Genomic DNA, 144179 nt, shown 5'->3' on the forward strand with positions numbered 1-144179 from the left:
CCACCTTATCTCAGGCTGAAAAGCGTTTTTACGCATTGTGCCATAACTTTTCAGGGAAGCTTCAGAACATGAAATTTTAACCTCCCACTATAGCAGAAAGGGTCTTTCTAGTAGTTGCACATCAAATCTAAACTGTCTGAAGTGTTTTTCCAAAGTTATTAACACTTTTATGTTTGGCGTTCCGAAACCCACCTTATCTCAGGCTGAAAAGCGTTTTTGTGCATTGTGCCATAACTTTTCAGGGAAGCTTCAGAACATTAATTTTTACCTCCCACTATAGCAGAAAGGGTCTTTCTAGTAGTTGCACATCAAATCTAAACTGTCTGAAGTGTTTTTCCAAAGTTATCAACACTTTTATGTTTGGCGTTCCGAAACCCACCTTATCTCAGGCTGAAAAGCGTTTTTACGCATTGTGCCATAACTTTTCAGGGAAGCGTCAGAACATGAAATTTTAACCTCCCACTATAGCAGAAAGGGTCTTTCTAGTAGGTGCACATCAAGTCTAAGCTGTCTGAAGTGTTTTTCGAAAGTTATCAACACTTTTATGTTTGGCCTTCCGAAACCCACCTTATCTCAGGCTGAAAAGCGTTTTTGTGCATTGTGCCATAACTTTTCAGGGAAGCTTCAGAACATGAAATTTTAACCTCCCACTATAGCAGAAAGGGTCTTTCTAGTAGTTGCAAATCAAATCTAAACTGTCTGAAGTGTTTTTCCAAAGTTAACAACACTTTTATGTTTGGCGTTCCGAAACCCACCTTATCTCAGGCTGAAAAGCGTTTTTGTGCATTCTGCCATAACTTTTCAGGGAAGCTTCAGAACATGAAATTTTAACCTCCCACTATAGCAGAAAGGGTATTTCTAGTAGTTGCACATCAAATCTAAGCTGTCTGAAGTGTTTTTCAAAAGTTATCAACACTTTTATGTTTGGCGTTCCGAAACCCACCTTATCTCAGGCTGAAAAGCGTTTTTGTGCATTGTGCCATAACTTTTCAGGGAAGCTTCAGAACATGAAATTTTAACCTCCCACTATAGCAGAAAGGGTCTTTCTAGGAGTTGCACATCAAATCTAAACTGTCTGAAGTGTTTTTCCAAAGTTATCAACACTTTTATGTTTGGCGTTCCGAAACCCACCTTATCTCAGGCTGAAAAGCGTTTTTACGCATTGTGCCATAACTTTTCAGGGAAGCTTCAGAACATGAAATTTTAACCTCCCACTATAGCAGAAAGGGTCTTTCTAGTAGGTGCACATCAAATCTAAGCTCTCTGAAGTGTTTTTCGAAAGTTATCAACACTTTTATGTTTGGCGTTCCGAAACCCACCTTATCTCAGGCTGAAAAGCGTTTTTGTGCATTGTGCCATAACTTTTCAGGGAAGCTTCAGAACATGAAATTTTAACCTCCCACTATAGCAGAAAGGGTCTTTCTAGTAGTTGCACATCAAATCTAAACTGTGTGAAGTGTTTTTCCAAAGTTATCAACACTTTTATGTTTGGCGTTCCGAAACCCACCTTATCTCAGGCTGAAAAGCGTTTTTACGCATTGTGCCATAACTTTTCAGGGAAGCTTCAGAACATGAAATTTTAACCTCCCACTATAGCAGAAAGGGTCTTTCTAGTAGTTGCACATCAAATCTAAACTGTCTGAAGTGTTTTTCCAAAGTTATCAACACTTTTATGTTTGGCGTTCCGAAACCCACCTTATCTCAGGCTGAAAAGCGTTTTTACGCATTGTGCCATAACTTTTCAGGGAAGCTTCAGAACATGAAATTTTAACCTCCCACTATAGCAGAAAGGGTCTTTCTAGTAGGTGCACATCAAATCTAAGCTGTCTGAAGTGTTTTTCGAAAGTTATCAACACTTTTATGTTTGGCGTTCCGAAACCCACCTTATCTCAGGCTGAAAAGCGTTTTTGTGCATTGTGCCATAACTTTTCAGGGAAGCTTCAGAACATGAAATTTTAACCTCCCACTATAGCAGAAACGGTCTTTCTAGTAGTTGCACATCAAATCTAAGCTGTCTGAAGTGTTTTTCCAAAGTTATCAACACTTTTATGTTTGGCGTTCCGAAACCCACCTTATCTCAGGCTGAAAAGCGTTTTTACGCATTGTGCCATAACTTTTCAGGGAAGCTTCAGAACATGAAATTTTAACCTCCCACTATAGCAGAAAGGGTCTTTCTAGTAGTTGCACATCAAATCTAAACTGTCTGAAGTGTTTTTCCAAAGTTATCAACACTTTTATGTTTGGCGTTCCGAAACCCACCTTATCTCAGGCTGAAAAGCGTTTTTACGCATTGTGCCATAACTTTTCAGGGAAGCTTCAGAACATGAAATTTTAACCTCCCACTATAGCAGAAAGGGTCTTTCTAGTAGTTGCACATCAAATCTAAACTGTCTGAAGTGTTTTTCCAAAGTTATTAACACTTTTATGTTTGGCGTTCCGAAACCCACCTTATCTCTGGCTGAAAAGCGTTTTTGTGCATTGTGCCATAACTTTTCAGGGAAGCTTCAGAACATGAAATTTTAACCTCGCACTATAGCAGAAAGGGTCTTTCTAGTAGTTGCACATCAAATCTAAACTGTCTGAAGTGTTTTTCCAAAGTTATCAACACTTTGTTTGGCGTTCCGAAACCCACCTTATCTCAGGCTGAAAAGCGTTTTTGTGCATTGTGCCATAACTTTTCAGGGAAGCTTCAGAACATGAAATTTTAACCTCCCACTATAGCAGAAAGGGTCTTTCTAGTAGTTGCACATCAAATCTAAGCTGTCTGAAGTGTTTTTCAAAAGTTATCAACACTTTTATGTTTGGCGTTCCGAAACCCACCTTATCTCAGGCTGAAAAGCGTTTTTGTGCATTGTGCCATAACTTTTCAGGGAAGCTTCAGAACATGAAATTTTAACCTCCCACTATAGCAGAAAGGGTCTTTCTAGTAGTTGCACATCAAATCTAAACTGTCTGAAGTGTTTTTCCAAAGTTATCAACACTTTTATGTTTGGCGTTCCGAAACCCACCTTATCTCAGGCTGAAAAGCGTTTTTACGCATTGTGCCATAACTTTTCAGGGAAGCTTCAGAACATGAAATTTTAACCTCCCACTATAGCAGAAAGGGTCTTTCTAGTAGTTGCACATCAAATCTAAACTGTCTGAAGTGTTTTTCCAAAGTTATTAACACTTTTATGTTTGGCGTTCCGAAACCCACCTTATCTCAGGCTGAAAAGCGTTTTTGTGCATTGTGCCATAACTTTTCAGGGAAGCTTCAGAACATGAAATTTTAACCTCCCACTATAGCAGAAAGGGTCTTTCTAGTAGTTGCACATCAAATCTAAACTGTCTGAAGTGTTTTTCCAAAGTTATCAACACTTTTATGTTTGGCGTTCCGAAACCCACCTTATCTCAGGCTGAAAAGCGTTTTTACGCATTGTGCCATAACTTTTCAGGGAAGCTTCAGAACATGAAATTTTAACCTCCCACTATAGCAGAAAGGGTCTTTCTAGTAGGTGCACATCAAATCTAACCTGTCTGAAGTGTTTTTCGAAAGTTATCAACACTTTTATGTTTGGCGTTCCGAAACCCACCTTATCTCAGGCTGAAAAGCGTTTTTGTGCATTGTGCCATAACTTTTCAGGGAAGCTTCAGAACATGAAATTTTAACCTCCCACTATAGCAGAAAGGGTCTTTCTAGTAGTTGCACATCAAATCTAAGCTGTCTGAAGTGTTTTTCAAAAGTTATCAACACTTTTATGTTTGGCGTTCCGAAACCCACCTTATCTCAGGCTGAAAAGCGTTTTTGTGCATTGTGCCATAACTTTTCAGGGAAGCTTCAGAACATGAAATTTTAACCTCCCACTATAGCAGAAAGGGTCTTTCTAGTAGTTGCACATCAAATCTAAACTGTCTGAAGTGTTTTTCCAAAGTTATCAACACTTTTATGTTTGGCGTTCCGAAACCCACCTTATCTCAGGCTGAAAAGCGTTTTTACGCATTGTGCCATAACTTTTCAGGGAAGCTTCAGAACATGAAATTTTAACCTCCCACTATAGCAGAAAGGGTCTTTCTAGTAGGTGCACATCAAATCTAAGCTCTCTGAAGTGTTTTTCGAAAGTTATCAACACTTTTATGTTTGGCGTTCCGAAACCCACCTTATCTCAGGCTGAAAAGCGTTTTTGTGCATTGTGCCATAACTTTTCAGGGAAGCTTCAGAACATGAAATTTTAACCTCCCACTATAGCAGAAAGGGTCTTTCTAGTAGTTGCACATCAAATCTAAACTATCTGAAGTGTTTTTCAAAAGTTATCAACGCTTTTATGTTTGGCGTTCCGAAACCCACCTTATCTCAGGCTGAAAAGCGTTTTTACGCATTGTGCCATAACTTTTCAGGGAAGCTTCAGAACATGAAATTTTAACCTCCCACTATAGCAGAAAGGGTCTTTCTAGTAGTTGCACATCAAATCTAAACTGTCTCAAGTGTTTTTCCAAAGTTATTAACACTTTTATGTTTGGCGTTCCGAAACCCACCTTATCTCAGGCTGAAAAGCGTTTTTGTGCATTGTGCCATAACTTTTCAGGGAAGCTTCAGAACATGAAATTTTAACCTCCCATTATAGCAGAAAGGGTGTTTCTAGTAGTTGCACATCAAATCTAAACTGTCTGAAGTGTTTTTCCAAAGATATCAACACTTTTGTGTTTGGCGTTCCGAAACCCACCTTATCTCAGGCTGAAAAGCGTTTTTACGCATTGTGCCATAACTTTTCAGGGAAGCTTCAGAACATGAAATTTTAACCTCCCACTATAGCAGAAAGGGTCTTTCTAGTAGGTGCACATCAAATCTAAGCTGTCTGAAGTGTTTTTCGAAAGTTATCAACACTTTTATGTTTGGCGTTCCGAAACCCACCTTATCTCAGGCTGAAAAGCGTTTTTGTGCATTGTGCCATAACTTTTCAGGGAAGCTTCAGAACATGAAATTTTAACCTCCCACTATAGCAGAAAGGGTCTTTCTAGTAGTTGCACATCAAATCTAAACTGTCTGAAGTGTTTTTCCAAAGTTATCAACACTTTTATGTTTGGCGTTCCGAAACCCACCTTATCTCAGGCTGAAAAGCGTTTTTACGCATTGTGCCATAACTTTTCAGGGAAGCTTCAGAACATGAAATTTTAACCTCCCACTATAGCAGAAAGGGTCTTTCTAGTAGTTGCACATCAAATCTAAACTGTCTGAGGTTTTTTTCCAAAGTTATTAACACTTTTATGTTTGGCGTTCCGAAACCCACCTTATCTCAGGGTGAAAAGCGTTTTTGTGCATTGTGCCATAACTTTTCAGGGAAGCTTCAGAACATGAAATTTTAACCTCCCATTATAGCAGAAAGGGTCTTTCTAGTAGTTGCACATCAAATCTAAACTGTCTGAAGTGTTTTTCCAAAGTTATCAACACTTTTATGTTTGGCGTTCCGAAACCCACCTTATCTCAGGCTGAAAAGCGTTTTTACGCATTGTGCCATAACTTTTCAGGGAAGCTTCAGAACATGAAATTTTAACCTCCCACTATAGCAGAAAGGGTCTTTCTAGTAGGTGCACATCAAATCTAAGCTGTCTGAAGTGTTTTTCGAAAGTTATCAACACTTTTATGTTTGGCGTTCCGAAACCCACCTTATCTCAGGCTGAAAAGCGTTTTTGTGCATTGTGCCATAACTTTTCAGGGAAGCTTCAGAACATGAAATTTTAACCTCCCACTATAGCAGAAAGGGTCTTTCTAGTAGTTGCACATCAAATCTAAGCTGTCTGAAGTGTTTTTCCAAAGTTATCAACACTTTTATGTTTGGCGTTCCGAAACCCACCTTATCTCAGGCTGAAAAGCGTTTTTACGCATTGTGCCATAACTTTTCAGGGAAGCTTCAGAACATGAAATTTTAACCTCCCACTATAGCAGAAAGGGTCTTTCTAGTAGGTGCACATCAAATCTAAGCTCTCTGAAGTGTTTTTCGAAAGTTATCAACACTTTTATGTTTGGCGTTCCGAAACCCACCTTATCTCAGGCTGAAAAGCGTTTTTGTGCATTGTGCCATAACTTTTCAGGGAAGCTTCAGAACATGAAATTTTAACCTCCCACTATAGCAGAAAGGGTCTTTCTAGTAGTTGCACATCAAATCTAAACTGTGTGAAGTGTTTTTCCAAAGTTATCAACACTTTTATGTTTGGCGTTCCGAAACCCACCTTATCTCAGGCTGAAAAGCGTTTTTACGCATTGTGCCATAACTTTTCAGGGAAGCTTCAGAACATGAAATTTTAACCTCCCACTATAGCAGAAAGGGTCTTTCTAGTAGGTGCACATCAAATCTAAGCTCTCTGAAGTGTTTTTCGAAAGTTATCAACACTTTTATGTTTGGCGTTCCGAAACCCACCTTATCTCAGGCTGAAAAGCGTTTTTGTGCATTGTGCCATAACTTTTCAGGGAAGCTTCAGAACATGAAATTTTAACCTCCCACTATAGCAGAAAGGGTCTTTCTAGTAGTTGCACATCAAATCTAAACTGTCTGAAGTGTTTTTCCAAAGTTATCAACACTTTTATGTTTGGCGTTCCGAAACCCACCTTATCTCAGGCTGAAAAGCGTTTTTACGTATTGTGCCATAACTTTTCAGGGAAGCTTCAGAACATGAAATTTTAACCTCCCACTATAGCAGAAAGGGTCTTTCTAGTAGTTGCACATCAAATCTAAACTGTCTGAAGTGTTTTTCCAAAGTTATTAACACTTTTATGTTTGGCGTTCCGAAACCCACCTTATCTCAGGCTGAAAAGCGTTTTTGTGCATTGTGCCATAACTTTTCAGGGAAGCTTCAGAACATGAAATTTTAACCTCCCACTATAGCAGAAAGGGTCTTTCTAGTAGTTGCACATCAAATCTAAACTGTCTGAAGTGTTTTTCCAAAGTTATCAACACTTTTATGTTTGGCGTTCCGAAACCCACCTTATCTCAGGCTGAAAAGCGTTTTTACGCATTGTGCCATAACTTTTCAGGGAAGCTTCAGAACATGAAATTTTAACCTCCCACTATAGCAGAAAGGGTCTTTCTAGTAGGTGCACATCAAATCTAACCTGTCTGAAGTGTTTTTCGAAAGTTATCAACACTTTTATGTTTGGCGTTCCGAAACCCACCTTATCTCAGGCTGAAAAGCGTTTTTGTGCATTGTGCCATAACTTTTCAGGGAAGCTTCAGAACATGAAATTTTAACCTCCCATTATAGCAGAAAGGGTGTTTCTAGTAGTTGCACATCAAATCTAAACTGTCTGAAGTGTTTTTCCAAAGATATCAACACTTTTATGTTTGGCGTTCCGAAACCCACCTTATCTCAGGCTGAAAAGCGTTTTTACGCATTGTGCCATAACTTTTCAGGGAAGCTTCAGAACATGAAATTTTAACCTCCCACTATAGCAGAAAGGGTCTTTCTAGTAGGTGCACATCAAATCTAAGCTGTCTGAAGTGTTTTTCGAAAGTTATCAACACTTTTATGTTTGGCGTTCCGAAACCCACCTTATCTCAGGCTGAAAAGCGTTTTTGTGCATTGTGCCATAACTTTTCAGGGAAGCTTCAGAACATGAAATTTTAACCTCCCACTATAGCAGAAAGGGTCTTTCTAGTAGTTGCACATCAAATCTAAACTGTCTGAAGTGTTTTTCCAAAGTTATCAACACTTTTATGTTTGGCGTTCCGAAACCCACCTTATCTCAGGCTGAAAAGCGTTTTTACGCATTGTGCCATAACTTTTCAGGGAAGCTTCAGAACATGAAATTTTAACCTCCCACTATAGCAGAAAGGGTCTTTCTAGTAGTTGCACATCAAATCTAAACTGTCTGAAGTGTTTTTCCAAAGTTATTAACACTTTTATGTTTGGCGTTCCGAAACCCACCTTATCTCAGGGTGAAAAGCGTTTTTGTGCATTGTGCCATAACTTTTCAGGGAAGCTTCAGAACATGAAATTTTAACCTCCCATTATAGCAGAAAGGGTCTTTCTAGTAGTTGCACATCAAATCTAAACTGTCTGAAGTGTTTTTCCAAAGTTATCAACACTTTTATGTTTGGCGTTCCGAAACCCACCTTATCTCAGGCTGAAAAGCGTTTTTACGCATTGTGCCATAACTTTTCAGGGAAGCTTCAGAACATGAAATTTTAACCTCCCACTATAGCAGAAAGGGTCTTTCTAGTAGGTGCACATCAAATCTAAGCTGTCTGAAGTGTTTTTCGAAAGTTATCAACACTTTTATGTTTGGCGTTCCGAAACCCACCTTATCTCAGGCTGAAAAGCGTTTTTGTGCATTGTGCCATAACTTTTCAGGGAAGCTTCAGAACATGAAATTTTAACCTCCCACTATAGCAGAAAGGGTCTTTCTAGTAGTTGCACATCAAATCTAAGCTGTCTGAAGTGTTTTTCCAAAGTTATCAACACTTTTATGTTTGGCGTTCCGAAACCCACCTTATCTCAGGCTGAAAAGCGTTTTTACGCATTGTGCCATAACTTTTCAGGGAAGCTTCAGAACATGAAATTTTAACCTCCCACTATAGCAGAAAGGGTCTTTCTAGTAGGTGCACATCAAATCTAAGCTCTCTGAAGTGTTTTTCGAAAGTTATCAACACTTTTATGTTTGGCGTTCCGAAACCCACCTTATCTCAGGCTGAAAAGCGTTTTTGTGCATTGTGCCATAACTTTTCAGGGAAGCTTCAGAACATGAAATTTTAACCTCCCACTATAGCAGAAAGGGTCTTTCTAGTAGTTGCACATCAAATCTAAGCTCTCTGAAGTGTTTTTCGAAAGTTATCAACACTTTTATGTTTGGCGTTCCGAAACCCACCTTATCTCAGGCTGAAAAGCGTTTTTGTGCATTGTGCCATAACTTTTCAGGGAAGCTTCAGAACATGAAATTTTAACCTCCCACTATAGCAGAAAGGGTCTTTCTAGTAGTTGCACATCAAATCTAAACTGTCTGAAGTGTTTTTCCAAAGTTATCAACACTTTTATGTTTGGCGTTCCGAAACCCACCTTATCTCAGGCTGAAAAGCGTTTTTACGTATTGTGCCATAACTTTTCAGGGAAGCTTCAGAACATGAAATTTTAACCTCCCACTATAGCAGAAAGGGTCTTTCTAGTAGTTGCACATCAAATCTAAACTGTCTGAAGTGTTTTTCCAAAGTTATTAACACTTTTATGTTTGGCGTTCCGAAACCCACCTTATCTCAGGCTGAAAAGCGTTTTTGTGCATTGTGCCATAACTTTTCAGGGAAGCTTCAGAACATGAAATTTTAACCTCCCACTATAGCAGAAAGGGTCTTTCTGGTAGTTGCACATCAAATCTAAACTGTCTGAAGTGTTTTTCCAAAGTTATCAACACTTTTATGTTTGGCGTTCCGAAACCCACCTTATCTCAGGCTGAAAAGCGTTTTTACGCATTGTGCCATAACTTTTCAGGGAAGCTTCAGAACATGAAATTTTAACCTCCCACTATAGCAGAAAGGGTCTTTCTAGTAGGTGCACATCAAATCTAACCTGTCTGAAGTGTTTTTCGAAAGTTATCAACACTTTTATGTTTGGCGTTCCGAAACCCACCTTATCTCAGGCTGAAAAGCGTTTTTGTGCATTGTGCCATAACTTTTCAGGGAAGCTTCAGAACATGAAATTTTAACCTCCCACTATAGCAGAAAGGGTCTTTCTAGTAGTTGCACATCAAATCTAAGCTGTCTGAAGTGTTTTTCAAAAGTTATCAACACTTTTATGTTTGGCGTTCCGAAACCCACCTTTTCTCAGGCTGAAAAGCGTTTTTGTGCATTGTGCCATAACTTTTCAGGAAAGCTTCAGAACATGCAATTTTAACCTCCCACTATAGCAGAAAGGGTCTTTCTAGTAGTTGCACATCAAATCTAAACTGTGTGAAGTGTTTTTCCAAAGTTATCAACACTTTTATGTTTGGCGTTCCGAAACCCACCTTATCTCAGGCTGAAAAGCGTTTTTACGCATTGTGCCATAACTTTTCAGGGAAGCTTCAGAACATGAAATTTTAACCTCCCACTATAGCAGAAAGGGTCTTTCTAGTAGGTGCACATCAAATCTAAGCTCTCTGAAGTGTTTTTCGAAAGTTATCAACACTTTTATGTTTGGCGTTCCGAAACCCACCTTATCTCAGGCTGAAAAGCGTTTTTGTGCATTGTGCCATAACTTTTCAGGGAAGCTTCAGAACATGAAATTTTAACCTCCCACTATAGCAGAAAGGGTCTTTCTAGTAGTTGCACATCAAATCTAAGCTGTCTGAAGTGTTTTTCCGAAGTTATCAACACTTTTATGTTTGGCGTTCCGAAACCCACCTTATCTCAGGCTGAAAAGCGTTTTTACGCATTGTGCCATAACTTTTCAGGGAAGCTTCAGAACATGAAATTTTAACCTCCCACTATAGCAGAAAGGGTCTTTCTAGTAGGTGCACATCAAATCTAAGCACTCTGAAGTGTTTTTCGAAAGTTATCAACACTTTTATGTTTGGCGTTCCGAAACCCACCTTATCTCAGGCTGAAAAGCGTTTTTGTGCATTGTGCCATAACTTTTCAGGGAAGCTTCAGAACATGAAATTTTAACCTCCCACTATAGCAGAAAGGGTCTTTCTAGTAGTTGCACATCAAATCTAAACTGTCTGAAGTGTTTTTCAAAAGTTATCAACACTTTTATGTTTGGCGTTCCGAAACCCACCTTATCTCAGGCTGAAAAGCGTTTTTACGCATTGTGCCATAACTTTTCAGGGAAGCTTCAGAACATGAAATTTTAACCTCCCACTATAGCAGAAAGGGTCTTTCTAGTAGTTGCACATCAAATCTAAACTGTCTGAAGTGTTTTTCCAAAGTTATTAACACTTTTATGTTTGGCGTTCCGAAACCCACCTTATCTCAGGCTGAAAAGCGTTTTTGTGCATTGTGCCATAACTTTTCAGGGAAGCTTCAGAACATGAAATTTTAACCTCCCACTATAGCAGAAAGGGTCTTTCTAGTAGTTGCACATCAAATCTAAACTGTCTGAAGTGTTTTTCCAAAGTTATCAACACTTTTATGTTTGGCGTTCCGAAACCCACCTTATCTCAGGCTGAAAAGCGTTTTTACGCATTGTGCCATAACTTTTCAGGGAAGCGTCAGAACATGAAATTTTAACCTCCCACTATAGCAGAAAGGGTCTTTCTAGTAGGTGCACATCAAATCTAAGCTGTCTGAAGTGTTTTTCGAAAGTTATCAACACTTTTATGTTTGGCCTTCCGAAACCCACCTTATCTCAGGCTGAAAAGCGTTTTTGTGCATTGTGCCATAACTTTTCAGGGAAGCTTCAGAACATGAAATTTTAACCTCCCACTATAGCAGAAAGGGTCTTTCTAGTAGTTGCAAATCAAATCTAAACTGTCTGAAGTGTTTTTCCAAAGTTAACAACACTTTTATGTTTGGCGTTCCGAAACCCACCTTATCTCAGGCTGAAAAGCGTTTTTGTGCATTGTGCCATAACTTTTCAGGGAAGCTTCAGAACATGAAATTTTAACCTCCCACTATAGCAGAAAGGGTATTTCTAGTAGTTGCACATCAAATCTAAGCTGTCTGAAGTGTTTTTCAAAAGTTATCAACACTTTTATGTTTGGCGTTCCGAAACCCACCTTATCTCAGGCTGAAAAGCGTTTTTGTGCATTGTGCCATAACTTTTCAGGGAAGCTTCAGAACATGAAATTTTAACCTCCCACTATAGCAGAAAGGGTCTTTCTAGGAGTTGCACATCAAATCTAAACTGTCTGAAGTGTTTTTCCAAAGTTATCAACACTTTTATGTTTGGCGTTCCGAAACCCACCTTATCTCAGGCTGAAAAGCGTTTTTACGCATTGTGCCATAACTTTTCAGGGAAGCTTCAGAACATGAAATTTTAACCTCCCACTGTAGCAGAAAGGGTCTTTCTAGTAGGTGCACATCAAATCTAAGCTCTCTGAAGTGTTTTTCGAAAGTTATCAACACTTTTATGTTTGGCGTTCCGAAACCCACCTTATCTCAGGCTGAAAAGCGTTTTTGTGCATTGTGCCATAACTTTTCAGGGAAGCTTCAGAACATGAAATTTTAACCTCCCACTATAGCAGAAAGGGTCTTTCTAGTAGTTGCACATCAAATCTAAACTGTGTGAAGTGTTTTTCCAAAGTTATCAACACTTTTATGTTTGGCGTTCCGAAACCCACCTTATCTCAGGCTGAAAAGCGTTTTTACGCATTGTGCCATAACTTTTCAGGGAAGCTTCAGAACATGAAATTTTAACCTCCCACTATAGCAGAAAGGGTCTTTCTAGTAGTTGCACATCAAATCTAAACTGTCTGAAGTGTTTTTCCAAAGTTATCAACACTTTTATGTTTGGCGTTCCGAAACCCACCTTATCTCAGGCTGAAAAGCGTTTTTACGCATTGTGCCATAACTTTTCAGGGAAGCTTCAGAACATGAAATTTTAACCTCCCACTATAGCAGAAAGGGTCTTTCTAGTAGGTGCACATCAAATCTAAGCTGTCTGAAGTGTTTTTCGAAAGTTATCAACACTTTTATGTTTGGCGTTCCGAAACCCACCTTATCTCAGGCTGAAAAGCGTTTTTGTGCATTGTGCCATAACTTTTCAGGGAAGCTTCAGAACATGAAATTTTAACCTCCCACTATAGCAGAAAGGGTCTTTCTAGTAGTTGCACATCAAATCTAAGCTGTCTGAAGTGTTTTTCCAAAGTTATCAACACTTTTATGTTTGGCGTTCCGAAACCCACCTTATCTCAGGCTGAAAAGCGTTTTTACGCATTGTGCCATAACTTTTCAGGGAAGCTTCAGAACATGAAATTTTAACCTCCCACTATAGCAGAAAGGGTCTTTCTAGTAGTTGCACATCAAATCTAAACTGTCTGAAGTGTTTTTCCAAAGTTATCAACACTTTTATGTTTGGCGTTCCGAAACCCACCTTATCTCAGGCTGAAAAGCGTTTTTACGCATTGTGCCATAACTTTTCAGGGAAGCTTCAGAACATGAAATTTTAACCTCCCACTATAGCAGAAAGGGTCTTTCTAGTAGTTGCACATCAAATCTAAACTGTCTGAAGTGTTTTTCCAAAGTTATTAACACTTTTATGTTTGGCGTTCCGAAACCCACCTTATCTCTGGCTGAAAAGCGTTTTTGTGCATTGTGCCATAACTTTTCAGGGAAGCTTCAGAACATGAAATTTTAACCTCCCACTATAGCAGAAAGGGTCTTTCTAGTAGTTGCACATCAAATCTAAACTGTCTGAAGTGTTTTTCCAAAGTTATCAACACTTTTATGTTTGGCGTTCCGAAACCCACCTTATCTCAGGCTGAAAAGCGTTTTTGTGCATTGTGCCATAACTTTTCAGGGAAGCTTCAGAACATGAAATTTTAACCTCCCACTATAGCAGAAAGGGTCTTTCTAGTAGTTGCACATCAAATCTAAGCTGTCTGAAGTGTTTTTCAAAAGTTATCAACACTTCTATGTTTGGCGTTCCGAAACCCACCTTATCTCAGGCTGAAAAGCGTTTTTGTGCATTGTGCCATAACTTTTCAGGGAAGCTTCAGAACATGAAATTTTAACCTCCCACTATAGCAGAAAGGGTCTTTCTAGTAGTTGCACATCAAATCTAAACTGTCTGAAGTGTTTTTCCAAAGTTATTAACACTTTTATGTTTGGCGTTCCGAAACCCACCTTATCTCAGGCTGAAAAGCGTTTTTGTGCATTGTGCCATAACTTTTCAGGGAAGCTTCAGAACATGAAATTTTAACCTCCCACTATAGCAGAAAGGGTCTTTCTAGTAGTTGCACATCAAATCGAAGCTGTCTGAAGTGTTTTTCCAAAGTTATCAACACTTTTATGTTTGGCGTTCCGAAACCCACCTTATCTCAGGCTGAAAAGCGTTTTTGTGCATTGTGCCATAACTTTTCAGGGAAGCTTCAGAACATGAAATTTTAACCTCCCACTATAGCAGAAAGGGTATTTCTAGTAGTTGCACATCAAATCTAAGCTGTCTGAAGTGTTTTTCAAAAGTTATCAACACTTTTATGTTTGGCGTTCCGAAACCCACCTTATCTCAGGCTGAAAAGCGTTTTTGTGCATTGTGCCATAACTTTTCAGGGAAGCTTCAGAACATGAAATTTTAACCTCCCACTATAGCAGAAAGGGTCTTTCTAGTAGTTGCACATCAAATCTAAACTGTCTTAAGTGTTTTTCCAAAGTTATTAACACTTTTATGTTTGGCGTTCCGAAACCCACCTTATCTCAGGCTGAAAAGCGTTTTTGTGCATTGTGCCATAACCTTTCAGGGAAGCTTCAGAACATGAAATTTTAACCTCCCACTATAGCAGAAAGGGTGTTTCTAGTAGTTGCACATCAAATCTAAGCTGTCTGAAGTGTTTTTCAAAAGTTATCAACACTTTTATGTTTGGCGTTCCGAAACCCACCTTATCTCAGGCTGAAAAGCGTTTTTACGCATTGTGCCATAACTTTTCAGGGAAGCTTCAGAACATGAAATTTTAACCTCCCACTATAGCAGAAAGGGTCTTTCTAGTAGGTGCACATCAAATCTAAGCTGTCTGAAGTGTTTTTCGAAAGTTATCAACACTTTTATGTTTGGCATTCCGAAACCCACCTTATCTCAGGCTGAAAAGCGTTTTTGTGCATTGTGCCATAACTTTTCAGGGAAGCTTCAGAACATGAAATTTTAACCTCCCACTATAGCAGAAAGGGTCTTTCTAGTAGTTGCAAATCAAATCTAAACTGTCTGAAGTGTTTTTCCAAAGTTAACAACACTTTTATGTTTGGCGTTCCGAAACCCACCTTATCTCAGGCTGAAAAGCGTTTTTGTGCATTGTGCCATAACTTTTCAGGGAAGCTTCAGAACATGAAATTTTAACCTCCCACTATAGCAGAAAGGGTATTTCTAGTAGTTGCACATCAAATCTAAGCTGTCTGAAGTGTTTTTCAAAAGTTATCAACACTTTTATGTTTGGCGTTCCGAAACCCACCTTATCTCAGGCTGAAAAGCGTTTTTGTGTATTGTGCCATAACTTTTCAGGGAAGCTTCAGAACATGAAATTTTAACCTCCCACTATAGCAGAAAGGGTCGTTCTAGTAGTTGCACATCAAATCTAAACTGTCTGAAGTGTTTTTCCAAAGTTATTAACACTTTTATGTTTGGCGTTCCGAAACCCACCTTATCTCAGGCTGAAAAGCGTTTTTGTGCATTGTGCCATAACTTTTCAGGGAAGCTTCAGAACATGAAATTTTAACCTTCCACTATAGCAGAAAGGGTCTTTCTAGTAGTTGCACATCAAATCTAAACTGTCTGAAGTGTTTTTCCTAAGTTATTAACACTTTTATGTTTGGCGTTCCGAAACCCACCTTATCTCAGGCTGAAAAGCGTTTTTGTGCATTGTGCCATAACTTTTCAGGGAAGCTTCAGAACATGAAATTTTAACCACCCACTATAGCAGAAAGGGTCTTTCTAGTAGTTGCACATCAAATCTAAACTGTCTGAAGTGTTTTTCAAAAGTTATCAACACTTTTATGTTTGGCGTTCCGAAACCCACCTTATCTCAGGCTGAAAAGCGTTTTTACGCATTGTGCCATAACTTTTCAGGAAAGCTTCAGAACATGAAATTTTAACCTCCCACTATAGCAGAGAGGGTCTTTCTAGTAGTTGCACATCAAATCTAAACTGTCTGAAGTGTTTTTCAAAAGTTATCAACACTTTTATGTTTGGCGTTCCGAAACCCACCTTATCTCAGGCTGAAAAGCGTTTTTACGCATTGTGCCATAACTTTTCAGGGAAGCTTCAGAACATGAAATTTTAACCTCCCACTATAGCAGAAAGGGTCTTTCTAGTAGTTGCACATCAAATCTAAACTGTCTGAAGTGTTTTTCCAAAGTTATTAACACTTTTATGTTTGGCGTTCCGAAACCCACCTTATCTCAGGCTGAAAAGCGTTTTTGTGCATTGTGCCATAACATTTCAGGGAAGCTTCAGAACATGAAATTTTAACCTCCCACTATAGCAGAAAGGGTCTTTCTAGTAGTTGCACATCAAATCTAAACTGTCTGAAGTGTTTTTCCAAAGTTATTAACACTTTTATGTTTGGCGTTCCGAAACCCACCTTATCTCAGGCTGAAAAGCGTTTTTGTGCATTGTGCCATAACTTTTCTGGGAAGCTTCAGAACATGAAATTTTAACCTCCCACTATAGCAGAAAGGGTCTTTCTAGTAGTTGCACATCAAATCTAAACTGTCTGAAGTGTTTTTCCAAAGTTATTAACACTTTCATGTTTTGGCGTTCCGAAACCCACCTTATCTCAGGCTGAAAAGCGTTTTTGTGCATTGTGCCATAACTTTTCAGGGAAGCTTCAGAACATGAAATTTTAACCTCCCACTATAGCAGAAGGGGTCTTTCTAGTAGTTGCACATCAAATCTAAACTGTGTGAAGTGTTTTTCCAAAGTTATCAACACTTTTATGTTTGGCGTTCCGAAACCCACCTTATCTCAGGCTGAAAAGCGTTTTTACGCATTGTGCCATAACTTTTCAGGGAAGCTTCAGAACATGAAATTTTAACCTCCCACTATAGCAGAAAGGGTCTTTCTAGTAGGTGCACATCAAATCTAAGCTGTCTGAAGTGTTTTTCGAAAGTTATCAACACTTTTATGTTTGGCGTTCCGAAACCCACCTTATCTCAGGCTGAAAAGCGTTTTTGTGCATTGTGCCATAACTTTTCAGCGAAGCTTCAGAACATGAAATTTTAACCTCCCACTATAGCAGAAAGGGTCTTTCTAGTAGTTGCACATCAAATCTAAACTGTCTGAAGTGTTTTTCCAAAGTTATCAACACTTTTATGTTTGGCGTTCCGAAACCCACCTTATCTCAGGTTGAAAAGCATTTTTACGCATTGTGCCATAACTTTTCAGGGAAGCTTCAGAACATGAAATTTTAACCTCCCACTATAGCAGAAAGGGTATTTCTAGTAGTTGCACATCAAATCTAAGCTGTCTGAAATGTTTTTCAAAAGTTATCAACACTTTTATGTGTGGCGTTCCGAAACCCACCTTATCTCAGGCTGAAAAGCGTTTTTGTGCATTGTGCCATAACTTTTCAGGAAAGCTTCAGAACATGAAATTTTAACCTCCCACTATAGCAGAAAGGGTCTTTCTAGTAGTTGCACATCAAATCTAAACTGTCTGAAGTGTTTTTCCAAAGTTATTAACACTTTTATGTTTGGCGTTCCGAAACCCACCTTATCTCAGGCTGAAAAGCGTTTTTGTGCATTGTGCCATAACTTTTCAGGGAAGCTTCAGAACATGAAATTTTAACCTCCCACTATAGCAGAAAGGGTCTTTCTAGTAGTTGCACATCAAATCTAAACTGTCTGAAGTGTTTTTCCAAAGTTATTAACACTTTTATGTTTGGCGTTCCGAAACCCACCTTATCTCAGGCTGAAAAGCGTTTTTGTGCATTGTGCCATAACTTTTCAGGGAAGCTTCAGAACATGAAATTTTAACCTCCCACTATAGCAGAAAGGGTCTTTCTAGTAGTTGCACATCAAATCTAAGCTGTCTGAAGTGTTTTTCAAAAGTTATCAACACTTTTATGTTTGACGTTCCGAAACCCACCTTATCTCAGGCTGAAAAGCGTTTTTGTGCATTGTGCCATAACTTTTCAGGAAAGCTTCAGAACATGAAATTTTAACCTCCCACTATAGCAGAAAGGGTCTTTCTCGTAGTTGCACATCAAATCTAAACTGTCTGAAGTGTTTTTCTAAAGTTATCAACACTTTTATGTTTGGCGTTCCGAAACCCACCTTATCTCAGGCTGAAAAGCGTTTTTACGCATTGTGCCATAACTTTTCAGGGAAGCTTCAGAACATGAAATTTTAACCTCCCACTATAGCAGAAAGGGTCTTCCTAGTAGTTGCACATCAAATCTAAACTGTCTGAAGTGTTTTTCCAAAGTTATTAACACTTTTATGTTTGGCGTTCCGAAACCCACCTTATCTCAGGCTGAAAAGCGTTTTTGTGCATTGTGCCATAACTTTTCAGGGAAGCTTCAGAACATGAAATTTTAACCTCCCACTATAGCAGAAAGGGTCTTTCTAGTAGTTGCACATCAAATCTAAACTGTCTGAAGTGTTTTTCCAAAGTTATTAACACTTTTATGTTTGGCGTTCCGAAACCCACCTTATCTCAGGCTGAAAAGCGTTTTTGTGCATTGTGCCATAACTTTTCAGGGAAGCTTCAGAACATGAAATTTTAACCTCCCACTATAGCAGAAAGGGTCTTTCTAGTAGTTGCACATCAAATCTAAACTGTCTGAAGTGTTTTTCCAAAGTTATTAACACTTTTATGTTTTGGCGTTCCGAAACCCACCTTATCTCAGGCTGAAAAGCGTTTTTGTGCATTGTGCCATAAGTTTTCAGGGAAGCTTCAGAACATGAAATTTTAACCTCCCACTATAGCAGAAAGGGTCTTTCTAGTAGTTGCACATCAAATCTAAACTGTCTGAAGTGTTTTTCCAAAGTTATTAACACTTTTATGTTTGGCGTTCCGAAACCCACCTTATCTCAGGCTGAAAAGCGTTTTTGTGCATTGTGCCATAACTTTTCAGGGAAGCTTCAGAACATGAAATTTTAACCTCCCACTATAGCAGAAAGGGTCTTTCTAGTAGTTGCACATCAAATCTAAACTGTCTGAAGTGTTTTTCCAAAGTTATTAACACTTTTATGTTTGGCGTTCCGAAACCCACCTTATCTCAGGCTGAAAAGCGTTTTTGTGCATTGTGCCATAACTTTTCAGGGAAGCTTCAGAACATGAAATTTTAACCTCCCACTATAGCAGAAAGGGTCTTTCTAGTAGTTGCACATCAAATCTAAACTGTCTGAAGTGTTTTTCCAAAGTTATTAACACTTTTATGTTTGGCGTTCCGAAACCCACCTTATCTCAGGCTGAAAAGCGTTTTTACGCATTGTGCCATAACTTTTCAGGGAAGCTTCAGAACATGAAATTGTAACCTCCCACTATAGCAGAAAGGGTCTTTCTAGTAGGTGCACATCAAATCTAAGCTGTCTGAAGTGTTTTTCGAAAGTTATCAACGCTTTTATGTTTGGCGTTCCGAAACCCACCTTATCTCAGGCTGAAAAGCTTTTTTGTGCATTGTGCCATAACTTTTCAGGGAAGCTTCAGAACATGAAATTTTAACCTCCCACTATAGCAGAAAGGGTCTTTCTAGTAGTTGCACATCAAATCTAAACTGTCTGAAGTGTTTTTCCAAAGTTATCAACACTTTTATGTTTGGCGTTCCGAAACCCACCTTATCTCAGGCTGAAAAGCGTTTTTGTGCATTGTGCCATAACTTTTCAGGGAAGCTTCAGAACATGAAATTTTAACCTCCCACTATAGCAGAAAGGGTCTTTCTAGTAGTTGCACATCAAATCTAAGCTGTCTGAAGTGTTTTTCAAAAGTTATCAACACTTTTATGTTTGGCGTTCCGAAACCCACCTTATCTCAGGCTGAAAAGCGTTTTTGTGCATTGTGCCATAACTTTTCAGGAAAGCTTCAGAACATGAAATTTTAACCTCCCACTATAGCAGAAAGGGTCTTTCTAGTAGTTGCACATCAAATCTAAACTGTCTGAAGTGTTTTTCTAAAGTTATCAACACTTTTATGTTTGGCGTTCCGAAACCCACCTTATCTCAGGCTGAAAAGCGTTTTTGTGCATTGTGCCATTACTTTTCAGGGAAGCTTCAGAACATGAAATTTTAACCTCCCACTATAGCAGAAAGGGTCTTTCTAGTAGTTGCACATCAAATCTAAACTGTCTGAAGTGTTTTTCCAAAGTTATTAACACTTTTATGTTTTGGCGTTCCGAAACCCACCTTATCTCAGGCTGAAAAGCGTTTTTGTGCATTGTGCCATAACTTTTCAGGGAAGCTTCAGAACATGAAATTTTAACCTCCCACTATAGCAGAAAGGGTCTTTCTAGTAGTTGCACATCAAATCTAAACTGTCTGAAGTGTTTTTCCAAAGTTATTAACACTTTTATGTTTGGCGTTCCGAAACCCACCTTATCTCAGGCTGAAAAGCGTTTTTGTGCATTGTGCCATAACTTTTCAGGGAAGCTTCAGAACATGAAATTTTAACCTCCCACTATAGCAGAAAGGGTCTTTCTAGTAGTTGCACATCAAATCTAAACTGTCTGAAGTGTTTTTCCAAAGTTATTAACACTTTTATGTTTGGCGTTCCGAAACCCACCTTATCTCAGGCTGAAAAGCGTTTTTGTGCATTGTGCCATAACTTTTCAGGGAAGCTTCAGAACATGAAATTTTAACCTCCCACTATAGCAGAAAGGGTCTTTCTAGTAGTTGCACATCAAATCTAAACTGTCTGAAGTGTTTTTCCAAAGTTATTAACACTTTTATGTTTGGCGTTCCGAAACCCACCTTATCTCAGGCAGAAAAGCGTTTTTGTGCATTGTGCCATAACTTTTCAGGGAAGCTTCAGAACATGAAATTTTAACCTCCCACTATAGCAGAAAGGGTCTTTCTAGTAGTTGCACATCAAATCTAAACTGTCTGAAGTGTTTTTCCAAAGTTATCAACACTTTTATGTTTGGCGTTCCAAAACCCACCTTATCTCAGGCTGAAAAGCGTTTTTACGCATTGTGCCATAACTTTTCAGGGAAGCTTCAGAACATGAAATTTTAACCTCCCACTATAGCAGAAAGGGTCTTTCTCGGAGGTGCACATCAAATCTAAGCTGTCTGAAGTGTTTTTCGAAAGTTATCAACACTTTTATGTTTGGCGTTCCGAAACCCACCTTATCTCAGGCTGAAAAGCGTTTTTGTGCATTGTGCCATAACTTTTCAGGGAAGCTTCAGAACATGAAATTTTAACCTCCCACTATAGCAGAAAGGGTCTTTCTAGTAGTTGCACATCAAATCTAAACTGTCTGAAGTGTTTTTCCAAAGTTATTAACACTTTTATGTTTGGCGTTCCGAAACCCACCTTATCTCAGGCTGAAAAGCGTTTTTGTGCATTGTGCCATAACTTTTCAGGAAAGCTTCAGAACATGAAATTTTTACCTCCCACTATAGCAGAAAGGGTCTTTCTAGTAGTTGCACATCAAATCTAAACTGTCTGAAGTGTTTTTCCAAAGTTATTAACACTTTTATGTTTGGCGTTCCGAAACCCACCTTATCTCAGGCTGAAAAGCATTTTTGTGCATTGTGCCATAACTTTTCAGGGAAGCTTCAGAACATGAAATTTTAACCTCCCACTATAGCAGAAAGGGTCTTTCTAGTAGTTGCACATCAAATCTAAACTGTCTGAAGTGTTTTTCCAAAGTTATCAACACTTTTATGTTTGGCGTTCCGAAACCCACCTTATCTCAGGCTGAAAAGCGTTTTTACGCATTGTGCCATAACTTTTCAGGGAAGCTTCAGAACATGAAATTTTAACCTCCCACTATAGCAGAAAGGGTCTTTCTAGTAGGTGCACGTCAAATCTAAGCTCTCTGAAGTGTTTTTCGAAAGTTATCAACACTTTTATGTTTGGCGTTCCGAAACCCACCTTATCTCAGGCTGAAAAGCGTTTTTGTGCATTGTGCCATAACTTTTCAGGAAAGCTTCAGAACATGAAATTTTTACCTCCCACTATAGCAGAAAGGGTCTTTCTAGTAGTTGCACATCAAATCTAAACTGTCTGAAGTGTTTTTCCAAAGTTATTAACACTTTTATGTTTGGCGTTCCGAAACCCACCTTATCTCAGGCTGAAAAGCGTTTTTGTGCATTGTGCCATAACTTTTCAGGGAAGCTTCAGAACATGAAATTTTAACCTCCCACTATAGCAGAAAGGGTCTTTCTAGTAGTTGCACATCAAATCTAAACTGTCTGAAGTGTTTTTCCAAAGTTATTAACACTTTTATGTTTGGCGTTCCGAAACCCACCTTATCTCAGGCTGAAAAGCGTTTTTGTGCATTGTGCCATAACTTTTCAGGGAAGCTTCAGAACATGAAATTTTAACCTCCCACTATAGCAGAAAGGGTCTTTCTAGTAGTTGCACATCAAATCTAAACTGTCTGAAGTGTTTTTCCAAAGTTATTAACACTTTTATGTTTGGCGTTCCGAAACCCACCTTATCTCAGGCTGAAAAGCGTTTTTGTGCATTGTGCCATAACTTTTCAGGGAAGCTTCAGAACATGAAATTTTAACCTCCCACTATAGCAGAAAGGGTCTTTCTAGTAGTTGCACATCAAATCTAAACTGTCTGAAGTGTTTTTCCAAAGTTATTAACACTTTTATGTTTGGCGTTCCGAAACCCACCTTATCTCAGGCTGAAAAGCATTTTTGTGCATTGTGCCATAACTTTTCAGGGAAGCTTCAGAACATGAAATTTTAACCTCCCACTATAGCAGAAAGGGTCTTTCTAGTAGTTGCACATCAAATCTAAACTGTCTGAAGTGTTTTTCCAAAGTTATCAACACTTTTATGTTTGGCGTTCCGAAACCCACCTTATCTCAGGCTGAAAAGCGTTTTTACGCATTGTGCCATAACTTTTCAGGGAAGCTTCAGAACATGAAATTTTAACCTCCCACTATAGCAGAAAGGGTCTTTCTAGTAGGTGCACGTCAAATCTAAGCTCTCTGAATTGTTTTTCGAAAGTTATCAACACTTTTATGTTTGGCGTTCCGAAACCCACCTTATCTCAGGCTGAAAAGCGTTTTTGTGCATTGTGCCATAACTTTTCAGGAAAGCTTCAGAACATGAATTTTTTACCTCCCACTATAGCAGAAAGGGTCTTTCTAGTAGTTGCACATCAAATCTAAACTGTCTGAAGTGTTTTTCCAAAGTTATTAACACTTTTATGTTTGGCGTTCCGAAACCCACCTTATCTCAGGCTGAAAAGCATTTTTGTGCATTGTGCCATAACTTTTCAGGGAAGCTTCAGAACATGAAATTTTAACCTCCCACTATAGCAGAAAGGGTCTTTCTAGTAGTTGCACATCAAATCTAAACTGTCTGAAGTGTTTTTCCAAAGTTATCAACACTTTTATGTTTGGCGTTCCGAAACCCACCTTATCTCAGGCTGAAAAGCGTTTTTACGCATTGTGCCATAACTTTTCAGGGAAGCTTCAGAACATGAAATTTTAACCTCCCACTATAGCAGAAAGGGTCTTTCTAGTAGGTGCACGTCAAATCTAAGCTCTCTGAAGTGTTTTTCCAAAGTTATTAACACTTTTATGTTTGGCGTTCCGAAACCCACCTTATCTCAGGCTGAAAAGCGTTTTTGTGCATTGTGCCATAACTTTTCAGGGAAGCTTCAGAACATGAAATTTTAACCTCCCACTATAGCAGAAAGGGTCTTTCTAGTAGTTGCACATCAAATCTAAACTGTCTGAAGTGTTTTTCCAAAGTTATTAACACTTTTATGTTTGGCGTTCCGAAACCCACCTTATCTCAGGCTGAAAAGCGTTTTTGTGCATTGTGCCATAACTTTTCAGGGAAGCTTCAGAACATGAAATTTTAACCTCCCACTATAGCAGAAAGGGTCTTTCTAGTAGTTGCACATCAAATCTAAACTGTCTGAAGTGTTTTTCCAAAGTTATCAACACTTTTATGTTTGGCGTTCCGAAACCCACCTTATCTCAGGCTGAAAAGCGTTTTTACGCATTGTGCCATAACTTTTCAGGGAAGCTTCAGAACATGAAATTTTAACCTCCCACTATAGCAGAAAGGGTCTTTCTAGTAGGTGCACATCAAATCTAAGCTGTCTGAAGTGTTTTTCGAAAGTTATCAACACTTTTATGTTTGGCGTTCCGAAACCCACCTTATCTCAGGCTGAAAAGCGTTTTTGTGCATTGTGCCATAACTTTTCAGGGAAGCTTCAGAACATGAAATTTTAACCTCCCACTATAGCAGAAAAGGTCTTTCTAGTAGTTGCACATCAAATCTAAGCTGTCTGAAGTGTTTTTCAAAAGTTATCAACACTTTTATGTTTGGCGTTCCGAAACCCACCTTATCTCAGGCTGAAAAGCGTTTTTGTGCATTGTGCCATAACTTTTCAGGAAAGCTTCAGAACATGAAATTTTAACCTCCCACTATAGCAGAAAGGGTCTTTCTAGTAGTTGCACATCAAATCTAAACTGTCTGAAGTGTTTTTCCAAAGTTATTAACACTTTTATGTTTGGCGTTCCGAAACCCACCTTATCTCAGGCTGAAAAGCGTTTTTGTGCATTGTGCCATAACTTTTCAGGGAAGCTTCAGAACATGAAATTTTAACCTCCCACTATAGCAGAAAGGGTCTTTCTAGTAGTTGCACATCAAATCTAAACTGTCTGAAGTGTTTTTTCCAAAGTTATTAACACTTTTATGTTTGGCGTTCCGAAACCCACCTTATCTCAGGCTGAAAAGCGTTTTTGTGCATTGTGCCATAACTTTTCAGGGAAGCTTCAGAACATGAAATTTTAACCTCCCACTATAGCAGAAAGGGTCTTTCTAGTAGTTGCACATCAAATCTAAGCTGTCTGAAGTGTTTTTCAAAAGTTATCAACACTTTTATGTTTGGCGTTCAGAAACCCACCTTATCTCAGGCTGAAAAGCGTTTTTGTGCATTGTGCCATAACTTTTCAGGAAAGCTTCAGAACATGAAATTTTAACCTCCCACTATAGCAGAAAGGGTCTTTCTAGTCGTTGCACATCAAATCTAAACTGTCTGAAGTGTTTTTCTAAAGTTATCAACACTTTTATGTTTGGCGTTCCGAAACCCACCTTATCTCAGGCTGAAAAGCGTTTTTACGCATTGTGCCATAACTTTTCAGGGAAGCTTCAGAACATGAAATTTTAACCTCCCACTATAGCAGAAAGGGTCTTTCTAGTAGTTGCACATCAAATCTAAACTGTCTGAAGTGTTTTTCCAAAGTTATTAACACTTTTATGTTTGGCGTTCCGAAACCCACCTTATCTCAGGCTGAAAAGCGTTTTTGTGCATTGTGCCATAACTTTTCAGGGAAGCTTCAGAACATGAAATTTTAACCTCCCACTATAGCAGAAAGGGTCTTTCTAGTAGTTGCACATCAAATCTAAACTGTCTGAAGTGTTTTTCCAAAGTTATTAACACTTTTATGTTTGGCGTTCCGAAACCCACCTTATCTCAGGCTGAAAAGCGTTTTTGTGCATTGTGCCATAACTTTTCAGGGAAGCTTCAGAACATGAAATTTTAACCTCCCACTATAGCAGAAAGGGTCTTTCTAGTAGTTGCACATCAAATCTAAACTGTCTGAAGTGTTTTTCCAAAGTTATTAACACTTTTATGTTTTGGCGTTCCGAAACCCACCTTATCTCAGGCTGAAAAGCGTTTTTGTGCATTGTGCCATAACTTTTCAGGGAAGCTTCAGAACATGAAATTTTAACCTCCCACTATAGCAGAAAGGGTCTTTCTAGTAGTTGCACATCAAATCTAAACTGTCTGAAGTGTTTTTCCAAAGTTATTAACACTTTTATGTTTGGCGTTCCGACACCCACCTTATCTCAGGCTGAAAAGCGTTTTTGTGCATTGTGCCATAACTTTTCAGGGAAGCTTCAGAACATGAAATTTTAACCTCCCACTATAGCAGAAAGGGTCTTTCTAGTAGTTGCACATCAAATCTAAACTGTCTGAAGTGTTTTTCCAAAGTTATTAACACTTTTATGTTTGGCGTTCCGAAACCCACCTTATCTCAGGCTGAAAAGCGTTTTTGTGCATTGTGCCATAACTTTTCAGGGAAGCTTCAGAACATGAAATTTTAACCTCCCACTATAGCAGAAAGGGTCTTTCTAGTAGTTGCACATCAAATCTAAACTGTCTGAAGTGTTTTTCCAAAGTTATCAACACTTTTATGTTTGGCGTTCCAAAACCCACCTTATCTCAGGCTGAAAAGCGTTTTTACGCATTGTGCCATAACTTTTCAGGGAAGCTTCAGAACATGAAATTTTAACCTCCCACTATAGCAGAAAGGGTCTTTCTAGTAGGTGCACATCAAATCTAAGCTGTCTGAAGTGTTTTTCGAAAGTTATCAACACTTTTATGTTTGGCGTTCCGAAACCCACCTTATCTCAGGCTGAAAAGCGTTTTTGTGCATTGTGCCATAACTTTTCAGGGAAGCTTCAGAACATGAAATTTTAACCTCCCACTATAGCAGAAAGGGTCTTTCTAGTAGTTGCACATCAAATCTAAACTGTCTGAAGTGTTTTTCCAAAGTTATTAACACTTTTATGTTTGGCGTTCCGAAACCCACCTTATCTCAGGCTGAAAAGCGTTTTTGTGCATTGTGCCATAACTTTTCAGGGAAGCTTCAGAACATGAAATTTTAACCTCCCACTATAGCAGAAAGGGTCTTTCTAGTAGTTGCACATCAAATCTAAACTGTCTGAAGTGTTTTTCCAAAGTTATTAACACTTTTATGTTTGGCGTTCCGAAACCCACCTTATCTCAGGCTGAAAAGCGTTTTTGTGCATTGTGCCATAACTTTTCAGGGAAGCTTCAGAACATGAAATTTTAACCTCCCACTATAGCAGAAAGGGTCTTTCTAGTAGTTGCACATCAAATCTAAACTGTCTGAAGTGTTTTTCCAAAGTTATCAACACTTTTATGTTTGGCGTTCCGAAACCCACCTTATCTCAGGCTGAAAAGCGTTTTTACGCATTGTGCCATAACTTTTCAGGGAAGCTTCAGAACATGAAATTTTAACCTCCCACTATAGCAGAAAGGGTCTTTCTAGTAGGTGCACATCAAATCTAAGCTGTCTGAAGTGTTTTTCGAAAGTTATCAACACTTTTATGTTTGGCGTTCCGAAACCCACCTTATCTCAGGCTGAAAAGCGTTTTTGTGCATTGTGCCATAACTTTTCAGGGAAGCTTCAGAACATGAAATTTTAACCTCCCACTATAGCAGAAAAGGTCTTTCTAGTAGTTGCACATCAAATCTAAGCTGTCTGAAGTGTTTTTCAAAAGTTATCAACACTTTTATGTTTGGCGTTCCGAAACCCACCTTATCTCAGGCTGAAAAGCGTTTTTGTGCATTGTGCCATAACTTTTCAGGAAAGCTTCAGAACATGAAATTTTAACCTCCCACTATAGCAGAAAGGGTCTTTCTAGTAGTTGCACATCAAATCTAAACTGTCTGAAGTGTTTTTCCAAAGTTATTAACACTTTTATGTTTGGCGTTCCGAAACCCACCTTATCTCAGGCTGAAAAGCGTTTTTGTGCATTGTGCCATAACTTTTCAGGGAAGCTTCAGAACATGAAATTTTAACCTCCCACTATAGCAGAAAGGGTCTTTCTAGTAGTTGCACATCAAATCTAAACTGTCTGAAGTGTTTTTTCCAAAGTTATTAACACTTTTATGTTTGGCGTTCCGAAACCCACCTTATCTCAGGCTGAAAAGCGTTTTTGTGCATTGTGCCATAACTTTTCAGGGAAGCTTCAGAACATGAAATTTTAACCTCCCACTATAGCAGAAAGGGTCTTTCTAGTAGTTGCACATCAAATCTAAGCTGTCTGAAGTGTTTTTCAAAAGTTATCAACACTTTTATGTTTGGCGTTCAGAAACCCACCTTATCTCAGGCTGAAAAGCGTTTTTGTGCATTGTGCCATAACTTTTCAGGAAAGCTTCAGAACATGAAATTTTAACCTCCCACTATAGCAGAAAGGGTCTTTCTAGTCGTTGCACATCAAATCTAAACTGTCTGAAGTGTTTTTCTAAAGTTATCAACACTTTTATGTTTGGCGTTCCGAAACCCACCTTATCTCAGGCTGAAAAGCGTTTTTACGCATTGTGCCATAACTTTTCAGGGAAGCTTCAGAACATGAAATTTTAACCTCCCACTATAGCAGAAAGGGTCTTTCTAGTAGTTGCACATCAAATCTAAACTGTCTGAAGTGTTTTTCCAAAGTTATTAACACTTTTATGTTTGGCGTTCCGAAACCCACCTTATCTCAGGCTGAAAAGCGTTTTTGTGCATTGTGCCATAACTTTTCAGGGAAGCTTCAGAACATGAAATTTTAACCTCCCACTATAGCAGAAAGGGTCTTTCTAGTAGTTGCACATCAAATCTAAACTGTCTGAAGTGTTTTTCCAAAGTTATTAACACTTTTATGTTTGGCGTTCCGAAACCCACCTTATCTCAGGCTGAAAAGCGTTTTTGTGCATTGTGCCATAACTTTTCAGGGAAGCTTCAGAACATGAAATTTTAACCTCCCACTATAGCAGAAAGGGTCTTTCTAGTAGTTGCACATCAAATCTAAACTGTCTGAAGTGTTTTTCCAAAGTTATTAACACTTTTATGTTTTGGCGTTCCGAAACCCACCTTATCTCAGGCTGAAAAGCGTTTTTGTGCATTGTGCCATAACTTTTCAGGGAAGCTTCAGAACATGAAATTTTAACCTCCCACTATAGCAGAAAGGGTCTTTCTAGTAGTTGCACATCAAATCTAAACTGTCTGAAGTGTGTTTCCAAAGTTATTAACACTTTTATGTTTGGCGTTCCGAAACCCACCTTATCTCAGGCTGAAAAGCGTTTTTGTGCATTGTGCCATAACTTTTCAGGGAAGCTTCAGAACATGAAATTTTAACCTCCCACTATAGCAGAAAGGGTCTTTCTAGTAGTTGCACATCAAATCTAAACTGTCTGAAGTGTTTTTCCAAAGTTATTAACACTTTTATGTTTGGCGTTCCGAAACCCACCTTATCTCAGGCTGAAAAGCGTTTTTGTGCATTGTGCCATAACTTTTCAGGGAAGCTTCAGAACATGAAATTTTAACCTCCCACTATAGCAGAAAGGGTCTTTCTAGTAGTTGCACATCAAATCTAAACTGTCTGAAGTGTTTTTCCAAAGTTATTAACACTTTTATGTTTGGCGTTCCGAAACCCACCTTATCTCAGGCTGAAAAGCGTTTTTGTGCATTGTGCCATAACTTTTCAGGGAAGCTTCAGAACATGAAATTTTAACCTCCCACTATAGCAGAAAGGGTCTTTCTAGTAGTTGCACATCAAATCTAAACTGTCTGAAGTGTTTTTCCAAAGTTATCAACACTTTTATGTTTGGCGTTCCAAAACCCACCTTATCTCAGGCTGAAAAGCGTTTTTACGCATTGTGCCATAACTTTTCAGGGAAGCTTCAGAACATGAAATTTTAACCTCCCACTATAGCAGAAAGGGTCTTTCTAGTAGGTGCACATCAAATCTAAGCTGTCTGAAGTGTTTTTCGAAAGTTATCAACACTTTTATGTTTGGCGTTCCGAAACCCACCTTATCTCAGGCTGAAAAGCGTTTTTGTGCATTGTGCCATAACTTTTCAGGGAAGCTTCAGAACATGAAATTTTAACCTCCCACTATAGCAGAAAGGGTCTTTCTAGTAGTTGCACATCAAATCTAAACTGTCTGAAGTGTTTTTCCAAAGTTATTAACACTTTTATGTTTGGCGTTCCGAAACCCACCTTATCTCAGGCTGAAAAGCGTTTTTGTGCATTGTGCCATAACTTTTCAGGGAAGCTTCAGAACATGAAATTTTAACCTCCCACTATAGCAGAAAGGGTCTTTCTAGTAGTTGCACATCAAATCTAAACTGTCTGAAGTGTTTTTCCAAAGTTATCAACACTTTTATGTTTGGCGTTCCGAAACCCACCTTATCTCAGGCTGAAAAGCGTTTTTGTGCATTGTGCCATAACTTTTCAGGGAAGCTTCAGAACATGAAATTTTAACCTCCCACTATAGCAGAAAGGGTCTTTCTAGTAGGTGCACATCAAATCTAAGCTGTCTGAAGTGTTTTTCGAAAGTCATCAACACTTTTATGTTTGGCGTTCCGAAACCCACCTTATCTCAGGCTGAAAAGCGTTTTTGTGCATTGTGCCATAAGTTTTCAGGGAAGCTTCAGAACATGAAATTTTAACCTCCCACTATAGCAGAAAGGGTCTTTCTAGTAGTTGCACATCAAATCTAAACTGTCTGAAATGTTTTTCCAAAGTTATCAACACTTTTATGTTTGGCGTTCCGAAACCCACCTTATCTCAGGCTGAAAAGCGTTTTTACGCATTGTGCCATAACTTTTCAGGGAAGCTTCAGAACATGAAATTTTAACCTCCCACTATAGCGGAAAGGGTCTTTCTAGTAGTTGCACATCAAATCTAAACTGTCTGAAGTGTTTTTCCAAAGTTATTAACACTTTTATGTTTGGCGTTCCGAAACCCACCTTATCTCAGGCTGAAAAGCGTTTTTACGCATTGTGCCATAACTTTTCAGGGAAGCTTCAGAATATGAAATTTTAACCTCCCACTATAGCAGAAAGGGTCTTTCTAGTAGTTGCACATCAAATCTAAACTGTCTGAAGTGTTTTTCCAAAGTTATTAACACTTTTATGTTTGGCGTTCCGAAACCCACCTTATCTCAGGCTGAAAAGCGTTTTTGTGCATTGTGCCATAACTTTTCAGGGAAGCTTCAGAACATGAAATTTTAACCTCCCACTATAGCAGAAAGGGTCTTTCTAGTAGGTGCACATCAAATCTAAGCTCTCTGAAGTGTTTTTCGAAAGTTATCAACACTTTTATGTTTGGCGTTCCGAAACCCACCTTATCTCAGGCTGAAAAGCGTTTTTGTGCACTGTGCCATAACTTTTCAGGAAAGCTTCAGAACATGAAATTTTAACCTCCCACTATAGCAGAAAGGGTCTTTCTAGTAGTTGCACATCAAATCTAAACTGTCTGAAGTGTTTTTCCAAAGTTATTAACACTTTTATGTTTGGCGTTCCGAAACCCACCTTATCTCAGGCTGAAAAGCGTTTTTGTGCATTGTGCCATAACTTTTCAGGGAAGCTTCAGAACATGAAATTTTAACCTCCCACTATAGCAGAAAGGGTCTTTCTAGTAGTTGCACATCAAATCTAAACTGTCTGAAGTGTTTTTCCAAAGTTATTAACACTTTTATGTTTGGCGTTCCGAAACCCACCTTATCTCAGGCTCAAAAGCGTTTTTGTGCATTGTGCCATAACTTTTCAGGGAAGCTTCTGAACATGAAATTTTAACCTCCCACTATAGCAGAAAGGGTCTTTCTAGTAGTTGCACATCAAATCTAAACTGTCTGAAGTGTTTTTCCAAAGTTATCAACACTTTTATGTTTGGCGTTCCGAAACCCAGCTTATCTCAGGCTGAAAAGCGTTTTTACGCATTGTGCCATAACTTTTCAGGGAAGCTTCAGAACATGAAATTTTAACCTCCCACTATAGCAGAAAGGGTCTTTCTAGTAGGTGCACATCAAATCTAAGCTGTCTGAAGTGTTTTTCGAAAGTTATCAACACTTTTATGTTTGGCGTTCCGAAACCCACCTTATCTCAGGCTGAAAAGCGTTTTTGTGCATTGTGCCATAACTTTTCAGGGAAGCTTCAGAACATGAAATTTTAACCTCCCACTATAGCAGGAAGGGTCTTTCTAGTAGTTGCACATCAAATCTAAACTGTCTGAAGTGTTTTTCCAAAGTTATTAACACTTTTATGTTTGGCGTTCCGAAACCCACCTTATCTCAGGCTGAAAAGCGTTTTTGTGCATTGTGCCATAACTTTTCAGGGAAGCTTCAGAACATGAAATTTTAACCTCCCACTATAGCAGAAAGGGTCTTTCTAGTAGTTGCACATCAAATCTAAGCTGTCTGAAGTGTTTTTCGAAAGTTATCAACACTTTTATGTTTGGCGTTCGGAAACCCACCTTATCTCAGGCTGAAAAGCGTTTTTGTGCATTGTGCCATAACTTTTCAGGGAAGCTTCAGAACATGAAATTTTAACCTCCCACTATAGCAGAAAGGGTCTTTCTAGTAGTTGCACATCAAATCTAAGCTGTCTGAAGTGTTTTTCCAAAGTTATCAACACTTTTATGTTTGGCGTTCCGAAACCCACCTTATCTCAGGCTGAAAAGCGTTTTTGTGCATTGTGCCATAACTTTTCAGGAAAGCTTCAGAACATGAAATTTTAACCTCCCACTATAGCAGAAAGGGTCTTTCTAGTAGTTGCACATCAAATCTAAACTGTCTGAAGTGTTTTTCCAAAGTTATCAACACTTTTATGTTTGGCGTTCCGAAACCCACCTTATCTCAGGCTGAAAAGCGTTTTTGTGCATTGTGACATAACTTTTCAGGGAAGCTTCAGAACATGAAATTTTAACCTCCCACTATAGCAGAAAGGGTCTTTCTAGTAGTTGCACATCAAATCTAAGCTGTCTGAAGTGTTTTTCAAAAGTTATCAACACTTTTATGTTTGGCGTTCCGAAACCCACCTTATCTCAGGCTGAAAAGCGTTTTTGTGCATTGTGCCATAACTTTTCAGGAAAGCTTCAGAACATGAAATTTTAACCTCCCACTATAGCAAAAAGGGTCTTTCTAGTAGTTGCACATCAAATCTAAACTGTCTGAAGTGTTTTTCCAAAGTTATCAACACTTTTATGTTTGGCGTTCCGAAACCCACCTTATCTCAGGCTGAAAAGCGTTTTTACGCATTGTGCCATAACTTTTCAGGGAAGCTTCAGAACATGAAATTTTAACCTCCCACTATAGCAGAAAGGGTCTTTCTAGTAGTTGCACATCAAATCTAAGCTGTCTGAAGTGTTTTTCAAAAGTTATCAACACTTTTATGTTTGGCGTTCCGAAACCCACCTTATCTCAGGCTGAAAAGCGTTTTTGTGCATTGTGCCATAACTTTTCAGGGAAGCTTCAGAACATGAAATTTTAACCTCCCACTATAGCAGAAAGGGTCTTTCTAGTAGGTGCACATCAAATCTAAGCTCTCTGAAGTGTTTTTCGAAAGTTATCAACACTTTTATGTTTGGCGTTCCGAAACCCACCTTATCTCACGCTGAAAAGCGTTTTTGTGCATTGTGCCATAACTTTTCAGGGAAGCTTCAGAACATGAAATTTTAACCTCCCACTATAGCAGAAAGGGTCTTTCTAGTAGTTGCACATCAAATCTAAACTGTCTGAAGTGTTTTTCAAAAGTTATTAACACTTTTATGTTTGGCGTTCCGAAACCCACCTTATCTCAGGCTGAAAAGCGTTTTTGTGCATTGTGCCATAACTTTTCAGGGAAGCTTCAGAACATGAAATTTTAACCTCCCACTATAGCAGAAACGGTCTTTCTAGTAGTTGCACATCAAATCTAAACTGTCTGAAGTGTTTTTCCAAAGTTATTAACACTTTTATGTTTGGCGTTCCGAAACCCACCTTATCTCAGGCTGAAAAGCGTTTTTGTGCATTGTGCCATAACTTTTCAGGGAAGCTTCAGAACATGAAATTTTAACCTCCCACTATAGCAGAAAGGGTCTTTCTCGTAGTTGCACATCAAATCTAAACTGTCTGAAGTGTTTTTCCAAAGTTATCAACACTTTTATGTTTGGCGTTCCGAAACCCACCTTATCTCAGGCTGAAAAGCGTTTTTACGCATTGTGCCATAACTTTTCAGGGAAGCTTCAGAACATGAAATTTTAACCTCCCACTATAGCAGAAAGGGTCTTTCTAGTAGGTGCACATCAAATCTAAGCTGTCTGAAGTGTTTTTCGAAAGTTATCAACACTTTTATGTTTGGCGTTCCGAAACCCACCTTATCTCAGGCTGAAAAGCGTTTTTGTGCATTGTGCCATAACTTTTCAGGGAAGCTTCAGAACATGAAATTTTAACCTCCCACTATAGCAGAAAGGGTCTTTCTAGTAGTTGCACATCAAATCTAAGCTGTCTGAAGTGTTTTTCGAAAGTTATCAACACTTTTATGTTTGGTGTTCCGAAACCCACCTTATCTCAGGCTGAAAAGCGTTTTTGTGCATTGTGCCATAACTTTTCAGGGAAGCTTCAGAACATGAAATTTTAACCTCCCACTATAGCAGAAAGGGTCTTTCTAGTAGTTGCACATCAAATCTAAGCTGTCTGAAGTGTTTTTCCAAAGTTATCAACACTTTTATGTTTGGCGTTCCGAAACCCACCTTATATCAGGCTGAAAAGCGTTTTTGTGCATTGTGCCATAACTTTTCAGGAAAGCTTCAGAACATGAAATTTTAACCTCCCACTATAGCAGAAAGGGTCTTTCTAGTAGTTGCACATCAAATCTAAACTGTCTGAAGTGTTTTTCCAAAGTTATCAACACTTTTATGTTTGGCGTTCCGAAACCCACCTTATCTCAGGCTGAAAAGCGTTTTTACGCATTGTGCCATAACTTTTCAGGGAAGCTTCAGAACATGAAATTTTAACCTCCCACTATAGCAGAAAGGGTCTTTCTAGTAGGTGCACATCAAATCTAAGCTCTCTGAAGTGTTTTTCGAAAGTTATCAACACTTTTATGTTTGGCGTTCCGAAACCCACCTTATCTCAGGCTGAAAAGCGTTTTTGTGCATTGTGCCATAACTTTTCACGAAAGCTTCAGAACATGAAATTTTAACCTCCCACTATAGCAGAAAGGGTCTTTCTAGTAGTTGCACATCAAATCTAAACTGTCTGAAGTGTTTTTCCAAAGTTATCAGCACTTTTATGTTTGGCGTTCCGAAACCCACCTTATCTCAGGCTGAAAAGCGTTTTTACGCATTGTGCCATAACTTTTCAGGGAAGCTTCAGAACATGAACTTTTAACCTCCCACTATAGCAGAAAGGGTCTTTCTAGTAGGTGCACATCAAATCTAAGCTGTCTGAAGTGTTTTTCGAAAGTTATCAACACTTTTATGTTTGGCGTTCCGAAACCCACCTTATCTCAGGCTGAAAAGCGTTTTTGTGCATTGTGCCATAACTTTTCAGGGAAGCTTCAGAACATGAAATTTTAACCTCCCACTATAGCAGAAAGGGTCTTTCTAGTAGTTGCACATCAAATCTAAACTGTCTGAAGTGTTTTTCCAAAGTTATCAACACTTTTATGTTTGGCGTTCCGAAACCCACCTTATCTCAGGCTGAAAAGCGTTTTTACGCATTGTGCCATAACTTTTCAGGGAAGCTTCAGAACATGAAATTTTAACCTCCCACTATAGCAGAAAGGGTCTTTCTAGTAGGTGCACATCAAATCTAAGCTGTCTGAAGTGTTTTTCGAAAGTTATCAACATTTTTATGTTTGGCGTTCCGAAACCCACCTTATCTCAGGCTGAAAAGCGTTTTTGTGCATTGTGCCATAACTTTTCAGGGAAGCTTCAGAACATGAAATTTTAACCTCCCACTATAGCAGAAAGGGTCTTTCTAGAAGTTGCACATCAAATCTAAACTGTCTGAAGTGTTTTTCCAAAGTTATTAACACTTTTATGTTTGGCGTTCCGAAACCCACCTTATCTCAGGCTGAAAAGCGTTTTTGTGCATTGTGCCATAACTTTTCAGGGAAGCTTCAGAACATGAAATTTTAACCTCCCACTATAGCAGAAAGGGTCTTTCTAGTAGTTGCACATCAAATCTAAACTGTCTGAAGTGTTTTTCCAAAGTTATTAACACTTTTATGTTTGGCGTTCCGAAACCCACCTTATCTCAGGCTGAAAAGCGTTTTTGTGCATTGTGCCATAACTTTTCAGGGAAGCTTCAGAACATGAAATTTTAACCTCCCACTATAGCAGAAAGGGTCTTTCTAGTAGTTGCACATCAAATCTAAACTGTCTGAAGTGTTTTTCCAAAGTTATCAACACTTTTATGTTTGGCGTTCCGAAACCCACCTTATCTCAGGCTGAAAAGCGTTTTTACGCATTGTGCCATAACTTTTCAGGGAAGCTTCAGAACATGAAATTTTAACCTCCCACTACAGCAGAAAGGGTCTTTCTAGTAGGTGCACATCAAATCTAAGCTCTCTGAAGTGTTTTTCGAAAGTTATCAACACTTTTATGTTTGGCGTTGCGAAACCCACCTTATCTCAGGCTGAAAAGCGTTTTTGTGCATTGTGCCATAACTTTTCAGGGAAGCTTCAGAACATGAAATTTTAACCTCCCACTATAGCAGAAAGGGTCTTTCTAGTAGTTGCACATCAAATCTAAACTGTCTGAAGTGTTTTTCCAAAGTTATTAACACTTTTATGTTTGGCGTTCCGAAACCCACCTTATCTCAGGCTGAAAAGCGTTTTTGTGCATTGTGCCATAACTTTTCAGGGAAGCTTCAGAACATGAAATTTTAACCTCCCACTATAGCAGAAAGGGTCTTTCTAGTAGGTGCACATCAAATCTAAGCTCTCTGAAGTGTTTTTCGAAAGTTATCAACACTTTTATGTTTGGCGTTCCGAAACCCACCTTATCTCAGGCTGAAAAGCGTTTTTGTGCATTGTGCCATAACTTTTCAGGGAAGCTTCAGAACATGAAATTTTAACCTCCCACTATAGCAGAAAGGGTCTTTCTAGTAGTTGCACATCAAATCTAAACTGTCTGAAGTGTTTTTCCAAAGTTATTAACACTTTTATGTTTGGCGTTCCGAAACCCACCTTATCTCAGGCTGAAAAGCGTTTTTGTGCATTGTGCCATAACTTTTCAGGGAAGCTTCAGAACATGAAATTTTAGCCTCCCACTATAGCAGAAAGGGACTTTCTAGTAGTTGCACATCAAATCTAAACTGTCTGAAGTGTTTTTCCAAAGTTATTAACACTTTTATGTTTGGCGTTCCGAAACCTACCTTATCTCAGGCTGAAAAGCGTTTTTGTGCATTGTGCCATAACTTTTCAGGGAAGCTTTAGAACATGAAATTTTAACCTCCCACTATAGCAGAAAGGGTCTTTCTAGTAGGTGCACATCAAATCTAAGCTGTCTGAAGTGTTTTTCGAAAGTTATCAACACTTTTTTGTTTGGCGTTCCGAAACCCACCTTATCTCAGGCTGAAAAGCGTTTTTGTGCATTGTGCCATAACTTTTCAGGGAAGCTTCAGAACATGAAATTTTAACCTCCCACTATAGCAGAAAGGGTCTTTCTAGTAGTTGCACATCAAATCTAAGCTGTCTGAAGTGTTTTTCAAAAGTTATCAACACTTTTATGTTTGGCGTTCCGAAACCCACCTTATCTCAGGCTGAAAAGCGTTTTTGTGCATTGTGCCATAACTTTTCAGGAAAGCTTCAGAACATGAAATTTTAACCTCCCACTATAGCAGAAAGGGTCTTTCTAGTAGTTGCACATCAAATCTAAACTGTCTGAAGTGTTTTTCCAAAGTTATCAACACTTTTATGTTTGGCGTTCCGAAACCCACCTTATCTCAGGCTGAAAAGCGTTTTTACGCATTGTGCCATAACTTTTCAGGGAAGCTTCAGAACATGAAATTTTAACCTCCCACTATAGCAGAAAGGGTCTTTCTTGTACGTGCACATCAAATCTAAGCTGTCTGAAGTGTTTTTCGAAAGTTATCAACACTTTTATGTTTGGCGTTCCGAAAACCACCTTATCTCAGGCTGAAAAGCGTTTTTGTGCATTGTGCCATAACTTTTCAGGGAAGCTTCAGAACATGAAATTTTAACCTCCCACTATAGCAGAAAGGGTCTTTCTAGTAGTTGCACATCAAATCTAAGCTGTCTGAAGTGTTTTTCGAAAGTTATCAACACTTCTATGTTTGGCGTTCCGAAACCCACCTTATCTCAGGCTGAAAAGCGTTTTTGTGCATTGTGCCATAACTTTTCAGGGAAGCTTCAGAACATGAAATTTTAACCTCCCACTATAGCAGAAAGGGTCTTTCTAGTAGTTGCACATCAAATCTAAACTGTCTGAAGTGTTTTTGCAAAGTTATCAACACTTTTATGTTTGGCGTTCCGAAACCCACCTTATCTCAGGCTGAAAAGCATTTTTACGCATTGTGCCATAACTTTTCAGGGAAGCTTCAGAACATGAAATGTTTACCTCCCACTATAGCAGAAAGGGTCTTTCTAGTAGGTGCACATCAAATCTAAGCTGTCTGAAGTGTTTTTCGAAAGTCATCAACACTTTTATGTTTGGCGTTCCGAAACCCACCTTATCTCAGGCTGAAAAGCGTTTTTGTGCATTGTGCCATAACTTTTCAGGGAAGCTTCAGAACATGAAATTTTAACCTCCCACTATAGCAGAAAGGGTCTTTCTAGTAGTTGCACATCAAATCTAAACTGTCTGAATTGTTTTTCCAAAGTTATTAACACTTTTATGTTTGGCGTTCCGAAACCCACCTTATCTCAGGCTGAAAAGCGTTTTTGTGCATTGTGCCATAACTTTTCAGGGAAGCTTCAGAACATGAAATTTTAACCTCCCACTATAGCAGAAAGGGTCTTTTTAGTAGTTGCACATCAAATCTAAACTGTCTGAAGTGTTTTTCCAAAGTTATTAACACTTTTATGTTTGGCGTTCCGAAACCCACCTTATCTCAGGCTGAAAAGCGTTTTTGTGCATTGTGCCATAACTTTTCAGGGAAGCTTCAGAACATGAAATTTTAACCTCCCACTATAGCAGAAAGGGTCTTTCTAGTAGTTGCACATCAAATCTAAACTGTCTGAAGTGTTTTTCCAAAGTTATCAACACTTTTATGTTTGGCGTTCCGAAACCCACCTTATCTCAGGCTGAAAAGCGTTTTTACGCATTGTGCCATAACTTTTCAGGGAAGCTTCAGAACATGAAATTTTAACCTCCCACTATAGCAGAAAGGGTCTTTCTAGTAGGTGCACATCAAATCTAAGCTGTCTGAAGTGTTTTTCGAAAGTTATCAACACTTTTATGTTTGGCGTTCCGAAACCCACCTTATCTCAGGCTGAAAAGCGTTTTTGTGCATTGTGCCATAACTTTTCAGGGAAGCTTCAGAACATGAAATTTTAACCTCCCACTATAGCAGAAAGGTTCTTTCTAGTAGTTGCACATCAAATCTAAACTGTCTGAAGTGTTTTTCCAAAGTTATTAACACTTTTATGTTTGGCGTTCCGAAACCCACCTTATCTCAGGCTGAAAAGCGTTTTTGTGCATTGTGCCATAACTTTTCAGGGAAGCTTCAGAACATGAAATTTTAACCTCCCACTATAGCAGAAAGGGTCTTTCTAGTAGGTGCACATCAAATCTAAGCTCTCTGAAGTGTTTTTCGAAAGTTATCAACACTTTTATGTTTGGCGTTGCGAAACCCACCTTATCTCAGGCTGAAAAGCGTTTTTGTGCATTGTGCCATAACTTTTCAGGGAAGCTTCAGAACATGAAATTTTAACCTCCCACTATAGCAGAAAGGGTCTTTCTAGTAGTTGCACATCAAATCTAAACTGTCTGAAGTGTTTTTCCGAAGTTATTAACACTTTTATGTTTGGCGTTCCGAAACCCACCTTATCTCAGGCTGAAAAGCGTTTTTGTGCATTGTGCCATAACTTTTCAGGGAAGCTTCAGAACATGAAATTTTAACCTCCCACTATAGCAGAAAGGGTCTTTCTAGTAGTTGCACATCAAATCTAAACTGTCTGAAGTGTTTTTCCAAAGTTATTAACACTTTTTTGTTTGGCGTTCCGAAACCCACCTTATCTCAGGCTGAAAAGCGTTTTTGTGCATTGTGCCATAACTTTTCAGGGAAGCTTCAGAACATGAAATTTTAACCTCCCACTATAGCAGAAAGGGTCTTTCTAGTAGTTGCACATCAAATCTAAACTGTCTGAAGTGTTTTTCCAAAGTTATCAACACTTTTATGTTTGGCGTTCCGAAACCCACCTTATCTCAGGCTGAAAAGCGTTTTTACGCATTGTGCCATAACTTTTCAGGGAAGCTTCAGAACATGAAATTTTAACCTCCCACTATAGCAGAAAGGGTCTTTCTAGTAGGTGCACATCAAATCTAAGCTGTCTGAAGTGTTTTTCGAAAGTTATCAACACTTTTATGTTTGGCGTTCCGAAACCCACCTTATCTCAGGCTGAAAAGCGTTTTTGTGCATTGTGCCATAACTTTTCAGGGAAGCTTCAGAACATGAAATTTTAACCTCCCACTATAGCAGAAAGGGTCTTTCTAGTAGTTGCACATCAAATCTAAACTGTCTGAAGTGTTTTTCCAAAGTTATTAACACTTTTATGTTTGGCGTTCCGAAACCCACCTTATCTCAGGCTGAAAAGCGTTTTTGTGCATTGTGCCATAACTTTTCAGGGAAGCTTCAGAACATGAAATTTTAACCTCCCACTATAGCAGAAAGGGTCTTTCTAGTAGTTGCACATCAAATCTAAACTGTCTGAAGTGTTTTTCCAAAGTTATTAACACTTTTATGTTTGGCGTTCCGAAACCCACCTTATCTCAGGCTGAAAAGCGTTTTTGTGCATTGTGCCATAACTTTTCAGGGAAGCTTCAGAACATGAAATTTTAACCTCCCACTATAGCAGAAAGGGTCTTTCTAGTAGTTGCACATCAAATCTAAACTGTCTGAAGTGTTTTTCCAAAGTTATCAACACTTTTATGTTTGGCGTTCCGAAACCCACCTTATCTCAGGCTGAAAAGCGTTTTTACGCATTGTGCCATAACTTTTCAGGGAAGCTTCAGAACATGAAATTTTAACCTCCCACTATAGCAGAAAGGGTCTTTCTAGTAGGTGCACATCAAATCTAAGCTCTCTGAAGTGTTTTTCGAAAGTTATCAACACTTTTATGTTTGGCGTTGCGAAACCCACCTTATCTCAGGCTGAAAAGCGTTTTTGTGCATTGTGCCATAACTTTTCAGGGAAGCTTCAGAACATGAAATTTTAACCTCCCACTATAGCAGAAAGGGTCTTTCTAGTAGTTGCACATCAAATCTAAACTGTCTGAAGTGTTTTTCCAAAGTTATTAACACTTTTATGTTTGGCGTTCCGAAACCCACCTTATCTCAGGCTGAAAAGCGTTTTTGTGCATTGTGCCATAACTTTTCAGGGAAGCTTCAGAACATGAAATTTTAACCTCCCACTATAGCAGAAAGGGTCTTTCTAGTAGGTGCACATCAAATCTTAGCTCTCTGAAGTGTTTTTCGAAAGTTATCAACACTTTTATGTTTGGCGTTCCGAAACCCACCTTATCTCAGGCTGAAAAGCGTTTTTGTGCATTGTGCCATAACTTTTCAGGGAAGCTTCAGAACATGAAATTTTAACCTCCCACTATAGCAGAAAGGGACTTTCTAGTAGTTGCACATCAAATCTAAACTGTCTGAAGTGTTTTTCCAAAGTTATTAACACTTTTATGTTTGGCGTTCCGAAACCTACCTTATCTCAGGCTGAAAAGCGTTTTTGTGCATTGTGCCATAACTTATCAGGGAAGCTTTAGAACATGAAATTTTAACCTCCCACTATAGCAGAAAGGGTCTTTCTAGTAGGTGCACATCAAATCTAAGCTGTCTGAAGTGTTTTTTGAAAGTTATCAACACTTTTATGTTTGGCGTTCCGAAACCCACCTTATCTCAGGCTGAAAAGCGTTTTTGTGCATTGTGCCATAACTTTTCAGGGAAGCTTCAGAACATGAAATTTTAACCTCCCACTATAGCAGAAAGGGTCTTTCTAGTAGTTGCACATCAAATCTAAGCTGTCTGAAGTGTTTTTCAAAAGTTATCAACACTTTTATGTTTGGCGTTCCGAAACCCACCTTATCTCAGGCTGAAAAGCGTTTTTGTGCATTGTGCCATAACTTTTCAGGAAAGCTTCAGAACATGAAATTTTAACCTCCCACTATAGCAGAAAGGGTCTTTCTAGTAGTTGCACATCAAATCTAAGCTGTCTGAAGTGTTTTTCGAAAGTTATCAACACTTCTATGTTTGGCGTTCCGAAACCCACCTTATCTCAGGCTGAAAAGCGTTTTTGTGCATTGTGCCATAACTTTTCAGGAAAGCTTCAGAACATGAAATTTTAACCTCCCACTATAGCAGAAAGGGTCTTTCTAGTAGTTGCACATCAAATCTAAACTGTCTGAAGTGTTTTTGCAAAGTTATCAACACTTTTATGTTTGGCGTTCCGAAACCCACCTTATCTCAGGCTGAGAAGCGTTTTTACGCATTGTGCCATAACTTTTCAGGGAAGCTTCAGAACATGAAATTTTAACCTCCCACTATAGCAGAAAGGGTCTTTCTAGTAGGTGCACATCAAATCTAAGTTGTCTGAAGTGTTTTTCGAAAGTCATCAACACTTTTATGTTTGGCGTTCCGAAACCCACCTTATCTCAGGCTGAAAAGCGTTTTTGTGCATTGTGCCATAACTTTTCAGGGAAGCTTCAGAACATGAAATTTTAACCTCCCACTATAGCAGAAAGGGTCTTTCTAGTAGTTGCACATCAAATCTAAACTGTCTGAAGTGTTTTTCCAAAGTTATTAACACTTTTATGTTTGGCGTTCCGAAACCCACCTTATCTCAGGCTGAAAAGCGTTTTTGTGCATTGTGCCATAACTTTTCAGGGAAGCTTCAGAACATGAAATTTTAACCTCCCACTATAGCAGAAAGGGTCTTTCTAGTAGTTGCACATCAAATCTAAACTGTCTGAAGTGTTTTTCCAAAGTTATTAACACTTTTATGTTTGGCGTTCCGAAACCCACCTTATCTCAGGCTGAAAAGCGTTTTTACGCATTGTGCCATAACTTTTCAGGGAAGCTTCAGAACATGAAATTTTAACCTCCCACTATAGCAGAAAGGGTCTTTCTAGTAGGTGCACATCAAATCTAAGCTCTCTGAAGTGTTTTTCGAAAGTTATCAACACTTTTATGTTTGGCGTTCCGAAACCCACCTTATCTCACGCTGAAAAGCGTTTTTGTGCATTGTGCCATAACTTTTCAGGGAAGCTTCAGAACATGAAATTTTAACCTCCCACTATAGCAGAAAGGGGCTTTCTAGTAGTTGCACATCAAATCTAAACTGTCTGAAGTGTTTTTCCAAAGTTATTAACACTTTTATGTTTGGCGTTCCGAAACCCACCTTATCTCAGGCTGAAAAGCGTTTTTGTGCATTGTGCCATAACTTTTCAGGGAAGCTTCAGAGCATGAAATTTTAACCTCCCACTATAGCAGAAAGGGTCTTTCTAGTAGTTGCACATCAAATCTAAGCTGTCTGAAGTGTTTTTCCAAAGTTATTAACACTTTTATGTTTGGCGTTCCGAAACCCACCTTATCTCAGGCTGAAAAGCGTTTTTGTGCATTGTGCCATAACTTTTCAGGGAAGCTTCAGAACATGAAATTTTAACCTCCCACTATATCAGAAAGGGTCTTTCTAGTAGTTGCACATCAAATCTAAACTGTCTGAAGTGTTTTTCCAAAGTTATCAACACTTTTATGTTTGGCGTTCCGAAACCCACCTTATCTCAGGCTGAAAAGCGTTTTTGTGCATTGTGCCATAACTTTTCAGGGAAGCTTCAGAACATGAAATTTTAACCTCCCACTTTAGCAGAAAGGGTCTTTCTAGTAGTTGCACATCAAATCTAAACTGTCTGAAGTGTTTTTCCAAAGTTATCAACACTTTTATGTTTGGCGTTCCGAAACCCACCTTATCTCAGGCTGAAAGCGTTTTCACTCATTGTGCCATACCTTTTCAGGGAAGCTTCAGAACATGAAATTTCAACCTCCCACTATAGCAGAAAGGGTCTTTCTAGTAGGTGCACATCAAATCTAAGCTGTCTGAAGTGTTTTTCGAAAGTTATCAACATTTTTATGTTTGGCGTTCCGAAACCCACCTTATCTCAGGCTGAAAAGCGTTTTTGTGCATTGTGCCATAACTTTTCAGGGAAGCTTCAGAACATGAAATTTTAACCTCCCACTATTGCAGAAAGGGACTTTCTAGTAGTTGCACATCAAATCTAAACTGTCTGAAGTGTTTTTCCAAAGTTATTAACACTTTTATGTTTGGCGTTCCGAAACCCACCTTATCTCAGGCTGAAAAGCGTTTTTGTGCATTGTGCCATAACTTTTCAGGGAAGCTTCAGAACATGAAATTTTAACCTCCCACTATAGCAGAAAGGGTCTTTCTAGTAGTTGCACATCAAATCTAAACTGTCTGAAGTGTTTTTCCAAAGTTATCAACACTTTTATGTTTGGCGTTCCGAAACCCACCTTATCTCAGGCTGAAAAGCGTTTTTACGCATTGTGCCATAACTTTTCAGGGAAGCTTCAGAACATGAAATTTTAACCTCCCACTATAGCAGAAAGGGTCTTTCTAGTAGGTGCACATCAAATCTAAGCTCTCTGAAGTGTTTTTCGAAAGTTATCAACACTTTTATGTTTGGCGTTCCGAAACCCACCTTATCTCAGGCTGAAAAGCGTTTTTGTGCATTGTGCCATAACTTTTCAGGGAAGCTTCAGAACATGAAATTTTAACCTCCCACTATAGCAGAAAGGGACTTTCTAGTAGTTGCACATCAAATCTAAACTGTCTGAAGTGTTTTTCCAAAGTTATTAACACTTTTATGTTTGGCGTTCCGAAACCCACCTTATCTCAGGCTGAAAAGCGTTTTTGTGCATTGTGCCATAACTTTTCAGGGAAGCTTCAGAACATGAAATTTTAACCTCCCACTACAGCAGAAAGGGTCTTTCTAGTAGTTGCACATCAAATCTAAGCTGTCTGAAGTGTTTTTCCAAAGTTATTAACACTTTTATGTTTGGCGTTCCGAAACCCACCTTATCTCAGGCTGAAAAGCGTTTTTGTGCATTGTGCCATAACTTTTCAGGGAAGCTTCAGAACATGAAATTTTAACCTCCCACTATATCAGAAAGGGTCTTTCTAGTAGTTGCACATCAAATCTAAACTGTCTGAAGTGTTTTTCCAAAGTTATCAACACTTTTATGTTTGGCGTTCCGAAACCCACCTTATCTCAGGCTGAAAAGCGTTTTTGTGCATTGTGCCATAACTTTTCAGGGAAGCTTCAGAACATGAAATTTTAACCTCCCACTATAGCAGAAAGGGTCTTTCTAGTAGTTGCACATCAAATCTAAACTGTCTGAAGTGTTTTTCCAAAGTTATCAACACTTTTATGTTTGGCGTTCCGAAACCCACCTTATCTCAGGCTGAAAAGCGTTTTTACTCATTGTGCCATAACTTTTCAGGGAAGCTTCAGAACATGAAATTTTAACCTCCCACTATAGCAGAAAGGGTCTTTCTAGTAGGTGCACATCAAATCTAAGCTGTCTGAAGTGTTTTTCGAAAGTTATCAACACTTTTATGTTTGGCGTTCCGAAACCCACCTTATCTCAGGCTGAAAAGCGTTTTTGTGCATTGTGCCATAACTTTTCAGGGATGCTTAAGAACATGAAATTTTAACCTCCCACTATAGCAGAAAGGGTCTTTCTAGTAGTTGCACATCAAATCTAAACTGTCTGAAGTGTTTTTCCAAAGTTATTAACACTTTTATGTTTGGCGTTCCGAAACCCACCTTATCTCAGGCTGAAAAGCGTTTTTGTGCATTGTGCCATAACTTTTCAGGGAAGCTTCAGAACATGACATTTTAACCTCCCACTATAGCAGAAAGGGTCTTTCTAGTAGTTGCACATCATATCTAAGCTGTCTGAAGTGTTTTTCCAAAGTTATCAACACTTTTATGTTTGGCGTTCCGAAACCCACCTAATCTCAGGCTGAAAAGCGTTTTTACGCATTGTGCCATAACTTTTCAGGGAAGCTTCAGAACATGAAATTTTAACCTCCCACTATAGCAGAAAGGGTCTTTCTAGTAGGTGCACATCAAATCTAAGCTGTCTGAAGTGTTTTTCCAAAGTTATCAACACTTTTATGTTTGGCGTTCCGAAACCCACCTTATCTCAGGCTGAAAAGCGTTTTTGTGCATTGTGCCATAACTTTTCAGGGAAGCTTCAGAACATGAAATTTTAACCTCCCACTATAGCAGAAAGGGTCTTTCTAGTAGTTGCACATCGAATCTAAGCTGTCTGAAGTGTCTTTCCAAAGTTATCAACACTTTTATGTTTGGCGTTCCGAAACCCACCTTATCTCAGGCTGAAAAGCGTTTTTGTGCATTGTGCCATAACTTTTCAGGGAAGCTTTAGAACATGAAATTTTAACCTCCCACTATAGCAGGAAGGGTCTTTCTAGTAGTTGCACATCAAATCTAAACTGTCTGAAGTGTTTTTCCAAAGTTATCAACACTTTAATGTTTGGCGTTCCGAAACCCACCTTATCTCAGGCTGAAAAGCGTTTTTACGCATTGTGCCATAACTTTTCAGGGAAGCTTCAGAACATGAAATTTTAACCTCCCACTATAGCAGAAAGTGTCTTTCTAGTAGGTGCACATCAAATCTAAGCTGTCTGAAGTGTTTTTCGAAAGTTATCAACACTTTTATGTTTGGCGTTCCGAAACCCACCTTATCTCAGGCTGAAAAGCGTTTTTGTGCATTGTGCCATAACTTTTCAGGGAAGCTTCAGAACATGAAATTTTAACCTCCCACTATAGCAGAAAGGGTCTTTCTAGTAGTTGCACATCAAATCTAAGCTGTCTGAAGTGTTTTTCAAAAGTTATCAACACTTTTATGTTTGGCGTTCCGAAACCCACCTTATCTCAGGCTGAAAAGCGTTTTTACTCCTTGTGCCATAACTTTTCAGGGAAGCTTCAGAACATGAAATTTTATCCTCCCACTATAGCAGAAAGGGTCTTTCTAGTAGGTGCACATCAAATCTAAGCTGTCTGAAGTGTTTTTCCAAAGTTATTAACACTTTTATGTTTGGCGTTCCGAAACCCACCTTATCTCAGGCTGAAAAGCGTTTTTGTGCATTGTGCCATAACTTTTCAGGGAAGCTTAAGAACATGAAATTTTAACCTCCCACTATAGCAGAAAGGGTCTTTCTAGTAGTTGCACATCATATCTAAGCTGTCTGAAGTGTTTTTCCAAAGTTATCAACACTTTTATGTTTGGCGTTCCGAAACCCACCTTATCTCAGGCTGAAAAGCGTTTTTACGCATTTGCCATAACTTTTCAGGGAAGCTTCAGAACATGAAATTTTAACCTCCCACTATAGCAGAAAGGGTCTTTCTAGTAGGTGCACATCAAATCTAAGCTGTCTGAAGTGTTTTTCGAAAGTTATCAACACTTTGATGTTTGGCGTTCCGAAACCCACCTTATCTCAGGCTGAAAAGCGTTTTTGTGCATTGTGCCATAACTTTTCAGGGAAGTTTCAGAACATGAAATTTTAACCTCCCACTATAGCAGAAAGTGGCTTTCTAGTAGTTGCACATCAAATCTAAACTGTCTGAAGTGTTTTTCCAAAGTGATTAACACTTTTATGTTTGGCGTTCCGAAACCCACCTTATCTCAGGCTGAAAAGCGTTTTTGTGCATTGTGCCATAACTTTTCAGGGAAGCTTCAGAACATGAAATTTTAACCTCCCACTATAGCAGAAAGGGTCTTTCTAGTAGGTGCACATCAAATCTAAGCTGTCTGAAGTGTTTTTCCAAAGTTATCAACACTTTTATGTTTGGCGTTCCGAAACCCACCTTATCTCAGGCTGAAAAGCGTTTTTGTGCATTGTGCCATAACTTTTCAGGGAAGCTTCAGAACATGAAATTTTAACCTCCCACTATAGCAGAAAGGGTCTTTCTAGTAGTTGCACATCAAATCTAAGCTGTCTGAAGTGTTTTTCCAAAGTTATCAACACTTTTATGTTTGGCGTTCCGAAACCCACCTTATCTCAGGCTGAAAAGCGTTTTTGTGCATTGTGCCATAACTTTTCAGGGAAGCTTTAGAACATGAAATTTTAACCTCCCACTATAGCAGAAAGGGTCTTTCTAGTAGTTGCACATCAAATCTAAACTGTCTGAAGTGTTTTTCCAAAGTTATCAACACTTTTCTGTTTGGCGTTCCGAAACCCACCTTATCTCAGGCTGAAAAGCGTTTTTACGCATTGTGCCATAACTTTTCAGGGAAGCTTCAGAACATGAAATTTTAACCTCCCACTATAGCAGAAAGTGTCTTTCTAGTAGGTGCACATCAAATCTAAGCTGTCTGAAGTGTTTTTCCAAAGTTATCAACACTTTTATGTTTGGCGTTCCGAAACCCACCTTATCTCAGGCTGAAAAGCGTTTTTGTGCATTGTGCCATAACTTTTCAGGGAAGCTTCAGAACATGAAATTTTAACCTCCCACTATAGCAGAAAGGGTCTTTCTAGTAGTTGCACATCAAATCTAAGCTGTCTGAAGTGTTTTTCAAAAGTTATCAACACTTTTATGTTTGGCGTTCCGAAACCCACCTTATCTCAGGCTGAAAAGCGTTTTTGTGCATTGTGCCATAACTTTTCAGGGAAGCTTCAGAACATGAAATTTTAACCTCCCACTATAGCAGAAAGAGTCTTTCTAGTAGTTGCACATCAAATCTAAACTGTCTGAAGTGTTTTTCCAAAGTTATCAACACTTTTACGTTTGGCGTTCCGAAACCCACCTTATCTCAGGCTGAAAAGCGTTTTTACGCATTGTGCCATAACTTTTCAGGGAAGCTTCAGAACATGAAATTTTAACCTCCCACTATAGCAGAAAGGGTCTTTCTAGTAGTTGCACATCAAATCTAAACTGTCTGAAGTGTTTTTCCAAAGTTATTAACACTTTTATGTTTGGCGTTCCGAAACCCACCTTATCTCAGGCTGAAAAGCGTTTTTGTGCATTGTGCCATAACTTTTCAGGGAAGCTTCAGAACATGAAATTTTAACCTCCCACTATAGCAGAAAGTGTCTTTCTAGTAGGTGCACATCAAATCTAAGCTGTCTGAAGTGTTTTTCGAAAGTTATCAACACTTTTATGTTTGGCGTTCCGAAACCCACCTTATCTCAGGCTGAAAAGCGTTTTTGTGCATTGTGCCATAACTTTTCAGGGAAGCTTCAGAACATGAAATTTTAACCTCACACTATAACAGAAAGTGTCTTGCTAGTAGGTGCACATCAAATCTAAGCTGTCTGAAGTGTTTTTCGAAAGTTATCAACACTTTTATGTTTGGCGTTCCGAAACCCACCTTATCTCAGGCTGAAAAGCGTTTTTACGCATTGTGCCATAACTTTTGAGGGAAGATTCAGAACATGAAATTTTAACCTCCCACTATTGCAGAAAGGGTCTTTCTAGTAGTTGCACATCAAATCTAAGCTGTCTGAAGTGTTTTTCAAAAGTTATCAACACTTTTATGTTTGGCGTTCCGAAACCCACCTTATCTCAGGCTGAAAAGCGTTTTTGTGCATTGTGCCATAACTTTTCAGGGAAGCTTCAGAACATGAAATTTTAACCTCCCACCATAGCAGAAAGAGTCTTTCTAGTAGTTGCACATCAAATCTAAACTGTCTGAAGTGTTTTTCCAAAGTTATTAACACTTTTATGTTTGGCGTTCCGAAACCCACCTTATCTCAGGCTGAAAAGCGTTTTTGTGCATTGTGCCATAACTTTTCAGGGAAGCTACAGAACATGAAATTTTAACCTCCCAATATAACAGAAAGGGTCTTTCTAGTAGTTGCACATCAAATCTAAACTGTCTGAAGTGTTTTTCCAAAGTTATCAACACTTTTCTGTTTGGCGTTCCGAAACCCACCTTATCTCAGGCTGAAAAGCGTTTTTACGCATTGTGCCATAACTTTTCAGGGAAGCTTCAGAACATGAAATTTTAACCTCCCACTATAGCAGAAAGTGTCTTTCTAGTAGGTGCACATCAAATCTAAGCTGTCTGAAGTGTTTTTCCAAAGTTATCAACACTTTTATGTTTGGCGTTCCGAAACCCACCTTATCTCAGGCTGAAAAGCGTTTTTGTGCATTGTGCCATAACTTTTCAGGGAAGCTTCAGAACATGAAATTTTAACCTCCCACTATAGCAGAAAGGGTCTTTCTAGTAGTTGCACATCAAATCTAAGCTGTCTGAAGTGTTTTTCAAAAGTTATCAACACTTTTATGTTTGGCGTTCCGAAACCCACCTTATCTCAGGCTGAAAAGCGTTTTTGTGCATTGTGCCATAACTTTTCAGGGAAGCTTCAGAACATGAAATTTTAACCTCCCACTATAGCAGAAAGAGTCTTTCTAGTAGTTGCACATCAAATCTAAACTGTCTGAAGTGTTTTTCCAAAGTTATCAACACTTTTATGTTTGGCGTTCCGAAACCCACCTTATCTCAGGCTGAAAAGCGTTTTTACGCATTGTGCCATAACTTTTCAGGGAAGCTTCAGAACATGAAATTTTAACCTCCCACTATAGCAGAAAGGGTCTTTCTAGTAGTTGCACATCAAATCTAAACTGTCTGAAGTGTTTTTCCAAAGTTATTAACACTTTTATGTTTGGCGTTCCGAAACCCACCTTATCTCAGGCTGAAAAGCGTTTTTGTGCATTGTGCCATAACTTTTCAGGGAAGCTTCAGAACATGAAATTTTAACCTCCCACTATAGCAGAAAGTGTCTTTCTAGTAGGTGCACATCAAATCTAAGCTGTCTGAAGTGTTTTTCGAAAGTTATCAACACTTTTATGTTTGGCGTTCCGAAACCCACCTTATCTCAGGCTGAAAAGCGTTTTTACTCCTTGTGCCATAACTTTTCAGGGAAGCTTCAGAACATGAAATTTTATCCTCCCACTATAGCAGAAAGGGTCTTTCTAGTAGGTGCACATCAAATCTAAGCTGTCTGAAGTGTTTTTCCAAAGTTATTAACACTTTTATGTTTGGCGTTCCGAAACCCACCTTATCTCAGGCTGAAAAGCGTTTTTGTGCATTGTGCCATAACTTTTCAGGGAAGCTTAAGAACATGAAATTTTAACCTCCCACTATAGCAGAAAGGGTCTTTCTAGTAGTTGCACATCATATCTAAGCTGTCTGAAGTGTTTTTCCAAAGTTATCAACACTTTTATGTTTGGCGTTCCGAAACCCACCTTATCTCAGGCTGAAAAGCGTTTTTACGCATTTGCCATAACTTTTCAGGGAAGCTTCAGAACATGAAATTTTAACCTCCCACTATAGCAGAAAGGGTCTTTCTAGTAGGTGCACATCAAATCTAAGCTGTCTGAAGTGTTTTTCGAAAGTTATCAACACTTTGATGTTTGGCGTTCCGAAACCCACCTTATCTCAGGCTGAAAAGCGTTTTTGTGCATTGTGCCATAACTTTTCAGGGAAGTTTCAGAACATGAAATTTTAACCTCCCACTATAGCAGAAAGTGGCTTTCTAGTAGTTGCACATCAAATCTAAACTGTCTGAAGTGTTTTTCCAAAGTGATTAACACTTTTATGTTTGGCGTTCCGAAACCCACCTTATCTCAGGCTGAAAAGCGTTTTTGTGCATTGTGCCATAACTTTTCAGGGAAGCTTCAGAACATGAAATTTTAACCTCCCACTATAGCAGAAAGGGTCTTTCTAGTAGGTGCACATCAAATCTAAGCTGTCTGAAGTGTTTTTCCAAAGTTATCAACACTTTTATGTTTGGCGTTCCGAAACCCACCTTATCTCAGGCTGAAAAGCGTTTTTGTGCATTGTGCCATAACTTTTCAGGGAAGCTTCAGAACATGAAATTTTAACCTCCCACTATAGCAGAAAGGGTCTTTCTAGTAGTTGCACATCAAATCTAAGCTGTCTGAAGTGTTTTTCCAAAGTTATCAACACTTTTATGTTTGGCGTTCCGAAACCCACCTTATCTCAGGCTGAAAAGCGTTTTTGTGCATTGTGCCATAACTTTTCAGGGAAGCTTTAGAACATGAAATTTTAACCTCCCACTATAGCAGAAAGGGTCTTTCTAGTAGTTGCACATCAAATCTAAACTGTCTGAAGTGTTTTTCCAAAGTTATCAACACTTTTCTGTTTGGCGTTCCGAAACCCACCTTATCTCAGGCTGAAAAGCGTTTTTACGCATTGTGCCATAACTTTTCAGGGAAGCTTCAGAACATGAAATTTTAACCTCCCACTATAGCAGAAAGTGTCTTTCTAGTAGGTGCACATCAAATCTAAGCTGTCTGAAGTGTTTTTCCAAAGTTATCAACACTTTTATGTTTGGCGTTCCGAAACCCACCTTATCTCAGGCTGAAAAGCGTTTTTGTGCATTGTGCCATAACTTTTCAGGGAAGCTTCAGAACATGAAATTTTAACCTCCCACTATAGCAGAAAGGGTCTTTCTAGTAGTTGCACATCAAATCTAAGCTGTCTGAAGTGTTTTTCAAAAGTTATCAACACTTTTATGTTTGGCGTTCCGAAACCCACCTTATCTCAGGCTGAAAAGCGTTTTTGTGCATTGTGCCATAACTTTTCAGGGAAGCTTCAGAACATGAAATTTTAACCTCCCACTATAGCAGAAAGAGTCTTTCTAGTAGTTGCACATCAAATCTAAACTGTCTGAAGTGTTTTTCCAAAGTTATCAACACTTTTACGTTTGGCGTTCCGAAACCCACCTTATCTCAGGCTGAAAAGCGTTTTTACGCATTGTGCCATAACTTTTCAGGGAAGCTTCAGAACATGAAATTTTAACCTCCCACTATAGCAGAAAGGGTCTTTCTAGTAGTTGCACATCAAATCTAAACTGTCTGAAGTGTTTTTCCAAAGTTATTAACACTTTTATGTTTGGCGTTCCGAAACCCACCTTATCTCAGGCTGAAAAGCGTTTTTGTGCATTGTGCCATAACTTTTCAGGGAAGCTTCAGAACATGAAATTTTAACCTCCCACTATAGCAGAAAGTGTCTTTCTAGTAGGTGCACATCAAATCTAAGCTGTCTGAAGTGTTTTTCGAAAGTTATCAACACTTTTATGTTTGGCGTTCCGAAACCCACCTTATCTCAGGCTGAAAAGCGTTTTTGTGCATTGTGCCATAACTTTTCAGGGAAGCTTCAGAACATGAAATTTTAACCTCACACTATAACAGAAAGTGTCTTGCTAGTAGGTGCACATCAAATCTAAGCTGTCTGAAGTGTTTTTCGAAAGTTATCAACACTTTTATGTTTGGCGTTCCGAAACCCACCTTATCTCAGGCTGAAAAGCGTTTTTACGCATTGTGCCATAACTTTTGAGGGAAGATTCAGAACATGAAATTTTAACCTCCCACTATTGCAGAAAGGGTCTTTCTAGTAGTTGCACATCAAATCTAAGCTGTCTGAAGTGTTTTTCAAAAGTTATCAACACTTTTATGTTTGGCGTTCCGAAACCCACCTTATCTCAGGCTGAAAAGCGTTTTTGTGCATTGTGCCATAACTTTTCAGGGAAGCTTCAGAACATGAAATTTTAACCTCCCACCATAGCAGAAAGAGTCTTTCTAGTAGTTGCACATCAAATCTAAACTGTCTGAAGTGTTTTTCCAAAGTTATTAACACTTTTATGTTTGGCGTTCCGAAACCCACCTTATCTCAGGCTGAAAAGCGTTTTTGTGCATTGTGCCATAACTTTTCAGGGAAGCTACAGAACATGAAATTTTAACCTCCCAATATAACAGAAAGGGTCTTTCTAGTAGTTGCACATCAAATCTAAACTGTCTGAAGTGTTTTTCCAAAGTTATCAACACTTTTCTGTTTGGCGTTCCGAAACCCACCTTATCTCAGGCTGAAAAGCGTTTTTACGCATTGTGCCATAACTTTTCAGGGAAGCTTCAGAACATGAAATTTTAACCTCCCACTATAGCAGAAAGTGTCTTTCTAGTAGGTGCACATCAAATCTAAGCTGTCTGAAGTGTTTTTCCAAAGTTATCAACACTTTTATGTTTGGCGTTCCGAAACCCACCTTATCTCAGGCTGAAAAGCGTTTTTGTGCATTGTGCCATAACTTTTCAGGGAAGCTTCAGAACATGAAATTTTAACCTCCCACTATAGCAGAAAGGGTCTTTCTAGTAGTTGCACATCAAATCTAAGCTGTCTGAAGTGTTTTTCAAAAGTTATCAACACTTTTATGTTTGGCGTTCCGAAACCCACCTTATCTCAGGCTGAAAAGCGTTTTTGTGCATTGTGCCATAACTTTTCAGGGAAGCTTCAGAACATGAAATTTTAACCTCCCACTATAGCAGAAAGAGTCTTTCTAGTAGTTGCACATCAAATCTAAACTGTCTGAAGTGTTTTTCCAAAGTTATCAACACTTTTATGTTTGGCGTTCCGAAACCCACCTTATCTCAGGCTGAAAAGCGTTTTTACGCATTGTGCCATAACTTTTCAGGGAAGCTTCAGAACATGAAATTTTAACCTCCCACTATAGCAGAAAGGGTCTTTCTAGTAGTTGCACATCAAATCTAAACTGTCTGAAGTGTTTTTCCAAAGTTATTAACACTTTTATGTTTGGCGTTCCGAAACCCACCTTATCTCAGGCTGAAAAGCGTTTTTGTGCATTGTGCCATAACTTTTCAGGGAAGCTTCAGAACATGAAATTTTAACCTCCCACTATAGCAGAAAGTGTCTTTCTAGTAGGTGCACATCAAATCTAAGCTGTCTGAAGTGTTTTTCGAAAGTTATCAACACTTTTATGTTTGGCGTTCCGAAACCCACCTTATCTCAGGCTGAAAAGCGTTTTTGTGCATTGTGCCATAACTTTTCAGGGAAGCTTCAGAACATGAAATTTTAACCTCACACTATAACAGAAAGTGTCTTGCTAGTAGGTGCACATCAAATCTAAGCTGTCTGAAGTGTTTTTCGAAAGTTATCAACACTTTTATGTTTGGCGTTCCGAAACCCACCTTATCTCAGGCTGAAAAGCGTTTTTACGCATTGTGCCATAACTTTTGAGGGAAGATTCAGAACATGAAATTTTAACCTCCCACTATAGCAGAAAGGGTCTTTCTAGTAGTTGCACATCAAATCTAAGCTGTCTGAAGTGTTTTTCAAAAGTTATCAACACTTTTATGTTTGGCGTTCCGAAACCCACCTTATCTCAGGCTGAAAAGCGTTTTTGTGCATTGTGCCATAACTTTTCAGGGAAGCTTCAGAACATGAAATTTTAACCTCCCACCATAGCAGAAAGAGTCTTTCTAGTAGTTGCACATCAAATCTAAACTGTCTGAAGTGTTTTTCCAAAGTTATTAACACTTTTATGTTTGGCGTTCCGAAACCCACCTTATCTCAGGCTGAAAAGCGTTTTTGTGCATTGTGCCATAACTTTTCAGGGAAGCTACAGAACATGAAATTTTAACCTCCCAATATAACAGAAAGGGTCTTTCTAGTAGTTGCACATCAAATCTAAACTGTCTGAAGTGTTTTTCCAAAGTTATTAACACTTTTATGTTTGGCGTTCCGAAACCCACCTTATCTCAGGCTGAAAAGCGTTTTTGTGCATTGTGCCTAAACTTTTCAGGGAAGCTTCAGAACATGAAATTTTAACCTCACACTATAGCAGAAAGGGTCTTTCTAGTAGTTGCACATCAAATCTAAACTGTCTGAAGTGTTTTTCCAAAGTTATCAACACTTTTATGTTTGGCGTTCCGAAACCCACCTTATCTCAGGCTGAAAAGCGTTTTTGTGCATTGTGCCATAACTTTTCAGGGAAGCTTCAGAACATGAAATTTTAACCTCCCGCTATAGCAGAAAGTGGCTTTCTAGTAGTTGCACATCAAATCTAAACTGTCTGAAGTGTTTTTCCAAAGTGATTAACACTTTTATGTTTGGCGTTCCGAAACCCACCTTATCTCAGGCTGAAAAGCGTTTTTGTGCATTGTGCCATAACTTTTCAGGGAAGCTTCAGAACATGAAATTTTAACCTCCCACTATAGCAGAAAGGGTCTTTCTAGTAGTTGCACATCAAATCTAAACTGTCTGAAGTGTTTTTCCAAAGTTATTAACACTTTTATGTTTGGCGTTCCGAAACCCACCTTATCTCAGGCTGAAAAGCGTTTTTGTGCATTGTGCCATAACTTTTCAGGGAAGCTTCAGAACATGAAATTTTAACCTCCCACTATAGCAGAAAGGGTCTTTCTAGTAGGTGCACATCAAATCTAAGCTGTCTGAAGTGTTTTTCCAAAGTTATCAACACTTTTATGTTTGGCGTTCCGAAACCCACCTTATCTCAGGCTGAAAAGCGTTTTTGTGCATTGTGCCATAACTTTTCAGGGAAGCTTCAGAACATGAAATTTTAACCTCCCACTATAGCAGAAAGGGTCTTTCTAGTAGTTGCACATCAAATCTAAGCTATCTGAAGTGTCTTTCCAAAGTTATCAACACTTTTATAATTGGCGTTCCGAAACCCACCTTATCTCAGGCTGAAAAGCGTTTTTGTGCATTGTGCCATAACTTTTCAGGGAAGCTTTAGAACATGAAATTTTAACCTCCCACTATAGCAGGAAGGCTCTTTCTAGTAGTTGCACATCAAATCTAAACTGTCTGAAGTGTTTTTCCAAAGTTATCAACACTTTAATGTTTGGCGTTCCGAAACCCACCTTATCTCAGGCTGAAAAGCGTTTTTACGCATTGTGCCATAACTTTTCAGGGAAGCTTCAGAACATGAAATTTTAACCTCCCACTATAGCAGAAAGTGTCTTTCTAGTAGGTGCACATCAAATCTAAGCTGTCTGAAGTGTTTTTCGAAAGTTATCAACACTTTTATGTTTGGCGTTCCGAAACCCACCTTATCTCAGGCTGAAAAGCGTTTTTGTGCATTGTGCCATAACTTTTCAGGGAAGCTTCAGAACATGAAATTTTAACCTCCCACTATAGCAGAAAGGGTCTTTCTAGTAGTTGCACATCAAATCTAAGCTGTCTGAAGTGTTTTTCAAAAGTTATCAACACTTTTATGTTTGGCGTTCCGAAACCCACCTTATCTCAGGCTGAAAAGCGTTTTTACTCATTGTGCCATAACTTTTCAGGGAAGCTTCAGAACATGAAATTTTAACCTCCCACTATAGCAGAAAGGGTCTTTCTAGTAGGTGCACATCAAATCTAAGCTGTCTGAAGTGTTTTTCCAAAGTTATTAACACTTTTATGTTTGGCGTTCCGAAACCCACCTTATCTCAGGCTGAAAAGCGTTTTTGTGCATTGTGCCATAACTTTTCAGGGAAGCTTAAGAACATGAAATTTTAACCTCCCACTATAGCAGAAAGGGTCTTTCTAGTAGTTGCACATCATATCTAAGCTGTCTGAAGTGTTTTTCCAAAGTTATCAACACTTTTATGTTTGGCGTTCCGAAACCCACCTTATCTCAGGCTGAAAAGCGTTTTTACGCATTTGCCATAACTTTTCAGGGAAGCTTCAGAACATGAAATTTTAACCTCCCACTATAGCAGAAAGGGTCTTTCTAGTAGGTGCACATCAAATCTAAGCTGTCTGAAGTGTTTTTCGAAAGTTATCAACACTTTGATGTTTGGCGTTCCGAAACCCACCTTATCTCAGGCTGAAAAGCGTTTTTGTGCATTGTGCCATAACTTTTCAGGGAAGCTTCAGAACATGAAATTTTAACCTCCCACTATAGCAGAAAGTGGCTTTCTAGTAGTTGCACATCAAATCTGAACTGTCTGAAGTGTTTTTCCAAAGTGATTAACACTTTTATGTTTGGCGTTCCGAAACCCACCTTATCTCAGGCTGAAAAGCGTTTTTGTGCATTGTGCCATAACTTTTCAGGGAAGCTTCAGAACATGAAATTTTAACCTCCCACTATAGCAGAAAGGGTCTTTCTAGTAGTTGCACATCAAATCTAAACTGTCTGAAGTGTTTTTCCAAAGTTATTAACACTTTTATGTTTGGCGTTCCGAAACCCACCTTATCTCAGGCTGAAAAGCGTTTTTGTGCATTGTGCCATAACTTTTCAGGGAAGCTTCAGAACATGAAATTTTAACCTCCCACTATAGCAGAAAGGGTCTTTCTAGTAGGTGCACATCAAATCTAAGCTGTCTGAAGTGTTTTTCCAAAGTTATCAACACTTTTATGTTTGGCGTTCCGAAACCCACCTTATCTCAGGCTGAAAAGCGTTTTTGTGCATTGTGCCATAACTTTTCAGGGAAGCTTCAGAACATGAAATTTTAACCTCCCACTATAGCAGAAAGGGTCTTTCTAGTAGTTGCACATCAAATCTAAGCTGTCTGAAGTGTTTTTCCAAAGTTATCAACACTTTTATGTTTGGCGTTCCGAAACCCACCTTATCTCAGGCTGAAAAGCGTTTTTGTGCATTGTGCCATAACTTTTCAGGGAAGCTTTAGAACATGAAATTTTAACCTCCCACTATAGCAGAAAGGGTCTTTCTAGTAGTTGCACATCAAATCTAAACTGTCTGAAGTGTTTTTCCAAAGTTATCAACACTTTTATGTTTGGCGTTCCGAAACCCACCTTATCTCAGGCTGAAAAGCGTTTTTACGCATTGTGCCATAACTTTTCAGGGAAGCTTCAGAACATGAAATTTTAACCTCCCACTATAGCAGAAAGTGTCTTTCTAGTAGGTGCACATCAAATCTAAGCTGTCTGAAGTGTTTTTCGAAAGTTATCAACACTTTTATGTTTGGCGTTCCGAAACCCACCTTATCTCAGGCTGAAAAGCGTTTTTGTGCATTGTGCCATAACTTTTCAGGGAAGCTTCAGAACATGAAATTTTAACCTCCCACTATAGCAGAAAGGGTCTTTCTAGTAGTTGCACATCAAATCTAAGCTGTCTGAAGTGTTTTTCAAAAGTTATCAACACTTTTATGTTTGGCGTTCCGAAACCCACCTTATCTCAGGCTGAAAAGCGTTTTTGTGCATTGTGCCATAACTTTTCAGGGAAGCTTCAGAACATGAAATTTTAACCTCCCACTATAGCAGAAAGAGTCTTTCTAGTAGTTGCACATCAAATCTAAACTGTCTGAAGTGTTTTTCCAAAGTTATCAACACTTTTATGTTTGGCGTTCCGAAACCCACCTTATCTCAGGCTGAAAAGCGTTTTTACGCATTGTGCCATAACTTTTCAGGGAAGCTTCAGAACATGAAATTTTAACCTCCCACTATAGCAGAAAGGGTCTTTCTAGTAGTTGCACATCAAATCTAAACTGTCTGAAGTGTTTTTCCAAAGTTATTAACACTTTTATGTTTGGCGTTCCGAAACCCACCTTATCTCAGGCTGAAAAGCGTTTTTGTGCATTGTGCCATAACTTTTCAGGGAAGCTTCAGAACATGAAATTTTAACCTCCCACTATAGCAGAAAGTGTCTTTCTAGTAGGTGCACATCAAATCTAAGCTGTCTGAAGTGTTTTTCGAAAGTTATCAACACTTTTATGTTTGGCGTTCCGAAACCCACCTTATCTCAGGCTGAAAAGCGTTTTTGTGCATTGTGCCATAACTTTTCAGGGAAGCTTCAGAACATGAAATTTTAACCTCACACTATAGCAGAAAGTGTCTTGCTAGTAGGTGCACATCAAATCTAAGCTGTCTGAAGTGTTTTTCGAAAGTTATCAACACTTTTATGTTTGGCGTTCCGAAACCCACCTTATCTCAGGCTGAAAAGCGTTTTTACGCATTGTGCCATAACTTTTCAGGGAAGATTCAGAACATGAAATTTTAACCTCCAACTATAGCAGAAAGGGTCTTTCTAGTAGTTGCACATCAAATCTAAACTGTCTGAAGTGTTATTCCAAAGTTATCAACACTTTTATGTTTGGCGTTCCGAAACCCACCTTATCTCAGGCTGAAAAGCGTTTTTGTGCATTGTGCCATAACTTTTCAGGGAAGCTTCAGAACATGAAATTTTAACCTCCCACTATAGCAGAAAGGGTCTTTCTAGTAGTTGCACATCAAATCTAAACTGTCTGAAGTGTTTTTCCAAAGTTATCAACACTTTTATGTTTGGCGTTCCGAAACCCACCTTATCTCAGGCTGAAAAGCGTTTTTACGCATTGTGCCATAACTTTTCAGGGAAGCTTCAGAACATGAAATTTTAACCTCCCACTATAGCAGAAAGGGTCTTTCTAGTAGGTGCACATCAAATCAAAGCTGTCTGAAGTGTTTTTCGAAAGTTATCAACACTTTCATGTTTGGCGTTCCGAAACCCACCTTATCTCAGGCTGAAAAGCGTTTTTGTGCATTGTGCAATAACTTTTCAGGGAAGCTTCAGAACATGAAATTTTAACCTCCCACTATAGCAGAAAGGGTCTTTCTAGTAGTTGCACATCAAATCTAAGCTGTCTGAAGTGTTTTTCAAAAGTTATCAACACTTTTATGTTTGGCGTTCCGAAACCCACCTTATCTCAGGCTGAAAAGCGTTTTTGTGCATTGTGCCATAACTTTTCCGGAAAGCTTCAGAACATGAAATTTTAACCTCCAACTATAGCAGAAAGGGTCTTTCTAGTAGTTGCACATCAAATCTAAACTGTCTGAAGTGTTTTTCCAAAGTTATCAACACTTTTATGTTTGGCGTTCCGAAACCCACCTTATCTCAGGCTGAAAAGCGTTTTTACGGATTGTGCCATAACTTTTCAGGGACGCTTCAGAACATGAAATTTTAACCTCCCACTATAGCAGAAAGTGTCTTTCTAGTAGGTGCACATCAAATCTAAGCTGTCTGAAGTGTTTTTCGAAAGTTATCAACACTTTTATGTTTGGCGTTCCGAAACCCACCTTATCTCAGGCTGAAAAGCGTTTTTACGCATTGTGCCATAACTTTTCAGGGAAGCTTCAGAACATGAAATTTTAACCTCCCACTATAGCAGAAAGGGTCTTTCTAGTAGTTGCACATCAAATCTAAGCTGTATGAAGTGTTTTTCAAAAGTTATCAACACTTTTATGTTTGGCGTTCCGAAACCCACCTTATCTCAGGCTGAAAAGCGTTTTTGTGCATTGTGCCATAACTTTTCAGGGAAGCTTCAGAACATGAAATTTTAACCTCCCACTATAGCAGAAAGAGTCTTTCTAGTAGTTGCACATCAAATCTAAACTGTCTGAAGTGTTTTTCCAAAGTTATCAACACTTTTATGTTTGGCGTTCCGAAACCCACCTTATCTCAGGCTGAAAAGCGTTTTTACGCATTGTGCCATAACTTTTCAGGGAAGCTTCAGAACTTGAAATTTTAACCTCCCACTATAGCAGAAAGGGTCTTTCTAGTAGTTGCACATCAAATCTAAACTGTCTGAAGTGTTTTTCCAAAGTTATTAACACTTTTATGTTTGGCGTTCCGAAACCCACCTTATCTCAGGCTGAAAAGCGTTTTTGTGCATTGTGCCATAACTTTTCAGGGAAGCTTCAGAACATGAAATTTTAACCTCCCACTATAGCAGAAAGGGTCATTCTAGTAGTTGCACATCAAATCTAAACTGTCTGAAGTGTTTTTCCAAAGTTATTAACACTTTTATGTTTGGCGTTCCGAAACCCACCTTATCTCAGGCTGAAAAGCGTTTTTGTGCATTGTGCCATAACTTTTCAGGGAAGCTTCAGAACATGAAATTTTAACCTCACACTATAGCAGAAAGGGTCTTTCTAGTAGTTGCACATCAAATCTAAACTGTCTGAAGTGTTTTTCCAAAGTTATCAACACTTTTATGTTTGGCGTTCCGAAACCCACCTTATCTCAGGCTGAAAAGCGTTTTTGTGCATTGTGCCATAACTTTTCAGGAAAGCTTCAGAACATGAAATTTTAACCTCCAACTATAGCAGAAAGGGTCTTTCTAGTAGTTGCACATCAAATCTAAGCTGTCTGAAGTGTTTTTCCAAAGTTATCAACACTTTTATGTTTGGCGTTCCGAAACCCACCTTATCTCAGGCTGAAAAGCGTTTTTGTGCATTGTGCCATAACTTTTCAGGGAAGCTTCAGAACACGAAATTTTAACCTCCCACTATAGCAGAAAGGGTCTTTCTAGTAGTTGCACATCAAATCTAAGCTGTCTGAAGTGTTTTTCCAAAGTTATCAACACTTTTATGTTTGGCGTTCCGAAACCCACCTTATCTCAGGCTGAAAAGCGTTTTTGTGCATTGTGCCATAACTTTTCAGGGAAGCTTCAGAACATGAAATTTTAACCTCCCACTATAGCAGAAAGGGTCTTTCTAGTAGTTGCACATCAAATCTAAACTGTCTGAAGTGTTTTTCCAAAGTTATCAACACTTTTATGTTTGGCGTTCCGAAACCCACCTTATCTCAGGCTGAAAAGCGTTTTTACGCATTGTGCCATAACTTTTCAGGGAAGCTTCAGAACATGAAATTTTAACCTCCCACTATAGCAGAAAGTGTCTTTCTAGTAGGTGCACATCAAATCTAAGCTGTCTGAAGTGTTTTTCGAAAGTTATCAACACTTTTATGTTTGGCGTTCCGAAACCCACCTTATCTCAGGCTGAAAAGCGTTTTTGTGCATTGTGCCATAACTTTTCAGGGAAGCTTCAGAACATGAAATTTTAACCTCCCACTATAGCAGAAAGGGTCTTTCTAGTAGTTGCACATCAAATCTAAACTGTCTGAAGTGTTTTTCCAAAGTTATTAACACTTTTATGTTTGGCGTTCCGAAACCCACCTTATCTCAGGCTGAAAAGCGTTTTTGTGCATTGTGCCATAACTTTTCAGGGAAGCTTCAGAACATGAAATTTTAACCTCCCACTATAGCAGAAAGGGTCTTTCTAGTAGTTGCACATCAAATCTAAACTGTCTGAAGTGTTTTTCCATAGTTATTAACACTTTTATGTTTGGCGTTCCGAAACCCACCTTATCTCAGGCTGAAAAGCGTTTTTGTGCATTGTGCCATAACTTTTCAGGGAAGCTTCAGAACATGAAATTTTAACCTCCCACTATAGCAGAAAGGGTCTTTCTAGTAGGTGCACATCAAATCTAAGCTGTCTGAAGTGTTTTTCGAAAGCTATCAACACTTTTATGTTTGGCGTTCCGAAACCCACCTTATCTCAGGTTTAAAAGCGTTTTTGTGCATTGTGCCATAACTTTTCAGGGAAGCTTCAGAACATGAAATTTTAACCTCCCACTATAGCAGAAAAGGGTCTTTCTAGTAGTTGCACATCAAATCTAAACTGTCTGAAGTGTTTTTCCAAAGTTATCAACACTTTTATGTTTGGCGTTCCGAAACCCACCTTATCTCAGGCTGAAAAGCGTTTTTACGCATTGTGCCATAACTTTTCAGGGAAGCTTCAGAACATGAAATTTTAACCTCCCACTATAGCAGAAAGGGTCTTTCTAGTAGGTGCACATCAAATCTAAGCTGTCTGAAGTGTTTTTCGAAAGTTATCAACACTTTTATGTTTGGCGTTCCGAAACCCACCTTATCTCAGGCTGAAAAGCGTTTTTGTGCATTGTGCCATAACTTTTCAGGGAATCTTCAGAACATGAAATTTTAACCTCCCACTATAGCAGAAAGGGTCTTTCTAGTAGTTGCACATCAAATCTAAACTGTCTGAAGTGTTTTTCCATAGTTATTAACACTTTTATGTTTGGCGTTCCGAAACCCACCTTATCTCAGGCTGAAAAGCGTTTTTGTGCATTGTGCCATAACTTTTCAGGGAAGCTTCAGAACATGAAATTTTAACCTCCCACTATAGCAGAAAGGGTCTTTCTAGTAGTTGCACATCAAATCTAAGCTGTCTGAAGTGTTTTTCAAAAGTTATCAACACTTTTATGTTTGGCGTTCCGAAACCCACCTTATCTCAGGTTGAAAAGCGTTTTTGTGCATTGTGCCATAACTTTTCAGGGAAGCTTCAGAACATGAAATTTTAACCTCCCACTATAGCAGAAAAGGGTCTTTCTAGTAGTTGCACATCAAATCTAAACTGTCTGAAGTGTTTTTCCAAAGTTATCAACACTTTTATGTTTGGCGTTCCGAAACCCACCTTATCTCAGGCTGAAAAGCGTTTTTACGCATTGTGCCATAACTTTTCAGGGAAGCTTCAGAACATGAAATTTTAACCTCCCACAATAGCAGAAAGGGTCTTTCTAGTAGGTGCACATCAAATCTAAGCTGTCTGAAGTGTTTTTCGAAAGTTATCAACACTTTTATGTTTGGCGTTCCGAAACCCACCTTATCTCAGGCTGAAAAGCGTTTTTGTGCATTGTGCCATGACTTTTCAGGGAAGCTTCAGAACATGAAATTTGAACCTCCCACTATAGCAGAAAGGGGCTTTCTAGTAGTTGCACATCAAATCTAAACTGTCTGAATTGTTTTTCCAAAGTTATTAACACTTTTATGTTTGGCGTTCCGAAACCCACCTTATCTCAGGCTGAAAAGCGTTTTTGTGCATTGTGCCATAACTTTTCGGGGAAGCTTCAGAACATGAAATTTTAACCTCCCACTATAGCAGAAAGGGTCTTTCTAGTAGTTGCACATCAAATCTAAACTGTCTGAAGTGTTTTTCAAAAGTTATTAACACTTTTATGTTTGGCGTTCCGAAACCCACCTTATCTCAGGCTGAAAAGCGTTTTTGTGCATTGTGCCATAACTTTTCAGGGAAGCTTCAGAACATGAAATTTTAACCTCCCACTATAGCAGAAAGGGTCTTTCTAGTAGGTGCACATAAAATCTAAGCTGTCTGAAGTGTTTTTCCAAAGTTATCAACACTTTTATGTTTGGCGTTCCGAAACCCACCTTATCTCAGGCTGAAAAGCGTTTTTGTGCATTGTGCCATAACTTTTCAGGGAAGCTTCAGAACATGAAATTTTAACCTCCCACTATAGCAGAAAGGGTCTTTCTAGTAGTTGCACATCAAATCTAAGCTGTCTGAAGTGTTTTTCCAAAGTTATCAACACTTTTATGTTTGGCGTTCCGAAACCCACCTTATCTCAGGCTGAAAAGCGTTTTTGTGCATTGTGCCATAACTTTTCAGGGAAGCTTCAGAACATGAAATTTTAACCTCCCACTATAGCAGAAAGGGTCTTTCTAGTAGTTGCACATCAAATCTAAGCTGTCTGAAGTGTTTTTCCAAAGTTATCAACACTTTTATGTTTGGCGTTCCGAAACCCACCTTATCTCAGGCTGAAAAGCGTTTTTACGCATTGTGCCATAACTTTTCAGGGAAGCTTCAGAACATGAAATTTTAACCTCCCACTATAGCAGAAAGGGTCTTTCTAGTAGATGCACATCAAATCTAAACTGTCTGAGGTGTTATTCCAAAGTTATTCACACTTTTATGTTTGGCGTTCCGAAACCCACCTTATCTCAGGCTGAAAAGCGTTTTTGTGCATTGTGCCATAACTTTTCAGGGAAGCTTCAGAACATGAAATTTTAACCTCCCACTATAGCAGAAAGGGTCTTTCTAGTAGGTGCACATCAAATCTAAGCTGTCTGAAGTGTTTTTCGAAAGTTATCAACACTTTTATGTTTGGCGTTCCGAAACCCACCTTATCTCAGGCTGTAAAGCGTTTTTGTGCATTGTGCCATAACTTTTCAGGGAAGCTTCAGAACATGAAATTTTAACCTCCCACTATAGCAGAAAGGGTCTTTCTAGTAGTTGCACATCAAATCTAAGCTGTCTGAAGTGTTTTTCAAAAGTTATCAACACTTTTATGTTTGGCGTTCCGAAACCCACCTTATCTCAGGCTGAAAAGCGTTTTTACGCATTGTGCCATAACTTTTCAGGGAAGCTTCAGAACATGAAATTTTAACCTCCCACTATAGCAGAAAGGGTCTTTCTAGTAGGTGCACTTCAAATCTAAGTTGTCTGAAGTGTTTATCGAAAGTTATCAACACTTTTATGTTTGGCGTTCCGAAACCCACCTTATCTCAGGCTGAAAAGCGTTTTTGTGCATTGTGCCATAACTTTTCAGGGAAGCTTCAGAACATGAAATTTTAACCTCCCACTATAGCAGAAAGGGTCTTTCTAGTAGGTGCACATAAAATCTAAGCTGTCTGAAGTGTTTTTCGAAAGTTATCAACACTTTTATGTTTGGCGTTCCGAAACCCACCTTATCTCAGGCTGAAAAGCGTTTTTGCGCATTGTGCCATAACTTTTCAGGGAAGCTTCAGAACATGAAATTTTAACCTCCCACTAAAGCAGAAAGGGTCTTTCTAGTAGTTGCACATCAAATCTAAGCTGTCTGAAGTGTTTTTCAAAAGTTATCAACACTTTTATGTTTGGCGTTCCGAAACCCACCTTATCTCAGGCTGAAAAGCGTTTTTGTGCATTGTGCCACAACTTTTCAGGGAAGCTTCAGAACATGAAATTTTAACCTCCCACTATAGCAGAAAGGGTCTTTCTAGTAGTTGCACATCAAATCTAAACTGTCTGAAGTGTTTTTCCAAAGTTATTAACACTTTTATGTTTGGCGTTCCGAAACCCACCTTATCTCAGGCTGAAAAGCGTTTTTGTGCATTGTGCCATAACTTTTCAGGGAAGCTTCAGAACATGAAATTTTAACCTCCCACTATAGCATAAAGGGTCTTTCTAGTAGTTGCACATCAAATCTAAACTGTCTGAAGTGTTTTTCCAAAGTTATCAACACTTTTATGTTTGGCGTTCCGAAACCCACCTTATCTCAGGCTGAAAAGCGTTTTTACGCATTGTGCCATAACTTTTCAGGGAAGCTTCAGAACATGAAATTTTAACCTCCCACTATAGCAGAAAGGGTCTTTCTAGTAGGTGCACATCAAATCTAAGCTGTCTGAAGTGTTTTTCGAAAGTTATCAACACTTTTATGTTTGGCGTTCCGAAACCCACCTTATCTCAGGCTGAAAAGCGTTTTTGTGCATTGTGCCATAACTTTTCAGGGAAGCTTCAGAACATGAAATTTTAACCTCCCACTATAGCAGAAAGGGTCTTTCTAGTAGTTGCACATCAGATCTAAACTGTCTGAAGTGTTTTTCCAAAGTTATTAACACTGTATGTTTGGCGTTCCGAAACCCACCTTATCTCAGGCTGAAAAGCGTTTTTGTGCATTGTGCCATAACTTTTCAGGGAAGCTTCAGAACATGAAATTTTAACCTCCCACTATAGCAGAAAGGGTCTTTCTAGTAGTTGCACATCAAATCTAAACTGTCTGAAGTGTTTTTCCAAAGTTATTAACACTTTTATGTTTGGCGTTCCGAAACCCACCTTATCTCAGGCTGAAAAGCGTTTTTGTGCATTGTGCCATAACTTTTCAGGGAAGCTTCAGAACATGAAATTTTAACCTCCCACTATAGCAGAAAGGGTCTTTCTAGTAGTTGCACATCAAATCTAAGCTGTCTGAAGTGTTTTTCGAAAGTTATCAACACTTTTATGTTTGGCGTTCCGAAACCCACCTTATCTCCGGCTGAAAAGCGTTTTTGTGCATTGTGCCATAACTTTTCAGGGAAGCTTCAGAACATGAAATTTTAACCTCCCACTATAGCAGAAAGGGTCTTTCTAGTAGTTGCACATCAAATCTAAACTGTCTGAAGTGTTCTTCCAAAGTTATTAACACTTTTATGTTTGGCGTTCCGAAACCCACCTTATCTCAGGCTGAAAAGCGTTTTTGTGCATTGTGCCATAACTTTTCAGGGAAGCTTCAGAACATGAAATTTTAACCTCCCACTATAGCAGAAAGGGTCTTTCTAGTAGTTGCACATCAAATCTAAACTGTCTGAAGTGTTTTTCCAAAGTTATTAACACTTTTATGTTTGGCGTTCCGAAACCCACCTTATCTCAGGCTGAAAAGCGTTTTTGTGCATTGTGCCATAACTTTTCAGGGAAGCTTCAGAACATGAAATTTTAACCTCCCACTATAGCAGAAAGGGTCTTTCTAGTAGTTGCACATCAAATCTAAACTGTCTGAAGTGTTTTTCCAAAGTTATCAACACTTTTATGTTTGGCGTTCCGAAACCCACCTTATCTCAGGCTGAAAAGCGTTTTTACGCATTGTGCCATAACTTTTCAGGGAAGCTTCAGAACATGAAATTTTAACCTCCCACTATAGCAGAAAGGGTCTTTCTAGTAGGTGCACATCAAATCTAAGCTCTCTGAAGTGTTTTTCGAAAGTTATCAACACTTTTATGTTTGGCGTTCCGAAACCCACCTTATCTCAGGCTGAAAAGCGTTTTTGTGCATTGTGCCATAACTTTTCAGGGAAGCTTCAGAACATGAAATTTTAACCTCCCACTATAGCAGAAAGGGTCTTTCTAGTAGTTGCACATCAAATCTAAACTGTCTGAAGTGTTTTTCAAAAGTTATCAACACTTTTATGTTTGGCGTTCCGAAACCCACCTTATCTCAGGTTGAAAAGCGTTTTTGTGCATTGTGCCATAACTTTTCAGGGAAGCTTCAGAACATGAAATTTTAACCTCCCACTATAGCAGAAAAGGGTCTTTCTAGTAGTTGCACATCAAATCTAAACTGTCTGAAGTGTTTTTCCAAAGTTATTAACACTTTTATGTTTGGCGTTCCGAAACCCACCTTATCTCCGGCTGAAAAGCGTTTTTGTGCATTGTGCCATAACTTTTCAGGGAAGCTTCAGAACATGAAATTTTAACCTCCCACTATAGCAGAAAGGGTCTTTCTAGAAGTTGCACATCAAATCTAAACTGTCTGAAGTGTTCTTCCAAAGTTATTAACACTTTTATGTTTGGCGTTCCGAAACCCACCTTATCTCAGGCTGAAAAGCGTTTTTGTGCATTGTGCCATAACTTTTCAGGGAAGCTTCAGAACATGAAATTTTAACCTCCCACTATAGCAGAAAGGGTCTTTCTAGTAGTTGCACATCAAATCTAAACTGTCTGAAGTGTTTTTCCAAAGTTATTAACACTTTTATGTTTGGCGTTCCGAAACCCACCTTATCTCAGGCTGAAAAGCGTTTTTGTGCATTGTGCCATAACTTTTCAGGGAAGCTTCAGAACATGAAATTTTAACCTCCCACTATAGCAGAAAGGGTCTTTCTAGTAGTTGCACATCAAATCTAAACTGTCTGAAGTGTTTTTCCAAAGTTATCAACACTTTTATGTTTGGCGTTCCGAAACCCACCTTATCTCAGGCTGAAAAGCGTTTTTACGCATTGTGCCATAACTTTTCAGGGAAGCTTCAGAACATGAAATTTTAACCTCCCACTATAGCAGAAAGGGTCTTTCTAGTAGGTGCACATCAAATCTAAGCTCTCTGAAGTGTTTTTCGAAAGTTATCAACACTTTTATGTTTGGCGTTCCGAAACCCACCTTATCTCAGGCTGAAAAGCGTTTTTGTGCATTGTGCCATAACTTTTCAGGGAAGCTTCAGAACATGAAATTTTAACCTCCCACTATAGCAGAAAGGGTCTTTCTAGTAGTTGCACATCAAATCTAAACTGTCTGAAGTGTTTTTCAAAAGTTATCAACACTTTTATGTTTGGCGTTCCGAAACCCACCTTATCTCAGGTTGAAAAGCGTTTTTGTGCATTGTGCCATAACTTTTCAGGGAAGCTTCAGAACATGAAATTTTAACCTCCCACTATAGCAGAAAAGGGTCTTTCTAGTAGTTGCACATCAAATCTAAACTGTCTGAAGTGTTTTTCCAAAGTTATTAACACTTTTATGTTTGGCGTTCCGAAAACCACCTTATCTCAGGCTGAAAAGCGTTTTTGTGCATTGTGCCATAACTTTTCAGGGAAGCTTCAGAACATGAAATTTTAACCTCCCACTATAGCAGAAAGGGTCTTTCTAGAAGTTGCACATCAAATCTAAACTGTCTGAAGTGTTTTTCCAAAGTTATTCACACTTTTATGTTTAGCGTTCCGAAACCCACCTTATCTCAGGCTGAAAAGCGTTTTTGTGCATTGTGCCATAACTTTTCAGGGAAGCTTCAGAACATGAAATTTTAACCTCCCACTATAGCAGAAAGGGTCTTTCTAGTAGATGCACATCAAATCTAAACTGTCTGAGGTGTTATTCCAAAGTTATTCACACTTTTATGTTTGGCGTTTCGAAACCCACCTTATCTCAGGCTGAAAAGCGTTTTTGTGCATTGTGCCATAACTTTTCAGGGAAGCTTCAGAACATGAAATTTTAACCTCCCACTATAGCAGAAAGGGTCTTTCTAGTAGGTGCACATCAAATCTAAGCTGTCTGAAGTGTTTTTCGAAAGTTATCAACACTTTTATGTTTGGCGTTCCGAAACCCACCTTATCTCAGGCTGAAAAGCGTTTTTGTGCATTGTGCCATAACTTTTCAGGGAAGCTTCAGAACATGAAATTTTAACCTCCCACTATAGCAGAAAGGGTCTTTCTAGTAGTTGCACATCAAATCTAAGCTGTCTGAAGTGTTTTTCAAAAGTTATCAACACTTTTATGTTTGGCGTTCCGAAACCCACCTTATCTCAGGCTGAAAAGCGTTTTTACGCATTGTGCCATAACTTTTCAGGGAAGCTTCAGAACATGAAATTTTAACCTCCCACTATAGCAGAAAGGGTCTTTCTAGTAGGTGCACTTCAAATCTAAGTTGTCTGAAGTGTTTATCGAAAGTTATCAACACTTTTATGTTTGGCGTTCCGAAACCCACCTTATCTCAGGCTGAAAAGCGTTTTTGTGCATTGTGCCATAACTTTTCAGGGAAGCTTCAGAACATGAAATTTTAACCTCCCACTATAGCAGAAAGGGTCTTTCTAGTAGGTGCACATAAAATCTAAGCTGTCTGAAGTGTTTTTCGAAAGTTATCAACACTTTTATGTTTGGCGTTCCGAAACCCACCTTATCTCAGGCTGAAAAGCGTTTTTGTGCATTGTGCCACAACTTTTCAGGGAAGCTTCAGAACATGAAATTTTAACCTCCCACTATAGCAGAAAGGGTCTTTCTAGTAGTTGCACATCAAATCTAAACTGTCTGAAGTGTTTTTCCAAAGTTATTAACACTTTTATGTTTGGCGTTCCGAAACCCACCTTATCTCAGGCTGAAAAGCGTTTTTGTGCATTGTGCCATAACTTTTCAGGGAAGCTTCAGAACATGAAATTTTAACCTCCCACTATAGCAGAAAGGGTTTTTCTAGTAGTTGCACATCAAATCTAAACTGTCTGAAGTGTTTTTCCAAAGTTATCAACACTTTTATGTTTGGCGTTCCGAAACCCACCTAATCTCAGGCTGAAAAGCGTTTTTACGCATTGTGCCATAACTTTTCAGGGAAGCTTCAGAACATGAAATTTTAACCTCCCACTATAGCAGAAAGGGTCTTTCTAGTAGGTGCACATCAAATCTAAGCTGTCTGAAGTGTTTTTCGAAAGTTATCAACACTTTTATGTTTGGCGTTCCGAAACCCACCTTATCTCAGGCTGAAAAGCGTTTTTGTGCATTGTGCCATAACTTTTCAGGGAAGCTTCAGAACATGAAATTTTAACCTCCCACTATAGCAGAAAGGGTCTTTCTAGTAGTTGCACATCAGATCTAAACTGTCTGAAGTGTTTTTCCAAAGTTATTAACACTGTATGTTTGGCGTTCCGAAACCCACCTTATCTCAGGCTGAAAAGCGTTTTTGTGCATTGTGCCATAACTTTTCAGGGAAGCTTCAGAACATGAAATTTTAACCTCCCACTATAGCAGAAAGGGTCTTTCTAGTAGTTGCACATCAAATCTAAACTGTCTGAAGTGTTTTTCCAAAGTTATTAACACTTTTATGTTTGGCGTTCCGAAACCCACCTTATCTCAGGCTGAAAAGCGTTTTTGTGCATTGTGCCATAACTTTTCAGGGAAGCTTCAGAACATGAAATTTTAACCTCCCACTATAGCAGAAAGGGTCTTTCTAGTAGTTGCACATCAAATCTAAGCTGTCTGAAGTGTTTTTCGAAAGTTATCAACAGTTTTATGTTTGGCGTTCCGAAACCCACCTTATCTCAGGCTGAAAAGCGTTTTTGTGCATTGTGCCATAACTTTTCAGGGAAGCTTCAGAACATGAAATTTTAACCTCCCACTATAGCAGAAAGGGTCTTTCTAGTAGTTGCACATCAAATCTAAACTGTCTGAAGTGTTTTTCCAAAGTTATTAACACTTTTATGTTTGGCGTTCCGAAACCCACCTTATCTCAGGCTGAAAAGCGTTTTTGTGCATTGTGCCATAACTTTTCAGGGAAGCTTCAGAACATGAAATTTTAACCTCCCACTATAGCAGAAAGGGTCTTTCTAGTAGTTGCACATCAAATCTAAACTGTCTGAAGTGTTTTTCCAAAGTTATTAACACTTTTATGTTTGGCGTTCCGAAACCCACCTTATCTCAGGCTGAAAAGCGTTTTTGTGCATTGTGCCATAACTTTTCAGGGAAGCTTCAGAACATGAAATTTTAACCTCCCACTATAGCAGAAAGGGTCTTTCTAGTAGTTGCACATCAAATCTAAACTGTCTGAAGTGTTTTTCCAAAGTTATCAACACTTTTATGTTTGGCGTTCCGAAACCCACCTTATCTCAGGCTGAAAAGCGTTTTTACGCATTGTGCCATAACTTTTCAGGGAAGCTTCAGAACATGAAATTTTAACCTCCCACTATAGCAGAAAGGGTCTTTCTAGTAGGTGCACATCAAATCTAAGCTCTCTGAAGTGTTTTTCGAAAGTTATCAACACTTTTATGTTTGGCGTTCCGAAACCCACCTTATCTCAGGCTGAAAAGCGTTTTTGTGCATTGTGCCATAACTTTTCAGGGAAGCTTCAGAACATGAAATTTTAACCTCCCACTATAGCAGAAAGGGTCTTTCTAGTAGATGCACATCAAATCTAAACTGTCTGAGGTGTTATTCCAAAGTTATTCACACTTTTATGTTTGGCGTTTCGAAACCCACCTTATCTCAGGCTGAAAAGCGTTTTTGTGCATTGTGCCATAACTTTTCAGGGAAGCTTCAGAACATGAAATTTTAACCTCCCACTATAGCAGAAAGGGTCTTTCTAGTAGGTGCACATCAAATCTAAGCTGTCTGAAGTGTTTTTCGAAAGTTATCAACACTTTTATGTTTGGCGTTCCGAAACCCACCTTATCTCAGGCTGAAAAGCGTTTTTGTGCATTGTGCCATAACTTTTCAGGGAAGCTTCAGAACATGAAATTTTAACCTCCCACTATAGCAGAAAGGGTCTTTCTAGTAGTTGCACATCAAATCTAAGCTGTCTGAAGTGTTTTTCAAAAGTTATCAACACTTTTATGTTTGGCGTTCCGAAACCCACCTTATCTCAGGCTGAAAAGCGTTTTTACGCATTGTGCCATAACTTTTCAGGGAAGCTTCAGAACATGAAATTTTAACCTCCCACTATAGCAGAAAGGGTCTTTCTAGTAGGTGCACTTCAAATCTAAGTTGTCTGAAGTGTTTATCGAAAGTTATCAACACTTTTATGTTTGGCGTTCCGAAACCCACCTTATCTCAGGCTGAAAAGCGTTTTTGTGCATTGTGCCATAACTTTTCAGGGAAGCTTCAGAACATGAAATTTTAACCTCCCACTATAGCAGAAAGGGTCTTTCTAGTAGGTGCACATAAAATCTAAGCTGTCTGAAGTGTTTTTCGAAAGTTATCAACACTTTTATGTTTGGCGTTCCGAAACCCACCTTATCTCAGGCTGAAAAGCGTTTTTGTGCATTGTGCCATAACTTTTCAGGGAAGCTTCAGAACATGAAATTTTAACCTCCCACTAAAGCAGAAAGGGTCTTTCTAGTAGTTGCACATCAAATCTAAGCTGTCTGAAGTGTTTTTCAAAAGTTATCAACACTTTTATGTTTGGCGTTCCGAAACCCACCTTATCTCAGGCTGAAAAGCGTTTTTGTGCATTGTGCCACAACTTTTCAGGGAAGCTTCAGAACATGAAATTTTAACCTCCCACTATAGCAGAAAGGGTCTTTCTAGTAGTTGCACATCAAATCTAAACTGTCTGAAGTGTTTTTCCAAAGTTATTAACACTTTTATGTTTGGCGTTCCGAAACCCACCTTATCTCAGGCTGAAAAGCGTTTTTGTGCATTGTGCCATAACTTTTCAGGGAAGCTTCAGAACATGAAATTTTAACCTCCCACTATAGCAGAAAGGGTCTTTCTAGTAGTTGCACAACAAATCTAAACTGTCTGAAGTGTTTTTCCAAAGTTATCAACACTTTTATGTTTGGCGTTCCGAAACCCACCTTATCTCAGGCTGAAAAGCGTTTTTACGCATTGTGCCATAACTTTTCAGGGAAGCTTCAGAACATGAAATTTTAACCTCCCACTATAGCAGAAAGGGTCTTTCTAGTAGGTGCACATCAAATCTAAGCTGTCTGAAGTGTTTTTCGAAAGTTATCAACACTTTTATGTTTGGCGTTCCGAAACCCACCTTATCTCAGGCTGAAAAGCGTTTTTGTGCATTGTGCCATAACTTTTCAGGGAAGCTTCAGAACATGAAATTTTAACCTCCCACTATAGCAGAAAGGGTCTTTCTAGTAGTTGCACATCAGATCTAAACTGTCTGAAGTGTTTTTCCAAAGTTATTAACACTGTATGTTTGGCGTTCCGAAACCCACCTTATCTCAGGCTGAAAAGCGTTTTTGTGCATTGTGCCATAACTTTTCAGGGAAGCTTCAGAACATGAAATTTTAACCTCCCACTATAGCAGAAAGGGTCTTTCTAGTAGTTGCACATCAAATCTAAACTGTCTGAAGTGTTTTTCCAAAGTTATTAACACTTTTATGTTTGGCGTTCCGAAACCCACCTTATCTCAGGCTGAAAAGCGTTTTTGTGCATTGTGCCATAACTTTTCAGGGAAGCTTCAGAACATGAAATTTTAACCTCCCACTATAGCAGAAAGGGTCTTTCTAGTAGTTGCACATCAAATCTAAGCTGTCTGAAGTGTTTTTCGAAAGTTATCAACACTTTTATGTTTGGCGTTCCGAAACCCACCTTATCTCAGGCTGAAAAGCGTTTTTGTGCATTGTGCCATAACTTTTCAGGGAAGCTTCAGAACATGAAATTTTAACCTCCCACTATAGCAGAAAGGGTCTTTCTAGTAGTTGCACATCAAATCTAAACTGTCTGAAGTGTTTTTCCAAAGTTATTAACACTTTTATGTTTGGCGTTCCGAAACCCACCTTATCTCAGGCTGAAAAGCGTTTTTGTGCATTGTGCCATAACTTTTCAGGGAAGCTTCAGAACATGAAATTTTAACCTCCCACTATAGCAGAAAGGGTCTTTCTAGTAGTTGCACATCAAATCTAAACTGTCTGAAGTGTTTTTCCAAAGTTATTAACACTTTTATGTTTGGCGTTCCGAAACCCACCTTATCTCAGGCTGAAAAGCGTTTTTGTGCATTGTGCCATAACTTTTCAGGGAAGCTTCAGAACATGAAATTTTAACCTCCCACTATAGCAGAAAGGGTCTTTCTAGTAGTTGCACATCAAATCTAAACTGTCTGAAGTGTTTTTCCAAAGTTATCAACACTTTTATGTTTGGCGTTCCGAAACCCACCTTATCTCAGGCTGAAAAGCGTTTTTACGCATTGTGCCATAACTTTTCAGGGAAGCTTCAGAACATGAAATTTTAACCTCCCACTATAGCAGAAAGGGTCTTTCTAGTAGGTGCACATCAAATCTAAGCTCTCTGAAGTGTTTTTCGAAAGTAATCAACACTTTTATGTTTGGCGTTCCGAAACCCACCTTATCTCAGGCTGAAAAGCGTTTTTGTGCATTGTGCCATAACTTTTCAGGGAAGCTTCAGAACATGAAATTTTAACCTCCCACTATAGCAGAAAGGGTCTTTCTAGTAGTTGCACATCAAATCTAAACTGTCTGAAGTGTTTTTCCAAAGTTATTAACACTTCTATGTTTGGCGTTCCGAAACCCACCTTATCTCAGGCTGAAAAGCGTTTTTGTGCATTGTGCCATAACTTTTCAGGGAAGCTTCAGAACATGAAATTTTAACCTCCCACTATAGCAGAAAGGGTCTTTCTAGTAGTTGCACATCAAATCTAAACTGTCTGAAGTGTTTTTCCAAAGTTATTAACACTTTTATGTTTGGCGTTCCGAAACCCACCTTATCTCAGGCTGAAAAGCGTTTTTGTGCATTGTGCCATAACTTTTCAGGGAAGCTTCAGAACATGAAATTTTAACCTCCCACTATACCAGAAAGGGTCTTTCTAGTAGTTGCACATCAAATCTAAACTGTCTGAAGTGTTTTTCCAAAGTTATTAACACTTTTATGTTTGGCGTTCCGAAACCCACCTTATCTCAGGCTGAAAAGCGTTTTTGTGCATTGTGCCATAACTTTTCAGGGAAGCTTCAGAACATGAAATTTTAACCTCCCACTATAGCAGAAAGGGTCTTTCTAGTAGTTGCACATCAAATCTAAACTGTCTGAAGTGTTTTTCCAAAGTTATTAACACTTTTATGTTTGGCGTTCCGAAACCCACCTTATCTCAGGCTGAAAAGCGTTTTTGTGCATTGTGCCATAACTTTTCAGGGAAGCTTCAGAACATGAAATTTTAACCTCCCACTATAGCAGAAAGGGTCTTTCTAGTAGTTGCACATCAAATCTAAGCTGTCTGAAGTGTTTTTCAAAAGTTATCAACACTTTTATGTTTGGCGTTCCGAAACCCACCTTATCTCAGGCTGAAAAGCGTTTTTGTGCATTGTGCCATAACTTTTCAGGGAAGCTTCAGAACATGAAATTTTAACCTCCCACTATAGCAGAAAGGGTCTTTCTAGTAGTTGCACATCAAATCTAAACTGTCTGAAGTGTTTTTCCAAAGTTATCAACACTTTTATGTTTGGCGTTCCGAAACCCACCTTATCTCAGGCTGAAAAGCGTTTTTACGCATTGTGCCATAACTTTTCAGGGAAGCTTCAGAACATGAAATTTTAACCTCCCACTATAGCAGAAAGTGTCTTTCTAGTAGGTGCACATCAAATCTAAGCTGTCTGAAGTGTTTTTCGAAAGTTATCAACACTTTTATGTTTGGCGTTCCGAAACCCACCTTATCTCAGGCTGAAAAGCGTTTTTGTGCATTGTGCCATAACTTTTCAGGGAAGCTTCAGAACATGAAATTTTAACCTCCCACTATAGCAGAAAGGGTCTTTCTAGTAGTTGCACATCAAATCTAAACTGTCTGAAGTGTTTTTCCATAGTTATCAACACTTTTATGTTTGGCGTTCCGAAACCCACCTTATCTCAGGCTGAAAAGCGTTTTTGTGCATTGTGCCATAACTTTTCAGGGAAGCTTCAGAACATGAAATTTTAACCTCCCACTATAGCAGAAAGGGTCTTTCTAGTAGTTGCACATCAAATCTAAACTGTCTGAAGTGTTTTTCCAAAGTTATTAACACTTTTATGTTTGGCGTTCCGAAACCCACCTTATCTCAGGCTGAAAAGCGTTTTTGTGCATTGTGCCATAACTTTTCAGGGAAGCTTCAGAACATGAAATTTTAACCTCCCACTATAGTAGAAAGGGTCTTCCTAGTAGTTGCACATCAAATCTAAACTGTCTGAAGTGTTTTTCCAAAGTTATCAACACTTTTATGTTTGGCGTTCCGAAACCCACCTTATCTCAGGCTGAAAAGCGTTTTTGTGCATTGTGCCATAACTTTTCAGGGAAGCTTCAGAACATGAAATTTTAACCTCCCACTATAGCAGAAAGGGTCTTTCTAGTAGTTGCACATCAAATCTAAACTGTCTGAAGTGTTTTTCCAAAGTTATCAACACTTTTATGTTTGGCGTTCCGAAACCCACCTTATCTCAGGCTGAAAAGCGTTTTTACGCATTGTGCCATAACTTTTCAGGGAAGCTTCAGAACATGAAATTTTAACCTCCCACTATAGCAGAAAGGGTCTTTCTAGTAGTTGCACATCAAATCTAAGCTGTCTGAAGTGTTTTTCCAAAGTTATTAACACTTTTATGTTTGGCGTTCCGAAACCCACCTTATCTCAGGCTGAAAAGCGTTTTTGTGCATTGTGCCATAACTTTTCAGGGAAGCTTCAGAACATGAAATTTTAACCTCCCACTATAGCAGAAAGGGTCTTTCTAGTAGTTGCACATCAAATCTAAACTGTCTGAAGTGTTTTTCCAAAGTTATTAACACTTTTATGTTTGGCGTTCCGAAACCCACCTTATCTCAGGCTGAAAAGCGTTTTTGTGCATTTTGCCATAACTTTTCAGGGAAGCTTCAGAACATGAAATTTTAACCTCCCACTATAGCAGAAAGGGTCTTTCTAGTAGTTGCACATCAAATCTAAACTGTCTGAAGTGTTTTTCCAAAGTTATCAACACTTTTATGTTTGGCGTTCCGAAACCCACCTTATCTCAGGCTGAAAAGCGTTTTTACGCATTGTGCCATAACTTTTCAGGGAAGCTTCAGAACATGAAATTTTAACCTCCCACTATAGCAGAAAGGGTCTTTCTAGTAGTTGCACATCAAATCTAAGCTGTCTGAAGTGTTTTTCCAAAGTTATTAACACTTTTATGTTTGGCGTTCCGAAACCCACCTTATCTCAGGCTGAAAAGCGTTTTTGTGCATTGTGCCATAACTTTTCAGGGAAGCTTCAGAACATGAAATTTTAACCTCCCACTATAGCAGAAAGGGTCTTTCTAGTAGTTGCACATCAAATCTAAACTGTCTGAAGTGTTTTTCCAAAGTTATTAACACTTTTATGTTTGGCGTTCCGAAACCCACCTTATCTCAGGCTGAAAAGCGTTTTTGTGCATTGTGCCATAACTTTTCAGGGAAGCTTCAGAACATGAAATTTTAACCTCCCACTATAGCAGAAAGGGTCTTTCTAGTAGTTGCACATCAAATCTAAACTGTCTGAAGTGTTTTTCCAAAGTTATCAACACTTTTATGTTTGGCGTTCCGAAACCCACCTTATCTCAGGCTGAAAAGCGTTTTTACGCATTGTGCCATAACTTTTCAGGGAAGCTTCAGAACATGAAATTTTAACCTCCCACTATAGCAGAAAGGGTCTTTCTAGTAGTTGCACATCAAATCTAAGCTGTCTGAAGTGTTTTTCCAAAGTTATTAACACTTTTATGTTTGGCGTTCCGAAACCCACCTTATCTCAGGCTGAAAAGCGTTTTTGTGCATTGTGCCATAACTTTTCAGGGAAGCTTCAGAACATGAAATTTTAACCTCCCACTATAGCAGAAAGGGTCTTTCTAGTAGTTGCACATCAAATCTAAACTGTCTGAAGTGTTTTTCCAAAGTTATCAACACTTTTATGTTTGGCGTTCCGAAACCCACCTTATCTCAGGCTGAAAAGCGTTTTTGTGCATTGTGCCATAACTTTTCAGGGAAGCTTCAGAACATGAAATTTTAACCTCCCACTATAGCAGAAAGGGTCTTTCTAGTAGTTGCACATCAAATCTAAGCTGTCTGAAGTGTTTTTCAAAAGTTATCAACACTTTTATGTTTGGCGTTCCGAAACCCACCTTATCTCAGGCTGAAAAGCGTTTTTACTCATTGTGCCATAACTTTTCAGGGAAGCTTCAGAACATGAAATTTTAACCTCCCACTATAGCAGAAAGGGTCTTTCTAGTAGTTGCACATCAAATCTAAACTGTCTGAAGTGTTTTTCCAAAGTTATCAACACTTTTATGTTTGGCGTTCCGAAACCCACCTTATCTCAGGCTGAAAAGCGTTTTTACGCATTGTGCCATAACTTTTCAGGGAAGCTTCAGAACATGAAATTTTAACCTCCCACTATAGCAGAAAGGGTCTTTCTAGTAGGTGCACATCAAATCTAAGCTGTCTGAAGTGTTTTTCGAAAGTTATCAACACTTTTATGTTTGGCGTTCCGAAACCCACCTTATCTCAGGCTGAAAAGCGTTTTTGTGCATTGTGCCATAACTTTTCAGGGAAGCTTCAGAACATGAAATTTTAACCTCCCACTATAGCAGAAAGGGTCTTTCTAGTAGTTGCACATCAAATCTAAACTGTCTGAAGTGTTTTTCCAAAGTTATCAACACTTTTATGTTTGGCGTTCCGAAACCCACCTTATCTCAGGCTGAAAAGCGTTTTTGTGCATTGTGCCATAACTTTTCAGGGAAGCTTCAGAACATGAAATTTTAACCTCCCACTATAGCAGAAAGGGTCTTTCTAGTAGTTGCACATCAAATCTAAACTGTCTGAAGTGTTTTTCCAAAGTTATCAACACTTTTATGTTTGGCGTTCCGAAACCCACCTTATCTCAGGCTGAAAAGCGTTTTTGTGCATTGTGCCATAACTTTTCAGGGAAGCTTCAGAACATGAAATTTTAACTTCCCACTATAGCAGAAAGGGTCTTTCTAGTAGTTGCACATCAAATCTAAACTGTCTGAAGTGTTTTTCCAAAGTTATTAACACTTTTATGTTTGGCGTTCCGAAACCCACCTTATCTCAGGCTGAAAAGCGTTTTTGTGCATTGTCCCATAACTTTTCAGGGAAGCTTCAGAACATGAAATTTTAACCTCCCACTGTAGCAGAAAGGGTCTTTCTAGTAGTTGCACATCAAATCTAAACTGTCTGAAGTGTTTTTACAAAGTTATTAACACTTTTATGTTTGGCGTTCCGAAACCCACCTTATCTCAGGCTGAAAAGCGTTTTTGTGCATTGTGCCATAACTTTTCAGGGAAGCTTCAGAACATGAAATTTTAACCTCCCACTATAGCAGAAAGGGTCTTTCTAGTAGTTGCACATCAAATCTAAACTGTCTGAAGTGTTTTTCCAAAGTTATCAACACTTTTATGTTTGGCGTTCCGAAACCCACCTTATCTCAGGCTGAAAAGCGTTTTTGTGCATTGTGCCATAACTTTTCAGGAAAGCCTCAGAACATGAAATTTTAACCTCCCACTATAGCAGAAAGGGTCTTTCTAGTAGGTGCACTTCAAATCTAAGCTGTCTGAAGTGTTTTTCCAAAGTTATCAACACTTTTATGTTTGGCGTGCCGAAACCCACCTTATCTCAGGCTGAAAAGCGTTTTTACGCATTGTGCCATAACTTTTCAGGGAAGCTTCAGAACATGAAATTTTAACCTCCCACTATAGCAGAAAGGGTCTTTCTAGTAGGTGCACATCAAATCTAAGCTGTCTGAAGTGTTTTTCGAAAGTTATCAACACTTTTATGTTTGGCGTTCCGAAACCCACCTTATCTCAGGCTGAAAAGCGTTTTTGTGCATTGTGCCATAACTTTTCAGGGAAGCTTCAGAACATGAAATTTTAACCTCCCACTATAGCAGAAAGGGTCTTTCTAGTAGTTGCACATCAAATCTAAACTGTCTGAAGTGTTTTTCCAAAGTTATTAACACTTTTATGTTTGGCGTTCCGAAACCCACCTTATCTCAGGCTGAAAAGCGTTTTTGTGCATTGTGCCATAACTTTTCAGGGAAGCTTCAGAACATGAAATTTTAACCTCCCACTATAGCAGAAAGGGTCTTTCTAGTAGTTGCACATCAAATCTAAACTGTCTGAAGTGTTTTTCCAAAGTTATTAACACTTTTATGTTTGGCGTTCCGAAACCCACCTTATCTCAGGCTGAAAAGCGTTTTTGTGCATTGTGCCATAACTTTTCAGGGAAGCTTCAGAACATGAAATTTTAACCTCCCACTATAGCAGAAAGGGTCATTCTAGTAGTTGCACATCAAATCTAAACTGTCTGAAGTGTTTTTCCAAAGTTATCAACACTTTTATGTTTGGCATTCCGAAACCCACCTTATCTCAGGCTGAAAAGCGTTTTTACGCATTGTGCCATAACTTTTCAGGGAAGCTTCAGAACATGAAATTTTAACCTCCCACTATAGCAGAAAGGGTCTTTCTAGTAGGTGCACATCAAATCTATGCTGTCTGAAGTGTTTTTCGAAAGTTATCAACACTCTTATGTTTGGCGTTCCGAAACCCACCTTATCTCAGGCTGAAAAGCGTTTTTGTGCATTGTGCCATAACTTTTCAGGGAAGCTTCAGAACATGAAATTTTAACCTCCCACTATAGCAGAAAGGGTCTTTCTAGTAGTTGCACATCAAATCTAAACTGTCTGAAGAGTTTTTCAAAAGTTATCAACACTTTTATGTTTGGCGTTCCGAAACCCACCTTATCTCAGGCTGAAAAGCGTTTTTGTGCATTGTGCCATAACTTTTCAGGGAAGCTTCAGAACATGAAATTTTAACCTCCCACTATAGCAGAAAGGGTCTTTCTAGTAGTTGCACATCAAATCTAAACTGTCTGAAGTGTTTTTCCAAAGTTATTAACACTTTTATGTTTGGCGTTCCGAAACCCACCTTATCTCAGGCTGAAAAGCGTTTTTGTGCATTGTGCCATAACTTTTCAGGGAAGCTTCAGAACATGAAATTTTTGACCTCCCACTATAGCAGAAAGGGTCTTTCTAGTAGTTGCACATCAAATCTAAACTGTCTGAAGTGTTTTTCCAAAGTTATTAACACTTTTATGTTTGGCGTTCCGAAACCCACCTTATCTCAGGCTGAAAAGCGTTTTTGTGCATTGTGCCATAACTTTTCAGGGAAGCTTCAGAACATGAAATTTTAACCTCACACTATAGCAGAAAGGGTCTTTCTAGTAGGTGCACATCAAATCTAAGCTGTCTGAAGTGTTTTTCGAAAGTTATCAACACTTTTATGTTTGGCGTTCCGAAACCCACCTTATCTCAGGCTGAAAAGCGTTTTTGTGCATTGTGCCATAACTTTTCAGGGAAGCTTCAGAACATGAAATTTTAACCTCCCACTATAGCAGAAAGGGTCTTTCTTGTAGTTGCACATCAAATTTAAGCTGTCTGAAGTGTTTTTCAAAAGTTATCAACACTTTTATGTGTAACCAGTTGGAAAATGTTCAGTGTCACTTTAACAAAGTTATAGATGTCACCGTGTTATGTGCGTGTGTTGCGTCATTACGTCAGTCTGAGCAGCCTGCAGAGAATGAGTGCTGAAGTCTACGTCGGTGTGTTCAGTGTTTTGTCATCCTGCATCATAAGAAAACGTAAGTGATTAATATGTGTGAACCATGTTGTATTTTAGGTGTTTAACCAAATATTGATCGTCATTTTTAGTTCGAAGAAGTTTCGGAGTGCAGATGCGTGACGCACATGTATATGAGGGATACGGTGTTTAGATAAGATAGTTTTGTTTTGTTCATGTTTGCTATGTGTAATTGAGTGTTTCGTGCGTGTTCAACTATGTTACCCGTAATGTTACGTGTCGTCATGTTCATGTCGTGTGTTTCATTTAACAGAGTGAACGGGAGCAGACACACGTGTGTGATTAAGAGCGGTTCAAACAAAAGAGAAGTAGGTTAGCGGTCCATATGTTAATATGTTATTTGTTCCGTGTGTAATGTGGTGTTGTGTTGTTTTAATTTGTAGAAGTGTCCTCTGCAATACCACTACCGGTTTGTTTTAGTGTGTCAGGTTCATTTTCTTCATCTTTTTGTTATTATGTAAAAAATCCTATGAGGATCTAATAGATAAACGATCCCAAACGTTATTTGTTGTCCAGTTCTGTTTTTTTTGCCCACATATTTTGGTGTCAGAAGTGGGATCTATCTATTAGTTTTATTTTGGAAAAGTGGAACACAGTATAGTAATCACCGGTAGTGGTATACAAAACTGCAGAGAAGAGAGAACGTCCTGGAGCTGCTGGAGGTGTTCAGAACTCCGAGCAGACTGAGAGGAACTTCCGGACGTTACATCGCCAAGGATTCAGCGAGGACGTGACATCACTTGGGCACAGGACTGAACCAGTTCATCACTCCTACCGACTCACGGCATTCCTACAACGCAAGTAAAACTGAAATCATGGAATCACTGGAGATAGAGACTGAAGTTGATAATGTTGATGTGCAAGAACAAATTGCTGAGTTGCAAAGGAAACATCAACAAGCCATGGACACTATTGCCTCCCTGAGTCGAGATGCACAGACAAAATCTTATGTTTATGTTCCCCGGGAACGTCATATCATACCGTTCAGTGGTGATTATGTCAAAGATGGCCGAACAGTAGATGACTTCATTGAAGAAGTAGATCGTGTTCTGCGTGCTAGAAATCAATCTGAAGGTGATCAGTATGATTTTGTTGTGTCATTGCTCAGAGGATCAGCATTAGAGGAAGTAAGACTCAGAAGCAGTTATGGGTCCACTCATGTAAGAGACTTATTTGAATATCTCATTGAAGCATTCAGGGACAAGAGATGTGTTACACAACTGTTACAGGACTTTTATAATCGTAAGCAAAAGGATTTTGAAGATGTGATTGAATATTCACACGCCTTATGTCAGCTGCTAAGATCTGTGTTGAATAACGATGCCAATGTAGTAGCTGATGATAGACAAACACTGAGAGACCAATTCATTCAAGGTCTGAGAGATCCAGTTCTTAAAAGAGAGCTACGAAAGTTTGTTAGATCACACCCAGACTGTTCAATGATTGATGTCAGGGAAGAAGCCTCTTTGTGGTCAATGGAAGATACTACCACAAACAAAAGTTTAAAGAGCAGAAGCAAGGTTTCTGACAGTTTGGATGGAAATATCAGATGTTCTGCAGTTAGGTCGGAGGAACGACGATCTGTGAGTGTGGACGAACTTTTCAAAGTTGTGGCTGAGCAAGGGAAACAGATAGGTGAGTTGACAGCTGCAGTCAAGTCACTTACCACTCAGGCAATGAGTACAAGAGCTCCACCTCGTAATAAATATCGAACGCAATTAAAATTTACTGAAGATGGAAAGCCAATATGTCTCAAGTGTCAAGGGGAGGGACACATAGCAAGGAACTGCAGTAAGAACTCTGACAAGTCAGAAGCTGTTGTTGATCATGGAAGTCAGGTGTCTCATTCTGTTAGGAATAGATTGATGAAAGGACGTAAAATAAAGTCACCAGAAACCAGCTCAGAACAGGATCAGTTGTTGTCTCGCGCAGTTGGAACATGTCCTGTGGTGGAGATGAAGGTGGGGGGTGTACTAACTAAATGTTTGTTAGACACTGGAAGCCAAGTGAGCACAATTTCTGAAACCTTTTTTCGTGAGCATTTGTGTGGTGCAGATGAGGACATGTTAGCTACAGCTGGATGGCTTAGACTCACTGCGGCAAACGGTCTGGAGATCCCATATTTGGGATATCTAGAGCTGGCCGTAGAGACAGTGGGTGTCAGAATTCCAAATTGTGGCTTCTTAGTGGTGAAAGACCTACCCGGCTCCACAGCGTCTGAATCCATCATTGTTGGAATGAACATTATTAGTCAATGTCGTCAGCTGGTTCATGAGGAGTTTGAGACCACTCTGGAAGGAAAACTTGATTCAGATTGGAGAAGTGTTTTTCAACAGACACAGGAGTGTGTGATCAGGAGACAAACAGTGTCTAGAGTGGCAGGTCGAGATCAAGTTTATATCCCTGCAGCATCTGTGGTTACTGTTATTGCCAAAGGATCACCACAGAAATCTGAAGTCGCTCGTCAAAGTTTGTTAGAGCCATTAAAAGTTCCTTTGCCAGGTGGTGTGGTGGTCCTGCCGACTGTAGTGGAGGTTAGCAGTCATACGGTACCTGTGCAGGTGGTAAACTTTTCTCAAGAGGATGTGTGGCTGCATCCTAGAACCCGGCTTGGTATCCTTTCACCTCTTTCATGTTTGAATGAAGAGACTCAAGTCAATGTGAAATTTCAGCGTGTTTCCTGCAGTACAGAGGAAGTTTCAGTTCATTCACCCAGTCAGTCCAATCCTAATATTGAGAGTTTACTGGATAAATTGGATATTGGTGGTACTGAAGAAGAGCAGCTGCAGTTGAAAACATTGTTGTCTAGATTTCCTGAAGTCTTTGCTGTGACTGATGATGACTTGGGTTACACAGATCGAGTCACCCATGAGATTGAACTAGTGGATGACGTGCCAGTGAACATACCTTATCGTCGCATTCCACCGAATCAGTACAATGAAGTTAAAGAACATATTTCACAGTTACTAAAAAAAGGAGTAATTCAGGAAAGCACCAGTTCTTATGCATCCCCTGTGGTGGTGGTGAGGAAGACAGATGGAAGCATCAGATTATGCGTGGACTACCGTAAACTCAACCAGAAGACTAAGAAAGATGCTTTTCCGTTACCACGGATTGACGAGAGTTTTGATGCACTGCAAGGCTCAAAGTTCTTCTCGACAATTGATCTTGCAAGTGGTTATCACCAAGTGGCTGTTAAGGAGAGCGATCGTTGCAAAACTGCATTTTCAACACCTTTTGGGTTGTTTGAATATTTGCGCATGCCCATGGGAGTTTGTAACGGACCTGCAACATTCCAGCGGTTAATGCAAACTACCATGAGTGATCTGATTTTCCAGATTATGCTGGTCTACTTGGATGATATTCTAGTGTTCTCTGAAACATTCTCAGAGCATCTTGAGAGACTGGAAGTGATTTTAAAGCGGTTACGAGACAACGGTCTGAAGGTGAAACTTAAGAAGTGTCATTTTTTGCAGTCCAAAGTCACTTTCTTAGGACATCAGATCTCAGCGGAGGGAATCGAGACAGATGAAGGAAAGATAGCCGCAGTTAAACAGTGGCCAGTGCCCAAGACCCTGAGGGAATTGAGATCATTTTTGGGGTTCTGTGGGTACTACAGAAGGTTTGTGGAACACTTTTCTAGACTTGCTGGGCCACTTCATGACTTAGTGAACAGATGCCTAAATGCTGGATATCCATCTCAGGTGAACCAGATGATGTGTCAATCTTGGACGCCAGAGTGTCAAATGGCATTTGAAGTGCTGAAAGAGAAACTGACGACTGCTCCAATATTAGGATTTGCTGATTTCACCAGTCCTTTTATTATTGAGACCGATGCTAGCAATCAGGGATTAGGAGCTGTGTTGTACCAACAACAAGGATCCAGGAAGAGAGTTATTGCTTATGCCAGTCGTCGTTTGAGAAATGCTGAGAAAAACGACAAGAATTATAGTAGCATGAAGCTTGAACTACTGGCTTTGAAATGGGCCGTGTCAGAAAAGTTTCGTGGTTACTTATTGGGTTCAAAGTTTACAGTCATTACGGACAACAACCCTCTCTGTCATTTGAATACTGCTAAACTGGGAGCAATAGAACAGAGGTGGATGGCACAGCTGGCCGCTTTTGATTTTGAAGTTCAGTACCGTCCAGGTAGTAGCAATAAAGCTGCTGATGCTTTGTCTAGGCACCCATTAGCAGGGGAGCCTGAGTCTGAAGATTTGGAGTACGATGGCTGTGTTGCCATATGTAATGTGATCTCCAAAGGGACCTCACTTGGACTTGAACTAGCTACTGCTGGATTGGAATCCCTGAAAGTCAGACAGATGAGAGCTATGGAAAAGGGAGTTCCATTAGTTCACCCGATAAGTCAGGGAAATACCCCGACTTTACCAGGATACTCAAAGGAGGCGTTACATGCATTTCAATCTGAAGACGTCGTTTTGAGTATGTTTAGAAAGTTTTGGGACAAAAAGAGAAAACCCAATTTCGAAGAGAGAAAAGACCTGTCAAAACCCGTGTTAAGGCTGTTGAAACATTGGTCACACATTCAAGAGAAAGATGGTCTTCTTTATAGGGTGATTCAAGATGTAAGACATGGTGAATGTTTTCAACTTATAGTGCCAGAATGTCTGAAATCCAGAGTGTTGGAAAGTGTCCATGATTCCATGGGTCACCAAGGCAGTGAGCGTACTATAGAACTTCTCAGAAAGAGATGTTTCTGGGTCGGACTCCAAGAAGATGTGAAAGAGTGGATTAAAAAATGTGAGCGCTGTGTGTTAACAAAAATGCCACATCCAAAGATCCATCCTCCAATGAAGGCATTTTTGGCCAGTAGACCACTTGAGGTAGTAGCTGTTGACTTCACTCTTCTAGATCCAGCTTCAGATGGGAGAGAAAATGTACTGGTAATCACAGATGTTTTTACTAAGTTCACGCAAGCTTTTCCGACACGTGATCAGAAGGCAGAAACCACGGCAAAAGTGTTGCTGAGAGAGTGGTTTATGAAGTATGGAATACCTGAACGTTTGCATTCTGATCAGGGTAGGAATTTCGAGAGTGAGGTAATATCTGAGCTGTGTAGACTCTACGGAGTGAAGAAGAGTAGAACTACTCCTTATCATCCGACAGGAAACGCACAATGTGAAAGATTTAACAGGACATTACACGAGTTGCTTCGCACCCTTCCAGCAGAAAAGAAGCGCAAATGGCCTGAATATTTGCCAGAGTTGGTGTATGCTTACAATGTTACGCCACATTCCACTACTGGCTATTCGCCATACTTTTTGTTGTTTGGAGTTGAACCTCATCTTCCTGTTGATGCGTTGCTTGGACAAGAGTCATCTGTTGTGATTAAGCATGACTGGTTAGCGATCCATCAGAGAAGATTGAGAGAAGCCCATGCAAGAGCAAAGGAGTATTGTGAGCGTAAAGCTGCTGAGAGAATTGCTAAGCTCAACGAAAAAGTGTATTGTCCGCCAGTTGAGCTGGGTCAGACTGTGTACTTGAGAAACAGACCTCCTGGTCGAAACAAGATCCAAGATGCTTGGCAACCGGTTCCCCATGTTGTGGTAGATGTCCAGGGAACAACATACACAGTGGAACCCCTGGAGGGAGGACCAGTGAAGAGAGTCCATAGAGCAGACATTCGTCCTTGTGATTCAAAACCCGAACTGATCCCAAAGCCAAGACATGCCGAATGTGAGAACAAACCTAAAGTTTTGGTGCAAGAACAGGATTTAGTGGCTGATGATGCATCAGAAGATGGTGTGGTGATAGAAGTGATTGTTCCAAGTGATATTCACAGTCAAAGTGATGTAGATCAGTCATCTCATGATCTTTGTGAAGGTCCAAGTCACGATTTTCCAGATCAGGAATTGGAAGTTGAAGCAGTACCTGAACTGAGAGAAAAACCAAGGTCACTTCCTGTACCTGCTCCTCGTAGGAGTAAGAGAGTTACTGCAGGGCAGCATTCTAACTTGCACCATGAGCCAAAGTCAGTATTGGAAACTAGATCCATTGATCCTGCAGCTGTCTCACAGATCATTGCCAATCTCGGTACAACGTTCTTTAGGGAGACTGTAAAAGAACTGCGGAATTCTCTCTCCGTCATCGAGGACGTTGACTGTTAAGCAGGGGAGAATGTAACCAGTTGGAAAATGTTCAGTGTCACTTTAACAAAGTTATAGATGTCACCGTGTTATGTGCGTGTGTTGCGTCATTACGTCAGTCTGAGCAGCCTGCAGAGAATGAGTGCTGAAGTCTACGTCGGTGTGTTCAGTGTTTTGTCATCCTGCATCATAAGAAAACGTAAGTGATTAATATGTGTGAACCATGTTGTATTTTAGGTGTTTAACCAAATATTGATCGTCATTTTTAGTTCGAAGAAGTTTCGGAGTGCAGATGCGTGACGCACATGTATATGAGGGATACGGTGTTTAGATAAGATAGTTTTGTTTTGTTCATGTTTCCTATGTGTAATTGAGTGTTTCGTGCGTGTTCAACTATGTTACCCGTAATGTTACGTGTCGTCATGTTCATGTCGTGTGTTTCATTTAACAGAGTGAACGGGAGCAGACACACGTGTGTGATTAAGAGCGGTTCAAACAAAAGAGAAGTAGGTTAGCGGTCCATATGTTAATATGTTATTTGTTCCGTGTGTAATGTGGTGTTGTGTTGTTTTAATTTGTAGAAGTGTCCTCTGCAATACCACTACCGGTTTGTTTTAGTGTGTCAGGTTCATTTTCTTCATCTTTTTGTTATTATGTAAAAAATCCTATGAGGATCTAATAGATAAACGATCCCAAACGTTATTTGTTGTCCAGTTCTGTTTTTTTTTGCCCACATATGTTTGGCGTTCCGAAACCCACCTTATCTCAGGCTGAAGAGCGTTTTTGTGCATTGTGCCATAACTTTTCAGGGAAGCTTCAGAACATGAAATTTTAACCTCCCACTATAGCAGAATGGGTCTTTCTAGTAGTTGCACATCAAATCTAAACTGTCTGAAGTGTTTTTCCAAAGTTATCAGCACTTTTATGTTTGGCGTTCCGAAACCCACCTTATCACAGGCTGAAAAGCGTTTTTACGCATTGTGCCATAACTTTTCAGGGAAGCTTCAGAACATGAAATTTTAACCTCCCACTATAGCAGAAAGGGTCTTTCTAGTAGGTGCACATCAAATCTAAGCTGTCTGAAGTGTTTTTCGAAAGTTATCAACACTTTTATGTTTGGCGTTCCGAAACCCACCTTATCTCAGGCTGAAAAGCGTTTTTGTGCATTGTGCCATAACTTTTCAGGGAAGCTTCAGAACATGAAATTTTAACCTCCCACTATAGCAGAAAGGGTCTTTCTAGTAGTTGCACATCAAATCTAAACTGTCTGAAGTGTTTTTCCAAAGTTATTAACACTTTTATGTTTGGCGTTCCGAAACCCACCTTATCTCAGGCTGAAAAGCGTTTTTGTGCATTGTGCCATAACTTTTCAGGGAAGCTTCAGAACATGAAATTTTAACCTCCCACTATAGCAGAAAGGGTCTTTCTAGTAGATGCACATCAAATCTAAACTGTCTGAAGTGTTTTTCCAAAGTTATTAACACTTTTATGTTTGGCGTTCCGAAACCCACCTTATCTCAGGCTGAAAAGCGTTTTTGTGCATTGTGCCATAACTTTTCAGGGAAGCTTCAGAACATGAAATTTTAACCTCCCACTATAGCAGAAAGGGTCTTTCTAGTAGGTGCACATCAAATCTAAGCTGTCTGAAGTGTTTTTCGAAAGTTATCAACACTTTTATGTTTGGCGTTCCGAAACCCACCTTATCTCAGGCTGAAAAGCGTTTTTGTGCATTGTGCCATAACTTTTCAGGGAAGCTTCAGAACATGAAATTTTAACCTCCCACTATAGCAGAAAGGGTCTTTCTAGTAGTTGCACATCAAATCTAAACTGTCTGAAGTGTTTTTCCAAAGTTATTAACACTTTTATGTTTGGCGTTCCGAAACCCACCTTATCTCAGGCTGAAAAGCGTTTTTGTGCATTGTGCCATAACTTTTCAGGGAAGCTTCAGAACATGAAATTTTAACCTCCCACTATAGCAGAAAGGGTCTTTCTAGTAGGTGCACATCAAATCTAAGCTGTCTGAAGTGTTTTTCGAAAGTTATCAACACTTTTATGTTTGGCGTTCCGAAACCCACCTTATCTCAGGCTGAAAAGCGTTTTTGTGCATTGTGCCATAACTTTTCAGGGAAGCTTCAGAACATGAAATTTTAACCTCCCACTATAGCAGAAAGGGTCTTTCTAGTAGTTGCACATCAAATATAAGCTGTTTGAAGTGATTTTCAAAAGTTATCAACACTTTTATGTTTGGCGTTCCGAAACCCACCTTATCTCAGGCTGAAAAGCGTTTTTGTGCATTGTGCCATAACTTTTCAGGAAAGCTTCAGAACATGAAATTTTAACCTCCCACTATAGCAGAAAGGGTCTTTCTAGTAGTTTGCACATCAAATCTAAACTGTCTGAAGTGTTTTTCCAAAGTTATTAACACTTTTATGATTGGCGTTCCGAAACCCACCTTATCTCAGGCTGAAAAGCGTTTTTGTGCATTGTGCCATAACTTTTCAGGGAAGCTTCAGAACACGATATTTTAACCTCCCACTATAGCAGAAAGGGTCTTTCTAGTAGTTGCACATCAAATCTAAACTGTCTGAAGTGTTTTTCCAAAGTTATTAACACTTTTATGTTTGGCGTTCCGAAACCCACCTTATCTCAGGCTGAAAAGCGTTTTTGTGCATTGTGCCATAACTTTTCAGGGAAGCTTCAGTACATGAAATTTTAACCTCCCACTATAGCAGAAAGGGTCTTTCTAGTAGTTGCACATCAAATCTAAACTGTCTGAAGTGTTTTTCCAAAGTTATCAACACTTTTATGTTTGGCGTTCCGAAACCCACCTTATCTCAGGCTGAGAAGCGTTTTTACGCATTGTGCCATAACTTTTCAGGGAAGCTTCAGAACATGAAATTTTAACCTCCCACTATAGCAGAAAGGGTCTTTCTAGTAGGTGCACATCAAATCTATGCTGTCTGAAGTGTTTTTCGAAAGTTATCAACACTTTTATGTTTGGCGTTCCGAAACCCACCTTATCTCAGGCTGAAAAGCGTTTTTGTGCATTGTGCCATAACTTTTCAGCGAAGCTTCAGAACATGAAATTTTAACCTCCCACTATAGCAGAAAGGGTCTTTCTAGTAGTTGCACATCAAATCTAAGCTGTCTGAAGTGTTTTTCAAAAGTTATCAACACTTTTATGTTTGGCGTTCCGAAACCCACCTTATCTCAGGCTGAAAAGCGTTTTTGTGCATTGTGCCATAACTTTTCAGGGAAGCTTCAGAACATGAAATTTTAACCTCCCACTATAGCAGAAAGGGTCTTTCTAGTAGTTGCACATCAAATCTAAGCTGTCTGAAGTGTTTTTCGAAAGTTATCAACACTTTTATGTTTGGCGTTCCGAAACCCACCTTATCTCAGGCTGAAAAGCGTTTTTGTGCATTGTGCCATAACTTTTCAGGGAAGCTTCAGAACATGAAATTTTAACCTCCCACTATAGCAGAAAGGGTCTTTCTAGTAGGTGCACATCAAATCTAAGCTGTCTGAAGTGTTTTTCGAAAGTTATCAACACTTTTATGTTTGGCGTTCCGAAACCCACCTTATCTCAGGCTGAAAAGCGTTTTTGTGCATTGTGCCATAACTTTTCAGGGAAGCTTCAGAACATGAAATTTTAACCTCCCACTATAGCAGAAAGGGTCTTTCTAGTAGTTGCACATCAAATATAAGCTGTTTGAAGTGATTTTCAAAAGTTATCAACACTTTTATGTTTGGCGTTCCGAAACCCACCTTATCTCAGGCTGAAAAGCGTTTTTGTGCATTGTGCCATAACTTTTCAGGAAAGCTTCAGAACATGAAATTTTAACCTCCCACTATAGCAGAAAGGGTCTTTCTAGTAGTTTGCACATCAAATCTAAACTGTCTGAAGTGTTTTTCCAAAGTTATTAACACTTTTATGATTGGCGTTCCGAAACCCACCTTATCTCAGGCTGAAAAGCGTTTTTGTGCATTGTGCCATAACTTTTCAGGGAAGCTTCAGAACACGATATTTTAACCTCCCACTATAGCAGAAAGGGTCTTTCTAGTAGTTGCACATCAAATCTAAACTGTCTGAAGTGTTTTTCCAAAGTTATTAACACTTTTATGTTTGGCGTTCCGAAACCCACCTTATCTCAGGCTGAAAAGCGTTTTTGTGCATTGTGCCATAACTTTTCAGGGAAGCTTCAGTACATGAAATTTTAACCTCCCACTATAGCAGAAAGGGTCTTTCTAGTAGTTGCACATCAAATCTAAACTGTCTGAAGTGTTTTTCCAAAGTTATCAACACTTTTATGTTTGGCGTTCCGAAACCCACCTTATCTCAGGCTGAGAAGCGTTTTTACGCATTGTGCCATAACTTTTCAGGGAAGCTTCAGAACATGAAATTTTAACCTCCCACTATAGCAGAAAGGGTCTTTCTAGTAGGTGCACATCAAATCTATGCTGTCTGAAGTGTTTTTCGAAAGTTATCAACACTTTTATGTTTGGCGTTCCGAAACCCACCTTATCTCAGGCTGAAAAGCGTTTTTGTGCATTGTGCCATAACTTTTCAGCGAAGCTTCAGAACATGAAATTTTAACCTCCCACTATAGCAGAAAGGGTCTTTCTAGTAGTTGCACATCAAATCTAAGCTGTCTGAAGTGTTTTTCAAAAGTTATCAACACTTTTATGTTTGGCGTTCCGAAACCCACCTTATCTCAGGCTGAAAAGCGTTTTTGTGCATTGTGCCATAACTTTTCAGGGAAGCTTCAGAACATGAAATTTTAACCTCCCACTATAGCAGAAAGGGTCTTTCTAGTAGTTGCACATCAAATCTAAGCTGTCTGAAGTGTTTTTCGAAAGTTATCAACACTTTTATGTTTGGCGTTCCGAAACCCACCTTATCTCAGGCTGAAAAGCGTTTTTGTGCATTGTGCCATAACTTTTCAGGGAAGCTTCAGAACATGAAATTTTAACCTCCCACTATAGCAGAAAGGGTCTTTCTAGTAGGTGCACATCAAATCTAAGCTGTCTGAAGTGTTTTTCGAAAGTTATCAACACTTTTATGTTTGGCGTTCCGAAACCCACCTTATCTCAGGCTGAAAAGCGTTTTTGTGCATTGTGCCATAACTTTTCAGGGAAGCTTCAGAACATGAAATTTTAACCTCCCACTATAGCAGAAAGGGTCTTTCTAGTAGTTGCACATCAAATCTAAACTGTCTGAAGTGTTTTTCCAAAGTTATTAACACTTTTATGTTTGGCGTTCCGAAACCCACCTTATCTCAGGCTGAAAAGCGTATTTGTGCATTGTGCCATAACTTTTCAGGGAAGCTTCAGAACATGAAATTTTAACCTCCCACTATAGCAGAAAGGGTCTTTCTAGTAGGTGCACATCAAATCTAAGCTGTCTGAAGTGTTTTTCGAAAGTTATCAACACTTTTATGTTTGGCGTTCCGAAACCCACCTTATCTCAGGCTGGAAAGCGTTTTTGTGCATTGTCCCATAACTTTTCAGGGAAGCTTCAGAACATGAAATTTTAACCTCCCACTATAGCAGAAAGGGTCTTTCTAGTAGTTGCACATCAAATCTAAACTGTCTGAAGTGTTTTTCCAAAGTTATTAACACTTTTATGTTTGGCGTTCCGAAACCCACCTTATCTCAGGCTGAAAAGCGTTTTTGTGCATTGTGCCATAACTTTTCAGGGAAGCTTCAGAACATGAAATTTTAACCTCCCACTATAGCAGAAAGGGTCTTTCTAGTAGGTGCACATAAAATCTAAGCTGTCTGAAGTGTTTTTCGAAAGTTATCAACACTTTTATGTTTGGCGTTCCGAAACCCACCTTATCTCAGGCTGAAAAGCGTTTTTGTGCATTGTGCCATAACTTTTCAGGGAAGCTTCAGAACATGAAATTTTAACCTCCCACTATAGCAGAAAGGGTCTTTCTAGTAGTTGCACATCAAATCTAAGCTGTTTGAAGTGATTTTCAAAAGTTATCAACACTTTTATGTTTGGCGTTCCGAAACCCACTTTATCTCAGGCTGAAAAGCGTTTTTGTGCATTGTGCCATAACTTTTCAGGAAAGCTTCAGAACATGAAATTTTAACCTCCCACTATAGCAGAAAGGGTCTTTCTAGTAGTTTGCACATCAAATCTAAACTGTCTGAAGTGTTTTTCCAAAGTTATTAACACTTTTATGATTGGCGTTCCGAAACCCACCTTATCTCAGGCTGAAAAGCGTTTTTGTGCATTGTGCCATAACTTTTCAGGGAAGCTTCAGAACATGAAATTTTAACCTCCCACTATAGCAGAAAGGGTCTTTCTAGTAGTTGCACATCAAATCTAAACTGTCTGAAGTGTTTTTCCAAAGTTATTAACACTTTTATGTTTGGCGTTCCGAAACCCACCTTATCTCAGGCTGAAAAGCGTTTTTGTGCATTGTGCCATAACTTTTCAGGGAAGCTTCAGTACATGAAATTTTAACCTCCCACTATAGCAGAAAGGGTCTTTCTAGTAGTTGCACATCAAATCTAAACTGTCTGAAGTGTTTTTCCAAAGTTATCAACACTTTTATGTTTGGCGTTCCGAAACCCACCTTATCTCAGGCTGAAAAGCGTTTTTACGCATTGTGCCATAACTTTTCAGGGAAGCTTCAGAACATGAAATTTTAACCTCCCACTATAGCAGAAAGGGTCTTTCTAGTAGGTGCACATCAAATCTATGCTGTCTGAAGTGTTTTTCCAAAGTTATCAACACTTTTATGTTTGGCGTTCCGAAACCCACCTTATCTCAGGCTGAAAAGCGTTTTTGTGCATTGTGCCATAACTTTTCAGGGAAGCTTCAGAACATGAAATTTTAACCTCCCACTATAGCAGAAAGGGTCTTTCTAGTAGTTGCACATCAAATCTAAGCTGTCTGAAGTGTTTTTCAAAAGTTATCAACACTTTTATGTTTGGCGTTCCGAAACCCACCTTATCTCAGGCTGAAAAGCGTTTTTGTGCATTGTGCCATAACTTTTCAGGAAAGCTTCAGAACATGAAATTTTAACCTCCCACTATAGCAGAAAGGGTCTTTCTAGTAGTTGCACATCAAATCTAAACTGTCTGAAGTGTTTTTCCAAAGTTATCAACACTTTTATGTTTGGCGTTCCGAAACCCACCTTATCTCAGGCTGAAAAGCGTTTTTGTGCATTGTGCCATAACTTTTCAGGGAAGCTTCAGAACATGAAATTTTAACCTCCCACTATAGCAGAAAGGGTCTTTCTAGTAGTTGCACATCAAATCTAAACTGTCTGAAGTGTTTTTCCAAAGTTATTAACACTTTTATGTTTGGCGTTCCGAAACCCACCTTATCTCAGGCTGAAAAGCGTTTTTGTGCATTGTGCCATAACTTTTCAGGGAAGCTTCAGAACATGAAATTTTTGACCTCCCACTATAGCAGAAAGGGTCTTTCTAGTAGTTGCACATCAAATCTAAACTGTCTGAAGTGTTTTTCCAAAGTTATTAACACTTTTATGTTTGGCGTTCCGAAACCCACCTTATCTCAGGCTGGAAAGCGTTTTTGTGCATTGTGCCATAACTTTTCAGGGAAGCTTCAGAACATGAAATTTTAACCTCCCACTATAGCAGAAAGGGTCTTTCTAGTAGTTGCACATCAAATCTAAGCTGTCTGAAGTGTTTTTCGAAAGTTATCAACACTTTTATGTTTGGCGTTCCGAAACCCACCTTATCTCAGGCTGAAGAGCGTTTTTGTGCATTGTGCCATAACTTTTCAGGGAAGCTTCAGAACATGAAATTTTAACCTCCCACTATAGCAGAATGGGTCTTTCTAGTAGTTGCACATCAAATCTAAACTGTCTGAAGTGTTTTTCCAAAGTTATCAACACTTTTATGTTTGGCGTTCCGAAACCCACCTTATCTCAGGCTGAAAAGCGTTTTTACGCATTGTGCCATAACTTTTCAGGGAAGCTTCAGAACATGAAATTTTAACCTCCCACTATAGCAGAAAGGGTCTTTCTAGTAGGTGCACATCAAATCTAAGCTGTCTGAAGTGTTTTTCGAAAGTTATCAACACTTTTATGTTTGGCGTTCCGAAACCCACCTTATCTCAGGCTGAAAATTGTTTTTGTGCATTGTGCCATAACTTTTCAGGGAAGCTTCAGAACATGAAATTTTAACCTCCCACTATAGCAGAAAGGGTCTTTCTAGTAGTTGCACATCAAATCTAAGCTGTCTGAAGTGTTTTTCAAAAGTTATCAACACTTTTATGTTAGGCGTTCCGAAACCCACCTTATCTCAGGCTGAAAAGCGTTTTTGTGCATTGTGCCATAACTTTTCAGGGAAGCTTCAGAACATGAAATTTTAACCTCCCACTATAGCAGAAAGGGTCTTTCTAGTAGTTGCACATCAAATCTAAACTGTCTGAAGTGTTTTTCCAAAGTTATTAACACTTTTATGTTTGGCGTTCCGAAACCCACCTTATCTCAGGCTGAAAAGCGTTTTTGTGCATTGTGCCATAACTTTTCAGGGAAGCTTCAGAACATGAAATTTTAACCTCCCACTATAGCAGAAAGGGTCTTTCTAGTAGTTGCACATCAAATCTAAACTGTCTGAAGTGTTTTTCCAAAGTTATTAACACTTTTATGTTTGGCGTTCCGAAACCCACCTTATCTCAGGCTGAAAAGCGTTTTTGTGCATTGTGCCATAACTTTTCAGGGAAGCTTCAGAACATGAAATTTTAACCTCCCACTATAGCAGAAAAGGTCTTTCTAGTAGTTGCACATCAAATCTAAACTGTCTGAAGTGTTTTTCCAAAGTTATTAACACTTTTATGTTTGGCGTTCCGAAACCCACCTTATCTCAGGCTGAAAAGCGTTTTTGTGCATTGTGCCATAACTTTTCAGGGAAGCTTCAGTACATGAAATTTTAACCTCCCACTATAGCAGAAAGGGTCTTTCTAGTAGTTGCACATCAAATCTAAGCTGTCTGAAGTGTTTTTCCAAAGTTATCAACACTTTTATGTTTGGCGTTCCGAAACCCACCTTATCTCAGGCTGAAAAGCGTTTTTGTGCATTGTGCCATAACTTTTCAGGGAAGCTTCAGAACATGAAATTTTAACCTCCCACTATAGCAGAAAGGGTCTTTCTAGTAGTTGCACATCAAATCTAAGCTGTCTGCAGTGTTTTTCCAAAGTTATTAACACTTTTATGTTAGGCGTTCCGAAACCCACCTTATCTCAGGCTGAAAAGCGTTTTTGTGCATTGTGCCATAACTTTTCAGGGAAGCTTCAGAACATGAAATTTTAACCTCCCACTATAGCAGAAAGGGTCTTTCTAGTAGGTGCACATCAAATCTAAGCTGTCTGAAGTGTTTTTCGAAAGTTATCAACACTATTATGTTTGGCGTTCCGAAACCCACCTTATCTCAGGCTGAAAAGCGTTTTTGTGCATTGTGCCATAACTTTTCAGGGAAGCTTCAGAACATGAAATTTTAACCTCCCACTATAGCAGAAAGGGTCTTTCTAGTAGTTGCACATCAAATCTAAACTGTCTGAAGTGTTTTTCCAAAGTTATTAACACTTTTATGTTTGGCGTTCCGAAACCCACCTTATCTCAGGCTGAAAAGCGTTTTTGTGCATTGTGCCATAACTTTTCAGGGAAGCTTCAGAACATGAAATTTTAACCACCCACTATAGCAGAAAGGGTCTTTCTAGTAGGTGCACATCAAATCTAAGCTGTCTGAAGTGTTTTTCGAAAGTTATCAACACTTTTATGATTGGCGTTCCGAAACCCACCTTATCTCAGGCTGAAAAGCGTTTTTGTGCATTGTGCCATAACTTTTCAGGGAAGCTTCAGAACATGAAATTTTAACCACCCACTATAGCAGAAAGGGTCTTTCTAGTAGGTGCACATCAAATCTAAGCTGTCTGAAGTGTTTTTCGAAAGTTATCAACACTTTTATGTTTGGCGTTCCGAAACCCACCTTATCTCAGGCTGAAAAGCGTTTTTGTGCATTGTGCCATAACTTTTCAGGGAAGCTTCAGAACATGAAATTTTAACCTCCCACTATAGCAGAAAGGGTCTTTCTAGTAGTTGCACATCAAATCTAAGCTGTTTGAAGTGATTTTCAAAAGTTATCAACACTTTTATGTTTGGCGTTCCGAAACCCACCTTATCTCAGGCTGAAAAGCGTTTTTGTGCATTGTGCCATAACTTTTCAGGAAAGCTTCAGAACATGAAATTTTAACCTCCCACTATAGCAGAAAGGGTCTTTCTAGTAGTTTGCACATCAAATCTAAACTGTCTGAAGTGTTTTTCCAAAGTTATTAACACTTTTATGATTGGCGTTCCGAAACCCACCTTATCTCAGGCTGAAAAGCGTTTTTGTGCATTGTGCCATAACTTTTCAGGGAAGCTTCAGAACATGAAATTTTAACCACCCACTATAGCAGAAAGGGTCTTTCTAGTAGGTGCACATCAAATCTAAGCTGTCTGAAGTGTTTTTCGAAAGTTATCAACACTTTTATGTTTGGCGTTCCGAAACCCACCTTATCTCAGGCTGAAAAGCGTTTTTGTGCATTGTGCCATAACTTTTCAGGGAAGCTTCAGAACATGAAATTTTAACCTCCCACTATAGCAGAAAGGGTCTTTCTAGTAGTTGCACATCAAATCTAAGCTGTTTGAAGTGATTTTCAAAAGTTATCAACACTTTTATGTTTGGCGTTCCGAAACCCACCTTATCTCAGGCTGAAAAGCGTTTTTGTGCATTGTGCCATAACTTTTCAGGAAAGCTTCAGAACATGAAATTTTAACCTCCCACTATAGCAGAAAGGGTCTTTCTAGTAGTTTGCACATCAAATCTAAACTGTCTGAAGTGTTTTTCCAAAGTTATTAACACTTTTATGATTGGCGTTCCGAAACCCACCTTATCTCAGGCTGAAAAGCGTTTTTGTGCATTGTGCCATAACTTTTCAGGGAAGCTTCAGAACTTGAAATTTTAACCTCCCACTATAGCAGAAAGGGTCTTTCTAGTAGTTGCACATCAAATCTAAACTGTCTGAAGTGTTTTTCCAAAGTTATTAACACTTTTATGTTTGGCGTTCCGAAACCCACCTTATCTCAGGCTGAAAAGCGTTTTTGTGCATTGTGCCATAACTTTTCAGGGAAGCTTCAGTACATGAAATTTTAACCTCCCACTATAGCAGAAAGGGTCTTTCTAGTAGTTGCACATCAAATCTAAACTGTCTGAAGTGTTTTTCCAAAGTTATCAACACTTTTATGTTTGGCGTTCCGAAACCCACCTTATCTCAGACTGAAAAGCGTTTTTACGCATTGTGCCATAACTTTTCAGGGAAGCTTCAGAACATGAAATTTTAACCTCCCACTATAGCAGAAAGGGTCTTTCTAGTAGGTGCACATCAAATCTAAGCTGTCAGAAGTGTTTTTCCAAAGTTATTAACACTTTTATGTTTGGCGTTCCGAAACCCACCTTATCTCAGGCTGAAAAGCGTTTTTGTGCATTGTGCCATAACTTTTCAGGGAAGCTTCAGAACATGAAATTTTAACCTCCCACTATAGCAGAAAGGGTCTTTCTTGTAGTTACACATCAAATCTAAGCTGTCTGAATTGTTTTTCAAAAGTTATCAACACTTTTATGTTTGGCGTTCCGAAACCCACCTTATCTCAGGCTGAAAAGCGTTTTTGTGCATTGTGCCATAACTTTTCAGGAAAGCTTCAGAACATGAAATTTTAACCTCCCACTATAGCAGAAAGGGTCTTTCTAGTAGGTGCACATCAAATCTAAGCTCTCTGAAGTGTTTTTCGAAAGTTATCAACACTTTTATGTTTGGCGTTCCGAAACCCACCTTATCTCAGGTGAAAAGCGTTTTTGTGCATTGTGCCATAACTTTTCAGGGAAGCTTCAGAACATGAAATTTTAACCTCCCACTATAGCAGAAAGGGACTTTCTAGTAGTTGCACATCAAATCTAAGCTGTCTGAAGTGTTTTTCAAAAGTTATCAACAATTTTATGTTTGGCGTTCCGAAACCCACCTTATCTCAGGCTGAAAAGCGTTTTTGTGCATTGTGCCATAACTTTTCAGGAAAGCTTCAGAACATGAAATTTTAACCTCCCACTATAGCAGAAAGGGTCTTTCTAGTAGTTGCACATCAAATCTAAACTGTCTGAAGTGTTTTTCCAAAGTTATCAACACTTTTATGTTTGGCGTTCCGAAACCCACCTTATCTCAGGCTGAATAGCGTTTTTACGCATTGTGCCATAACTTTTCAGGGAAGCTTCAGAACATGAAATTTTAACCTCCCACTATAGCAGAAAGGGTCTTTCTAGTAGTTGCACATCAAATCTAAACTGTCTGAAGTGTTTTTCCAAAGTTATCAACACTTTTATGTTTGGCGTTCCGAAACCCACCTTATCTCAGGCTGAAAAGCGTTTTTACGCATTGTGCCATAACTTTTCAGGGAAGCTTCAGAACATGAAATTTTAACCTCCCACTATAGCAGAAAGGGTCTTTCTAGTAGTTGCACATCAAATCTAAACTGTCTGAAGTGTTTTTCCAAAGTTATCAACACTTTTTTGTTTGGCGTTCCGAAACCCACCTTATCTCAGGCTGAAAAGCATTTTTACGCTTTGTGCCATAACTTTTCAGGGAAGCTTCAGAACATGAAATTTTAACCTCCCACTATAGCAGAAAGGGTCTTTCTAGTAGGTGCACATCAAATCTAAGCTGTCTGAAGTGTTTTTCGAAAGTTATCAACACTTTTATGTTTGGCGTTCCGAAACCCACCTTATCTCAGGCTGAAAAGCGTTTTTGTGCATTGTGCCATAACTTTTCAGGGAAGCTTCAGAACATGAAATTTTAACCTCCCACTATAGCAGAAAGGGTCTTTCTTGTAGTTGCACATCAAATCTAAGCTGTCTGAAGTGTTTTTCAAAAGTTATCAACACTTTTATGTTTGGCGTTCCGAAACCCACCTTATCTCAGGCTGAAAAGCGTTTTTGTGCATTGTGCCATAACTTTTCAGGAAAGCTTCAGAACATGAAATTTTAACCTCCCACTATAGCAGAAAGGGTCTTTCTCGTAGGTGCACATCAAATCTAAACTGTCTGAAGTGTTTTTCCAAAGTTATTAACACTTTTATGTTTGGTGTTCCGAAACCCACCTTATCTCAGGCTGAAAAGCGTTTTTGTGCATTGTGCCATAACTTTTCAGGGAAGCTTCAGAACATGAAATTTTAACCTCCCACTATAGCAGAAAGGGTCTTTCTAGTAGTTGCACATCAAATCTAAACTGTCTGAAGTGTTTTTCCAAAGTTATCAACACTTTTATGTTTGGCGTTCCGAAACCCACCTTATCTCAGGCTGAAAAGCGTTTTTACGCATTGTGCCATAACTTTTCAGGGAAGCTTCAGAACATGAAATTTTAACCTCCCACTATAGCAGAAAGGGTCTTTCTAGTAGTTGCACATCAAATCTAAACTGTCTGAAGTGTTTTTCCAAAGTTATCAACACTTTTTTGTTTGGCGTTCCGAAACCCACCTTATCTCAGGCTGAAAAGCATTTTTACGCATTGTGCCATAACTTTTCAGGGAAGCTTCAGAACATGAAATTTTAACCTCCCACTATAGCAGAAAGGGTCTTTCTAGTAGGTGCACATCAAATCTAAGCTGTCTGAAGTGTTTTTCGAAAGTTATCAACACTTTTATGTTTGGCGTTCCGAAACCCACCTTATCTCAGGCTGAAAAGCGTTTTTGTGCATTGTGCCATAACTTTTCAGGGAAGCTTCAGAACATGGAATTTTAACCTCCCACTATAGCAGAAAGGGTCTTTCTCGTAGGTGCACATCAAATCTAAGCTGTCTGAAGTGTTTTTCGAAAGTTATCAACACTTTTATGTTTGGCGTTCCGAAACCCACCTTATCTCAGGTGAAAAGCGTTTTTGTGCATTGTGCCATAACTTTTCAGGGAAGCTTCAGAACATGAAATTTTAACCTCCCACTATAGCAGAAAGGGTCTTTCTTGTAGTTGCACATCAAATCTAAGCTGTCTGAAGTGTTTTTCAAAAGTTATCAACACTTTTATGTTTGGCGTTCCGAAACCCACCTTATCTCAGGCTGAAAAGCGTTTTTGTGCATTGTGCCATAACTTTTCAGGGAAGCTTCAGAACATGAAATTTTAACCTCCCACTATAGCAGAAAGGGTCTTTCTCGTAGGTGCACATCAAATCTAAGCTGTCTGAAGTGTTTTTCGAAAGTTATCAACACTTTTATGTTTGGCGTTCCGAAACCCACCTTATCTCAGGTGAAAAGCGTTTTTGTGCATTGTGCCATAACTTTTCAGGGAAGCTTCAGAACATGAAATTTTAACCTCCCACTATAGCAGAAAGGGACTTTCTAGTAGTTGCACATCAAATCTAAGCTGTCTGAAGTGTTTTTCAAAAGTTATCAACAATTTTATGTTTGGCGTTCCGAAACCCACCTTATCTCAGGCTGAAAAGCGTTTTTGTGCATTGTGCCATAACTTTTCAGGAAAGCTTCAGAACATGAAATTTTAACCTCCCACTATAGCAGAAAGGGTCTTTCTAGTAGTTGCACATCAAATCTAAACTGTCTGAAGTGTTTTTCCAAAGTTATCAACACTTTTATGTTTGGCGTTCCGAAACCCACCTTATCTCAGGCTGAATAGCGTTTTTACGCATTGTGCCATAACTTTTCAGGGAAGCTTCAGAACATGAAATTTTAACCTCCCACTATAGCAGAAAGGGTCTTTCTAGTAGGTGCACATCAAATCATAGCTGTCTGAAGTGTTTTTCGAAAGTTATCAACACTTTTATGTTTGGCGTTCCGAAACCCACCTTATCTCAGGCTGAAAAGCGTTTTTGTGCATTGTGCCATAAATTTTCAGGGAAGCTTCAGAACATGAAATTTTAACCTCCCACTATAGCAGAAAGGGTCTTTCTAGTAGTTGCACATCAAATCTAAACTGTCTGAAGTGTTTTTCCAAAGTTATTAACACCTTTATGTTTGGCGTTCCGAAACCCACCTTATCTCAGGCTGAAAAGCGTTTTTGTGCATTGTGCCATAACTTTTCAGGGAAGCTTCAGAACATGAAATTTTAACCTCCCACTATAGCAGAAAGGGTCTTTCTAGTAGATGCACATCAAATCTAAGCTGTCTGAAGTGTTTTTCGAAAGTTATCAACACTTTTATGTTTGGCGTTCCGAAACCCACCTTATCTCAGGCTGAAAAGCGTTTTTGTGCATTGTGCCATAACTTTTCAGGGAAGCTTCAGAACATGAAATTTTAACCTCCCACTATAGCAGAAAGGGTCTTTCTAGTAGTTGCACATCAAATCTAAACTGTCTGAAGTGTTTTTCCAAAGTTATTAATACTTTTATGTTTGGCGTTCCGAAACCCACCTTATCTCAGGCTGAAAAGCGTTTTTGTGCATTGTGCCATAACTTTTCAGGGAAGCTTCAGAACATGAAATTTTAACCTCCCACTATAGCAGAAAGGGTCTTTCTAGTAGTTGCACATCAAATCTAAACTGTCTGAAGTGTTTTTCCAAAGTTATCAACACTTTTATGTTTAGCGTTCCGAAACCCACCTTATCTCAGGCTGAAAAGCGTTTTTACGCATTGTGCCATAACTTTTCAGGGAAGCTTCAGAACATGAAATTTTAACCTCCCACTATAGCAGAAAGGGTCTTTCTAGTAGGTGCACATCAAATCTAAGGTGTCTGAAGAGTTTTTCGAAAGTTATCAACACTTTTATGTTTGGCGTTCCGAAACCCACCTTATATCAGGCTGAAAAGCGTTTTTGTGCATTGTGCCATAACTTTTCTGGGAAGCTTCAGAACATGAAATTTTAACCTCCCACTATAGCAGAAAGGGTCTTTCTAGTAGTTGCACATCAAATCTAAACTGTCTGAAGTGTTTTTCCAAAGTTATTAACACTTTTATGTTTGGCGTTCCGAAACCCACCTTATCTCAGGCTGAAAAGCGTTTTTACGCATTGTGCCATAACTTTTCAGGGAAGCTTCAGAACATGAAATTTTAAACTCCCACTATAGCAGAAAGGGTCTTTCTAGTAGGTGCACATCAAATCTAAGCTGTCTGAAGTGTTTTTCGAAAGTTATCAACACTTTTATGTTTGGCGTTCCGAAACCCACCTTATCTCAGGCTGAAAAGCGTTTTTTTGCATTGTGCCATAACTTTTCAGGGAAGCTTCAGAACATGAAATTTTAACCTCCCACTATAGCAGAAAGGGTCTTTCTAGTAGTTGCACATCAAATCTAAGCTGTCTGAAGTGTTTTTCAAAAGTTATCAACACTTTTATGTTTGGCGTTCCGAAACCCACCTTATCTCAGGCTGAAAAGCGTTTTCGTGCATTGTGCCATAACTTTTCAGGAAAGCTTCAGAACATGAAATTTTAACCTCCCACTATAGCAGAAAGGGTCTTTCTAGTAGTTGCACATCAAATCTAAACTGTCTGAAGTGTTTTTCCAAAGTTATTAACACTTTTATGTTTGGCGTTCCGAAACCCACCTTATCTCAGGCTGAAAAGCGTTTTTGTGCATTGTGCCATAACTTTTCAGGGAAGCTTCAGAACATGAAATTTTAACCTCCCACTATAGCAGAAAGGGTCTTTCTAGTAGTTGCACATCAAATCTAAACTGTCTGAAGTGTTTTTCCAAAGTTATCAACACTTTTATGTTTAGCGTTCCGAAACCCACCTTATCTCAGGCTGAAAAGCGTTTTTACGCATTGTGCCATAACTTTTCAGGGAAGCTTCAGAACATGAAATTTTAACCTCCCACTATAGCAGAAAGGGTCTTTCTAGTAGGTGCACATCAAATCTAAGCTGTCCGAAGTGTTTTTCGAAAGTTATCAACACTTTTATGTTTGGCGTTCCGAAACCCACCTTATATCTGGCTGAAAAGCGTTTTTGTGCATTGTGCCATAACTTTTCAGGGAAGCTTCAGAACATGAAATTTTAACCTCCCACTATAGCAGAAAGGGTCTTTCTAGTAGTTGCACATCAAATCTAAACTGTCTGAAGTGTTTTTCCAAAGTTATTAACACTTTTATGTTTGGCGTTCCGAAACCCACCTTATCTCAGGCTGAAAAGCGTTTTTACGCATTGTGCCATAACTTTTCAGGGAAGCTTCAGAACATGAAATTTTAAACTCCCACTATAGCAGAAAGGGTCTTTCCAGTACGTGCACATCAAATCTAAGCTGTCTGAAGTGTTTTTCGAAAGTTATCAACACTTTTATGTTTGGCGTTCCGAAACCCACCTTATCTCAGGCTGAAAAGCGTTTTTTTGCATTGTGCCATAACTTTTCAGGGAAGCTGCAGAACATGAAATTTTAACCTCCCACTATAGCAGAAAGGGTCTTTCTAGTAGTTGCACATCAAATCTAAGCTGTCTGAAGTGTTTTTCAAAAGTTATCAACACTTTTATGTTTGGCGTTCCGAAACCCACCTTATCTCAGGCTGAAAAGCGTTTTTGTGCATTGTGCCATAACTTTTCAGGAAAGCTTCAGAACATGAAATTTTAACCTCCCACTATAGCAGAAAGGGTCTTTCTAGTAGTTGCACATCAAATCTAAACTGTCTGAAGTGTTTTTCGAAAGTTATCAACACTTTTATGTTTGGCGTTCCGAAACCCACCTTATCTCAGGCTGAAAAGCGTTTTTGTGCATTGTGCCATAACTTTTCAGGGAAGCTTCAGAACATGAAATTTTAACCTCCCACTATAGCAGAAAGGGTCTTTCTAGTAGTTGCACATCAAATCTAAACTGTCTGAAGTGTTTTTCCAAAGTTATCAACACTTTTATGTTTGGCGTTCCGAAACCCACCTTATCTCAGGCTGAAAAGCGTTTTTACGCATTGTGCCATAACTTTTCAGGGAAGCTTCAGAACATGAAATTTTAACCTCCCACTACAGCAGAAAGGGTCTTTCTAGTAGGTGCACATCAAATCTAAGCTGTCTGAAGTGTTTTTCGAAAGTTATCAACACTTTTATGTTTGGCGTTCCGAAACCCACCTTATCTCAGGCTGAAAAGCGTTTTTGTGCATTGTGCCATAACTTTTCAGGGAAGCTTCAGAACATGAAATTTTAACCTCCCACTATAGCAGAAAGGGTCTTTCTAGTAGTTGCACATCAAGTCTAAGCTGTCTGAAGTGTTTTTCAAAAGTTATCAACACTTTTATGTTTGGCGTTCCGAAACCCACCTGATCTCAGGCAGAAAAGCGTTTTTGTGCATTGTGCCATAACTTTTCAGGAAAGCTTCAGAACATGAAATTTTAACCTCCCACTATAGCAGAAAGGGTGTTTCTAGTAGTTGCACATCAAATCTAAACTGTCTGAAGTGTTTTTCCAAAGTTATCAACACTTTTATGTTTGGCGTTCCGAAACCCACCTTATCTCAGGCTGAAAAGCGTTTTTACGCATTGTGCCATAACTTTTCAGGGAAGCTTCAGAACATGAAATTTTAACCTCCCACTACAGCAGAAAGGGTCTTTCTAGTAGGTGCACATCAAATCTAAGCTGTCTGAAGTGTTTTTCGAAAGTTATCAACACTTTTATGTTTGCCGTTCCAAAACCCACCTTATCTCAGGCTGAAAAGCGTTTTTGTGCATTGTGCCATAACTTTTCAGGGAAGCTTCAGAACATGAAATTTTAACCTCCCACTATAGCAGAAAGGGTCTTTCTAGTAGTTGCACATCAAATCTAAACTGTCTGAAGTGTTTTTCTAAAGTTATTAACACTTTCATGTTTGGCGTTCCGAAACCCACCTTATCTCAGGCTGAAAAGCGTTTTTGTGCATTGTGCCATAACTTTTCAGGGAAGCTTCAGAACATGAAATTTTAACCTCCCCCTATAGCAGAAAGGGTCTTTCTAGTAGTTGCACATCAAATCTAAACTGTCTGAAGTGTTTTTCCAAAGTTATTAACACTTTTATGCTTGGCGTTCCGAAACCCACCTTATCTCAGGCTGAAAAGCGTTTTTGTGCATTGTGCCATAACTTTTCAGGGAAGCTTCAGAACATGAAATTTTAACCTCCCACTATAGCAGAAAGGGTCTTTCTAGTAGTTGCACATCAAATCTAAACTGTCTGAAGTGTTTTTCCAAAGTTATCAACACTTTTATGTTTGGCGTTCCGAAACCCACCTTATCTCAGGCTGAAAAGCGTTTTTACGCATTGTGCCATAACTTTTCAGGGAAGCTTCAGAACATGAAATTTTAACCTCCCACTATAGCAGAAAGGGTCTTTCTAGTAGTTGCACATCAAATCTAAACTGTCTGAAGTGTTTTTCCAAAGTTATCAACACTTTTATGTTTGGCGTTCCGAAACCCACCTTATCTCAGGCTGAAAAGCGTTTTTACGCATTGTGCCATAACTTTTCAGGGAAGCTTCAGAACATGAAATTTTAACCTCCCACTATAGCAGAAAGGGTCTTTCTAGTAGGTGCACATCAAATCTAAGCTCTCTGAAGTGTTTTTCCAAAGTTATCAACACTTTTATGTTTGGCGTTCCGAAACCCACCTTATCTCAGGCTGAAAAGCGTTTTTGTGCATTGTGCCATAACTTTTCAGGGAAGCTTCAGAACATGAAATTTTAACCTCCCACTATAGCAGAAAGAGTTTTTCTAGGAGTTGCACATCAAATCTAAACTGTCTGAAGTGTTTTTCCAAAGTTATTAACACTTTTATGTTTGGCGTTCCGAAACCCACCTTATCTCAGGCTGAAAAGCGTTTTTGTGCATTGTGCCATAACTTTTCAGGAAAGCTTCAGAACATGAAATTTTAACCTCCCACTATAGCAGAAAGGGTCTTTCTAGTAGGTGCACATCAAATCTAAGCTGTCTGAAGTGTTTTTCGAAAGTTATCAACACTTTTATGTTTGGCGTTCCGAAACCCACCTTATCTCAGGTGAAAAGCGTTTTTGTGCATTGTGCCATAACTTTTCAGGGAAGCTTCAGAACATGAAATTTTAACCTCCCACTATAGCAGAAAGGGACTTTCTAGTAGTTGCACATCAAATCTAAGCTGTCTGAAGTGTTTTTCAAAAGTTATCAACAATTTTATGTTTGGCGTTCCGAAACCCACCTTATCTCAGGCTGAAAAGCGTTTTTGTGCATTGTGCCATAACTTTTCAGGAAAGCTTCAGAACATGAAATTTTAACCTCCCACTATAGCAGAAAGGGTCTTTCTAGTAGTTGCACATCAAATCTAAACAGTCTGAAGTGTTTTTCCAAAGTTATCAACACTTTTATGTTTGGCGTTCCGAAACCCACCTTATCTCAGGCTGAATAGCGTTTTTACGCATTGTGCCATAACTTTTCAGGGAAGCTTCAGAACATGAAATTTTAACCTCCCACTATAGCAGAAAGGGTCTTTCTAGTAGGTGCACATCAAATCATAGCTGTCTGAAGTGTTTTTCGAAAGTTATCAACACTTTTATGTTTGGCGTTCCGAAACCCACCTTATCTCAGGCTGAAAAGCGTTTTTGTGCATTGTGCCATAACTTTTCAGGGAAGCTTCAGAACATGAAATTTTAACCTCCCACTATAGCAGAAAGGGTCTTTCTAGTAGTTGCACATCAAATCTAAACTGTCTGAAGTGTTTTTCCAAAGTTATTAACACTTTTATGTTTGGCGTTCCGAAACCCACCTTATCTCAGGCTGAAAAGCGTTTTTGTGCATTGTGCCATAACTTTTCAGGGAAGCTTCAGAACATGAAATTTTAACCTCCCACTATAGCAGAAAGGGTCTTTCTAGTAGTTGCACATCAAATCTAAACTGTCTGAAGTGTTTTTCCAAAGTTATTAACACTTTTATGTTTGGCGTTCCGAAACCCACTTTATCTCAGGCTGAAAAGCGTTTTTACGCATTGTGCCATAACTTTTCAGGGAAGCTTCAGAACATGAAATTTTAACCTCCCACTATAGCAGAAAGGGTCTTTCTAGTAGTTGCACATCAAATCTAAGCTGTCTGAAGTGTTTTTCGAAAGTTATCAACACTTTTATGTTTGGCGTTCCGAAACCCACCTTATCTCAGACTGAAAAGCGTTTTTGTGCATTGTGCCATAACTTTTCAGGGAAGCTTCAGAACATGAAATTTTAACCTCCCACTATAGCAGAAAGGGTCTTTCTAGTAGTTGCACATCAAATCTAAACTGTCTGAAGTGTTTTTCCAAAGTTATTAACACTTTTATGTTTGGCGTTCCGAAACCCACCTTATCTCAGGCTGAAAAGCGTTTTTGTGCATTGTGCCATAACTTTTCAGGGAAGCTTCAGAACATGAAATTTTAACCTCCCACTATAGCAGAAAGGGTCTTTCTAGTAGGTGCACATCAAATCTAAGCTGTCTGAAGTGTTTTTCGAAAGTTATCAACACTTTTATGTTTGGCGTTCCGAAACCCACCTTATATCAGGCTGAAAAGCGTTTTTGTGCATTGTGCCATAACTTTTCAGGGAAGCTTCAGAACATGAAATTTTAACCTCCCACTATAGCAGAAAGGGTCTTTCTAGTAGCTGCACATCAAATCTAAACTGTCTGAAGTGTTTTTCCAAAGTTATTAACACTTTTATGTTTGGCGTTCCGAAACCCACCTTATCTCAGGCTGAAAAGCGTTTTTACGCATTGTGCCATTACTTTTCAGGGAAGCTTCAGAACATGAAATTTTAAACTCCCACTATAGCAGAAAGGGTTTTTCTAGTAGGTGCACATCAAATAAAAGCTGTCTGAAGTGTTTTTCGAAAGTTATCAACACTTTTATGTTTGGCGTTCCAAAACCCACCTTATCTCAGGCTGAAAAGCGTTTTTTTGCATTGTGCCATAACTTTTCAGGGAAGCTTCAGAACATGAAATTTTAACCTCCCACTATAGCAGAAAGGGTCTTTCTAGTAGTTGCACATCAAATCTAAGCTGTCTGAAGTGTTTTTCAAAAGTTATCAACACTTTTATGTTTGGCGTTCCGAAAACCACCTTATCTCAGGCTGAAATGCGTTTTTGTGCATTTTGCCATAACTTTTCAGGAAAGCTTCAGAACATGAAATTTTAACCTCCCACTATAGCAGAAAGGGTCTTTCTAGTAGTTGCACATCAAATCTAAACAGTCTGAAGTGTTTTTCCAAAGTTATTAACACTTTTATGTTTGGCGTTCCGAAACCCACCTTATCTCAGGCTGAAAAGCGTTTTTGTGCATTGTGCCATAACTTTTCAGGGAAGCTTCAGAACATGAAATTTTAACCTCCCACTATAGCAGAAAGGGTCTTTCTAGTAGTTGCACATCAAATCTAAACTGTCTGAAGTGTTTTTCCAAAGTTATCAACACTTTTATGTTTAGCGTTCCGAAACCCACCTTATCTCAGGCTGAAAAGCGTTTTTACGCATTGTGCCATAACTTTTCAGGGAAGCTTCAGAACATGAAATTTTAACCTCCCACTATAGCAGAAAGGGTCTTTCTAGTAGGTGCACATCAAATCTAAGCTGTCCGAAGTGTTTTTCGAAAGTTATCAACACTTTTATGTTTGGCGTTCCGAAACCCACCTTATATCAGGCTGAAAAGCGTTTTTGTGCTTTGTGCCATAACTTTTCAGGGAAGCTTCAGAACATGAAATTTTAACCTCCCACTATAGCAGAAAGGGTCTTTCTAGTAGTTGCACATCAAATCTAAACTGTCTGAAGTGTTTTTCCAAAGTTATTAACACTTTTATGTTTGGCGTTCCGAAACCCACCTTATCTCAGGCTGAAAAGCGTTTTTACGCATTGTGCCATAACTTTTCAGGGAAGCTTCAGAACATGAAATTTTAAACTCCCACTACAGCAGAAAGGGTCTTTCTAGTAGGTGCACATCAAATCTAAGCTGTCTGAAGTGTTTTTCGAAAGTTATCAACACTTTTATGTTTGGCGTTCCGAAACCCACCTTATCTCAGGCTGAAAAGCGTTTTTTTGCATTGTGCCATAACTTTTCAGGGAAGCTTCAGAACATGAAATTTTAACCTCCCACTATAGCAGAAAGGGTCTTTCTAGTAGTTGCACATCAAATCTAAACTGTCTGAAGTGTTTTTCGAAAGTTATCAACACTTTTATGTTTGGCGTTCCGAAACCCACCTTATCTCAGGCTGAAAAGCGTTTTTGTGCATTGTGCCATAACTTTTCAGGGAAGCTTCAGAACATGAAATTTTAACCTCCCACTATAGCAGAAAGGGTCTTTCTAGTAGTTGCACATCAAATCTAAACTGTCTGAAGTGTTTTTCCAAAGTTATCAACACTTTTATGTTTGGCGTTCCGAAACCCACCTTATCTCAGGCTGAAAAGCGTTTTTACGCATTGTGCCATAACTTTTCAGGGAAGCTTCAGAACATGAAATTTTAACCTCCCACTACAGCAGAAAGGGTCTTTCTAGTAGGTGCACATCAAATCTAAGCTGTCTGAAGTGTTTTTCAAAAGTTATCAACACTTTTATGTTTGGCGTTCCGAAACCCACCTTATCTCAGGCTGAAAAGCGTTTTTGTGCATTGTGCCATAACTTTTCAGGGAAGCTTCAGAACATGAAATTTTAACCTCCCACTATAGCAGAAAGGGTCTTTCTAGTAGTTGCACATCAAATCTAAGCTGTCTGAAGTGTTTTTCAAAAGTTATCAACACTTTTATGTTTGGCGTTCCGAAACCCACCTTATCTCAGGCAGAAAAGCGTTTTTGTGCATTGTGCCATAACTTTTCAGGAAAGCTTCAGAACATGAAATTTTAACCTCCCACTATAGCAGAAAGGGTGTTTCTAGTAGTTGCACATCTAATCTAAACTGTCTGAAGTGTTTTTCCAAAGTTATCAACACTTTTATGTTTGGCGTTCCGAAACCCACCTTATCTCAGGCTGAAAAGCGTTTTTACGCATTGTGCCATAACTTTTCAGGGAAGCTTCAGAACATGAAATTTTAACCTCCCACTATAGCAGAAAGGGTCTTTCTAGTAGGTGCACATCAAATCTAAGCTGTCTGAAGTGTTTTTCGAAAGTTATCAACACTTTTATGTTTGCCGTTCCGAAACCCACCTTATCTCAGGCTGAAAAGCGTTTTTGTGCATTGTGCCATAACTTTTCAGGGAAGCTTCAGAACATGAAATTTTAACCTCCCACTATAGCAGAAAGGGTCTTTCTAGTAGTTGCACATCAAATCTAAACTGTCTGAAGTGTTTTTCCAAAGTTATTAACACTTTCATGTTTGGCGTTCCGAAACCCACCTTATCTCAGGCTGAAAAGCGTTTTTGTGCATTGTGCCATAACTTTTCAGGGAAGCTTCAGAACATGAAATTTTAACCTCCCCCTATAGCAGAAAGGGTCTTTCTAGTAGTTGCACATCAAATCTAAACTGTCTGAAGTGTTTTTCCAAAGTTATTAACACTTTTATGTTTGGCGTTCCGAAACCCACCTTATCTCAGGCTGAAAAGCGTTTTTGTGCATTGTGCCATAACTTTTCAGGGAAGCTTCAGAACATGAAATTTTAACCTCCCACTATAGCAGAAAGGGTCTTTCTAGTAGTTGCACATCAAATCTAAACTGTCTGAAGTGTTTTTCCAAAGTTATCAACACTTTTATGTTTGGCGTTCCGAAACCCACCTTATCTCAGGCTGAAAAGCGTTTTTACGCATTGTGCCATAACTTTTCAGGGAAGCTTCAGAACATGAAATTTTAACCTCCCACTATAGCAGAAAGGGTCTTTCTAGTAGGTGCACATCAAATCTAAGCTCTCTGAAGTGTTTTTCGAAAGTTATCAACACTTTTATGTTTGGCGTTCCGAAACCCACCTTATCTCAGGCTGAAAAGCGTTTTTGTGCATTGTGCCATAACTTTTCAGGGAAGCTTCAGAACATGAAATTTTAACCTCCCACTATAGCAGAAAGGGTCTTTCTAGTAGTTGCACATCAAATCTAAGCTGTCTGAAGTGTTTTTCAAAAGTTATCAACACTTTTATGTTTGGCGTTCCGAAACCCACCTTATCTCAGGCAGAAAAGCGTTTTTGTGCATTGTGCCATAACTTTTCAGGAAAGCTTCAGAACATGAAATTTTAACCTCCCACTATAGCAGAAAGGGTGTTTCTAGTAGTTGCACATCAAATCTAAACTGTCTGAAGTGTTTTTCCAAAGTTATCAACACTTTTATGTTTGGCGTTCCGAAACCCACCTTATCTCAGGCTGAAAAGCGTTTTTACGCATTGTGCCATAACTTTTCAGGGAAGCTTCAGAACATGAAATTTTAACCTCCCACTATAGCAGAAAGGGTCTTTCTAGTAGGTGCACATCAAATCTAAGCTCTCTGAAGTGTTTTTCGAAAGTTATCAACACTTTTATGTTTGGCGTTCCGAAACCCACCTTATCTCAGGCTGAAAAGCGTTTTTGTGCATTGTGCCATAACTTTTCAGGGAAGCTTCAGAACATGAAATTTTAACCTCCCACTATAGCAGAAAGGGTCTTTCTAGTAGTTGCACATCAAATCTAAGCTGTCTGAAGTGTTTTTCAAAAGTTATCAACACTTTTATGTTTGGCGTTCCGAAACCCACCTTATCTCAGGCAGAAAAGCGTTTTTGTGCATTGTGCCATAACTTTTCAGGAAAGCTTCAGAACATGAAATTTTAACCTCCCACTATAGCAGAAAGGGTGTTTCTAGTAGTTGCACATCAAATCTAAACTGTCTGAAGTGTTTTTCCAAAGTTATCAACACTTTTATGTTTGGCGTTCCGAAACCCACCTTATCTCAGGCTGAAAAGCGTTTTTGTGCATTGTGCCATAACTTTTCAGGGAAGCTTCAGAACATGAAATTTTAACCTCCCACTATAGCAGAAAGAGTCTTTCTAGGAGTTGCACATCAAATCTAAACTGTCTGAAGTGTTTTTCCAAAGTTATTAACACTTTTATGTTTGGCGTTCCGAAACCCACCTTATCTCAGGCTGAAAAGCGTTTTTGTGCATTGTGCCATAACTTTTCAGGGAAGCTTCAGAACATGAAATTTTAACCTCCCACTATAGCAGAAAGAGTCTTTCTAGTAGTTGCATATCAAATCTAAACTGTCTGAAGTGTTTTTCCAAAGTTATTAACACTTTTATGTTTGGCGTTCCGAAACCCACCTTATCTCAGGCTGAAAAGCGTTTTTACGCATTGTGCCATAACTTTTCAGGGAAGCTTCAGAACATGAAATTTTAACCTCCCACTATAGCAGAAAGGGTCTTTCTAGTAGGTGCACATCAAATCTAAGCTGTCTGAAGTGTTTTTCGAAAGTTATCAACACTTTTATGTTTGGCGTTCCGAAACCCACCTTATCTCAGGCTGAAAAGCGTTTTTGTGCATTGTGCCATAACTTTTCAGGGAAGCTTCAGAACATGAAATTTTAACCTCCCACTATACCAGAAAGGGTCTTTCTAGTAGTTGCACATCAAATCTAAACTGTCTGAAGTGTTTTTCCAAAGTTATTAACACTTTTATGTTTGGCGTTCCGAAACCCACCTTATCTCAGGCTGAAAAGCGTTTTTGTGCATTGTGCCATAACTTTTCAGGGAAGCTTCAGAACATGAAATTTTAACCTCCCACTATAGCAGAAAGGGTCTTTGTAGTAGTTGCACATCAAATCTAAACTGTCTGAAGTGTTTTTCCAAAGTTATTAACACTTTTATGTTTGGCGTTCCGAAACCCACCTTATCTCAGGTTGAAAAGCGTTTTTGTGCATTGTGCCATAACTTTTCAGGGAAGCTTCAGAACATGAAATTTTAACCTCCCACTATAGCAGAAAGGGTCTTTCTAGTAGTTGCACATCAAATCTAAACTGTCTGAAGTGTTTTTCCAAAGTTATTAACACTTTTATGTTTGGCGTTCCGAAACCCACCTTATCTCAGGCTGAAAAGCGTTTTTGTGCATTGTGCCATAACTTTTCAGGGAAGCTTCAGAACATGAAATTTTAACCTCCCACTATAGCAGAAAGGGTCTTTCTAGTAGGTGCACATCAAATCTAAGCTGTCTGAAGTGTTTTTCCAAAGTTATCAACACTTTTATGTTTGGCGTTCCGAAACCCACCTTATCTCAGGCTGAAAAGCGTTTTTACGCATTGTGCCATAACTTTTCAGGGAAGCTTCAGAACATGAAATTTTAACCTCCCACTATAGCAGAAAGGGTCTTTCTAGTAGGTGCACATCAAATCTAAGCTGTCTGAAGTGTTTTTCGAAAGTTATCAACACTTTTATGTTTGGCGTTCCGAAACCCACCTTATCTCAGGCTGAAAAGCGTTTTTGTGCATTGTGCCATAACTTTTCAGGGAAGCTTCAGAACATGAAATTTTAACCTCCCACTATAGCAGAAAGGGTCTTTCTAGTAGTTGCACATCAAATCTAAACTGTCTGAAGTGTTTTTCCAAAGTTATTAACACTTTTATGTTTGGCGTTCCGAAACCCACCTTATCTCAGGTTGAAAAGCGTTTTTGTGCATTGTGCCATAACTTTTCAGGGAAGCTTCAGAACATGAAATTTTAACCTCCCACTATAGCAGAAAGGGTCTTTCTAGTAGGTGCACATCAAATCTAAGCTGTCTGAAGTGTTTTTCGAAAGTTATCAACACTTTTATGTTTGGCGTTCCGAAACCCACCTTATCTCAGGCTGAAAAGCGTTTTTGTGCATTGTGCCATAACTTTTCAGGGAAGCTTCAGAACATGAAATTTTAACCTCCCACTATAGCAGAAAGGGTCTTTCTAGTAGTTGCACATCAAATCTAAACTGTCTGAAGTGTTTTTCCAAAGTTATTAACACTTTTATGTTTGGCGTTCCGAAACCCACCTTATCTCAGGTTGAAAAGCGTTTTTGTGCATTGTGCCATAACTTTTCAGGGAAGCTTCAGAACATGAAATTTTAACCTCCCACTATAGCAGAAAGGGTCTTTCTAGTAGTTGCACATCAAATCTAAACTGTCTGAAGTGTTTTTCCAAAGTTATCAACACTTTTATGTTTGGCGTTCCGAAACCCACCTTATCTCAGGCTGAAAAGCGTTTTTGTGCATTGTGCCATAACTTTTCAGGGAAGCTTCAGAACATGAAATTTTAACCTCCCACTATAGCAGAAAGAGTCTTTCTAGGAGTTGCACATCAAATCTAAACTGTCTGAAGTGTTTTTCCAAAGTTATTAACACTTTTATGTTTGGCGTTCCGAAACCCACCTTATCTCAGGCTGAAAAGCGTTTTTGTGCATTGTGCCATAACTTTTCAGGGAAGCTTCAGAACATGAAATTTTAACCTCCCACTATAGCAGAAAGAGTCTTTCTAGTAGTTGCATATCAAATCTAAACTGTCTGAAGTGTTTTTCCAAAGTTATTAACACTTTTATGTTTGGCGTTCCGAAACCCACCTTATCTCAGGCTGAAAAGCGTTTTTACGCATTGTGCCATAACTTTTCAGGGAAGCTTCAGAACATGAAATTTTAACCTCCCACTATAGCAGAAAGGGTCTTTCTAGTAGGTGCACATCAAATCTAAGCTGTCTGAAGTGTTTTTCGAAAGTTATCAACACTTTTATGTTTGGCGTTCCGAAACCCACCTTATCTCAGGCTGAAAAGCGTTTTTGTGCATTGTGCCATAACTTTTCAGGGAAGCTTCAGAACATGAAATTTTAACCTCCCACTATACCAGAAAGGGTCTTTCTAGTAGTTGCACATCAAATCTAAACTGTCTGAAGTGTTTTTCCAAAGTTATTAACACTTTTATGTTTGGCGTTCCGAAACCCACCTTATCTCAGGCTGAAAAGCGTTTTTGTGCATTGTGCCATAACTTTTCAGGGAAGCTTCAGAACATGAAATTTTAACCTCCCACTATAGCAGAAAGGGTCTTTGTAGTAGTTGCACATCAAATCTAAACTGTCTGAAGTGTTTTTCCAAAGTTATTAACACTTTTATGTTTGGCGTTCCGAAACCCACCTTATCTCAGGTTGAAAAGCGTTTTTGTGCATTGTGCCATAACTTTTCAGGGAAGCTTCAGAACATGAAATTTTAACCTCCCACTATAGCAGAAAGGGTCTTTCTAGTAGTTGCACATCAAATCTAAACTGTCTGAAGTGTTTTTCCAAAGTTATTAACACTTTTATGTTTGGCGTTCCGAAACCCACCTTATCTCAGGCTGAAAAGCGTTTTTGTGCATTGTGCCATAACTTTTCAGGGAAGCTTCAGAACATGAAATTTTAACCTCCCACTATAGCAGAAAGGGTCTTTCTAGTAGGTGCACATCAAATCTAAGCTGTCTGAAGTGTTTTTCCAAAGTTATCAACACTTTTATGTTTGGCGTTCCGAAACCCACCTTATCTCAGGCTGAAAAGCGTTTTTACGCATTGTGCCATAACTTTTCAGGGAAGCTTCAGAACATGAAATTTTAACCTCCCACTATAGCAGAAAGGGTCTTTCTAGTAGGTGCACATCAAATCTAAGCTGTCTGAAGTGTTTTTCGAAAGTTATCAACACTTTTATGTTTGGCGTTCCGAAACCCACCTTATCTCAGGCTGAAAAGCGTTTTTGTGCATTGTGCCATAACTTTTCAGGGAAGCTTCAGAACATGAAATTTTAACCTCCCACTATAGCAGAAAGGGTCTTTCTAGTAGTTGCACATCAAATCTAAACTGTCTGAAGTGTTTTTCCAAAGTTATTAACACTTTTATGTTTGGCGTTCCGAAACCCACCTTATCTCAGGTTGAAAAGCGTTTTTGTGCATTGTGCCATAACTTTTCAGGGAAGCTTCAGAACATGAAATTTTAACCTCCCACTATAGCAGAAAGGGTCTTTCTAGTAGTTGCACATCAAATCTAAACTGTCTGAAGTGTTTTTCCAAAGTTATTAACACTTTTATGTTTGGCGTTCCGAAACCCACCTTATCTCAGGCTGAAAAGCGTTTTTGTGCATTGTGCCATAACTTTTCAGGGAAGCTTCAGAACATGAAATTTTAACCTCCCACTATAGCAGAAAGGGTCTTTCTAGTAGGTGCACATCAAATCTAAGCTGTCTGAAGTGTTTTTCCAAAGTTATCAACACTTTTATGTTTGGCGTTCCGAAACCCACCTTATCTCAGGCTGAAAAGCGTTTTTGTGCATTGTGCCATAACTTTTCAGGGAAGCTTCAGAACATGAAATTTTAACCTCCCACTATAGCAGAAAGGGTCTTTCTAGTAGTTGCACATCAAATCTAAACTGTCTGAAGTGTTTTTCCAAAGTTATTAACACTTTTATGTTTGGCGTTCCGAAACCCACCTTATCTCAGGCTGAAAAGCGTTTTTGTGCACTGTGCCATAACTTTTCAGGGAAGCTTCAGAACATGAAATTTTAACCTCCCACTATAGCAGAAAGGGTCTTTCTTGTCGGTGCACATCAAATCTAAGCTGTCTGAAGTGTTTTTCGAACGTTATCAACACTTTTATGTTTGGCGTTCCGAAACCCACCTTATCTCAGGCTGAAAAGCGTTTTTGTGCATTGTGCCATAACTTTTCAGGGAAGCTTCAGAACATGGAATTTTAACCTCCCATTATAGCAGAAAGGGTCTTTCTAGTAGTTGCACATCAAATCTAAGCTGTCTGAAGTGTTTTTCAAAAGTTATCAACACTTTTATGTTTGGCGTTCCGAAACCCACCTTATCTCAGGCTGAAAAGCGTTTTTGTGCATTGTGCCATAACTTTTCAGGGAAGCTTCAGAACATGAAATTTTAACCTCCCCCTATAGCAGAAAGGGTCTTTCTAGTAGTTGCACATCAAATCTAAACTGTCTGAAGTGTTTTTCCAAAGTTATCAACACTTTCATGTTTGGCGTTCCGAAACCCACCTTATCTCAGGCTGAAAAGCGTTTTTGTGCATTGTGCCATAACTTTTCAGGGAAGCTTCAGAACATGAAATTTTAACCTCCCACTATAGAAGAAAGGGTCTTTCTAGTGGGTGCACATCAAATCTAAGCTGTCTGAAGTGTTTTTCCAAAGTTATCAACACTTTTATGTTTGGCGTTCCGAAACCCACCTTATCTCAGGCTGAAAGGCGTTTTTGTGCATTGTGCCATAACTTTTCAGGGAAGCTTCAGAACATGAAATTTTAACCTCCCACTATAGCAGAAAGGGTCTTTCTAGTAGATGCACATCAAATCTAAACTGTCTGAAGTGTTTTTCCAAAGTTATTAACACTTTTATGTTTGGCGTTCCGAAACCCACATTATCTCAGGCTGAAAAGCGTTTTTGTGCATTGTGCCATAACTTTTCAGGGAAGCTTCATAACATGAAATTTTAACCTCCCACTATAGCAGAAAGGGTCTTTCTAGTAGTTGCACATCAAATCTAAACTGTCTGACGTGTTTTTCCAAAGTTATCAACACTTTTATGTTTGGCGTTCCGAAACCCACCTTATCTCAGGCTGAAAAGCGTTTTTACGCATTGTGCCATAACTTTTCAGGGAAGCTTCAGAACATGAAATTTTAACCTCCCACTATAGCAGAAAGGGTCGTTCTAGTAGGTGCACATCAAATCTAAGCTGTCTGAAGTGTTTTTCAAAAGTTATCAACACTTTTATGTTTGGCGTTCCGAAACCCACCTTATCTCAGGCTGAAAAGCGTTTTTGTGCATTGTGCCATGAATTTTCAGGAAAGCTTCAGAACATGAAATTTTAACCTCCCACTATAGCAGAAAGGGTCTTTCTAGTAGTTGCACATCAAATCTAAACTGTCTGAAGTGTTTTTCCAAAGTTATCAACACTTTTATGTTTGGCGTTCCGAAACCCACCTTATCTCAGGCTGAAAAGCGTTTTTACGCATTGTGCCATAACTTTTCAGGGAAGCTTCAGAACATGAAATTTTAACCTCCCACTATAGCAGAAAGGGTCTTTCTAGTAGGTGCACATCAAATCTAAGCTCTCAGAAGTGTTTTTCGAAAGTTATCAACACTTTTATGTTTGGCGTTCCGAAACCCACCTTATCTCAGGCTGAAAAGCGTTTTTGTGCATTGTGCCATAACTTTTCAGGGAAGCTTCAGAACATGAAATTTTAACCTCCCACTATAGCAGAAAGGGTCTTTCTAGTAGTTGCACATCAAATCTAAACTGTCTGAAGTGTTTTTCCAAAGTTATTAACACTTTTATGTTTGGCGTTCCGAAACCCACCTTATCTCAGGCTGAAAAGCGTTTTTGTGCATTGTGCCATAACTTTTCAGGGAAGCTTCAGAACATGAAATTTTAACCTCCCACTATAGCAGAAAGGGTCATTCTAGTAGTTGCACATCAAATCTAAACTGTCTGAAGTGTTTTTCCAAAGTTATTAACACTTTTATGTTTGGCGTTCCGAAACCCACCTTATCTCAGGCTGAAAAGCGTTTTTGTGCATTGTGCCATAACTTTTCAGGGAAGCTTCAGAACATGAAATTTTAACCTCCCACTATAGCAGAAAGGGTCTTTCTGGTAGTTGCACATCAAATCTAAACTGTCTGAAGTGTTTTTCCAAAGTTATTAACACTTTTATGTTTGGCGTTCCGAAACCCACCTTATCTCAGGCTGAAAAGCGTTTTTACGCATTGTGCCATAACTTTTCAGGGAAGCTTCAGAACATGAAATTTTATCCTCCCACTATAGCAGAAAGGGTCTTTCTAGTCAGTGCACATCAAATCTAAGCTGTCTGAAGTGTTTTTCGAAAGTTATCAACACTTTTATGTTTGGCGTTCCGAAACCCACCTTATCTCAGGCTGAAAAGCGTTTTTGTGCATTGTGCCATAACTTTTCAGGGAAGCTTCAGAACATGAAATTTTAACCTCCCACTATAGCAGAAAGGGTCTTTCTAGTAGTTGCAGATCAAATCTAAACTGTCTGAAGTGTTTTTCCAAAGTTATTAACACTTTTATGTTTGGCGTTCCGAAACCCACCTTATCTCAGGCTGAAAAGCGTTTTTGTGCATTGTGCCATAACTTTTCAGGGAAGCTTCAGAACATGAAATTTTAACCTCCCACTATAGCAGAAAGGGTCTTTCTAGTAGTTGCACATCAAATCTAAACTGTTTGAAGTGTTTTTCCAAAGTTATTAACACTTTTATGTTTGGCGTTCCGAAACCCACCTTATCTCAGGCTGAAAAGCGTTTTTGTGCATTGTGCCATAACTTTTCAGGGAAGCTTCAGAACATGAAATTTTAACCTCCCACTATAGCAGAAAGGGTCTTTCTAGTAGGTGCACATCAAATCTAAGCTGTCTGAAGTGTTTTTCGAAAGTTATCAACACTTTTATGTTTGGCGTTCCGAAACCCACCTTATCTCAGGCTGAAAAGCGTTTTTGTGCATTGTGCCATAACTTTTCAGGGAAGCTTCAGAACATGAAATTTTAACCTCCCACTATAGCAGAAAGGGTCTTTCTTGTAGTTGCACATCAAATCTAAACTGTCTGAAGTGTTTTTCCAAAGTTATCAACACTTTTATGTTTGGCGTTCCGAAACCCACCTTATCTCAGGCTGAAAAGCGTTTTTACGCATTGTGCCATAACTTTTCAGGGAAGCTTCAGAACATGAAATTTTAACCTCCCACTATAGCAGAAAGGGTCTTTCTAGTAGGTGCACATCAAATCTAAGCTGTCTGAAGTGTTTTTCCAAAGTTATCAACACTTTTATGTTTGGCGTTCCGAAACCCACCTTATCTCAGGCTGAAAAGCGTTTTTGTGCATTGTGCCATAACTTTTCAGGGAAGCTTCAGAACATGAAATTTTAACCTCCCACTATAGCAGAAAGGGTCTTTCTAGTAGTTGCACATCAAATCTAAACTGTCTGAAGTGTTTTTTCAAAGTTATTAACACTTTTATGTTTGGCGTTCCGAAACCCACCTTATCTCAGGCTGAAAGGCGTTTTTGTGCATTGTGCCATAACTTTTCAGGGAAGCTTCAGAACATGAAATTTTAACCTCCCACTATAGCAGAAAGGGTCTTTCTAGTAGTTGCACATCAAATCTAAACTGTCTGAAGTGTTTTTCCAAAGTTATTAACACTTTTATGTTTGGCGTTCCGAAACCCACCTTATCTCAGACTGAAAAGCGTTTTTGTGCATTGTGCCATAACTTTTCAGGGAAGCTTCAGAACATGAAATTTTAACCTCCTACTATAGCAGAAAGGGTCTTTCTAGTAGTTGCACATCAAATCTAAACTGTCTGAAGTGTTTTTCCAAAGTTATTAACACTTTTATGTTTGGCGTTCCGAAACCCACCTTATCTCAGGCTGAAAAGCGTTTTTGTGCATTGTGCCATAACTTTTCAGGGAAGCTTCAGAACATGAAATTTTAACCTCCCACTATAGCAGAAAGGGTCTTTCTAGTAGTTGCACATCAAATCTAAACTGTCTGAAGTGTTTTTCCAAAGTTATTAACACTTTTATGTTTGGCGTTCCGAAACCCACCTTATCTCAGGCTGAAAAGCGTTTTTGTGCATTGTGCCATAACTTTTCAGGGAAGCTTCAGAACATGAAATTTTAACCTCCCACTATAGCAGAAAGGGTCTTTCTAGTAGTTGCACATCAAATCTAAACTGTCTGAAGTGTTTTTCCAAAGTTATCAACACTTTTATGTTTGGCGTTCCGAAACCCACCTTATCTCTGGCTGAAAAGCGTTTTTACGCATTGTGCCATAACTTTTCAGGGAAGCTTCAGAACATGAAATTTTAACCTCCCACTATAGCAGAAAGGGTCTTTCTACTAGGTGCACATCAAATCTAAGCTGTCTGAAGTGTTTTTCGAAAGTTATCAACACTTTTATGTTTGGCGTTCCGAAACCCACCTTATCTCAGGCTGAAAAGCGTTTTTGTGCATTGTGCCATAACTTTTCAGGGAAGCTTCAGAACATGAAATTTTAACCTCCCACTATAGCAGAAAGGGTCTTTCTAGTAGTTGCACATCAAAGCTAAACTGTCTGAAGTGTTTTTCCAAAGTTATTAACACTTTTATGTTTCGCGTTCCGAAACCCACCTTATCTCAGGCTGAAAAGCGTTTTTGTGCATTGTGCCATAACTTTTCAGGGAAGCTTCAGAACATGAAATTTTAACCTCCCACTATAGCAGAAAGGGTCTTTCTAGTAGGTGCACATCAAATCTAAGCTCTCTGAAGTGTTTTTCGAAAGTTATCAACACTTTTATGTTTGGCGTTCCGAAACCCACCTTATCTCAGGCTGAAAAGCGTTTTTGTGCATTGTGCCATAACTTTTCAGGGAAGCTTCAGAACATGGAATTTTAACCTCCCATTATAGCAGAAAGGGTCTGTCTAGTAGTTGCACATCAAATCTAAGCTGTCTGAAGTGTTTTTCAAAAGTTATCAACACTTTTATGTTTGGCGTTCCGAAACCCACCTTATCTCAGGCTGAAAAGCGTTTTTGTGCATTGTGCCATAACTTTTCAGGGAAGATTCAGAACATGAAATTTTAACCTCCCACTATAGCAGAAAGGGTCTTTCTAGTAGTTGCACATCAAATCTAAACTGTCTGAAGTGTTTTTCCAAAGTTATCAACACTTTCATGTTTGGCGTTCCGAAACCCACCTTATCTCAGGCTGAAAAGCGTTTTTGTGCATTGTGCCATAACTTTTCAGGGAAGCTTCAGAACATGAAATTTTAACCTCCCACTATAGAAGAAAGGGTCTTTCTAGTGGGTGCACATCAAATCTAAGCTGTCTGAAGTGTTTTTCCAAAGTTATCAACACTTTTATGTTTGGCGTTCCGAAACCCACCTTATCTCAGGCTGAAAGGCGTTTTTGTGCATTGTGCCATAACTTTTCAGGGAAGCTTCAGAACATGAAATTTTAACCTCCCACTATAGCAGAAAGGGTCTTTCTAGTAGATGCACATCAAATCTAAACTGTCTGAAGTGTTTTTCCAAAGTTATCAACACTTTTATGTTTGGCGTTCCGAAACCCACCTTATCTCAGGCTGAAAAGCGTTTTTACGCATTGTGCCCTAACTTTTCAGGGAAGCTTCAGAACATGAAATTTTAACCTCCCACTATAGCAGAAAGGGTCGTTCTAGTAGGTGCACATCAAATCTAAGCTGTCTGAAGTGTTTTTCAAAAGTTATCAACACTTTTATGTTTGGCGTTCCGAAACCCACCTTATCTCAGGCTGAAAAGCGTTTTTGTGCATTGTGCCATAACTTTTCAGGAAAGCTTCAGAACATGAAATTTTAACCTCCCACTATAGCAGAAAGGGTCTTTCTAGTAGTTGCACATCAAATCTAAACTGTCTGAAGTGTTTTTCCAAAGTTATCAACACTTTTATGTTTGGCGTTCCGAAACCCACCTTATCTCAGGCTGAAAAGCGTTTTTACGCATTGTGCCATAACTTTTCAGGGAAGCTTCAGAACATGAAATTTTAACCTCCCACTATAGCAGAAACGGTCTTTCTAGTAGGTGCACATCAAATCTAAGCTCTCAGAAGTGTTTTTCGAAAGTTATCAACACTTTTATGTTTGGCGTTCCGAAACCCACCTTATCTCAGGCTGAAAAGCGTTTTTGTGCATTGTGCCATAACTTTTCAGGGAAGCTTCAGAACATGAAATTTTAACCTCCCACTATAGCAGAAAGGGTCTTTCTAGTAGTTGCACATCAAATCTAAACTGTCTGAAGTGTTTTTCCAAAGTTATTAACACTTTTATGTTTGGCGTTCCGAAACCCACCTTATCTCAGGCTGAAAAGCGTTTTTGTGCATTGTGCCATAACTTTTCAGGGAAGCTTCAGAACATGAAATTTTAACCTCCCACTATAGCAGAAAGGGTCTTTCTAGTAGTTGCACATCAAATCTAAACTGTCTGAAGTGTTTTTCCAAAGTTATTAACACTTTTATGTTTGGCGTTCCGAAACCCACCTTATCTCAGGCTGAAAAGCGTTTTTGTGCATTGTGCCATAACTTTTCAGGGAAGCTTCAGAACATGAAATTTTAACCTCCCACTATAGCAGAAAGGGTCTTTCTGGTAGTTGCACATCAAATCTAAACTGTCTGAAGTGTTTTTCCAAAGTTATTAACACTTTTATGTTTGGCGTTCCGAAACCCACCTTATCTCAGGCTGAAAAGCGTTTTTACGCATTGTGCCATAACTTTTCAGGGAAGCTTCAGAACATGAAATTTTATCCTCCCACTATAGCAGAAAGGGTCTTTCTAGTCAGTGCACATCAAATCTAAGCTGTCTGAAGTGTTTTTCGAAAGTTATCAACACTTTTATGTTTGGCGTTCCGAAACCCACCTTATCTCAGGCTGAAAAGCGTTTTTGTGCATTGTGCCATAACTTTTCAGGGAAGCTTCAGAACATGAAATTTTAACCTCCCACTATAGCAGAAAGGGTCTTTCTAGTAGTTGCAGATCAAATCTAAACTGTCTGAAGTGTTTTTCCAAAGTTATTAACACTTTTATGTTTGGCGTTCCGAAACCCACCTTATCTCAGGCTGAAAAGCGTTTTTGTGCATTGTGCCATAACTTTTCAGGGAAGCTTCAGAACATGAAATTTTAACCTCCCACTATAGCAGAAAGGGTCTTTCTAGTAGTTGCACATCAAATCTAAACTGTTTGAAGTGTTTTTCCAAAGTTATTAACACTTTTATGTTTGGCGTTCCGAAACCCACCTTATCTCAGGCTGAAAAGCGTTTTTGTGCATTGTGCCATAACTTTTCAGGGAAGCTTCAAAACATGAAATTTTAACCTCCCACTATAGCAGAAAGGGTCTTTCTAGTAGGTGCACATCAAATCTAAGCTGTCTGAAGTGTTTTTCGAAAGTTATCAACACTTTTATGTTTGGCGTTCCGAAACCCACCTTATCTCAGGCTGAAAAGCGCTTTTGTGCATTGTGCCATAACTTTTCAGGGAAGCTTCAGAACATGAAATTTTAACCTCCCACTATAGCAGAAAGGGTCTTTCTTGTAGTTGCACATCAAATCTAAACTGTCTGAAGTGTTTTTCCAAAGTTATCAACACTTTTATGTTTGGCGTTCCGAAACCCACCTTATCTCAGGCTGAAAAGCGTTTTTACGCATTGTGCCATAACTTTTCAGGGAAGCTTCAGAACATGAAATTTTAACCTCCCACTATAGCAGAAAGGGTCTTTCTAGTAGGTGCACATCAAATCTAAGCTGTCTGAAGTGTTTTTCCAAAGTTATCAACACTTTTATGTTTGGCGTTCCGAAACCCACCTTATCTCAGGCTGAAAAGCGTTTTTGTGCATTGTGCCATAACTTTTCAGGGAAGCTTCAGAACATGAAATTTTAACCTCCCACTATATCAGAAAGGGTCTTTCTAGTAGTTGCACATCAAATCTAAACTGTCTGAAGTGTTTTTTCAAAGTTATTAACACTTTTATGTTTGGCGTTCCGAAACCCACCTTATCTCAGGCTGAAAGGCGTTTTTGTGCATTGTGCCATAACTTTTCAGGGAAGCTTCAGAACATGAAATTTTAACCTCCCACTATAGCAGAAAGGGTCTTTCTAGTAGTTGCACATCAAATCTAAACTGTCTGAAGTGTTTTTCCAAAGTTATTAACACTTTTATGTTTGGCGTTCCGAAACCCACCTTATCTCAGGCTGAAAAGCGTTTTTGTGCATTGTGCCATAACTTTTCAGGGAAGCTTCAGAACATGAAATTTTAACCTCCTACTATAGCAGAAAGGGTCTTTCTAGTAGTTGCACATCAAATCTTAACTGTCTGAAGTGTTTTTCCAAAGTTATTAACACTTTTATGTTTGGCGTTCCGAAACCCACCTTATCTCAGGCTGAAAAGCGTTTTTGTGCATTGTGCCATAACTTTTCAGGGAAGCTTCAGAACATGAAATTTTAACCTCCCACTATAGCAGAAAGGGTCTTTCTAGTAGTTGCACATCAAATCTAAACTGTCTGAAGTGTTTTTCCAAAGTTATTAACACTTTTATGTTTGGCGTTCCGAAACCCACCTTATCTCAGGCTGAAAAGCGTTTTTACGCATTGTGCCATAACTTTTCAGGGAAGCTTCAGAACATGAAATTTTAACCTCCCACTATAGCAGAAAGGGTCTTTCTACTAGGTGCACATCAAATCTAAGCTGTCTGAAGTGTTTTTCGAAAGTTATCAACACTTTTATGTTTGGCGTTCCGAAACCCACCTTATCTCAGGCTGAAAAGCGTTTTTGTGCATTGTGCCATAACTTTTCAGGGAAGCTTCAGAACATGAAATTTTAACCTCCCACTATAGCAGAAAGGGTCTTTCTAGTAGTTGCACATCAAAGCTAAACTGTCTGAAGTGTTTTTCCAAAGTTATTAACACTTTTATGTTTGGCGTTCCGAAACCCACCTTATCTCAGGCTGAAAAGCGTTTTTGTGCATTGTGCCATAACTTTTCAGGGAAGCTTCAGAACATGAAATTTTAACCTCCCACTATAGCAGAAAGGGTCTTTCTAGTAGTTGCACATCAAATCTAAACTGTCTGAAGTGTTTTTCCAAAGTTATTTACACTTTTATGTTTGGCGTTCCGAAACCCTCCTTATCTCAGGCTGAAAGGCGTTTTTGTGCATTGTGCCATAACTTTTCAGGGAAGCTTCAGAACATGAAATTTTAACCTCCCACTATAGCAGAAAGGGTCTTTCTAGTAGTTGCACATCAAATCTAAACTGTCTGAAGTGTTTTTCCAAAGTTATTGACACTTTTATGTTTGGCGTTCTGAAACCCACCTTATCTCAGGCTGAAAAGCGTTTTTGTGCATTGTGCCATAACTTTTCAGGGAAGCTTCAGAACATTAAATTTTAACCTCTTACTATAGCAGAAAGGGTCTTTCTAGTAGTTGCACATCAAATCTAAACTGTCTGAAGTGTTTTTCCAAAGTTATTAACACTTTTATGTTTGGCGTTCCGAAACCCACCTTATCTCAGGCTGAAAAGCGTTTTTACGCATTGTGCCATAACTTTTCAGGGAAGCTTCAGAACATGAAATTTTAACCTCCCACTATAGCAGAAAGGGTCTTTCTAGTAGTTGCACATCAAATCTAAACTGTCTGAAGTGTTTTTCCAAAGTTATTAACACTTTTATGTTTGGCGTTCCGAAACCCACCTTATCTCAGGCTGAAAGGCGTTTTTGTGCATTGTGCCATAACTTTTCAGGGAAGCTTCAGAACATGAAATTTTAACCTCCCACTATAGCAGAAAGGGTCTTTCTAGTAGTTGCACATCAAATCTAAACTGTCTGAAGTGTTTTTCCAAAGTTATTAACACTTTTATGTTTGGCGTTCCGAAACCCACCTTATCTCAGGCTGAAAAGCGTTTTTACGCATTGTGCCATAACTTTTCAGGGAAGCTTCAGAACATGAAATTTTAACCTCCCACTATAGCAGAAAGGGTCTTTCTACTAGGTGCACATCAAATCTAAGCTGTCTGAAGTGTTTTTCCAAAGTTATCAACACTTTTATGTTTGGCGTTCCGAAACCCACCTTATCTCAGGCTGAAAAGCGTTTTTGTGCATTGTGCCATAACTTTTCAGGGAAGCTTCAGAACATGAAATTTTAACCTCCCACTATAGCAGAAAGGGTCTTTCTAGTAGTTGCACATCAAATCTAAACTGTCTGAAGTGTTTTTCCAAAGTTATTAACACTTTTATGTTTGGCGTTCCGAAACCCACCTTATCTCAGGCTGAAAGGCGTTTTTGTGCATTGTGCCATAACTTTTCAGGGAAGCTTCAGAACATGAAATTTTAACCTCCCACTATAGCAGAAAGGGTCTTTCTAGTAGTTGCACATCAAATCTAAACTGTCTGAAGTGTTTTTCCAAAGTTATTGACACTTTTATGTTTGGCGTTCCGAAACCCACCTTATCTCAGGCTGAAAAGCGTTTTTGTGCATTGTGCCATAACTTTTCAGGGAAGCTTCAGAACATGAAATTTTAACCTCTTACTATAGCAGAAAGGGTCTTTCTAGTAGTTGCACATCAAATCTAAACTGTCTGAAGTGTTTTTCCAAAGTTATTAACACTTTTATGTTTGGCGTTCCGAAACCCACCTTATCTCAGGCTGAAAAGCGTTTTTGTGCCTTGTGCCATAACTTTTCAGGGAAGCTTCAGAACATGAAATTTTAACCTCCCACTATAGCAGAAAGGGTCTTTCTAGTAGGTGCACATCAAATCTAAGCTGTCTGAAGTGTTTTTCGAAAGTTATCAACACTTTTATGTTTGGCGTTCCGAAACCCACCTTATCTCAGGCTGAAAAGCGTTTTTGTGCATTGTGCCATAACTTTTCAGGGAAGCTTCAGAACATGAAATTTTAACCTCCCACCATAGCAGAAAGGGTCTTTCTAGTAGTTGCACATCAAATCTAAACTGTCTGAAGTGTTTTTCCAAAGATATTAACACTTTTATGTTTGGCGTTCCGAAACCCACCTTATCTCAGGCTGAAAAGCGTTTTTGTGCATTGTGCCATAACTTTTCAGGGAAGCTTCAGAACATGAAATTTTAACCTGCCACTATAGCAGAAAGGGTCTTTCTACTAGTTGCACATCAAATCTAAACTGTCTGAAGTGTTTTTCCAAAGTTATTAACACTTTTATGTTTGGCGTTCCGAAACCCACCTTATCTCAGGCTGAAAAGCGTTTTTACGCATTGTGCCATAACTTTTCAGGGAAGCTTCAGAACATGAAATTTTAACCTCCCACTATAGCAGAAAGGGTCTTTCTAGTAGTTGCACATCAAATCTAAACTGTCTGAAGTGTTTTTCCAAAGTTATTAACACTTTTATGTTTGGCGTTCCGAAACCCACCTTATCTCAGGCTGAAAGGCGTTTTTGTGCATTGTGCCATAACTTTTCAGGGAAGCTTCAGAACATGAAATTTTAACCTCCCACTATAGCAGAAAGGGTCTTTCTAGTAGTTGCACATCAAATCTAAACTGTCTGAAGTGTTTTTCCAAAGTTATTGACACTTTTATGTTTGCCGTTCCGAAACCCACCTTATCTCAGGCTGAAAAGCGTTTTTGTGCATTGTGCCATAACTTTTCAGGGAAGCTTCAGAACATGAAATTTTAACCTCTTACTATAGCAGAAAGGGTCTTTCTAGTAGTTGCACATCAAATCTAAACTGTCTGAAGTGTTTTTCCAAAGTTATTAACACTTTTATGTTTGGCGTTCCGAAACCCACCTTATCTCAGGCTGAAAAGCGTTTTTGTGCCTTGTGCCATAACTTTTCAGGGAAGCTTCAGAACATGAAATTTTAACCTCCCACTATAGCAGAAAGGGTCTTTCTAGTAGGTGCACATCAAATCTAAGCTGTCTGAAGTGTTTTTCGAAAGTTATCAACACTTTTATGTTTGGCGTTCCGAAACCCACCTTATCTCAGGCTGAAAAGCGTTTTTGTGCATTGTGCCATAACTTTTCAGGGAAGCTTCAGAACATGAAATTTTAACCTCCCACCATAGCAGAAAGGGTCTTTCTAGTAGTTGCACATCAAATCTAAACTGTCTGAAGTGTTTTTCCAAAGATATTAACACTTTTATGTTTGGCGTTCCGAAACCCACCTTATCTCAGGCTGAAAAGCGTTTTTGTGCATTGTGCCATAACTTTTCAGGGAAGCTTCAGAACATGAAATTTTAACCTGCCACTATAGCAGAAAGGGTCTTTCTACTAGTTGCACATCAAATCTAAACTGTCTGAAGTGTTTTTCCAAAGTTATTAACACTTTTATGTTTGGCATTCCGAAACCCACCTTATCTCAGGCTGAAAAGCGTTTTTACGCATTGTGCCATAACTTTTCAGGGAAGCTTCAGAACATGAAATTTTAACCTCCCACTATAGCAGAAAGGGTCTTTCTAGTAGGTGCACATCAAATCTAAGCTGTCTGAAGTGTTTTTCCAAAGTTATCAACACTTTTATGTTTGGCGTTCCGAAACCCACCTTATCTCAGGCTGAAAAGCGTTTTTGTGCATTGTGCCATAACTTTTCAGGGAAGCTTCAGAACATGAAATTTTAACCTCCCACTATAGCAGAAAGGGTCTTTCTAGTAGTTGCACATCAAATCTAAACTGTCTGAAGTGTTTTTCCAAAGTTATTAACACTTTTATGTTTGGCGTTCCGAAACCCACCTTATCTCAGGCTGAAAGGCGTATTTGTGCATTGTGCCATAACTTTTCAGGGAAGCTTCAGAACATGAAATTTTAACCTCCCACTATAGCAGAAAGGGTCTTTCTAGTAGGTGCACATCAAATCTAAGCTGTCTGAAGTGTTTTTCGAAAGTTATCAACACTTTTATGTTTGGCGTTCCGAAACCCACCGTATCTCAGGCTGAAAAGCGTTTTTGTGCATTGTGCCATAACTTTTCAGGGAAGCTTCAGAACATGAAATTTTAACCTCCCACTATAGCAGAAAGGGTCTTTCTAGTAGTTGCACATCAAATCTAAACTGTCTGAAGTGTTTTTCCAAAGTTATTAACACTTTTATGTTTGGCGTTCCGAAACCCACCTTATCTCAGGCTGAAAAGCGTTTTTGTGCATTGTGCCATAACTTTTCAGGGAAGCTTCAGAACATGAAATTTTAACCTCCCACTATAGCAGAAAGGGTCTTTCTAGTAGTTGCACATCAAATCTAAACTGTCTGAAGTGTTTTTCCAAAGTTATTAACACTTTTATGTTTGGCGTTCCGAAACCCACCTTATCTTAGGCTGAAAAGCGTTTTTGTGCATTGTGCCATAACTTTTCAGGGAAGCTTCAGAACATGAAATTTTAACCTCCCACTATAGCAGAAAGGGTCTTTCTAGTAGTTGCACATCAAATCTAAACTGTCTGAAGTGTTTTTCCAAAGTTATCAACACTTTTATGTTTGGCGTTCCGAAACCCACCTTATCTCAGGCTGAAAAGCGTTTTACGCATTGTGCCATAACTTTTCAGGGAAGCTTCAGAACATGAAATTTTAACCTCCCACTATAGCAGAAAGGGTCTTTCTAGTAGGGGCACATCAAATCTAAGCTCTCTGAAGTGTTTTTCGAAAGTTATCAACACTTTTATGTTTGGCGTTCCGAAACCCACCTTATCTCAGGCTGAAAAGCGTTTTTGTGCATTGTGCCATAACTTTTCAGGGAAGCTTCAGAACATGAAATTTTAACCTCCCACTATAGCAGAAAGGGTGTTTCTAGTAGTTGCACATCAAAGCTAAACTGTCTGAAGTGTTTTTCCAAAGTTATTAACACTTTTATGTTTGGCGTTCCGAAACCCACCTTATCTCAGGCTGAAAAGCGTTTTTGTGCATTGTGCCATAACTTTTCAGGGAAGCTTCAGAACATGAAATTTTAACCTCCCACTATAGCAGAAAGGGTCTTTCTAGTAGTTGCACATCAAATCTAAACTGTCTGAAGTGTTTTTCTAAAGTTATTAACACTTTTATGTTTGGCGTTCCGAAACCCACCTTATCTCAGGCTGAAAAGCGTTTTTGTGCATTGTGCCATAACTTTTCAGGGAAGCTTCAGAACATGAAATTTTAACATCCCACTATAGCAGAAAGGGTCTTTCTGGTAGTTGCACATCAAATCTAAACTGTCTGAAGTGTTTTTCCAAAGTTATTAACACTTTTATGTTTGGCGTTCCGAAACCCACCTTATCTCAGGCTGAAAAGCGTTTTTACGCATTGTGCCATAACTTTTCAGGGAAGCTTCAGAACATGAAATTTTAACCTCCCACTATAGCAGAAAGGGTCTTTCTAGTAGGTGCACATCAAATCTAAGCTGTCTGAAGTGTTTTTCGAAAGTTATCAACACTTTTATGTTTGGCGTTCCGAAACCCACCTTATCTCAGGCTGAAAAGCGTTTTTGTGCATTGTGCCATAACTTTTCAGGGAAGCTTCAGAACATGAAATTTTAACCTCTTACTATAGCAGAAAGGGTCTTTCTAGTAGTTGCACATCAAATCTAAACTGTCTGAAGTGTTTTTCCAAAGTTATTAACACTTTTATGTTTGGCGTTCCGAAACCCACCTTATCTCAGGCTGAAAAGCGTTTTTACGCATTGTGCCATAACTTTTCAGGGAAGCTTCAGAACATTAAATTTTAACCTCTTACTATAGCAGAAAGGGTCTTTCTAGTAGTTGCACATCAAATCTAAACTGTCTGAAGTGTTTTTCCAAAGTTATTGACACTTTTATGTTTGGCGTTCTGAAACCCACCTTATCTCAGGCTGAAAAGCGTTTTTGTGCATTGTGCCATAACTTTTCAGGGAAGCTTCAGAACATTAAATTTTAACCTCTTACTATAGCAGAAAGGGTCTTTCTAGTAGTTGCACATCAAATCTAAACTGTCTGAAGTGTTTTTCCAAAGTTATTAACACTTTTATGTTTGGCGTTCCGAAACCCACCTTATCTCAGGCTGAAAAGCGTTTTTACGCATTGTGCCATAACTTTTCAGGGAAGCTTCAGAACATGAAATTTTAACCTCCCACTATAGCAGAAAGGGTCTTTCTAGTAGTTGCACATCAAATCTAAACTGTCTGAAGTGTTTTTCCAAAGTTATTAACACTTTTATGTTTGGCGTTCCGAAACCCACCTTATCTCAGGCTGAAAGGCGTTTTTGTGCATTGTGCCATAACTTTTCAGGGAAGCTTCAGAACATGAAATTTTAACCTCCCACTATAGCAGAAAGGGTCTTTCTAGTAGTTGCACATCAAATCTAAACTGTCTGAAGTGTTTTTCCAAAGTTATTAACACTTTTATGTTTGGCGTTCCGAAACCCACCTTATCTCAGGCTGAAAAGCGTTTTTACGCATTGTGCCATAACTTTTCAGGGAAGCTTCAGAACATGAAATTTTAACCTCCCACTATAGCAGAAAGGGTCTTTCTACTAGGTGCACATCAAATCTAAGCTGTCTGAAGTGTTTTTCCAAAGTTATCAACACTTTTATGTTTGGCGTTCCGAAACCCACCTTATCTCAGGCTGAAAAGCGTTTTTGTGCATTGTGCCATAACTTTTCAGGGAAGCTTCAGAACATGAAATTTTAACCTCCCACTATAGCAGAAAGGGTCTTTCTAGTAGTTGCACATCAAATCTAAACTGTCTGAAGTGTTTTTCCAAAGTTATTAACACTTTTATGTTTGGCGTTCCGAAACCCACCTTATCTCAGGCTGAAAGGCGTTTTTGTGCATTGTGCCATAACTTTTCAGGGAAGCTTCAGAACATGAAATTTTAACCTCCCACTATAGCAGAAAGGGTCTTTCTAGTAGTTGCACATCAAATCTAAACTGTCTGAAGTGTTTTTCCAAAGTTATTGACACTTTTATGTTTGGCGTTCCGAAACCCACCTTATCTCAGGCTGAAAAGCGTTTTTGTGCATTGTGCCATAACTTTTCAGGGAAGCTTCAGAACATGAAATTTTAACCTCTTACTATAGCAGAAAGGGTCTTTCTAGTAGTTGCACATCAAATCTAAACTGTCTGAAGTGTTTTTCCAAAGTTATTAACACTTTTATGTTTGGCGTTCCGAAACCCACCTTATCTCAGGCTGAAAAGCGTTTTTGTGCCTTGTGCCATAACTTTTCAGGGAAGCTTCAGAACATGAAATTTTAACCTCCCACTATAGCAGAAAGGGTCTTTCTAGTAGGTGCACATCAAATCTAAGCTGTCTGAAGTGTTTTTCGAAAGTTATCAACACTTTTATGTTTGGCGTTCCGAAACCCACCTTATCTCAGGCTGAAAAGCGTTTTTCGTGCATTGTGCCATAACTTTTCAGGGAAGCTTCAGAACATGAAATTTTAACCTCCCACCATAGCAGAAAGGGTCTTTCTAGTAGTTGCACATCAAATCTAAACTGTCTGAAGTGTTTTTCCAAAGATATTAACACTTTTATGTTTGGCGTTCCGAAACCCACCTTATCTCAGGCTGAAAAGCGTTTTTGTGCATTGTGCCATAACTTTTCAGGGAAGCTTCAGAACATGAAATTTTAACCTGCCACTATAGCAGAAAGGGTCTTTCTACTAGTTGCACATCAAATCTAAACTGTCTGAAGTGTTTTTCCAAAGTTATTAACACTTTTATGTTTGGCGTTCCGAAACCCACCTTATCTCAGGCTGAAAAGCGTTTTTACGCATTGTGCCATAACTTTTCAGGGAAGCTTCAGAACATGAAATTTTAACCTCCCACTATAGCAGAAAGGGTCTTTCTAGTAGTTGCACATCAAATCTAAACTGTCTGAAGTGTTTTTCCAAAGTTATTAACACTTTTATGTTTGGCGTTCCGAAACCCACCTTATCTCAGGCTGAAAGGCGTTTTTGTGCATTGTGCCATAACTTTTCAGGGAAGCTTCAGAACATGAAATTTTAACCTCCCACTATAGCAGAAAGGGTCTTTCTAGTAGTTGCACATCAAATCTAAACTGTCTGAAGTGTTTTTCCAAAGTTATTGACACTTTTATGTTTGGCGTTCCGAAACCCACCTTATCTCAGGCTGAAAAGCGTTTTTGTGCCTTGTGCCATAACTTTTCAGGGAAGCTTCAGAACATGAAATTTTAACCTCCCACTATAGCAGAAAGGGTCTTTCTAGTAGGTGCACATCAAATCTAAGCTGTCTGAAGTGTTTTTCGAAAGTTATCAACACTTTTATGTTTGGCGTTCCGAAACCCACCTTATCTCAGGCTGAAAAGCGTTTTTGTGCATTGTGCCATAACTTTTCAGGGAAGCTTCAGAACATGAAATTTTAACCTCCCACCATAGCAGAAAGGGTCTTTCTAGTAGTTGCACATCAAATCTAAACTGTCTGAAGTGTTTTTCCAAAGATATTAACACTTTTATGTTTGGCGTTCCGAAACCCACCTTATCTCAGGCTGAAAAGCGTTTTTGTGCATTGTGCCATAACTTTTCAGGGAAGCTTCAGAACATGAAATTTTAACCTGCCACTATAGCAGAAAGGGTCTTTCTACTAGTTGCACATCAAATCTAAACTGTCTGAAGTGTTTTTCCAAAGTTATTAACACTTTTATGTTTGGCATTCCGAAACCCACCTTATCTCAGGCTGAAAAGCGTTTTTACGCATTGTGCCATAACTTTTCAGGGAAGCTCCAGAACATGAAATTTTAACCTCCCACTATAGCAGAAAGGGTCTTTCTAGTAGGTGCACATCAAATCTAAGCTGTCTGAAGTGTTTTTCCAAAGTTATCAACACTTTTATGTTTGGCGTTCCGAAACCCACCTTATCTCAGGCTGAAAAGCGTTTTTGTGCATTGTGCCATAACTTTTCAGGGAAGCTTCAGAACATGAAATTTTAACCTCCCACTATAGCAGAAAGGGTCTTTCTAGTAGTTGCACATCAAATCTAAACTGTCTGAAGTGTTTTTCCAAAGTTATTAACACTTTTATGTTTGGCGTTCCGAAACCCACCTTATCTCAGGCTGAAAGGCGTATTTGTGCATTGTGCCATAACTTTTCAGGGAAGCTTCAGAACATGAAATTTTAACCTCCCACTATAGCAGAAAGGGTCTTTCTAGTAGGTGCACATCAAATCTAAGCTGTCTGAAGTGTTTTTCGAAAGTTATCAACACTTTTATGTTTGGCGTTCCGAAACCCACCGTATCTCAGGCTGAAAAGCGTTTTTGTGCATTGTGCCATAACTTTTCAGGGAAGCTTCAGAACATGAAATTTTAACCTCCCACTATAGCAGAAAGGGTCTTTCTAGTAGTTGCACATCAAATCTAAACTGTCTGAAGTGTTTTTCCAAAGTTATTAACACTTTTATGTTTGGCGTTCCGAAACCCACCTTATCTCAGGCTGAAAGGCGTATTTGTGCATTGTGCCATAACTTTTCAGGGAAGCTTCAGAACATGAAATTTTAACCTCCCACTATAGCAGAAAGGGTCTTTCTAGTAGGTGCACATCAAATCTAAGCTGTCTGAAGTGTTTTTCGAAAGTTATCAACACTTTTATGTTTGGCGTTCCGAAACCCACCGTATCTCAGGCTGAAAAGCGTTTTTGTGCATTGTGCCATAACTTTTCAGGGAAGCTTCAGAACATGAAATTTTAACCTCCCACTATAGCAGAAAGGGTCTTTCTAGTAGTTGCACATCAAATCTAAACTGTCTGAAGTGTTTTTCCAAAGTTATTAACACTTTTATGTTTGGCGTTCCGAAACCCACCTTATCTCAGGCTGAAAAGCGTTTTTGTGCATTGTGCCATAACTTTTCAGGGAAGCTTCAGAACATGAAATTTTAACCTCCCACTATAGCAGAAAGGGTCTTTCTAGTTGGGGCACATCAAATCTAAGCTCTCTGAAGTGTTTTTCGAAAGTTATCAACACTTTTATGTTTGGCGTTCCGAAACCCACCTTATCTCAGGCTGAAAAGCGTTTTTGTGCATTGTGCCATAACTTTTCAGGGAAGCTTCAGAACATGAAATTTTAACCTCCCACTATAGCAGAAAGGGTGTTTCTAGTAGTTGCACATCAAAGCTAAACTGTCTGAAGTGTTTTTCCAAAGTTATTAACACTTTTATGTTTGGCGTTCCGAAACCCACCTTATCTCAGGCTGAAAAGCGTTTTTGTGCATTGTGCCATAACTTTTCAGGGAAGCTTCAGAACATGAAATTTTAACCTCCCACTATAGCAGAAAGGGTCTTTCTAGTAGTTGCACATCAAATCTAAACTGTCTGAAGTGTTTTTCTAAAGTTATTAACACTTTTATGTTTGGCGTTCCGAAACCCACCTTATCTCAGGCTGAAAAGCGTTTTTGTGCATTGTGCCATAACTTTTCAGGGAAGCTTCAGAACATGAAATTTTAACATCCCACTATAGCAGAAAGGGTCTTTCTGGTAGTTGCACATCAAATCTAAACTGTCTGAAGTGTTTTTCCAAAGTTATTAACACTTTTATGTTTGGCGTTCCGAAACCCACCTTATCTCAGGCTGAAAAGCGTTTTTACGCATTGTGCCATAACTTTTCAGGGAAGCTTCAGAACATGAAATTTTAACCTCCCACTATAGCAGAAAGGGTCTTTCTAGTAGGTGCACATCAAATCTAAGCTGTCTGAAGTGTTTTTCGAAAGTTATCAACACTTTTATGTTTGGCGTTCCGAAACCCACCTTATCTCAGGCTGAAAAGCGTTTTTGTGCATTGTGCCATAACTTTTCAGGGAAGCTTCAGAACATGAAATTTTAACCTCCCACTATAGCAGAAAGGGTCTTTCTAGTAGTTGCAGATCAAATCTAAACTGTCTGAAGTGTTTTTCCAAAGTTATTAACACTTTTATGTTTGGCGTTCCGAAACCCACCTTATCTCAGGCTGACAAGCGTTTTTGTGCATTGTGCCATAACTTTTCAGGGAAGCTTCAGAACATGAAATTTTAACCTCCCACTATAGCAGAAAGGGTCTTTCTAGTAGTTGCATATCAAATCTAAACTGTCTGAAGTGTTTTTCCAAAGTTATTAACACTTTTATGTTTGGCGTTCCGAAACCCACCTTATCTCAGGCTGAAAAGCGTTTTTGTGCATTGTGCCATAACTTTTCAGGGAAGCTTCAGAACATGAAATTTTAACCTCCCACTATAGCAGAAAGGGTCTTTCTAGTAGGTGCACATCAAATCTAACCTGTCTGAAGTGTTTTTCGAAAGTTATCAACACTTTTATGTTTGGCGTTCCGAAACCCACCTTGTCTCAGGCTGAAAAGCGTTTTTGTGCATTGTGCCATAACTTTTCAGGGAAGCTTCAGAACATGAAATTTTAACCTCCCACTATAGCAGAAAGGGTCTTTCTAGTAGTTGCACATCAAAGCTAAACTGTCTGAAGTGTTTTTCCAAAGTTATTAACACTTTTATGTTTGGCGTTCCGAAACCCACCTTATCTCAGGCTGAAAAGCGTTTTTGTGCATTGTGCCATAACTTTTCAGGGAAGCTTCAGAACATGAAATTTTAACCTCCCACTATAGCAGAAAGGGTCTTTCTAGTAGTTGCACATCAAATCTAAACTGTCTGAAGTGTTTTTCCAAAGTTATTAACACTTTTATGTTTGGCGTTCCGAAACCCACCTTATCTCAGGCTGAAAAGCGTTTTTGTGCATTGTGCCATAACTTTTCAGGGAAGCTTCAGAACATGAAATTTTAACATCCCACTATAGCAGAAAGGGTCTTTCTGGTAGTTGCACATCAAATCTAAACTGTCTGAAGTGTTTTTCCAAAGTTATTAACACTTTTATGTTTGGCGTTCCGAAACCCACCGTATCTCAGGCTGAAAAGCGTTTTTACGCATTGTGCCATAACTTTTCAGGGAAGCTTCAGAACATGAAATTTTAACCTCCCACTATAGCAGAAAGGGTCTTTCTAGTAGGTGCACATCAAATCTAAGCTGTCTGAAGTGTTTTTCGAAAGTTATCAACACTTTTATGTTTGGCGTTCCGAAACCCACCTTATCTCAGGCTGAAAAGCGTTTTTGTGCATTGTGCCATAACTTTTCAGGGAAGCTTCAGAACATGAAATTTTAACCTCCCACTATAGCAGAAAGGGTCTTTCTAGTAGTTGCACATCAAAGCTAAACTGTCTGAAGTGTTTTTCCAAAGTTATTAACACTTTTATGTTTGGCGTTCCGAAACCCACCTTATCTCAGGCTGAAAAGCGTTTTTGTGCATTGTGCCATAACTTTTCAGGGAAGCTTCAGAACGTGAAATTTTAACCTCCCACTATAGCAGAAAGGGTCTTTCTAGTAGTTGCACATCAAATCTAAACTGTCTGAAGTGTTTTTCCAAAGTTATTAACACTTTTATGTTTGGCGTTCCGAAACCCACCTTATCTCAGGCTGAAAAGCGTTTTTGTGCATTGTGCCATAACTTTTCAGGGAAGCTTCAGAACATGAAATTTTAACATCCCACTATAGCAGAAAGGGTCTTTCTGGTAGTTGCACATCAAATCTAAACTGTCTGAAGTGTTTTTCCAAAGTTATTAACACTTTTATGTTTGACGTTCCGAAACCCACCTTATCTCAGGCTGAAAAGCGTTTTTACGCATTGTGCCATAACTTTTCAGGGAAGCTTCAGAACATGAAATTTTAACCTCCCACTATAGCAGAAAGGGTCTTTCTAGTAGGTGCACATCAAATCTAAGCTGTCTGAAGTGTTTTTCGAAAGTTATCAGCACTTTTATGTTTGGCGTTCCGAAACCCACCTTATCTCAGGCTGAAAAGCGTTTTTGTGCATTGTGCCATAACTTTTCAGGGAAGCTTCAGAACATGAAATTTTAACCTCCCACTATAGCAGAAAGGGTCTTTCTAGTAGTTGCACATCAAATCTAAACTGTCTGAAGTGTTTTTCCAAAGTTATTAACACTTTTATGTTTGGCGTTCCGAAACCCACCTTATCTCAGGCTGAAAAGCGTTTTTGTGCATTGTGCCATAACTTTTCAGGGAAGCTTCAGAACATGAAATTTTAACCTCCCACTATAGCAGAAAGGGTCTTTCTAGTAGGTGCACATCAAATCTAACCTGTCTGAAGTGTTTTTCGAAAGTTATCAACACTTTTATGTTTGGCGTTCCGAAACCCACCTTATCTCAGGCTGAAAAGCGTTTTTGTGCATTGTGCCATAACTTTTCAGGGAAGCTTCAGAACATGAAATTTTAACCTCCCACTATAGCAGAAAGGGTCTTTCTAGTAGTTGCACATCAAAGCTAAACTGTCTGAAGTGTTTTTCCAAAGTTATTAACACTTTTATGTTTGGCGTTCCGAAACCCACCTTATCTCAGGCTGAAAAGCGTTTTTGTGCATTGTGCCATAACTTTTCAGGGAAGCTTCAGAACATGAAATTTTAACCTCCCACTATAGCAGAAAGGGTCTTTCTAGTAGTTGCACATCAAATCTAAACTGTCTGAAGTGTTTTTCCAAAGTTATTAACACTTTTATGTTTGGCGTTCCGAAACCCACCTTATCTCAGGCTGAAAAGCGTTTTTGTGCATTGTGCCATAACTTTTCAGGGAAGCTTCAGAACATGAAATTTTAACATCCCACTATAGCAGAAAAGGGTCTTTCTGGTAGTTGCACATCAAATCTAAACTGTCTGAAGTGTTTTTCCAAAGTTATTAACACTTTTATGTTTGGCGTTCCGAAACCCACCTTATCTCAGGCTGAAAAGCGTTTTTACGCATTGTGCCATAACTTTTCGGGGAAGCTTCAGAACATGAAATTTTAACCTCCCACTATAGCAGAAAGGGTCTTTCTAGTAGGTGCACATCAAATCTAAACTGTCTGAAGTGTTTTTCGAAAGTTATCAACACTTTTATGTTTGGCGTTCCGAAACCCACCTTATCTCAGGCTGAAAAGCGTTTTTGTGCATTGTGCCATAACTTTTCAGGGAAGCTTCAGAACATGAAATTTTAACCTCCCACTATAGCAGAAAGGGTCTTTCTAGTAGTTGCACATCAAATCTAAACTGTCTGAAGTGTTTTTCCAAAGTTATTAACACTTTTATGTTTAGCGTTCCGAAACCCACCTTATCTCAGGCTGAAAAGCGTTTTTGTGCATTGTGCCATAACTTTTCAGGGAAGCTTCAGAACATGAAATTTTAACCTCCCACTATAGCAGAAAGGGTCTTTCTAGTAGTTGCACATCAAATCTAAACTGTCTGAAGTGTTTTTCCAAAGTTATTAACACTTTTATGTTTGGCGTTCCGAAACCCACCTTATCTCAGGCTGAAAAGCGTTTTTGTGCATTGTGCCATAACTTTTCAGGGAAGCTTCAGAACATGAAATTTTAACCTCCCACTATAGCAGAAAGGGTCTTTCTAGTAGTTGCACATCAAATCTAAACTGTCTGAAGTGTTTTTCCAAAATTATCAACACTTTTATGTTTGGCGTTCCGAAACCCACCTTATCTCAGGCTGAAAAGCGTTTTTACGCATTGTGCCATAACTTTTCAGGGAAGCTTCAGAACATGAAATTTTAACCTCCCACTATAGCAGAATGCGTCTTTCTAGTAGGTGCACATCAAATCTAAGCTGTCTGAAGTGTTTTTCCAAAGTTATCAACACTTTTATGTTTGGCGTTCCGAAACCCACCTTATCTCAGGCTGAAAAGCGTTTTTGTGCATTGTGCCATAACTTTTCAGGGAAGCTTCAGAACATGAAATTTTAACCTCCCACTATAGCAGAAAGGGTCTTTCTAGTAGTTGCACATCAAATCTAAACTGTCTGAAGTGTTTTTCCAAAGTTATTAACACTTTTATGTTTGGCGTTCCGAAACCCACCTTATCTCAGGCTGAAAGGCGTTTTTGTGCATTGTGCCATAACTTTTCAGGGAAGCTTCAGAACATGAAATTTTAACCTCCCACTATAGCAGAAAGGGTCTTTCTAGTAGTTGCACATCAAATCTAAACTGTCTGAAGTGTTTTTCCAAAGTTATTAACACTTTTATGTTTGGCGTTCCGAAACCCACCTTATCTCAGGCTGAAAAGCGTTTTTGTGCATTGTGCCATAACTTTTCAGGGAAGCTTCAGAACATGAAATGTTAACCTCCTACTATAGCAGAAAGGGTCTTTCTAGTAGTTGCACATCAAATCTAAACTGTCTGAAGTGTTTTTCCAAAGTTATTAACACTTTTATGTTTGGCGTTCCGAAACCCACCTTATCTCAGGCTGAAAAGCGTTTTTGTGCATTGTGCCATAACTTTTCAGGGAAGCTTCAGAACATGAAATTTTAACCTCCCACTATAGCAGAAAGGGTCTTTCTAGTAGGTGCACATCAAATCTAAGCTGTCTGAAGTGTTTTTCGAAAGTTATCAACACTTTTATGTTTGGCGTTCCGAAACCCACCTTATCTCAGGCTGAAAAGCGTTTTTGTGCATTGTGCCAAAACTTTTCAGGGAGGCTTCAGAACATGAAATTTTAACCTCCCACTATAGCAGAAAGGGTCTTTCTAGTAGTTCCACATCAAATCTAAACTGTCTGAAGTGTTTTTCCAAAGATATTAACACTTTTATGTTTGGCGTTCCGAAACCCACCTTATCTCAGGCTGAAAAGCGTTTTTGTGCATTGTGCCATAACTTTTCAGGGAAGCTTCAGAACATGAAATTTTAACCTCCCACTATAGCAGAAAGGGTCTTTCTAGTAGTTGCACATCAAATCTAAACTGTCTGAAGTGTTTTTCCAAAGTTATTAACACTTTTATGTTTGGCATTCCGAAACCCACCTTATCTCAGGCTGAAAAGCGTTTTTGTGCATTGTGCCATAACTTTTCAGGGAAGCTTCAGAACATGAAATTTTAACCTCCCACTATAGCAGAAAGGGTCTTTCTAGTAGTTGCACATCAAATCTAAACTGTCTGAAGTGTTTTTCCAAAGTTATCAACACTTTTATGTTTGGCGTTCCGAAACCCACCTTATCTCAGGCTGAAAAGCGTTTTTACGCATTGTGCCATAACTTTTCAGGGAAGCTTCAGAACATGAAATTTTAACCTCCCACTTTTGCAGAAAGTGTCTTTCTAGTAGGTGCACATCAAATCTAAGCTGTCTGAAGTGTTTTTCCAAAGTTATCAACACTTTTATGTTTGGCGTTCCGAAACCCACCTTATCTCAGGCTGAAAAGCGTTTTTGTGCATTGTGCCATAACTTTTCAGGGAAGCTTCAGAACATGAAATTTTAACCTCCCACTATAGCAGAAAGGGTCTTTCTAG

Source organism: Synchiropus splendidus, chromosome 5 (assembly GCF_027744825.2).
Source record: "Synchiropus splendidus isolate RoL2022-P1 chromosome 5, RoL_Sspl_1.0, whole genome shotgun sequence".
Classification (NCBI taxonomy): Eukaryota; Metazoa; Chordata; class Actinopteri; order Syngnathiformes; family Callionymidae; genus Synchiropus; species Synchiropus splendidus.